At 41.3% G+C, this 121896-nt stretch overlaps 1 protein-coding gene across 1 annotated transcript; it reads right to left on the bottom strand.

Annotated features, from left to right (window-relative positions):
* Positions 1-13054: 13054 nt before the first annotated feature.
* On the bottom strand, positions 13055-56410 carry klf7b (Kruppel like factor 7b). The gene is made up of 4 exons (XM_056242071.1): positions 55941-56410; positions 23961-24570; positions 19687-19810; positions 13055-13538 (listed from the first exon to the last, which is right to left on the bottom strand). Exons 1-4 carry the CDS (start codon positions 56040-56042, stop codon positions 13487-13489), a joined length of 888 nt encoding a protein of 295 aa, XP_056098046.1. The 5' UTR covers positions 56043-56410; the 3' UTR covers positions 13055-13486.
* Between the last annotated feature and the right edge of the window lie 65486 nt (positions 56411-121896).

Genomic DNA, 121896 nt, shown 5'->3' with positions numbered 1-121896 from the left:
AAGAAAGTGTTATTGGTAAAAATATTGATTTTGTAATTAATCGCAATCTTCATAAGAACATTCCTAATATATATTCTTAAAATCCCAGTTTTAAAGCAACACCAAGCAACTTTTCCTCTGCGGTCGCCCTACAGGTTGGAAGCGGAATTGTCCATTACTGCTGTCGTAAATAATTTAGCCTACCGCATCCTACTGTCGCACACGCACGCACAGGCTCTCTGTTTATCCGGCACCGGCTTTGGAATCAACAATGGCCACAGACAAGGTAGAGTATGATGCATGATTTTATGAAAGTATGATGTAACGCTTGCCCTAAAGCAAGTCAAATTTGTAGTTTTCTTATTTCTCATTCGGACTACAGAAACGCGACCCGATCTGGCAATCTTACATAGCGTGGATATATCAGATAAAGGACCGCAAAGCGGTGGCATAAGTGCATTTCACCATGTCACGACTTGATGAACCACTGAAACGATTTTGAAAACATTATTTTAAGGTAAAAATTCTTACTTAGTGTTGCTTTAATATTTTACAAATAGTTTTGAATGGCTGTGTGAAAATGTATTTGTACAGCGCATCCTGTCCTGCAGGTGTCACTGCATTCTGCTCAATTGTGTTGTGAATGTGAATTTGCAATCTGTATTGAATGCAATGTGGTGATTAGTGCATGTGCTGCGAAATATCAATAACCATCTTTCTATTGAGGTTTCTGTACAAGCTGCAATCAAAAACAAACATACAAATCGACCAGTGTAGTTTGATTCACAAACAAATGACTCTTATACAGTGGTTCTTTTTAATGAATTGAAAACATTTGATTTAAACATATAATAAAAGCATTAGGATTAAAGTTAAAGTTAGATTAAAGTTACAAAAGTTATTCAGTCAAGATCAGTGAGTGATTTTCTTTTTCTCTTGTTCTTTAAAGGGGTGGTTCATTATGATTTCACTTTTCTAACTTTAGTTGGTGTGTAATGTTGCTGTTTGAGCATAAACAACATCTGCAAAGTTACAACGCTCAACGTTTAAAGCAAAGGAATATATTTGCTTTTAAATAAATCGTTTTTGTAAAACATTTGTAAGTCTGCTCAAGCTGTCGCATCCGTCTTTTCACATGCAATACAGCATGTCACTCTGTGGGCATCTTACAACAGTTCCTACACAAGCAATTTTATAGATTATCATGACAGAATATGCTAATCAAAGACTTGAAGATAGTCACCTCCACATCAGCAACATAAATTCATCAACTAAACATTCAGAAACGCCCTGTTGCATTATCTTCTTCTATAAAAGGCAGAACAGTTTCTGACATTTTAGTGCTTGTCTGTGTGAGGTAATCGAAGCTGCTAACACACACAAGTTCTTGAAGCTCTTGAAGTTCTCATTTGCATTTAAAGGGACACAAACGAAACGACTCGTTTTTACAGACCCTCAAAAAGGGACAACTTTAACATGCTGTAGAAAATTATCTGTGGGGTATTTTGAGCTAAAACTTCACATACACACTCTGGGGACATTAGAGACTTATTTTACATATTGTAAAAAGGGGCAATAAACCACCCCTTTAATTAACAGTAATGACACAGATGGCAGCAGGTTTATTATGCTGGTGTCACTTTAAGACCTAATGCACGGATCAAATAAACTGTTTCACAAATGCGTTTTCTTTTTCAACTCTTTATGTTCACTTAAGACATAACCGATTGAGTTTACGGGTGGGGTATGTGATTTGCAAAACGGCCGGCAGATTTTGAAAATACACAACTCAAAAGGTCCTACCTTCTTTCCTCCAACGCTGGCCCTGACTCGCTCGAGGGGGGTGGGGGGAGGGGGGTATGGTACGGCCGTTTGATTGACGCACTTACTGTCCAATGATTCTAGGTGGTCTTGGAAATGATTGGCTGGAGTTTTTCGAGTCCTGCCCGTTCCACAGATGATTAAATTGCTTAATTTTCATTTCAGTGCTTGTAACTCAGTGGCTGTAAGTGGGTTAGGAATAGGATTTCAAGTGATTTTGAAAAAATGATCAAAAAAGAAAATCACATACCCCACCTTTAACAAGGATATTTTGACATCATTTTGTCAAGCGCAAGAAGACGTGAAAGAGAACTCAATTGAATTAATTGGGTTATTATGGTTATGCTAATTATGTTTTAATCCTCCATAGTCCTTCAGATTCAAAAATTTCAGACCAGATATTTTTTCCCTCTCAGTGGTTGGCAGAGGGGTGAGGAATACTGTTTACAGCAAAACAGTGGCAAAGGACAGACAGATTTAGCACAGTCATATCAGGAGCAATCACTACAGATATTTCGAAGGGGTACTAGAAAAGTGTATGGGGAGGTTTTTTTCTTGTTGTGTTTGCAGGGCTGCTTGTGAGATCATAGTTTTCCTTCCCTCTATTCTTAGGAGGAAGTCATTTCACAGGGATTTCTCTCTCTCCCTTTGTCTAAACCACCAAGAATGTTGCTATCTTTGTCAGGTGGTTAGTTCATTCAAAATATAAAAATTTTGTCAAGCTGACAATGTTTCAACAAATTACTATCAAATGCAATACATAAAAGCTATTTTTCGATCACTCTCCCAATCTGTGTACCCATAAACAAGCTCACGCTTGTATGAAGCGGCATCCGTCGACACGGAGGAGGTATTGTTCCAAACACGTGTTAGTTAAACTGTTTGCCATCATTTCCTGCTTCCAGCCTGTCAGGATACAAGTATTTCCTGTGCTGGGACAACCATGAAACCCTTCAATTTATGCCACATCCCACTCCAAATACCATCTCCTCTGGCAGTTAATATAATTCCCCTCCTCCATGGTTAGGAATAAATTGCTGGCTTTTATGGGAAACCGCTCATTGTGCCCTAACAGCAGATATTTTATATGTGAGCTAATGAAACAAAAGCATATTTATTGCCATCTTAAGATTAAAGGTTTAACTAAATGTGATCATCCCTCTTCAGACAGCAAAGCAGACATTAAATTATAGCCTAATACAATGAATTTTTTAAAGGGCTTTTGAGACGATTTTTATGAGTCCTTTGACATTTTCACCATTTTTAATCAAGTTTGATGTTTCATTTTGACGGCAGTAAATTTTTGTGTGTGAAATCGCTGGTGAAGGAAAAAGCTCAAATTCAAGACTGAAAGGTATCATATTTTGATCTCTTTAGCATTGATAAATTTGAAATGAGAAATTTTATTTCAGCCTTCATTTCATGTCAGTTCACTACATACGTATACATACATGTATATTTACATTTCTTATGCTCACCCAGGGTGCATTTATTTGATACAATTTTGTAATAATTGTGTAATAAATTTTTACTAACATTGTGAAATATTACTGTTGTGAAGTTGCACTCCTGCCTGTGTGGTATTGGCTATATATATATATATATATATATATATATATATATATATATATATATATATATATATATATATATATATATATATATATGTGTAATATATTTGATTATATACAGTGTATTACATTATTTTATGTAGATTTATATAATTTAAAGCTATATTATATTTGAATGCCTTTGGAGTATCATGAGAATATCATGGGAAGTGATTATATTAATTATTCAATACCAAAGCAGGCTATATCAAAGTGCAATGATATTATAATTTGATACAAACTATAATCACAGTAGTTTTGTGTAAGGGTAGCAAATGGAATCATGGGAAATTCCTTGTGCCCATGCCCTCTGCAATAATGTTTGCTTACATCCCAAAATGCAGTCTTAAGGGAAAATCCAAGCTTGTTTACTATCGCACAATCAAGGGGATCGCAAGAGCATGTTGTGCACAACAAAACATTGTTTTCCTGTCCCCAGCCACATCGAGGGTCCTGTAAATTCCTGATTATCTTCTGCTATCACTTCCTTAATTAAGTGACCTTTTGTTAGTTAGCATCGGTTACAGTGGTTTAGCCCTATTAAAGCAATAATCACATCAGTGGCATAATTTCCATTTAATCAACACACTAATTTTAGTACCATTGTCTCGGCGCACAAGGGCATGGGGACGTATTACATTAATAAACTTGGCATGGATGAATGTCTTCTCCGCCACCCAGACGATTCGACCCCTGTGCCAAGAGCAGGGATGGTGAATGGAGGGGGCTGGATATGCACATTAAGCTACTGACACGGATCCCGAGAGACCAAGCTGGAAATTTGCAGCCTGCAGAATTCCTTTTTTTTTTTCGTGATTAGCCTAGGTGAGATTATTCAGCAGTCACTGACACGTCTATTCCTACAAATTAACAATGCAATTAATTGGATTTAGGTCTACTCACAGTTGACACCAGATGTGCCGTGTATCAGGGTGAGATGAAACGTACCGGCGTTTGAGTGTGTGTCAGGAGTAAGGCTTGCATCAGGAGGTGGATGACGCATAAATATCACATTTGCTTTTGGTTTGAGGCGATGACAATGTGAATTTCAATTACCAGCATCAGCTATAATAGAGCGAAGCTGATGGAGGAAATCTCACTGGAAGACATTTACAAGGCTGCGAGAATGTGCGCTAGAAGTACCTTTTCTTTCACATAATTACTCTCTAATTAACCATTAGTTATTCGATTAGCCCTTTTAATCCTTGAGTCATGGGTACGAGTTTCTAAATGGTGGCTTAGTCATTGGCAGCCCTGTGACGACTAATTAAAGGATGTGATGCTTTACACACAGAGTGGCCCGCAGAGAGAAGTTTGGGAGGGAGGGTCATTAATTTGTAATAAAAATCGAGGTATAAAAGGCATAGTTCTGGCTTGAAAATCCGATTGGATGAGTCTTCAGTCATTGTAAAATGGCCTATATTCACACACCTGCAGGGCTGTTGGTAAAATTCTCAGGCCGTGGGACATATTTTTATGGTTGAGTAAACACTACCATTGAGGATTATTGTGGGCCATCTCATCAAAGGATGGGGATGCAGGTCTTCTTTACTGGCTGGAAAAAGTGTATTTCAGAAATACAAGCACTTGTTATTTAATTGTTATTTACTTGTTATTTAATCTATTGGTCAATGCCGATAAAGCAATAATTGTTGGAGATTTTAACATACACGTAGATAACACAAATGATGCGTTAGGGACTGCGTTTACAGATTTATTAAACTCCTTTGGGGTCAAGCAAAACGTCAGTGGTCCCACTCATCGTCTAAATCATACACTAGATTTAATTATATCATACGGAACCAATCCAACCGATATAGATATTATACCGCAAAGTGACGATCTCACTGATCATTGCATGGTAACGTGCATAATACGTACTGCTGAAATTTGTCATGTTGCGCCGCGTTATCGACCAGGCAGAACAATCCTTCCAATCACTATAGATAGATTCTCAAATAGCTTACCTGATCTATCTCAGCTGCTCAGTGAACCCAAACAAACAGATGAACTAGAGGAAATGACCAGCAGTTTGAGCACCATTTTCTCTAGTACATTAGATATTGTTGCACCAATTAGATTGAAAAAGGTTAGAGAGAAAACTAAAGCACCATGGTACAATAGTACTACACATGCCATCAAGAGAGAAACTCGTAACTTAGAGCGTAAATGGAAACAAACTAATTTAGAGGTCTTTAGAATCGCGTGGAAAGACAGTGTGTCACGTTATAAAAAGGCTCTAAAAGCAGCCAGGGCTGAGCATCTCCGCAAACTAATAGAAAATAACAAAAATAATCCAAGGTTTTTATTTAACACCGTGGCTAGACTAACAAATAAACAGACATCGCCAGAGCAAAATATTCCGTTACAGTATAGTTGTAATGATTTTATGAATTACTTCAATGAGAAAATAGAAAGCATCCGAAATACAATTGTAAATGTACAATCCTCTATGGTGTCTTGTGATTCAGCCTCAATTATCGCCCCTCAAGAACAACTACACCGCTTTACAACTGTAGGACAGGAAGAGCTAAATAAACTTATCATTGCATCTAAACCAACAACATGTTTATTAGATCCAATACCCACTAAACTACTGAAAGAAGTGTTACCTGTCGTGGAAGAGCCTCTTCTTAATATTATTAACTCTTCTTTATCTTTAGGTCATGTTCCAAAAATATTCAAGCTGGCAGTTATAAAACCTCTTATTAAGAAACCGCAATTAGATCAAAATAACTTGGCAAATTACAGACCCATTTCAAATCTTTCATTTATGTCTAAAATACTAGAAAAAATTGTGTCCGCTCAATTGTGCTCTTTCTTGCAAGAAAATAAGATATATGAAAAATTTCAGTCAGGATTCAGACCGCATCATAGCACAGAAACTGCGCTAGTTAAAATTACAAATGATTTACTTTTAGCTTCTGACCAAGGCTGTATCTCAATACTAGTTCTACTCGATCTTAGCGCTGCGTTTGACACTATCACAAAATACTCTTGGATCGACTACAAAACTACACTGGTGTTCAGGGACAGGCATTAAGCTGGTTCAGATCGTACTTATCAGACCGTTACCATTTTGTCTGTTTAAATGGGGAAAAATCGAAGATAACGTCAGTAGACTATGGAGTGCCGCAAGGATCGGTGTTAGGCCCTCTGCTATTCTCAATATATATGCTGCCACTTGGTAATATTATAAGAAAACATGGAATTAATTTCCACTGCTATGCTGATGACACTCAATTATATATTTCATCACGACCAGATGAAAACACTAACCTATCTAAATTGACAGAATGTCTTAAAGATATAAAATGCTGGATGACGTGTAATTTCCTGCTATTAAATCCAGATAAAACGGAGGTATTACTTATTGGTCCAAAAAACTACCCACAAAATCTCTTACAATACAACTTTAATTTAGAAGGATGTCCTGTTACCTTATCCACTAAAGTAAAAGACCTGGGTGTTATACTAGACCGCAACTTGTCTTTCGAAAATCATATTTCATATGTTACAAGAACTGCCTTTTTCCACCTTAGAAACATTGCTAAATTACGTAACATGCTATCTGTTTCCGATGCAGAAAAGTTAGTTCATGCATTCATGACCTCGAGACTAGATTACTGTAATGCTTTATTAGCTGGTTGTCCTGCATCTTCAATAAACAAGCTACAGTTAGTGCAAAATGCAGCCGCTAGAGTTCTTACTAGGTCAAGAAAATATGATCACATAACACCGATTTTATCATCTCTGCACTGGTTACCTATTAAGTTCCGTATCAATTACAAAGTACTACTACTGACCTATAAAGCCCTAAATGGTTTAGCTCCTGTGTATTTAATGGACCTTCTATCGCCCTACAATCCATCGCGTTCTTTAAGATCCCTAAATTCGAGGCTTCTGGTCATTCCTAGGATATCTAAGTCCACTAAAGGAGGGAGGGCGTTCTCACATTTAGCTCCTAAACTCTGGAATAGCCTTCCTGATACTGTTCGTTGCTCAGACTCGCTCTCCCAGTTCAAAACTAGATTAAAGACGCATCTCTTCAGCCAAGCATTCACATAATGCTTACCTTTTATACTACTGTTGAATCAGATCGAATGCATTAATATTATGAACAGTAGCTACGCTAATTATTTCCCATCTGCTTTTCTGCTGTTATCTCGGGACGCTAGTCCCGAGGTAAATAGCGTTCGCCAGCTCCAGTTTGTATCCAGCCTCTCACGGAGACTTCAGATGCCCCAACACCTGCGATGAGACGACTCGACGCCTGTGAAGAGACGACTCAACGCCGGCGATATGTTATGCCCTAAATTAATGCATGATGATTAACTAACTATATTCTTCTATGTACATTTCTGAAATGCACTTTCTGTAAAGCTGCTTTGAAACAATATGTATTGTGAAAAGCGCTATACAAATAAATTTGAATTGAATTGAATTGAATTAATTGGGCCTTCAAGCATTTAAAGGTGCTCTAAGCGATGTCACGCGTTTTTTAGGCCAAAACATTTTTTTGTCACATTCAGCAAACATCTGCTCACTAACCGCTAGCTGCCTGTCCCCTGAACACACTGTAAAGAAACGCGATCTCTGTAGACAGCCCAGGCTCCACAAACAGCAACAAAAACAAACTGGGCTAACCCGCTCCACGAAACATGACAAAAAGTTCCAGCCAATCACCGACAAGAAGGACTTGGGGGCGGGGTTTGGGGGGTTGGTGCGCGGATGAGGAGGAGGGAGGGTCTAGCTAGCCTCCGTTTTGTTTGACAATACTTTAAACGTCAACAAGAAGTGACGTCACCCGACATCGCTTAGAGAACCTTTAAGTTCATATAAACTTCCAATACTGAATGCGCAATTTTTTTTTATTAAGGCAGCAACCAGAAATTGCCTTCTTAATGGAATTCCTTTATTTTCTTTCTTTATTTACATTTTTTTATTTAATTGTATAATCAATTTATTATTTTTATTTTATTCATAATTAATAATTTTTATTTATTAATTGCTGTAAACAGTGGTAAAATTGCTGTTTGTTTAAATTCAGATATACAACAATATCTAGGTGCAAACAAAGCGTGATAGTCTTTGACCTTCACAGTGCTTCTGTTGGTGATGGTGTTCGGCTTTCCAATTCCAATGAACCGTGGACACACACAAAAAAGTCATTTTAAGCCAATGTGCACAGAGCCATTGTCACAATGTGGTGATTTCTCTCTCACCCGCTGTCAAAGTAATATTTCTTCTTTCTGGTCACAGAAAACGTCAGTCTGAGGGTGTTCAGATTCTACCATTTATTACACTTATTACATTCTTAAATAAAAATGCTCCACTGAACAGTTCTTGCATAGATATCTTACAATACCAATTTAAAAAAGAATTATGAAACAGACCAGTAACAAAAATAAATTTCATCTTCTTCCTTAATAAAGAACATTACCATACTAACATTATATCATACAAATAATAATATTTTAAACACTTTGTACAGCAAAATAACCAATAAAGAAAAACACACAAGGAAAGAACAGAATAGAAAAAAACCGGAGAGGAAGAGTGTGAAGATTACAGGAAGTGAGGGGGTGGAGTGTTAGTGATGTGGCGAGGGAAAGAGAGGACAGTGAATATGAGGGTCCCTGCTCTAGCGAGAAACTACATGCTTCAGCCTACATATGGCAAAATGTCGTCCTACTTCCATACAGATAAATCAAGATGGCACATAACTGTTCTGTTTTTTTCTTTTTCAGACTTGTACCTGCTCTACCAACTGGAGGCCGTCTGAAAGATCCATGTTTGGATAAGAGAGAGAGCACCTGTAAAAGCTTTGAGGTCTGTTGTTGGCCGGTTGCTCCCTGGTTAGTGATGTCTAGGGACATTCATAGGTAAGAGATTGCTGTCAGCTGGTAAAATAACTGCAGGATGAAACTGAAGTGACGGCGCTTTCAGGAAGTGACCGTGGTTCTGCAGGTGCAGGGTGGGATAGATGGGGTGGGAGGTGAGGAACACAAAAAGCCAAAGGGAAAGACCTGGAGAAAACCTTACGTACTGACATATCAAGTTCAGACAAACACGGATACAGATGCACTTCAAGATGCAGTATATCTCAAGTCAAACGAGTCCTCAGTTCTCATCTCTGTTTGCGAGTGACTGGGAACTATATGGATGAGTATTTGAGTGTGTACGCAGAATAGCAGACTTTATTTCGATGCATCGTTGACCAAAAAAGACAATTAATGTTGTGCCATGAACCTACAAGCTTTATCTAATAAGCTGAAGTATGAATCGCTCCCATGATCTTGTGATAAGTGCATCTTGAAATGCCACTAAATGTTATGTAGACAATCGACAGCAGTGTCATTTAAACAGACTAAGCTAGCGGTAACAATGACGTGTGTTAGTTATGCAGTGAAATGTTCCAATACGGACAATAAAAATGAACAAGTTGTCACCTCTGACCATTTATCATAAAATCCCCTTGTGATGTTTCAAGCATCTTTTTGTATAAAATTTAAGCTGCCAAAAGCCTCTTTGAAGCAACAAAGCAAACGGCTTGGGAAGGGAGCTTCACTGGAAGAGTGCCCATATCTAGTACACTTAAAATTTGTTCCCTTAGAATGTTTTCAAACATTCTTACTGTCGTGTAAAACACTCAGCCACAGCATTATCTCCGTACGGATAACTCGCAGTAGATAAGGTGGTCTTCTGTACAGCTAAAATCGTGTTAGGAATTACGTAAGGATGGTGATTTCTAAAGACATGCGTGACCTGCACTGACTATAGAAGCGCTAGAACCGATGCGACTAATTCGCTGTTTCAATTTCACGGCTAGGTTCTAAACTCATCCTCAACTTTGCATTCAAACCATATTTTACAAGCACACATACTCAAGACCAAGCCAATGATCAACTAGACATTAAAGAACAAATCATAGGAAGCTGGTGAAGGGCAGAAGAGATACTGTGAGAATAAAGTCGGACACAAAATTCTTCTTTCTCTCTTTCAACACCCAGCAGTTTATTTGCAAATGCGTAATTCTTTGGGCAAAGTATGCATCAGACGCCTGTGCAATTGACTGGACCACTGCTGTCGTTCTGAGAGTGAGATATCGGGGTTTTAAATGGCACTTGATATGTGAGGGGATATGTACGGCATGTTGCCTGCTAATGAATCTGATTGGCCTATTACATATTCATTTAGTAACGTCTGGAGCATGTTGGCAATTTTGTTTGTAATTTTGCATTTAACGTTGCTTTGCACTGTGTTTAAACTGAAAATATTTATATGCATATCTTAACTGTTAATTTGAAGACTGGCTTCATTGCTTGTCAGTGTCAAAGAAAATGATATGATACGTTTTTTGGTCTCTGCATTCCTTCTGTTATATCCCATATGGTGACTAAAGGAATAAGCGGAATCGTCGCTGTATCAGGGAGCAAAAACGGGAGAGCAGAGCAGTGTGAAACAAATGTAGCTTTTCACCTCTGCTATATGTGAGTAAAACAGAAATTTAACCCTTTCGAAACTTTTTAGTTGATGTAACGTAGAATGCTGTACACCGTCGATAGTTGCCCCATTTGTGGAATTGTGGGACATTAGACAATGTTTTTATGACACTATAGCAATACATCCTGCTCGCTTGCTTTACAGAAACTCATACATACAATCGTCACATATACGGGCCGCTTCTCGCGGAAAAAGTGCCACGAACCACAACTGATTGTACATTAATGGAGATGAACCAATTCATCCCCTATTTTGTCAAAAATTTGGCATGACTTTGCATTTCAATGAAGAAAATGACTTGGAAATAAAAGGAAATCAATTGAAAATGGCAACTGAAATCAAACGTGTAGTTGTGGTCAAACCGAAGTGATGGCGTGTGTGTAAGTCTGTGTATGTGTGTGTATGTGAGATAGAAGAGCTGCCTTCAGCAGGACTCAAACCAAGAGAAAGGCACCAACCCTTCAGTCTTAGGCAGTTCTGCACTGAGAGTTTCGGTATCGAACGTTAAGCTCTGTAAGTCCCCTGAGGGATACTCTGGGATTGTTTAGTAGAGTCTGTGATGACTACGAACATGTTACCGCTGAATCATAATGGCTTTCAATCTCCCCTCCACCCTTGCAGCCATTAAATCAATGCAGAAGAGGAGGGTCGGCAGGGTAACGCCCTGATTGCGACGCCATGACAGGCTTCACAACCTTGGGAACGATGATATAATTTTTTGTACCCGCTATTCGGAAGCTGATTGTTAACACAGAGCTAGACCTAGGCCCGGTTTAGCATAATTTACTCGAGTGTATCAACAAGTTCTCGATTTAACGTCTGACGTCTGGATGGAACGCAATCCTACAAAACAACAATTGCTAAAACCCTGCTGTGAAGATTTCGGTGCAAAAACAAATAATGCTGAGAGGCAAGCTGCGCATGTATGTGTGCGAGTGTGTGTGTCTGTCTGAAAGAGGCTGCCATGCAGTGTTTCGTTTTAATGCTGTTCATTAACTTGGTAATTATTGTTCTGCTTTTTTTTCTTCTTGCGTTTTTCTCAGGAAAAAGCCAAGAGCAATGAAACCATTCTGTCTCCATTATGGTGTGTCTGTGTGAAAGTGTTTTTTTTTAATGTATTTTTTTTTTGTTTTCTGCTTTTTTCCCTCCAAGTTGTTTTTTGTTTTTATGCTTTTTTTGTTTTGTTTTTGAGCTTTTTTTTTTTTTTGACTGTATGAAAAAAAGCACAGAGAACATTGAAAAAATCAGTGCAGACAATGGATACGAAACAGGCAAAGTTTGTCTGGGCTGATGCCACTGAGTTCTCTTGGATCCTTATCCCAGCAGGTGCTCCAATCTGAGAGTCAAACATCCTGCCAGCTGTCCCTCCCCGCCATAACGTCTCCTCCGTTGGTCTCCTCCAGTGCACCGGACTACTATGTTCTTACATGGGTGCCAGTATCAACACAAAGCAAAAGAACTCTTTCCAGTGTCAAGAGCATCACACAAGGTCCGTGCCGACGCACTCTGGTTCACTTTTCCCGGATCAAGTCTGAGCAAAGCTAAATGAAAAATAGAAGACTTCTGTCCTTTCACACCAAGCCAGCAGTTTCAAACTTTTCTGGGGGTTTATGTTCCCGTCTTATGCTTCCAATGTTACGTTTCAGTGCCAGATAGCAGCCACTGAACCTTGTGCATACTGAGAAGGGCTCACAGTTCCCTCCCGTTGCCCGTATGTGCACATTTATGCTTGTGTTCACAAAGTAAGTTTTCACTTTTCAGAAGTTTAAGACATTTCAGCACAGAAGGAAAACAAACCACCTTTTTAACAGTCTTTAAAAAAAAAAACAAAGGCAAGAAAGTGTCGCTGCGCATCATTTCGGTCGCCCGTGAGGTGACGGGCGTGAAGAGCAGAGAAGAGTTCGCTCCTGAGCGAAAGAGTACAAGAAATCAGCACACATCCTGAGCGTTGCCGTATTTTTTGTTTTTCATTTTTCCCTTGCAGAGACTGCTTCGGGGGCCGTGCGTTGCGTTTGGCCGCTACTTCCATTGGTCACTCCTCCGAACGTATTGGCAATGTTGTTTTCCGTGTTTGGTTGCTTGCTGTATACGACATAGCTGCAGGTTGGTAATTGTGATGTGTCCTTGGGAAAAAGAAAAAGGAAGTTCCAGAATGTACAATGAACGTTGATTCTCTAGTAGAACTATGTTACGTGATGAATGACATGTGCGTTTCGGTTTTGTACATGTAGCGTTCAGTTTACTGTCCCATGCTAGTGGTAAGTTACTGTACAAAAAGAGAATGAGGGGAAAAAAAGGTGGTGTTTGGCAGTGTCTGACCTCCAAGCTAACGCTCAGTAAGGCATGGCTAATCGCTGATGAAAAGGCTTTTGTACGGTCTTGAGAGGGTGTAGAATCCAACAACGCTTGCCCACGCTGCCTCGCATGTTCCTCCTGGTGACGTTTGTGGCCAGACCCCTCGTGTGCACCCAAAGTCTGTTGTGAATGTTCCCGAATGGGCGGTGCACACATGTTCTTCTCTTCGTTCTCACTCTTTTTCTCTCACTCTCTCTCTCCCGTCTCCCTCGGCCTTAGATATGTCGCTTCATGTGCAGAGCCAAGTGATCAGACCTGGAAAAACATCTGTAAAGAGAGAAAGAAAGAGAGTTAGCTTGGAATCACTTAAGGAAACACGTTTATGATTGCGCTAAAGAGGGCCACGATCTAAGTTTCTTGGAAGATGTGTGGCAGCTTTGCAGATGGAACAGAGAAAACAACATTTGGCGTTTGGGAAAAAAAAAAAAAAATTAAGCATAGCCAGCTTTTTGCTCTAAAACTGGTGACAGAACGTTTTGAACGCATAGCTTGCCAATGCAGTTAGCAGCAAAGTCTGTGCTGAGCCTTGCGCAATAAATATTTTTTTGGGAGTGCGACCACAAATCACAGGGAGCCCGTTTGAATTAGGAAATCATTTCGAGGCTGGAGGTGAAATGGTATTGTTTAAACTGTGCGACTGCATTAGTTATGTAGCACTTGAGTCATAGCGGTTGGTTTCTCGTAGTGGGCCATGGGCTTTTTTGTGTCATCATCAATTAAGCTCACATGTAACCACTGCTGGTAGGAGCAATACATAACCATGCTTAGAAAATATGGTGTTGCGATGGCATTTCTACTCTACATTTATATGGCTATGAGGATTACTGTATTACAGCCAAACAAGTGTTGAAAGTGAATCTTAACTGGAATGAATACAAACTTGGAGAGTTTTAGGAGTAGAGAATTATAATTTCAGTTTGCCTCTGGCTGTATCCATTATTAATTAGTCGAGAGCCACAGTGTTAAATCTGCTGTTGCTTTTTGGATGGGAAGCAGCCAAGATGCAAAATGGGGTGGGAGGAGGGTGTGTATACAGGTAGACACAGTTGGTTTTTCTACATTATATCTCAGTCTGACAGTTTCTGGTTTTCCCTAGTTGCTTCGCAGAATTCTGTTCTGAATATTGAACAAATGTACAATCATTCTCTTAGTATTTTCTCTCTTTCTCTGTTTGGTCCTTCAAGGAAAATCTTTCAAATGGACTTCCAATGATCAGTCATACCTGTATGCCCAATGAGACCTTAAGGTCTATAGAAGGCAACAGCTGGGTTTTAGAAGTAACAATCCCATTAATTTTTTCTCCATAGAGAATTTTTTTACATGATTCCATAGAAACCTTTCAAGACAGACCTACCATGATCTTTTAAGTTAAACAAAAAAAAAAAGCTAAAATATTGGAATTAATTGACATACTGTATATTATGTGCAAAACCAATGATTACAAATCAAAAAATGTTTTGCCATTCACAGTGCTTCATGGGGATTGTAGTTCATTCCCTCATAAAAACCAAACCTTATAAATGTATCCCCCCACCATACTTATTTATTTACTTCAAATTAAAATGTGTAATTTTGTGATTTGTCTCTTTGTTTGTTTGTTTGTTTTTATTGAGGATTTTTTTTTAATTGGGGAAAAGTATTCAGAACGAAGGCCACTGAAAATGGGTGGTTACTTTTTCCATTGCATTGACCTTTTTTCTTGACAAAATAAGCACATACACTCACCTAAAGGATTATTAGGAACACCTGTTCAATTTCTCATTAATGCAATTATCTAATCAACCAATCACATGGCAGTTGCTTCAATGCATTTAGGGCTGTGGTCCTGGTCAAGACAATCTCCTGAACTCCAAACTGAATGTGAGAATGGGAAAGAAAGGTGATTTAAGCAATTTTGAGCGTGGCATGGTTGTTGGTGCCAGACGGGCCGGTCTGAGTATTTCACAATCTGCTCAGTTACTGGGATTTTCACGCACAACCATTTCTAGGGTTTACAAAGAATGGTGTGAAAAGGGAAAAACATCCAGTATGCGGCAATCCTGTGGGCGAAAATGCCTTGTTGATGCTAGAGGTCAGAGGAGAATGGACCGACTGATTCAAGCTGATAGAAGAGCAACTTTGACTGAAATAACCACTCGTTACAACCGAGGTATGCAGCAAAGCATTTGTGAAGCCAGAACACGCACAACCTTGAGGCGGATGGGCTACAACAGCAGAAGACCCCACCGGGTACCACTCATCTCCACTACAAATAGGAAAAAGAGGCTACAATTTGCAAGAGCTCACCAAAATTGGACAGTTGAAGACTGGAAAAATTTTGCCTGGTCTGATGAGTCTCGATTTCTGTTGAGGCATTCAGATGGTAGAGTCAGAATTTGGCGTAAACAGAATGAGAACATGGATCCATCATGCCTTGTTACTACTGTGCATGCTGGTGGTGGTGGTGTAATGGTGTGGGGGATGTTTTCTTGGCACACTTTAGGCCCCTTAGTGCCAATTGGGCATCGTTTAAATGCCACGGCCTACCTGAGCATTGTTTCTGACCATGTGCATCCCTTTATGGCCACCATGTACCCATCCTCTGATGGCTACTTCCAGCAGGATAATGCACCATGTCACAAAGCTTGAATCATTTCAAATTGGTTTCTTGAACATGACAATGAGTTCACTGTACTAAAATGGCCCCCACAGTCACCAGATCTCAACCCAATAGAGCATCTTTGGGATGTGGTGGAACGGGAGCTTCGTGCCCTGGATGTGCATCCCACAAATCTCCATCAACTGCAAGATGCTATCCTATCAATATGGGCCAACATTTCTAAAGAATGCTTTCAGCACCTTGTTGAATCAATGCCACGTAGAATTAAGGCAGTTCTGAAGGTGAAAGGGGGTCAAACATTATTAGTATGGTGGTCCTAATAATCCTTTAGGTGAGTGTACACCTGACCATTTCCAGCACCCCAGTAGCAGCCAAGACAAGTTTTCTTTATTTCTTTTATTGTTTAGTAAAATACTGCTAGACTTCAGTATTGACCAATCATCATCTGTGGATTTGCATTAGGTGAATGACATATATACATTTCACTTTTGTTCAGGTATGTGAATATTTTTGCAGAGCTTGATGACATTGTATATTACACTCGGTTAAATTTTTGTTTGTGATTTGCATTGATCTAGGTGTAAATATGCGTGTGTGTGTGTGTGGAGGTAGGATAGAGCGACTGGACAGATGGTCCTGTGACTCACTGTAAGTGGCTGCTACACCAGCTGGCACACCCTTAGATCTCATAACCCCTCCCCCCACCTCTCACTCAACCCCTCTCAACACCCAACAGGGGGCTGTGCTTGATTAGGCAGGATTAATGATGCCCAATACACTTGTGTGTGTGTGACTGTGAGACAGTATGACTGTGTGTGTTGGCTGACTGTATTTACTGTTAGACTGCCCTTGACTGTAGCTTTTGTGATGGTAACACACTCTGTGTAATTACACCTAACTGAGAGAAATACCATGGCTCATGCTGTTCCAAATCTTGTTTTATCTTCTAGATAATGTGAAAAAATGTTAAGCCTTTTTTTTTTTTTTTTTAAATATACCCTAAAAGTTTGGCATAAGTAATTTTAGTCAGCACTGGTTTTTAATTTAATTCTTAAACTTAATTCTTAATCACTGTTGTGGACTTGAGCAAGACTCCTATTCTCAGGTTGCCTCAGAGTAACTATCTCTGTAACTTAAGACGGATGCACATGTCTGGCACTATGCCAAAAATCATGGAAGAAATGCTGTATTATGTATTGACTGTTCTATTCTAATATCTAATGGTGTTGCCACATGACTGCAGCTGCCTTTGTTTAGTAAGACAATTTAAATACAATTAAAAAAAAATTCTGTAATGGGACTCGTCCTGAACTGACTGGAGGCAGTGCCAGAGAAGAGGTCAGTTGCAAAATTGAAGACCATAATGGGCAGTTTTGCACACCTTTTCAACAGTGTACACTCAGAATCACCTTTAGCCCCTGGCTTATTCCATCCAGATTCAACTAGGCATCCTTTCTGCCATCAGACAATAAATACGGTCTCCTTCTGCCATTGCTACACATTATTCTTTATTGTTATCCCAGTCAAGAGTAATAATGCTGCACAAGGACACTTTCACATTCCAGCAGCATCACTGTTCACATTTGTAATAGTTTTTTTCCATTCTTTATACACCCATAATTCAATGCACAACCAAAAATGGATGTGCTTCCCTGAAAGGTTCTTCAAGGTTTAGTATTAAAAGTGAATAACAGGAGGGCTCAATTTATAAATGCTTCCCAGGGAATGATGGGGATCTGTGTGTGGGATTCTGCAGCGGAACTAAATTGCTTAGGCTAGACCTCAACTTCAGAAAATGCCCTTGTTTATAACTGACATAAGGGAGAAAGAATTGTCAATGTAGATTTGCTTATCCAAGCCGGCTCCTCCTCCTTTTGTCATGCAATAGCTGCCAAACACTGAGTAATGAGTGTAGGAACACAGATTTCCCCATGCCTTCCCCCAGAGAGTTCACGTGCTTGGCTGAGCCTGAGGGAAAACGGCGCTGTTCAGGTGTCGGCAGCAGTCTGCAGAACAGAGGCCGTCCCAGCCGCAACTTGTCCGCTGGGATCGGTGGAGCTTCATTGTGATGGAGCAGCAGAGAAATGTTCAATGGACAACTTTCAAAAGGCTGCGGCAAGGTTGGTTTGATGCCGACGGCGAGACAGGGAGCCGTGTCTAATTGTGCTTCCACCTGGAGCTGGCTCAGTGGGCACGCGGCCTCCACTGTGTAATTGCTGCCCGCATGCCAGGCCCGAGTGACAGCTTCCTAATACTGTCACCTGACAGGCTATCACTCTTTCTCCCCATGCTAATGCAAATCTCCCTTTTTCTCTGCTGTTTCTGTGTCTCTTCACCTCTTTATCACCAACGCCAACACACGTTTACCATGCTGCCTCTGCATCACGTGTGTGTGTGTATGCGTGTGCGCTTGACTTTCTTCTAGAGCTGTTGTACAGCCAAAATAATCTTTGTTGCATTAATTTACAATTATCACTGTAAAGCTTCTTGGAAACAATCTGTATTGTAAAAAAAAAGCTATATAAATGAAGGTGACTTGGCTAAAATATAGCCCGTAAGATTTAAACACTAGTGCCACTAGCATAACTAAACAAAATTACAAAATGTACTATTTTCAAGCAGGTTTCGTGGACACTCCGTTGGCTGCCCTAAACCGTTTCAGTCAGCCTGGGCAACCATCCAGGCAAGTACATTATTTTTTCGGACACACCAATTCTAATTGTGCATACGGTACTTTAAAATAGTGGTTCTCAACTTGTGGGTCCAACTCAACTGGTTTGTCCCATCATGGTAATTAAGCCATGACCCAATTTTTTTAGGAATATGTATGTATGTATGTATATATATATATATATATATATATATTAAAAAAATATAGTGGTTACAGAAACAACAGTTACCATGGTAAATCACAATACTTACATGAACTGTTAATGAAACATATGGAAACTGCTCCTGATTAATAGAATGAACTGCATGCAAATCCTTCCCAACTAAAACACACGACGTACTAGTTACGTGGTTTATTGGTACTTTACTTTTATTTCATGACTTATTAATTAACAACATAACAACAACGTTAATGTATGGTGAAGAGATATACAGCACTCGTCGCCGCATTTGCGCATACAATATACGTCAACGTTGTTATGTTGTTAATTAGTAAGTCATGAAATAAAATGAAAGTACCAATAAACCATGTAACTGGCACGTCGTGTTTTAGTTGGGAAGAATTTGCATGTAGTTCATTATATTCACCAAACTCATCAAATATGCTGTGTCTTTCCTCTGTAGCTCTACGTGCATCCATTTCTTCCTGTGCCTCTACCCAGCTCTTTTATATTACTGTTGTATAACTCTCTTACCTTGGAATGCACACCCATGCCTTTAACTTCTCTTTCTCCCTGCACTCAAGCCACAGTGTGGGAATATGCTGTACCGAAGGGAGGACGGATGAAAGTGGAACAGGATGCGAGCATGAGATATTCACAGTAATTCAGTAATGGGTATCACAGGACCAGACTGTGAATGAGTTATTCAGCGGGGAACTGGGCCTGTACTAACTTCCAATGAGCCTGATGCAGTTTTGGTATGTGCAATGCCATCAGAGAGAATTTAAGAAAACAAGAGCGAAGGGAGGGTTCTTTTTGAGGGAGAGAGTTTGGTCTTCTAGTCTCATAGCTAAAGGAATTTGTTTATGGGCACTTGAGGACTGTGGGCTAGTGAATGTGTAGGAGTGTTAAAGAATTAAAAAGGGTTAAATGAGCGCATGCATTTATTGTGAGCTAGCTTTGCAGCATTTGCAGTGTCTCTTACCTGTCGCAGTGGTTGCACTTGAAAGGTTTGGCACCAGTGTGTTTGCGGTAGTGCCTTGTCAGTTCGTCGCTTCGTGCGAAACGCCATTCACAGCCTTCCCAGGAGCATTTGTAAGGTTTCTCACCTGCATGCACAAACACACATCATTTAATCCATGCTTTACCATTCACACACACCTGTACACAGATGGTGCACCTCTGGAGCGAGGCAGCCGCTGTGCCACTGTGAGCACCGTCAGCAGTTCCATTATCAACATCATTCATTACTGTTTCTCTCAATCACACATCCCAGCCAGCCAATCAAATTGCTGCTTTTTCTCCCAGTCGACCAATCGCATGTCTGTAGCCAAAACCTCCTGTATTCTCAATAGTAAAAAATGTTGCCTTCTCAGGCAATATATAGAGGTGATCGTTTTCAGACACAAAAATTGATTTGATCAGAGTCATTTTCCACCTGTTTTTAAATTGAAGTGGGGCTGCTTAAATGTGCTCAGTCACCATAACAGAATGAATTCATAACCCAAAGTCAAGTATCCAAAATGAAGCCATTTGTGCTAAATGTTCTTCACCCTCCCATTGAGCTCTGAAATTCAAATGAAGTTAAACAGATGGGAAAGGAGATACCAATTGTTCCACATGCTGTACTTTTATGCCTCAAATTCAAAATATGGCCTTGAGTGAGGGAGGAAGGGGGGGGGGGGGGGGGGGGTTCAACACTCGAAAAGAGGGTCCCAGCACAGTGGCAGTGTTCCTGGGGAACAGAACTGGCTTCAGCCTGGGGCCTGGGTGGGAATGGGGAGGGTGTTGATGGCATGGATTCAGATCTGGAGGTGGTAATGATAATTGGGGTCTTAATGACGCTTAATGGGAAACAATGCCATATTTACAGTACAAGAGCTGCCAGCTACTCCAGCAAACGCTGTGTGCACCAATCTTCCTAACCAGAATAAAGTGTCTGTTTCTCCATTGGAGAAAGGGCACTAAATTGGTTCCGACCACATGTCTAAACTCACTAAGTAGGGATGGTGATTTTTGTAGTTGATTGTTGAATCAAATGTAATGTAATTAAAAAAAAATAGTTTAGGTAGTTAAAGGTAGATGGGCAGACTAGATAGATAGACCGATAAATTGATGGATAGATTAACAGATAGACAGATGGAAGGATGGAAGGCAGGACAGATGCAGTTGGCAGGTTATTGATTTTTGATTATTGATGGTTAATCAATGAATGATTAGTCATTAACAGTCCTACTAAACCTGCCTTACTTGAAAGACTATACTAACAAGTTTAAACTAGTCTGGACCAACATAGAAATTCATGCTGTTTTATGCTAGTCTTTCAGCAAGGATGTGCCTGGACCTCCACGACTGACTCTGGAAACTGATGAAGAAAATCATAGAGGGAATGGAAATGACTACAGGCTGTTATTTTCTTTTTTCCTTTTGTAAGGAAAATATGATCCAGTTAGATGTGGGGAAAGTGGAAGGTATTCGCTTTCGCAATATTTCATATCCCCAAAAATGTATGCAGTTGATATGAGCACACTGTTACTGTTATGAAATCAAAGTATGTTCATCTATTTATCCTGTCTCGTTTTTTAGCTTTATGATGCAAGATGATGTAACGGATGACATAACGTCGGGTTTACCACTACGTTGCTCAGTCTATCCTGAAAGTCTGTTATGATGCAACATAAAGAATGACACGGCAATGGCGATGAGGAAAACGAATCGTAAGAGGCCTGACCAGTTCCTCTTTCCATTCCCCATAAAAATATTTCTTGACTTCCGATGACAAATAGAAGAGGATTTTTAAATATAACACAATGTACTTGGCCTTTTTTTCACTAGTTCACCTCTGGAAATATTGCAAAGAAGCAGCGGGCCTTCTTTGACATCTCTCATCTTTCTCTGCCAGGCAAGATGCGCACAGACAAACAGTAGGTCAAAGTGCCTTGAGGTTTATTTTATTATGTTTGCCTGTCCTTGAGCTTTTTCAATTTATAAAAACAGTTGGAGAAAATATTGCCACGTCTGCTCTTGTGTCTGTGACTGCTACAAGTGTGCAGGAAGAGCATCTCTGTGTCATTTGGAGAGTGGCTGGCCGCAGGTGTGAGACGGCAAACGTTTCGCACTACACTCACAATAATTGGCCAAAGACCCCCTCGCGCTCGCTCCCTCCTTATGCCGTAGCCCCCTTCCTCCGTCTCTTTATTTCGCTCCCTCTCTTGCTGTCTGACAGCAGCGAGGCAGGCTTGGACCTGCAACCACGGCAACCATAACGCAGGCCAATTATAACTTGGAGAGTCACGGATGCATGATGGAGTCGCCTAGCAACCAGCCAAGAGAGGGAGAGAGAGTGTTAAAAGGAGAGAAGAGACAGAGAAAGAGCCATTCAGTCGGTATGCAACCTATGGACACTCAATACCAACCAATTATTGCTTGCTTTAGATATGCATGATGTAGTTGCCTGGCAACCCCAACTGTACCCAAAGAGGGTAGGGGAAAGGTGGGATTGATTTGGCATATTGGAGCTTCAATTGGTATAGAGCTGCAAATAATCAACCTATTACAGTCTTTTGATATGGTTTCCTAGCAACGGATCCCCTCCAAAACGGTAAGCTCCTTCCCTCGCACCAGTGTCCTAGGTGTGTACGGTGTGGTTAATTACATTTCCTCAAGACAGAGTGCTGGTAAGCTATTACTGTCTCTGAAGTTTAGATTTCAGAGGTACGGCCCAATTATCATCCATTTACTTCGGCTTCTACAGTGGCTCATGTTGCATTTCAAAATGAGCTCTCTGATTCTAACCCATTTTTAACCTCCAAATCCCATTCAGGGATGTGCTATTAACTTCAGTAAACGTTGTTGACAAAGCAAAGTAGGACCATGTCATTACCACAGGGCTTCACGTCTGCATTTATGAGTGTAAATGAATGTGGAAAAAATAAGCGACTTCTGACACCCAATCAGATGTATTGGTGTATATTAATACAATAAAACTCCCTAATGCAATTAAAACAAAATAAAAGCTCCCTAATGCATCTAACCTTAAATCCAAGTCAACAGAGATCCCTTTCTCACCAGATTAATGTGAATCATAATGTGAAATTATTTCTGATTTGTAATTTGGTCATGTCGATGTTCCTAGGTAGCCCTTTGGGTGTCCAGTCAAATCCAGTCATTAGCTTTGTTCGATTATCACCAACTAATTAATGCATGCTTAACAACATCTGTCTTTCAGCCAATAAGGTAAGCCTACTGTTCAACATTTAATAATGTTATATATATATATATATATATATATATATATATATATTATATAACATTATTCATAAGGGCATCAGCCAACCCTGTAACTGTTTTATGCCATCTCTCAGGTTATCTTAAAATATTCAATCTGAAAAAAAAAAAAATGTTCCCCCCTGAATTCTGTAGAAATGCTTAATTCACTTTTCAGGGCCATGAGTGCTCCTAAAACAAAAATATTAGCAAAGAGTCCTGTAGCAAGTAGGCTTCTCTTAAATCCTGTTGTAATTTTAATCTCCCTGTTTTAGTAATCTACGGAAATGATAACCGAAAGAGCAGGATTAAGCTAATTAAAAGAATAATCTGTCTTGTAATAAACACATTATGTGATGAGCTAGCGAGCCAAAATGTATCTTCAGGGTTTTTATTTTCCCATTTTTCCTGCTATTGCCCATTTCCCCCGATCTTCAGAAGCTAAGCACCATCTATACGTTAGAATCAGCCTAAAAGCGATTAGCACCACCAGCTCTCACAGAAACCTGCCGAGTCAACAGCTGGCCACAGGGGCCAGATACGCTGTATTAAGGCCACTGTCACAGTAGGTTTCGGGGCCATGGCAGAGTGCAACACACTCTCAGGTTCAGCGAGAGGGCAGCAACTACGGCACCGGAGCGTGTGAGCTCGAATTAGCTGGGAAACAAGATTCAGCTCAGTCAGTCTATCAATCTTCTTGCAATTACTGACTGCACTGGCAGGTTTTGAATGGCGTGGCTGGGCTCATTTTAGTTTGAGATTAAGGTGCAGTAGAGAGAAAACCAGATATTTTGCTTTGGGGCTGTGTAGCAAAAATCGAGTTAGCTTCACAAGATCTCTTGTGACCCTTCTATAGTATTTTCTGAACTCTGAAAACTTCATCTTATTACATGCAGAGTTAGACTTGCTATACCAGAAGCCTTTCTCCAGGAAAGCTAAATGCTATACATGATGCTAAATGTTAAAACATATGTTATTGGAGCATTTAATCACCTGTATGTGTCCTCTGGTGTGCCTTTAGGTGGGAGCTTTTTGTGTAAACCTTCCTACAGCCATTAAACTGGCAACGATGGACCCTCTTTTTGTTTTCCGGGATGTCCCCTCCGCCTACTGTTCCCAGGCCTCCTTCACCGTCGCTCTGTGCCCCGCGATTTGGTGGCGAAGGTAGCGAATGTGTCGCCACTAACTTTGCTGCCCCAAGTCCCACTTTCTTGGCCACCAGTTTCAGCGTGAGCGTGCCATCAGCTGTGGCGGTAAGAGTCTGCGTGGGCTTCACAAGATGGCGTCCCAACTCCGGTGAGGAAGGTGGTGTGAGGGATGTGACTGCGTTTAGCTGGGCGGGATTAACCCCTCCACTGGCTTCTTTTAGCCCTGTGTCGGTACTCTTGGCGTTGGCTGGGGCATGGAGGTTTTTGGGAAGGGATACCAGAAGAGGTGGAGGGCTGGGCTCGTCGGATAAATTGGGCAGCAGAGGGTCCATCAGGTCCTCGTCGCTGTCTCCCCTCATGAAGGCTGGCGTAAGGAGGCAGTCAAGCTCCTCGTCGAAGAGCTCCGAAAGCCTTTTGGGCTCCGTCTGTAGGTACCTCTCCAGTTCGAGACATGTCTGCAGGAGAAACAGAAATGCATAAACATGAGACAGTACGCCTTAGAATACTCTTAAGTCCAGTGATGTTTATAAAGGGAAGGGTAACCGTCTGAAAAAACACATGGTAACAGTGAAACACGTGGTGCATCAACACTTTTCCAGTTGGTGTTGGTTTAGTTGGTCGCACTGTTGAAAGTGTAAACGACTACATCTGCTACATAGAGACTTTCGCACAGAAAATTTTTCGAGTGCAGCTGATGGGCAACATTTTCTGGGAGAGAAGTTGAACATCCGTGGAATTTTTATTACACTTGCTGCGGTTGAGTGAATAGTATTTATCTATGTAGGGTAGGCTATTTTGTACGGTGCTTATTGAGCGAGAAATTACCGTCTTATTACTTAAGATACCTTTCCCCTCACTCTGTTTTTCCTCTGATGAATACTTTGGCAGACAGAGGGAGGACGGAAGAGAAAGACAGCACTATCATGGCTCACTGACTGCTCACTCAGCAGTTTCTTTTTCAGTGGTTTAACATTATTGTTCCCCAGTCACAGTGGCCAGTTTGGATATTAGAGAGTTCTGTTCAGTGTGTTGCGGTAAAAGCACTTTGGCAGTCAAATGGCAGTAAACCTTGCAGCTCTTTACTTCATGTCAGCTGTAAATTACAGTTTCTGTACATGCCCTATCTTAACTAATTCTATCATCTCCTTTAGCTCAGACCAAAATAAATTGTCCAAAATGAAGGTATTTCCTAGCTATTTCCTAGTTGTCTTCTGATAAGCTGCACTTTTTAGTCTATTAATTGAAAAATGTATATGCATGCAGGGGGTTTTCAAACTAAGGTTTAGGGGCTATTAGGGTATCTGCAAAAAAGCAGAGAAAAAAGATTGTCCAAAGTGTGTTTTTCAAAGTTAATTATTATTAATTGAAAATATTAATTACTGCTAAATATTTTTTTAAATGGCCAAAATTAGTTGTTTTTACAATGTCACACTTAATATAGTATAAATGGCGTTTTATACATGGAAAATATATTAATACATGAAAATATATTGGGTCCCTTAGAAAGATGTAAACCCTTGTGCATGAAGGAAACACAGAAAAGGGTTAGAAACCGTATCAGATACATTTCTAATGCCATGCAATCCCAGCTACTGCTTAAGTGAAACATTGACTTGAATTTACTTGAAGCCAAATGGTTCCTGTGCACTTTCTCTGACCTCACTGGCGACACTGAAAGAAAGGCACTAATACTGTAGCAGTAGCTACAATTTGACTCATGTTATGCAATAAAGCAGAGCCTTCAACAAAGACTAAAATAACTGAAACAGTCCACTGCAGCAGCTACAATTCACCACTGCAAGCTCTCCCCTTCAGCTCTCCATTCATTTATGATTCTGAGCGCTACCTGGAGAGTGCATGAATTATCCATGCACTGAAGCTTTTTTAGCCATGTTTTAGCATGCAGAAATTTTAGCAACCAAGAGAGATCATGCACCTATTGGAATTATTCCATTCTTGTGCATTTTGTAGGCCTTATTACTTTAATAGATGCTCTGCGGACATACCCAACCTGCTTTGATCAGCACAGTGCAGCATATGTATAAATTCTCTATATAATGCAGCTTAAAGCAACATGCCATTGAGAGATGGCAGAGGGTTGAAAGAACTTGGCATAAGCACACTATATTTTCACACACATCTGAGCAACTACATGAACAAAAAAGAAAGGAAAATGTAGATGAGGTGATTTGACTCTTCTGGACTGGCTGCTAGTGTAGAAAGCCCCTTTATACCCTGCTTATATTGTGCACACTGAGCTCCATCTATTATAAATGCAGTGCCAGGGGGTTTGCATGCAGCGCTAAGAGCCAATGTCAGACAAAGAGCGGGCAAAGAGAGGCGAGGGGGAGAATCGCAAAACTGTTATTAGCAAATGTGGATGCAGTCCAAGTTAGACACAAAGGGGAAATTATCGCCAATCTCAGAGTCAGTTCCTCTCGCTGTCTCCGCTCCCTGCTTGGATAATAAAGTCGGCACATTATCTAAACTAATGTGTTTATATCTCCACCCGCATCTAACAAAACAGCTTTTTTTTTCTAACCCTCTCTATTTTTTGAGGTTGAAATTATGATGATTTTTCGCTCATACAAATAGATTTTAATTAAGCATTTTGGCTTTCATCAGATGTTGTTTGAAGTTCTACCTCTTGATGCAAAACCGATCTCTCTTCTGCGCTCCTCTCTCTCTCTCTCCACACAGCATGCGCTGATGACTAATTAGCCACTCAAACGACCCAGCAAAGAGAGGCTCTTTATTCAGTTAATTTGCTGATGGGAAGCCTAAGTGTGTATGTGTGCGTCTGTGTGCTTGTATGTGTGTAAGATGTAGTCACTAAGAACAACACTTGAGTTAAAAGTGCTGTATTTATATATTTATTTAAAAAAAGAATTAGGACCGTAGCAAGCGCTGCTGCTAAACATTTCAAAAAGGGGTTTTAGAGTGTAATGCAATAGAAGAACATTTTAGTTTTTCATCCCTGCTGGAAAAGCCATCTTAAACCAGCCCAAGCATGTTCTTAGCTGATTTTGCAGTCTGCACAATTTGGTTTTCAATTTGGTTCACAATTCTAGTTTAGCAAGTCCCGAACTGGTCTTCCAGGCTGGCGCTTCAAAGAACCCAGAAGAGTTTAATTTTTCCTCTTTTCCACCAATATACTGATCGGAAGGACCTATAATGAAACAATTTATTTTGTAATTCCTGTCAGCTCAAGAACCATGCATAGTCAATTGGAACCCAAGAAAATGGTTCTTTGATGCACCTAACAATTTAAAGATTATAGGCTGTCATGCAGAAATATGAGCAGAACAGGTGTTCCTTCCTGCAAAACCTGTCCTAAGCTCTGGCAATGTTTTGTTCCATAAAGCACAAGCGTTGTCAATGATCTTGCGATGAAATCTGTCTATATGACATCATTTCGTACCCTGCAGTGTTCATAACAATTTCCCAGGGTGCTGTGATTCCACCATGGCTATTAACACTTTTATGACCTAGCAAGACTAAATATGCTTCCTTCATGTATTGAAGGGCTTTTGGCCTGTTTGCACACCACATGCATTTACCTATATTATTTCAAGTATTTTTTTAGGGATAGCTGCTGCACGATTACCTCTGTAATGACACAACAATTACCCGGGAACCCTAGGAGACGACTTGTGCCAAGGGACACACACTCGCCATCAACCTCAGGAAGTGTTTCGAAACTCTATAGCCCATAAGGACCTCCCTCCAGGATATGTCTATCCATGCACAGAGAGAGATACCAAGCCGCCTGCAAATTTACAGTCGGAGGAATATCCTATCTGTCCCGATGACATATAAACCATCATCACAGCAGGGTGGACATCAGAGTCATCTGAGGCCCTCACCGTCATGGATAGGATTTCACGGATCTTGCGTGCCTTTTCAACCACTCTCTCAGTTTGGTTCCTGCACCTCGCTGGCTGAGCTCAGGGAGGGGAGCTGTCACTGCTGTCCTGGTGCTGGAGTGTTGGGGTGAGTAATGGAGGGGAGGCTGACAGGGGTCTGGGGAGGGGGAAGTGAGTGTGGAAGAAAACAGCTGTCAAACACACACACTAGAGTGAAGCTTGAATCTCTTCACTTTATCTACTGTCATCGTCCCATCCCCCTGTACCCCCACTCTGGGTATCCTGACATTTAGACAATACAGTTACAGCATGGGGCTGATCACAGTTTGTGATTTACTGCAGACCTCTGTGTGCGGATGGCCATGTGTGTTGCGGATGGCCAATTGACAAGTGGCCATAAAGCCAATGACTACAATCTCTTACAAGCAGACATCCTAACAAAAGGGCCAAACAAAAAAAACATGAAAAGAGACTCAGTAAAGCAGTTAATAACTAATAGAAGAGCACTTATGTGAAAAGTAAACATCAGTGTGGTACGATCCCGAACGGCTGCCGAACCTCCTTTTGATCTCTCTTGTGATTCTCCCCATCAAAGCAAGCGCAGTCAACAAACGGCCGCTTCCATTGCAACCTCACTCTCACAAAAGAGATGTCAGCAACGTGTTAGGAGTCTACGGAGACACGACTGCATCTGAAAATGTAGCCCCAGCCTTTCCACAACCCGTCACTCTCACTAAACTGCAACATTTGGACAACAAACAATTTGTATTGCATCCGACAACTGCAGAAAATGGTTGCATGCTGCTCGCCAAGAAGCACAAGGACAGAAAACATTGGGATATACTGTAGGTCAACGAATAAGCCTAAATTAAATCTGTCAAGTCTCTTCAGAAAATTTGGACTAAACGGCTCAATTCATATGGATTAGTTTTACAATCTCTTTATTAACTTTTTGAAGCGTCAAAGTAGTTGTTGCGTAGCTGTCTATGGAGGGTCAGAAAGCTCTCAGATTTAATCAAAAATATCTTTATTTGTGTTCCGAAGATGAACGAAGGTCTTACGGGTTTGGAACGACGTGGGTGAGTAATTAATGACAGAATTTTCATTTTTGGGTAAACTATATCTTTAATTTGTAAAAAAAAAAAATTACCTCAATTAATACTATAATTCATATTCATATTTTTCATGTTTTTTTATATATATTTTGTACATGCACAAGTATTCCAGGTATAAGGGAAAATATTATTTTTACTTGGTTACACAACATGGCATTTTTAGAAACATAAAATTGAAACTACTATGGATATAACATAGTATACAACAAGAGTGTTTTATTTATTTTAAACCATATGAAACCAACATAATTCAAAGAGTACATTTCTAAAACTTGGCACATTTGTTTTAAACTAGATTGTTTTTTCTTTTTTTAAAATTGTGATTACTTATATGTCATTGACCCATAACCCTACTCAAATAAATGAAATCCATCTACTTCCACAGGCCTTCATCCACTTCTACTGTTTAACTACTACCTACAGCAGACTCGTCCTTCTGGCCCCCTCCTATGAAATTTTAATCAGCGGTCTGTGATGGAGTGACTTTTTGCAGACTCTCCCGCTGTGTAATAGCCCTCCTTTTTTCCTGTTTCTGCACCTGTGTCATCACTCCCTACCCCCTCTTACACTTCCACCTCCCCCTTTTTTGCCAAAACAGTGGAGTCCTCTGGAACACACACACACACACACACACAGACGTTCTCGAGCATGGCAATGCAATTAGCACCCGGGTGCCTCTTCTTGGTCCCCTCTGCCCCACTTCGGCCTAGCCAGTCTGATAAACGCAGATTATAAAATGAATGAATGGCACAGACACATGTGGGAGATAAATGCTAACAGCTGTTAGCAGGGACAAGACAGATATGCTCTTTTAATTTGGGTGGATAATTTAATCCCGTTTCCCTTGGCCCTTGGCCACTGTTGCAGTGGATGGAGGCTCGTCGCAGGTCGTTTGTCAAGTCAAGGTCCCTGTCCTCCAATGTGCAGCATTTGTTTGCTGAGGAAAAAAGATGTAAGATAGAGGACACAAGAGAAACGTTTTACTTACAGCAGGCTGTGAATTTCTGCCAGTCAGCCTGCAGTTTGAGGGTGTATTTACACATGTAAGATCAGATACTTATCTGTGTGTTTGAGCAGCAGAGAGCGATCTTGAAAATTGTGTAATTTTAGTGAAAAGTATGATGCTTGAATGCCTTGGCTAAACCATTTGTCATTCTTCAGTGACGTGCTAATGACCACCTGCCACTGATTTCTCCACTGCTGCTTTTGCTGCATAGCTGAAGAGTAGGCTGAGATGGGTTATATGGATTGGTGCTGACTATCTGTCATTGGGAGAACGCTGGTAACATGTTAAGAATGATCCATTTTAAAGATCTCTAATATCCTGCTTCTGCCAAAAGAGACATCAAAACCCCAAGAGAAAACAATGCAGGTCTTGCCGTGGTGAAATTAAAATGTGCAGAGCTGCGGTATAATGGCGAAAAAATAAAAAAGGGCCAATTATTCACTGAGGATGGTGTCCTATTACCGAGTTGGCAAAACTGGACACTCGGTGACGAATGGGCCACTGCAAATAAGCCTGAGGCTCTGGCAACCCAACTGCCTGAACATTTTCAGGGCCAGATTTACTGAGCAGCTCTTTAGCAGAAGAACCTCTGCTCCAGATCTCTGGAGAAAAAGACTCGGTTTTGTGTCACGCATTTACATATAGGTTTCATTATTGTTGTGGTTGCCTGGGAACCAGATGATATTTAAATCCCTTGTGTACATCTGCAAATGTAACTTGCATGGCTTGTCAGGGAGGCATTCTGCACAAACAAAAAGCCAGATTCAGTAGGCTTACGCTGCAAATGCATCTACACAGGCTTGTCATCAAGTTGCTCAAAACCACCTCTGCACTACACAGGGTCGCTCTTTTAGAAACAACACAACTTGATTACAAACAAGTGGCATTTATATAATGGCAGTGTAGTTCTTCATTATGGCATTTCAAATTGTACATCCTAATTGTAAATGATACCTTAGAGCGAACATTTCAATGCTGTAGGTTTGCTGAGTAAAATCTGGCTTCGGTAGCTGGGTTTTCATCCATGAATATTCATTAAAATGCTGGATGAAATCACCAAGATAAATAGATACATATATAAATAAATAGATAAATATAAATAAATATTCATATGCTCGCTTGAGGTGGATAGATACATTGGGTATTTGATAAGACAACATGCACATAAACAATGCTATAAGTACATTTACTGAATAAATGCTTAAATGTGCATAAAAAAAGTCATTGTGATTGACTATTATTACCTCCCAGAAATGTCTGGGACGCTGTTGCTTCCAGACGTAAGGCATCCGTCACAGATTGCTAGCAAACATGAAGCTTGTCAGAGCATAGGGATGCATGTGTCAGTACTAGGGGTGTAACGATATTTGAACCGAACCGAAAAACCGCGATACACCACCCACGATACGTATCGCGATACTCTCATGGCGAACCGAACACGCCCCGCCCCCTGCGGCCCCGCCCAGCCCCGGCTCATTGCACCTCATGTGTTGTGTGTACACAACGAATACAGGGCTGTTGCCTAACCACCATTAACCACATATAATCGCAATAAGCTCAGTGTTTTGTTACTTTTGATAATAAGCAAGGTGTAATCTTTCAAATTATGTCTATTTGATCACGAAATGCAAACAATAAATGCCGTTTTGGCGCTCTTAGATGTGGCGTGACAGATATCACTGTATGCATGCGGCAGCGCGGAGCGCGATCATCTCTTCCTCAGTTACAGAATAAACATGAATGGACACCCGAAGGTATGTTGAAAGATACAGTATACTTACTGAAAGGCATCATAACTCGTGTAAACACTCAATCAGTGTTTCAACAGCGGAAATACGTCAATAAAACGCTTAGTTTTTCACATAGCTTTATATTTACCTCAGGCAAGTCATTCAGTGTCCACAGCTTGCTGGTTTGCTAACTCTTTCACTAAATAAATGCTATATATTAGCCTATATATTATATTTTACTTAACCTGTTTATGATATCTTGATTATTTAATGTATGTTTAAAATAGTTGTCATGAAAATAACAGCAACTGTGTAAATTATTATATAACAATAACAAATTAGAGTAAAAACATGTTAATGCAAAAATTGCCTTATGTGCAGTTTACATGTTTTCATACAATTTGTTATTTGAGTGTTGATTATTATTATATCATTTAGGATAAAAGTCTAGGCTCTGCTGTTAAGCTTTAATGTTATAGTAATGTGCAAGTAAGGGCTGTAGTTTACAGCATTAGAAGATATTTTTGTTATCCTTGAGAAACGTTTACTTGTAATTGAATTAATTTAAAGACAAGGACACAATTTGTTCATTAAAGCACTGTTTAATAAAAAATAAAAGCAATTTTAGCTTTCTAAACCCCCCCCACCCCACCGAAATGAACCGAACCGAACCGAGACCTCAAAACCGTGGGACGAACCGAACCGTCAGGTTTGTGTATCGTTACACCCCTAGTCAGTAGTACCATATCATATCAACTGAATTTTTTTTTTTTTTAATTGATCTGTTTCTGTCCATACAGGTTATTTAATTGTGGATGTTCATTTGCCCAATTTTGTACATTTAGATGACCTTTAAAGACATCTAAAACTCATTTGAAGTTAATCTAAATGGTTAAATATAATCTTTAGCAAATCTCAAAATGAATATCCATTTCCATACTGTGCATTATAATGTTATGATGCCTAAATTCACTAATGTTTTTAGTATTGTATTTTCAAATAATTTATAGATTCATCAATTTTTCTAATGATCAAATTGACATTTTTTTCCACTCAGCACAAGCAATGGAAATGCTGCATGTTCCAAATTACTTTTTGCAATATATTTAGAATTTTCTCATAAATGAAATTCGTAGCTTGGGTGGAAACATAGCCTCTGCGTGTATGCATTAGCTGCTGGGTTCACTGCTATAGACAGATGCTCCATATTTCTTTCCTTTATGTCTAGTGGCCTGTCTGTCTGCCAAACCTGTGGACAAGTGAGTGCTCTGTTATGTAATAACTGCAACTGCTTAATATGAAGACATTGGCTGCAGTTTATGTCTTGAATATCCGTGTGCCGAACTTGACCTTGCTCAAATGTGTACTTGGAGTAATTGAATCACTGGCCCGGTCCCAGTGCCCAGAATCTTTTCTGTCTGCTACTATTTTAGACACAACAAATTTGACAGGATCAGCCAGGCCAAAGTCCTATTTTAGATATAAACATATCTAACTTGTCAAAACATACTTGTAATAATACTGTCATCTGGAACCGTGAGTATCTAGATTATCGCTTTAAAGTTCTTTGACCCAGAACAAAACATGTGGTATCTGTGCTACTCGATGATCTGTTCATCTGTCTGGCTCATTTCTATCATGTTTCCAATCTTGGATTATTATATATTGATGAAGGTAATGTCTGGAGCTGTTCTCCTGATGTGGCTTCTGTTTGACGCTCCCGTTAAGTCTTTTTCTTTTTTCTTGTCTCAGCATGTTCACATCTGTTCAGAAACGATGTTACGTGACTCCACTGAGAAATCAGATACTTGACACAAGACTGCTTCTAAGTGTTAGTAATGTCCCTCTTCTCGAAGACCATAAAAAGCACCATGCAAATACAATGTGAGGATGATCCCGTCGAGCATAATGGTCGCACAGAGAGCTCTGTAGAAAGGCTAAGCTTGGCTTTGGGTTTCAGATTAGTGTAAACTCCATGTACTCATTACTGTGTATCAATATTTACACTCGCACACAAAGCTAATTACATGTTGACCGTGTAATGCGATTTGCAAATTTGTTTTGAAATCCTCATCCCTTTTCCTGCCCTCCATTTTCCTTCCTAGCTTTGCTTCTTGCTTTTGCAGCTGCACCTTGTGACCGAGAGGGCCTCTCCAGTGCTGTTCCTGCTCCAGTGTCTCTCTTTGGCTGGTAAACATAGACCAGCTCCTCTGGGAAATGAGAGGAAACAGACAGACAGGAACTCGGCCAGAGATGAGCACAACAGGCTTGGCTGTTTCCATAGCAGCCACATTGTTGGGTTTTGAAATGTGAAAAGACAGCAGGACACTGGTTTGGGACGTTATTGTGTGTGCTGCCTGTATCAGAAAGACACATTTTCCTGTTTCCATTATCAAGTGAGGAACAGAACAGTGAGACCAGAGTCTGGTGAAGCATCGGAGTATAGAATGTCTAAGTAACTGGACAACAGAGATGGCAACTCAGACACAAATTGCCAAAAATTTGATTTTAGATTCGACTTCTGAACATAATATATATATATATATATATATATATTAAAAACTCTTACTGACCCCATACTTTTGAATGGCATATGTTTCCCCAAAATACCAAGTTAATGCTTGGACTTGAGATTTGACTTGGACTTTTATATATTTTCCCCAACTACAAAATCCCAAGGTTAATGACTTGGACTTGAGATTCGACTTGGACTTGTGACAAAACACTTGAGAGTGGACTTGTAAACGTATCTGCTGGCCAAATATTTAGGTACATGTCACTGAATAGGTTTTAGTCATCTTAGATTGTCACTGGAAGTCACCTAACCATATTTGGTGAGAAAACACAAGCTAATAAAAATATTTGGCAGATTCTTCACCTAGTGAGGGAGCACAGAGATAGAAAAGCATTCATTAGCCATAGTTGTGGACGAGTTTATCCTCGTTGACAGCACTTGGCGGAACATTAGTGCCCTGATCAGGTTCATGACATAACTGAGACAGCTTTATTATGACAAGAACACTCTTGAGGTCAGGAACAGGAAATATGCATCTGTGGCCGTCCACTCCATCAAAGCAACTGGAAATATCACTGAGCCTTTTCTCTACAGACACATGGCCCATTTCTCCACAATACGTTGAATGAGCATGCATGTAATGCGGAACAAAGAGCAATGCTAATCATGCAAGATAACAACCAAGAATTATCTGTGCACTGTACCCTTAGAGGCAGGATTACTTCACAGATGGATGCTACTACAAGCAAAGACGTGTTATTGAGAGCATTATGACACACTTGGCACCAAAGATTAGCAAGCTAGCATGTTGTCTAGTGCATACCTGCTTTGAGCACCAGCTAGCTAAATAATTGCATTTGATACTACATTCTAGCTAGGGGCCAGAACATGGGCACTAGGCTAGCCAAAATTAAATGGTTGTAAATTAAACTTGTTATTCGCTATTGGGATACTTCTCTATTTTAGTTGTTTTGAAACCCTTTTAGGCTAGATTCTTCCATGCCAGCCTTCAGTGCCACGTCTCATCAAAGCTTTTACTTGATCGGAGACTTTCAATAATTTAGGATTGACAGTGAAAGACAGTGTCTGCTGTCTTCTCCATCTGCATCCATCCACACAAGGAGACTTTAAGTCTGACATGGTGCAGCTGCAGCTAATGAATACCTCCATTTAAAGATGGAAGAGGCGGCTTGGTTGCCAATCAGCCTTTGGGTGTGCTTGTAGGGCTGTTGAGAGCTATTTCTGTGTACACAAACACTGGTTTTGCTTTTAAAGTATTCTGGGACTTCAGTAACAGAGGTCACAAAAGGGACAAAGAAGCTGTGAAGGAATTGAAAAGGCACTATGGCTTCATCAGCACATGATTGTAGAGGACATAATACGACCTTGATCGTGTTCCCAAATGAACAAAGTCACTATTAACTCTTCATAAACTCAGTGAAGAACACCTGGTGAAATTACATTGGGGAGGGGACACAGATGAAGATGTTTTTGTACTATGTGCTACAATGTAAAGTCTGTGAGATGACAAAGTACGATTCTGGATTCATGTTTAATCATAACCAGACTGTATGTTGATCATGGTGTACTTGCTTTTAGCTGCAGTCCGCAGTTTTTCCTCTTTGTCGCCATCTCTGTTCGAAATCTGCAATTGCAGTCATTCGCGGAATTATCAACTTTACGTGAGTTGTACTTCAACACCCTCGACACGGCACAGCGCGGATGAACACACTGTTTGAGGAGAGTGTGAGGCTGTAAGTCACCGTGCCGGTGTGGATCCTGGCATTCAGAATCACAGATTATTCTTTTTGGAAGTATGACCAACATAATAATTTTCACCGGAAAATGTCATCTGAACTAGTAAGAAACATCCACTTTTGTTCTGGTTCTGACATTGCAGTAAATCGTGCTGATTAAATCTAACAATCGCTTATCATATCACGCAAAACCGTACAAATTATACTTTGTTCTCAAATTGTTAATGTTAACAACGTCAGTATTGCGTGACTACATGTAATGTCCTTCCGATATGTATCCTTGTTTTCGCATGGGCCGGTTGCAGTCTCTTTTTTTTCTGTAGCCACTCTGAAGTCCGAACAAAGTCTTTTGCATTTTACAACGGGTGAGTCTCCAGTTGTCACTGGTGATTGTCGTTTGAACCTTTCTGGATCCGCCATCAAATTGATAAGTTTAATTATATCAAGTGCTGTGAGAAAAGGCTCTAAATCTCCACCTCCAGCATCCTCACACGTAGGGCTGGGCGATAAAACGATAACGATAATTATCGCGATATAATTTTTCTCGATAAAACGATATCAAGAGGTCGATAAATGTTCGATAATGTGTATGCGCCAAAAGCGGAACGAAACTCATTTGAACCGCGCGCCACACGGACCGTTTATCTGCTCGGCTCAAAGTCCAAATGGCAGCGCGAGCTCACTAGAGCAGGCGCGTTTACTCTGATCGTCTCGCTCACGAGATCCAGTGAGAAGCGCTTAAGTTCAGCGAAGAACACAAATGTCCAGTTTAAAGGCAGATGAAACACCGCTGACAAACAGGAGAAACACTGTACGCAACGATACAGTCAGAATCTGAATTGATACCGAATCCATTTAGCCTACCATGGATTAACTGTAACGTTAGCCTAGTAACTTTAATATTAACTGCACCATGAAATGTGGGATATACATATTGAATTGTATAATATTATTAATGTAGACAATGTATTAAATGACTAATGGAATATAATTACAGTATTTAATAATGTATTTAACTGTTAGGCTACTGTTTTTCATACAAATACCATAGAAACTATAAAGTTACATTTTGCCATGATAGTGAGGTGCTATAGGCTATACCTGGCTTTATCTGTGGTTATCATGATCTAAATGCATGATACTGGATGACCAATGGTTAATTTTAATAAAACTCAAACAGTCAGAATATTACATTTTACCAAATAAAAATGTGGTCCTTAAATTAAAAAAACAAAAAAAAAAAACAGATGTTACTGTTTTTGTTAATGAACATATATTTAACATAGTAGCATTAGCTTGAGTTAGGATGTCGATTTACATCAAATATGCATTTCGAGACAAAACATGTCATTTGAATATTGCAGCCTGCACTGCAAACTGTGCTGAAGAAATATTTTTCTTTTCAGATATTTATTTTGTTAAGGAAAAATGACAAATGTTTGAATGTTCTACCTCAGATTTTTAAAACCACAACACTCTGATTTATACAACTTTCACTTAGGAGCAAAAATCTGCCTTTAAACTTGAAAGAAATAAAGATTTGACATTTATTGTGATAATTATCGATATCGACTGATAAAAAAAAAAAATATCGTGATAATTTTTTTTGGCCATATCGCCCAGCCCTACTCACACGCAATATAGCCTACTAGCCGAGACTCCTTCTTTATGTGTACAGATGTGAAGTAATGACACAAAGACATGCTCGAATCTCCCGCGGAAATCCACCAGTACCACTGGAATTAAAAACATTATTACAAGCTTGCCGCTTTGAATCGAGCTAAGGCAAGCAGATAGTTTTGAACACTGGCTGGTTATGTATTTTCTCAAATATGTATTTTGGATCATTTTTAACCCAAAAAGAGCTACGGACTGAAGCTTTAAAAAGTAGGTGCTTCACAAATATGCTTAGTTAGCAGTAGAGTAGCATATACATTCCTATATGTTCCTATATAGTAGGGAGAAGTCTGAGAAAGTGACAATTGATTTATATATACACTATATACTGGAACCATACTGACTATCGGCTGATATTAGGATTTTCTTTTTTGGGCCAGTATTGGATATTTAATTGTTTTTGGTTTATTTTAAAGGGATACTCCACCCAAAAATGAAAATTCTGTCATCATTTACTCACCCTCAAGTTGTTGCAAACCTGTATGAGTTTCTTTCTTCTGCTGAACACAAAGGAAGATATTTTGAAGAACGATTGGAACCAAACAGTTGTTTGGCACCATTGACCTCCATAGTAGAAAAAAAATACTATGGAAGTCAATGGTGCCAAAGTTCCAATCGTTCTTCAAAATATCTTCCTTTGTGTTCAGCAGAAGAAAGAAACTCATACAGGTTTGCAACAACTTGAGGGTGAGTAAATGATGACAGAATTTTCATTTTTGGGTGGAGTATCCCTTTAAGTTTTAGATCAGCAATATTAAACATATTTAACCCTTTAAAAGCAAGAGCGCTTTCTTTTTAAGAACTCATGCAGTGAACACGTTGCATTGCAGTGCTGTATCTAACGTTTTTATACACACACACACACACACACACACACACATATATATATATATATATATTGGTTAAGTGATTAGGCCATAATTAACAGAAAATAATAATAATAAATAAACATCCAAACATCCTCCATTGGTCACAATTTCAACATCAATGCGTCCTTACGATTTACCAATATGTAAGAATGCTCTATAAAAATCACATAAAACTTAAATCTTCCTCACAGATATGCCATAGAAGATCACGCTTAGCGCAATGATAGAGCAATGAGCAAGCGCAATAATGGATAGAGTGGGTACAGGAGGACATGAATGAGTCCTTACCATAGATGTGCCAAATGGGGAATAATCCCACTGACAAAGGCAGTAAGACTGCAGGCTGGTAAGAGGCGAGCTGAGCCTCAGAAAACCTCTCTCCGTCTTCCTTTAACTGGATTTGTGGAGCGGGGCTGCTGTTTATCTGTGTACAGGGTCGGCTAATGGCCACTGGCTGGCGGCACTGGGGTAATCTAATCAGGATACAGCGATTTTCATTAAATCGCTCGGGCTGGATTATTCCCCATCACAAGCCGATTGAAAGGGGACATTTTTAAATGGGGTTAACAGCTTGTTATAAGATTGGGGAGTCTAAGTAAGGGATACCAGTGATGGGGGGGTTCTATTGTGACTGATGCCAGGCTAATCTTCATTACTCAATGCAAAGAGAATGCCACATGGGTGGGGGGATACAACACATGGAGACAAAAGAGAACAAGAGGAAACAAAAGAGAGCTGGCCGTCAAGGAGCGGGCTGGAAGTGGGGGCTGAGTTGGAGGGCGTTTTGTATCATAAGATGCATGGCCCTCTGGGTATTGTATAGAGATCTCTGGTTACATACCATACTGTAACAGGCAACAGACATGACTAATAGGCCAAGTTCTCCAAGGGAGTCAATTTCAGCTACAGTCCCATTATCAGGCACTTGTAAAGGTCTATACCCCTAGGAGACATAAAGAGTTCTCTTTATTTCACCAAGAATGTCTCCTATCTCGGTTGTGGCGACAAACACAGGAACATATTTGAAGCCCTATAAATGATTGTCCCCATTAAATTGATGATATTTAACACAAATTCCTCGCAACTTAGCTCCTGGCGAGCTCGTATTTAAAATAAAACTTCTTGAAGGAAGCTGTTTTAATGTAAGGCTATTATTGGATTTAAATATTCTTGTCTTGAGATCTGTCTTTTGGATCTACCTCATACATCAGCACTTCTGTTCTGTGCATTACAAGCAGGATGCCACATGGAGAGAAGATTAAAATTACCCTGGCGTGACAGCTCTGGCACTGGTGTGAAAGGGTTGTTTCTTCTCATTCTCAGTTATGTCACTGCAAAGCAATAGCCCACATGACTTTGGGTTGCAAGGACTTCAGGTTCACTGTGTCAGCTCTCTAACATTGTCTGTCTGTGTCTGCAGGACGGAGCCTCAGCCAGGGATCCAGCAGGTGCTCTCATTACCTCTATCCCACTGTAGGGACTCTCAGTCAGACTTCTCTGCATTCTATGCCCTGCAATGTGGCATAAAACCATGGGAAATTCACATCTAGTCAAGGAACAGCAGGGGAGAAGTGAAAAGCCCAGTCTTATTCATTGACCAGAGTCAGTAGTGGGGACTGTCTGATAAATGGGTGGACTGATAAATGTCTTTGGTAAGTAAAAAAAAAAAAAAAGGCAGTGCTGCTAAAAACAGGCTTATTCAATGGTGTGTTGCATTGCCCTTGTATAAGCATATTTAATGTGTGTAACAAGGATATTTTGGTCGAAATATTGGTTTAGAAACCACTGTTAAACAACTTAAAGACAGTATATTTTAAATATTTGTTGTAATGGCATCTTTTTATGAATGAAGGCCAGTATCCCTGATACTAAAACTGGTACTGATGTCTCTATGAAATAGATTTTTTTTAACATTACTGATAGACATTCAACATTACAGTATAATTGAAAGCTATCAATTTCAACATTTATTAGGCTTTAAAAAAGTAACAACTTTTAATTTAAATAAACTTTAAATTAAAACAATCTTCACATAAACCCATTATAATAAATGTAATATTTACCTGTGGCCTTCCTACCTGTCTAATAGGTAGGTAATATACATAAATTGAATAAAGTTCTTAAACACTTTACAGTCTTAACTGCATAAATTATAAATAGGGCTGTCAAATGATTAATCGCGATTAATCGCAACCAAAATAAAAGTTTGTGTTTACATAATATATGTGGGTGCACTGTGTATAATTATTTTATATATATAAATACACACACATGCTTGTATATATTTAAGAAATATTTTCATGTATATACTGTATATAGATATATATATAATTTTTATTATATATAAATATATTATATATAAATAATATTTTTTTCTTAAATATACATGCATGTGTGTGTATTTATATATATACAAAATAATTATACACAGTGCACCCACATATATTATGTAAACACAAACTTTTATTTTGGATGCGATTAATCGCGATTAATCATTTGACAGCCCTAATTATAAATTAAATATAGATTAATCCTTATTAAAGCTACAATTGTCTCTGTTACCTTTGTTCTTTGATTAACATTAATGACAGACATCACAGCAGCGGGTTTAATAGGCTTCTGTCACTTTAAGACCTGCCGCCACCGAACATGACGTGGATCTGGCACGCATCTCATTTTCTTACAACTCTTTAAGTTTATTTATGACGTTATTTAACTTAAGACTGCTCTTATGAGAATACTTTAACTAGAAAGTTCAAGTTATAAGTTTGTTCAAAACTATTTATTTGAAATCTTTATTATTCTTCTTTTAATAATCTTTTGTAACCATGTAAGTTTTTACAGTCACTTTTGATCAATTTAACGCAGATATAATATATCATAAAAATATATTGTTGTAGTAATGACTTCTGAATAAAGTAGTAATCACTTATAAATACATTATAATATATAATAATATATTAAATAAAATATTTAATTACAGTATATTGACTATTTGCCAGTTTAACAGTTTCATTTATTTTTGCCATTTTCGGTTTTTAGTTTCAGCCCAATGTATCCAGAATTTTCATTTCGGTGCATCACTTTGACAACCAAGCATGATCAAACATATGGGTTTAACAGTGTAACCTCATGCTATATATAACCCTGGATGATTCTTTGTAATAAACCACAGGATGTGAGCTGCAGGCTCTACAAGGAGCTCTCGTGGAGAGGAAACACTACATCTATCTGAGCTTCCTGTCCCATGCGAGTGGCACGCACAGCGGCTTGACCAGCCAGCTGAAAGGAAATGGAAAAGGAAATTGCATAGATGGGATGCAGGGGTCCATGCCTTGCTGCAGATGCAATGACTGGAGCAGAGAGAAGTTATGTAACCCCACTGGGCCTCCATGCTCTGGCTGCAATCCTGCTGATAAGCACACAAACATTTTCTGGCTGGAATCCGTGTGGACAAGTGCGGGCACGCTACCCTGAGGGGGAATGGATATGGTAACCTGTACAATCTCCAACTTAGCCCCTGGATCTGGCCGCTGTGATGGACAAAGGCAGTTATGATAACAGGAATTCACGACCCCTCCCAACCTGACAGCTGCCCCCACCAGTCTTTGTGCTGCGGGGATTTTTCACGCACGAAAGGCTCCAAAACAAAATGAAGAATGCAGATTAGCAAAGCCGCTTAAAAAATTAAACAACTTGCTCGAGCCTGTTTGCGAGGCTCACCTCCAAGAGATAGGAGAAGGCCGGTCATTTCTGGTTTGTGTGATAACTGACTGCGAGGATTTCCAGCCCAATTTCTCAGTACCAGGATAGGCATCCCAGTTAATTGCCATCGCTCACTTAAGTGCACGTAAATGGCTTTTTCATCCCTGAATCTGTCCTCTTTATAATTATCCTGCAGTGTGGTAATTACACAGACTCTGCACAACTGGTATTTGGTATTTTATGGGACAACAAACTCCTTTGCTCTTTTCTGGTCTCTCTTCCTCCTGCTTTCAAGTACACAAAGCCTGTCTTTGAAAGCCCATCTCTGGGGATGTTTACGGAAATCACAGTATTGCTATTTGCTGGATGCTTCCAAAGTATGTAAGCTGGAGTGATGAGGATGTCGTCTGTCATGAGAGGAGAGTTAGAGCTTTGACGACTGCAATAAAAAACGCAAAAGCAATCTCTCAGAGAACCTTCTATGACTTTGTTACATGCTAGCAGAGAAATTGTCCTTTCCATCTAGATGTCTCATTACCGACGTGTACGGGAGGATTTACAATGAAACAATAGCCTCTCTTAGCTTTTAAAATGCTGGCATCGATCATAGACACCTCGAATCAGATGTCTGTTTCACCGATACCTCCTATGATCTGATAGCGCTCTCGTGCACGCTTGGAATACGCAATGGCAAGCTTCCCCTGTGTGGTGACGTCTCAATCCTTGTAGGCTGTCCTATTTTCTCCACGTGGCTATCAGCCCAGCTCATCTCTCTAACAACAGACACAAAGCCCTGCCACTCTGCCAGTCAGCCATAAATGAAGTGAGGAGGGAGGGAGCATTTGATCATGAACTGATGCATAAAAGCTTTTTTTGTAGGAGCAGGGGACAGCGGCAAATTTTTGCGATGAAACAATGTCCTGATGAAATCCCCTAGTGTCTTTATCCATTTATTTATTTTTAAATGGACTTTGCTGTGCACCTTTTGCAGTATGAGCATATGGGTCAGTGTTGTATATTTTGTCCTCTTATCTGAGCGCATTTTTATTTTTCATTTTGGTATATTTTCTGCATAAATAAAAACATTAATACAATTAAAAATTAAAATATCAGATCATTTGACCTTTTTTATAACGAGGCGATTAGTTCAGGTTGTAAAATATAATTAGGTGTGACTTACCCAAAATGTAATGATATTTATGAATCAATTATTCATGATAGATTCAATTGACACACACACACTATGGCACACTATGCCACTAAAATTAAGCTTTTCTTGAAATTTGTAAATAAACGGAGATTTCTAAAAATATGAAACCAACATGAATACAAAGACTTAATTAGATTTTTTAAAAGATTTATCATTTTCTTTATTTGTCACTGTCCGATATCAGACTAAGCTTTTAATTTAGCATTTCGTTTGTTTCTCTCTCTTTTTTTTCAATGTCAAGAAGTCCGCTCCAAAATCTCCAGCCTTATCTCTTCCAATGTCTATCGTTCATGCATGCAGACACGCACACAAAGACACCTACGCAAATCCAGCCCACACACTCCCAGCAAAAGAATGACCTCATCCCCCACCTCCTCCCTCCCTACTCCCTGCACTCTGGAGCAGCTGGGCCGAGAGTGAGGTCACCTGAGACGGCGAGGGCCCGCCCCTTCTGACTCACTCCCACACAGCCTTTTACTGTGATGGCACTTTGAACCCAATTACCAGCATCTGACAAGACTGCTACAGTGACATAAAAGGAAACCTAACTGGGACTTGATGAATGCCTTTGCAGTTTATTAATTCCTCACTACAATGGAAGCTGCAGAGAGGAAGACCTTTGCCAAGTGTGCATGGTGTATGTGGGCATGCGAAGTTGCACTTGACTGTGCCGAGTTTTTCTCTCTGGGACAGCCACGCTTTGAAGCCACCGGGCTTGCAGACGTGGTGGGACGGCTGAACGGCAGGTGCTCCTGCTGCCGCCACACCTGTCTGCACTGCAGGGAGCCCAGTACGGGAGCTCCGGCACCACCTTGCCAAAATTCCCCAAACCATTGCTGATTATCACAAGGTCACGAACGCAATGACAGCATCATTGCTAGGACGAGGTAGTGACTCCATGATGGATCTCAGGCATTACCTCATCATTTTACTGGAATCTACAGTGCAGTCGGGCACATTTAGCACTTTGCATTTGACAAAGTGGGTGATCTCATCCTGAATATTGTAGCGCAAGAGATGAGTCACAGGCACTCAAAATGTACAATTGAGCTGTTGGCCTGTTTGAGGATCGCCTGAGGGGGGAGGGTACCGTAAGAGCAGGAGTGCCAGCGTGATGCATTCACGTGTGCGCAGATGCTGGCTAGTCTCTGCTGGGTTTGCCTGGTGCAGTGGCCCATGCTTAAAAGCCCACTTATATGCCGCCTGCTCCACTGAACCTAAGAGAGGTGCCCAGTAGGCATCTCTCATACTAACGCAAATCTTTAAACAACCTTTCTGATCTGCATGCTGCAACCCGCCATACCTATGCATACACACAAAAACTGACACTTGCACACAGACAAGCCCCGATTCCAACAGAGCCGGGCTGTTCCCTCAGGTATTCCCGACAACATTACAGATTAAAATAGCAGCCGACCCACATAGCTGTACACTGGCTCAGCCTCGCCTTCAGAGAAGGCAGACTTTACGTTCTTGACTGCAAACACCTTACAATCGGTGTCATTTTTGCACTTCTATTCCAAGGCTTTCGCACCCACTGCGCTGTCATAGGATCCAGGTGCTTTGAGAAATGGTGCTAAAAGAACCTGGTAACTCCACCAAAAACACTAAAAAGAATGGTTATTACAGACAATTTTTGTATAAATTATGTTGCAATGATTAGGATTTAGGAGCAAATAGTTGAAAGTGGGTCTCTGTCTGTGCAAAACAAAGGGAGAAGGCTGAATGTCTCAATGAGCAGGACGAATGTTCCAAGGTCGCTGGTCCTCAGCACATGACCCATTTAACTGAGCCATAACAAACTGGAAGGACTAAGAGCGGCATGTTTGTTCTGTCTCCTTCCCCAAAACCACTCAGCGGGACTCGCATTGCACAACCTTCAGGACGAAAGCGCATTTGAGTTTAGTGTGGACATGGTGGGGAGTATTGTGTTTGTTAGGGCAGTTCCAATTTAAGAAAGATTTCTAAACACATTACACTTTTCAAGATGAGCAATAACATAATAATAAGAGCAATTGGGAAGCTATGTAATATGTATGTGTATATATATATATATATATATATTTATTTATTTTAATTTTATTTTTTGTGAATTTAAGCAAAAAATTCTTTGAACAAATGTATACATTTTTTGCTGAATTTGGTATTATAAAAATAATTGGAAAAAAATCCAAGTCCAGGCACTCTGGTATGTTTGGTATTGTTTATACTAATTGAGACTTATTTATGACCTGACTTCATTTCTCACACTGTGATTTTAGGTTTCACAATAACAACTTTATAATCTCACAATTTGACTTTATTTCTCATTAACTTTATCTAACAACTACCCGTTTAAAATTTTACTCAGCTTTATTAGGATTCAGCTTTTGTTTGAGTTTGGTGGAAAAGCAAAGCATGCCAGCAAATGTGAACAGGTGGGTCTCACAGCAGAGCAGCTCAGAGCCGCCTCAAGGAGAAACAAGCAGAGCAATGCAGATCCTTAGCCAGAGCTATATCAGGTATACAGTATGGCACCTGGCACAATTTACAGAAGGTCTGGCCTGCCTAAAATAAAAGGCTTAAAATAAAGCTTACACAATATGGCACTTGCACCAGCTTAGCAACCATCACAAGGGACTGTAACCAGTATAACTGTAACAGTACGGCTGTTGGGTTGATGAATGGAGAGGATGTTGGCAGTTGTCCATGTGGAGGGAGCGACTTTTGGGGCAGGGGGAAGGAAAGGGAGGCCTGCGGGTGGGGGGTGGGTGATAGTGGAGAATCCCGTCAGTAAACAAGGGCTTGGTTTCCTCCACTGAATTGGCAACGGATGGGGAGGAAGTGGTAACAGCACACTTCGAAACTCGCTTTCGTAGAGCAGAACCGCAAACATTCTTTGTGTGTGTTTGATGGGGCGGTCCTGCCTTCTGAACTGTGCTTAAAGTCAGCTCTCTAGTGTTGACACACTCTAGTGTTGACACTAGCTCTCTAGTACAATACTGCATACTGTATTAGCAGTATGCTCTTTCACACCGCCAGGTTGAACACACACCGGTTGTGTGCCCGGTGCCAGGGGGGCATCTGCCCTTTTTATTTTCTCCCCATGTAATTACTGAGCAGAGCTGTTAGTTAGGTGGAGGGCTCTGTAAGGGTGATGTACGCCAATCCTGCCTGCACACCTCTCAACATGAGACATCCACCTGCTTTGACCTCCACATGAACAGAGATGTGGTTGTACCGCTTTCCTATTTTAATACTATTCATTGTTTTGCATAAAATATCTCAAGTGTTCTATAAACACTTCTATAAATTGACATGCCTTCTATTTTGGACATACAACTCTATGTATCCAGATATGCGTAGGATCTTGTTGTGATTTTTCATATTTGAACAGACCACTTAATGCAAAATGTCCAGTAATCAGTGGCTGTGCTTTAAAAGGTCAACGGCAGACAGGGTCAAAATGGGTAAGAGAGCGAAAGAGAATGAACGAGAGGAGGAAAAGGATGAGCTAGTGAAAATGAGCAAGTATAGTGAAACTGGACTGGCACAACAGGAGGCTGGAGTGATGCCAGATCATGTGACCATCAGAGAGAGACGATATGCAAATATGCACTCACACACAGATGTTTGTTTTTCTATCATGGTGGGACTTCATGGTCAACTTTCCATTGACTTCTATTTTTTTTTCATTGTGTTAATGATATTTTCTGTTTTCTATAACCCACACAATACATAAACGATGTAGTTCAGTCTAAATTAAAAAGGCAAGCTGGGTATGATAGGCTACAGTGGTTCTCAAACTGTGATACCCTCAGTTTCCTCAAGAATGAGTCTACTACATTTTACTATACTTTTCTTTCTGTGCACAAAAGAGCATTATTCTGGGATTATTATTATTATGTTTGCCCTTATAGTCTTTGAGCTTGATTTCCTTTCAGAAACACTGGATTGAGCAATTTTGAGAATCATATCAATAATCACAACAGACAAGTGCTTCTACACAGATGAGAGATGTTTTTTCACGGACGACTCTGTTCCAAATGAATACATATTTTATTAAAAGGTATCTGTGTGATTGAATTGGATTGTAAAACTTCTAAATATTATTATTGTGTTGTTTTAGATGCTGCTTCCACAGATCTGCTAAAGGCCAGTCAAGTATACATCAGTTGGTAAGTGTGCAGTATGATTGATGGGAACTTCAGGAGTATTGTTATTAATCAAAATATAATATTAATAAAAATTGGCCCAGCCAGTGTATTAATTCACAAATTTTTACTTCAAGTTGTTTCAAGGTCACAAAACACAACCTAACGGCACGTTATACCTAGTGGAAAAGTACCTGCTGTTGGTCATTGTGTTTTAATGGGTCTTGTGACCTGTGCCCTAATTGTGTCCATGTCACCACCACCAAAACAAACAATGAGCTCACCACTCCTGTTTGGCAGCTTGACAACAGGTGTTTGGTGATTCAGACCTGAGCTTCCTGCCACTCTGAAACCCAATATGTAATCACTATCTCCACTAGACAGACGACTCCAAATTCCTCTAGAGGAAATGCATTTTATGATTCAGATTGACCAGTAGTGTTGCTACAACATCTGCATGCTAAAAAAATTACAATTTGATATCGATGGAAAGACACAGTCACCTCTGATAACAGATCACTTTAAATTGTAATGAAGACACATGGATTTTCTGTAAAGCTGCTTTGAAACGATATGTATTGTGAAAAGCGCTATACAAATAAATGTGAATTAAATTGAATTTTACATCTGGTTACAAAGAACTGTGATGTGTACATGATAGAGTAGGTTGTGTACGTTTTAGTGCTGTGATGTCAATCAAGGTGACATGACAAGATTTGTTTGCACTGACTGACTTCTCAATTATTGTCAGTTGTTTTTGAGTATAATGTGCTTTTTTGGTTCTAAGTGTGTTTTTGTATTGTTTAGGGCAAATTTCTTTAAAAAAAAAAACCAAGATGATGTGGCTTAAAATTGTCATTGGCTAGCTGAAGAATATGAACATTAGACAGTCTGGCAGCAGTCCGGTTGGCCTTATTGCGCATTCCCATCTGGACAATATCAGTGCAGGGAAATTCCAGAAGGCCAAGAGGCAGGACCGTCAGAGCTGAATCTCACATCAGGAGCACTTGAATAAACATGAGACATCCTTTACTTTCCTCCTCTGCTCTTTTCTCTCTTTATTTCTTTATTTTTACCTTGACATTCTGCAGGGCTACTTATAGCTGGTTTGGAATACAGAAAATATCATATTTATTATTATTATTCATACCAAATGCCCTCCTGTTATATGCAACTCTCATTTTTGCAGGAAAAGGATTGCTGCCATCTCAAACAGCATTGAGGTACCATTTGCAATGGGAAAGTATTGATTTCCAATCTCCTTGGGGTTTTTTTCAGGGTGGTGTGAGAGATATCATCAGGCTGTTAGTCGGAGTTTGTATGCCTGTGTGTGCACTTGCACTTAGAGAAAAATGGCTGGTTCCTCTCAGACTGTTAATCAAATCCTTGAGTGGCTAAACTGCCTCTCCATCGAGACCAAGGGGGACGACAGGCCTCATGCATAAAGATGCATTCCAAACACTCATCTTTCTCTGTCTTTTTCTCTCTCTGTCCATCCTAGTACTGCTTCTCGTCTCCATGGGCTGATAGACTCTCGAGAGACGGCAGACAAATGACCCACACCGTCTGCACCATCCAACAGCTACTCAATCATGGCCCCTGAAAAGCTCTTGATCCCTACATAACAATACCACCTCCATCAGCAATCACTCGCAGGCATGGGGATAATTAGCATGTTGAATGCATGGATGAGGGTAGGTATATTCAGTTTAGCATGCACTACTATTGGATCAAAAATCATAAACATTTTCCCCAGAAACTATAGGTTATGTACACATGTTTCCTGGAGAAATATCTGGAATGCATCCGTGGAATCTGTGAATCAACTGCATGCTGTGAATCATCTGCAGTTCCTTAGGCAGCATATGCGAACACACATTTCCTTGTGCCCTAAGCTACGTATTGTAGGTGACACACTGTTAGACAAACAACAGACACCCTCAGTGAAGATAAGCATGGACCATTAGCGCCTCAGAGCTTGCGTGGCCAGATCGAGAGTGAGATCACTTCCAGTGCTTACTGGAAACAGATAGGCTGTTTAACATAATCAGTATTGCTCAGTGTTTCTCATAACATTCATTTACATGATCTCATCATTAATGCACTGGTTTGGGCTGCTAAGGGATATATTTGGCTTCAACTTGAGGGAAACTACAATGCTTCTTTGAAATGTAGTCCAAAGCTTAATATTCAAGTCCCCCAGCTTATAATAGTTGTATATTTCCTTTCTTTTAATGACTTTTGCACTGTTGTTTTCATACTTATTTCCTCAGCTATTTTATGTTCCTGATTGTGTTTGCGTACTTTGAGCCTTCTGTACTTCTGTGGTTTTATACCATACCATTTTATAGTCATTTGTTAATTTGCTAATTATCCCTCAATTTCTCATTTCACCAAACCTATGTTTGACTGTTCAAAAACCTACCAACTGCCAGTTTGATGCTGTCTTTGATCTACCTCTAGCGCTGAGAATAAATTATAGAGAATTGCCAAACTTCATGGTGAACGATATTTGGTAAACAGAGCACACAGTGTATATGAAGGTAAGCTAGGGCTGCGCTTCAAATGCTAATGATCTTGTGAAAGCTGTTTCACTTTAATGTAGTAACTCAAAATCACAGAATAATAGTCGAGTCGGGTATTGCTTTTTTTCTCTATCATTTCCACAGCTTGTTATTTAGTAGTTTGCCCAGACCTGTCATGCATGCTCGTGGTTACAGCTTTTTTAACAAAGAGATGGAATTCAACATGAAATTGCTAGGTTGCATCAGAAGCTGCCTGTGCTAAAGCTTAGTATGAACTTTACTCAAACGTAAAAGGAGAATGTGACTGAAAGGTCCCCACTTCAAAGGGAAACCTGGTTCAGCCCTATACATGAAAGACCCCTGCTGCACCTCACTACTGCCTAATTACTGTCAGCTGTCTGGGGGCTGAGTGATCTGCTGTGTCTGGGAGCTACGCTTTTGCAGTAGTCGCTAAGCTTGTTTATAGTTATATTTGAGCTACAGTGGGTTTTTGTGAAGTCGAATAGTAGTCGTTTCTATCTGTCCAAGTATACATGACACAATGTGTAACCTACTATTTGAAGGGTACTTTGGAGCAAGTGCACAAAGCCGAGGTAAATTATAGTCAGATTAACTTGTATATATGCTGGAACAAATGCCGCGTTCCAGGCAACCTGTAACCCGTGTTTTTCCAACCTTATACCCGTGAAAGTGCACTGGAACGGCAGTCAAACCCGTGAGTTCCCACCCGTGAACTCGTACTAGATCGATGTACTTCCAGTTACGAGCTCTGACGTCACATAGCCCGCGAAACCATACAAAACAGCAATGGTTTGTTTACATCTAGCTACCACAATTCCTTGCGCTCAGGTAGTTTGGCGTGACTGGCTTGGAACGCAACAAAGTCGTGAGTCGTAGTTTGAAGTCGTGATTTACGTGCTCAAAACCCTGCCTGGAACGCAGCAAAAGCTTAGCTACAATTGTATTATCCAGGTCTATTAGTAAAACTTCTCAAAAATCAGACTAATATGATAACACTTTTTAAAATGTCAAATTATTGCTTTCGTCTGACACAGAATTTTAAAATGTATTTTGACTGCACACCATAAAATCTGAATCATTAGAGAGATATAGGTAGGCGGGAAGAAAAATAGACAACTCTTTTGCAATCTCAGATGATGACTTGACAGTGATTCAAAGTCTATACTAAACCCAGACAGTGCTTGATTTTGACCTGTCTAGTCACTGGCAGAGGCAGCGTACAGGAAATGCCCAGAACAATGGGTTGGTTTATGATGTCATACTAATACCAACACAGTGGTGACTTATGAATGCAGTCTGCTCGCCGATCCCTGCCATTATACGGGCTGGTCGATAATCCAGTGGAAACCAAACAGCTGACGAGATCAATTAAGTTATAAAACTTTATATCAGCAAAAGGATCACACAGAGTGACAGGCACTTTCCATTGTGGGTCAAAAGTATGTACCACCAACAGTGACTAATGGAGCTTGTTGACTGGTTCAGCAGGGGCCACTGAGGTCAAAACTGTTGGAGGGGAAGGGATGTGTCAGAGTAGCCAAGCCTCCACAGATGCACTGCATATCTGTGTAAGATAACTTTTTGACAGCTTATTTATCCTGACGTGGGATATTTCAACGCATGCCTGAGCATAAGCATGTACTGATAGACCTGTTAACACTTAAAGGACAAGTTCGGTATTTCACACTTAAAGCCCTGTTTTAAGATCGTTTCTGATGAAATAGAACAGTTAAGATTGAAATTTGGACAGATGCTGCTGGCCCGAGAATTTTCGGTTTCTGTGGTTGCTGAAAATTCTCGGGCCAGCAGCATGTGTCCAAATTTTAATCTTAACTGTTCTATTTCATCAGAAATGCTCTTAAAACAGGGCTTTAAGTGTAAAATACCGAACTTGTCCTTTAAAAGAGAGGCCGGTAGAACAGGTTTGATGTTGAATGCCAAGGTGTTTCCCTCAGAGTAAAGTCAGTAAGTGAGGACATCACCACTGACAAAATTCAGGTTGTTGAATCTAAAATGCAGCACAAAGCTTTGAGGGTGTACAAGGATATTTATTTGCCTAAACCTGCAAATCTCCCAGTAGATAAGTAGGATCTTAGAACATTATCTCAGTCTCTGAAGACATTGCAATGTTACCACTCACTCTACAGCTTCAGGGGAGCTTTCTCTGGTGTCGTCAACAAGGTTGCGTTTGCCCATTACTTTGGTGTCCTGGAGCTTTACCAATTGCAGAAAAAGAGCAGAAAGGTCTGTGCTGTCAGAAGATACACTGTGAGAAAGCAGCTGTGTTCCTCAGGGTATTACATAATGCACATTTCAGTGTTCACTGCCCAGAGAAAGTTTGAATGCCTTCAGCTGGAGCAAGCTCAATGTGGATAGAGAAGGAATGTAATAAAAGCATGGATGGAAGCTAGAGCAGGCCAACTGCCTGCACCATAGGCTGCAGGGGGAAATTAGTAAGAAAGCGTAGGGGCAAGGATGTTAGGCTCCTGCAGTCAGGTGTGGAACCTCCACTGGAGCACTGACGTAGCCTGACTGAATTGAAATACATTTTTAATGTTATCTTGTTATCTTGTAGCCTCTTTCTCAACCCCCATCCACCGACCTAACTATCCAGCCCTTTGTTTCGAAAAGTTACTGGGCTGTGAAATGCAAAAACTCACAGCACAGAATATGCATGCAGTGCGATTCATTATCTTGTCAAACTGGGCTTCTCTGGGACAGACCAGTCTCAACATTTGAGCGCTGCACCGCCTTCATCTCAGATAGCTGCTTCCTGCTGCTTCTCTCAGGGGCTTACGTGACCCTGCTCAGACGTGTTCCAGTTCTACTGACTGTGATGTGTTTGTATGGGTCAGTCGTCTGCCCTCCAGCTGCCAGTGAGCTTTGAGAAGTTCACCACTTCTCAGATTATTTTTCTCAACCTTTAGCATGAAAGCTATTGATAAAACAGGGGAAAAAAGAGTAGGTCTTAGGTTTTGCTGGGATTATCAGGACAGCCAAGTATCACGGGTTCAGACTGCAACACTTAGAATAGTAGTCCTAGGTTTGGGATGGATGCGCAACAATTAGACCCTGCTTCAGAAATTTGAATGAAGTCATTTGGAGTTACTGATGGCAATGAAAACTTTCTGAACAAAACACTTGACGACGAGAAGAAGAGTGCTGTAAGGACAGGTCTGCCAGACTTTGTAGACAAAGAGACAGAGAGTGACCCATTTTTGCTGTGACCCACAAAAAGGCCTTCTTGTCAGAGGAGGACACACCAACAAAGGCCCACGTGGTGCGCTAGCTGATGGAGGACAGATGGATGGATGGATGCAGACAAACAGACTCAGCCCCCCAACCCGTCTCTTAGGTGATCCTTACTAATTGGCCAGGCTGCCTTGACTGCCTCTAATGGTGGTGTTTACTGCCTCTGCCTCATTCCCCAGGCCACTCCACCTGCTCTTGCAGCCTCCAGTGATGAGCTCTGAGAGTCTTACTGGGTGGCACTGCTTGGGGAGGGGGGTTAGAGCCAACAGGGGCTCTCTTGTTGCACAAACAGCCGCTCTTTGAATTAACCTTGCTTGCGGGTCATCGCCAAAATAATCCCTCCCTTCTCTACCCTTAGAAAGGTTGGCGAGTTGTGATTACAGCAAGCCGCCCTCTCTGTCTTTTCCCTCTGTTTTTTTCTCTCTCTTCTGTGTCTCTTCTTGACAGTGAGAGATAGCGTCTTTGTTCAAGTTGGGGGAGACAGTGCCAGCAGTCTGCGTTCCTCATGGGGAATAGATGCAGTGCACGTCAGGACTTCATCACGTTCGGTGGACAACCTCTCGTCATCCCCGAGCACATCACCTCATTCACTCTCCCCTCCGTGACCCTTGCGCCCCATCCCTGGTCGAAGCCTGAGCCCTGAAACTCAATTCACCCATATCACATCCATTAAGGTCTGATTCATGCTCCACTCGCAAGGGGCCGAGCACAGCTATCCATCTTGTCTCCTTCTCAAAGGGTGCTGTTTACCTTGCACTGGCAGATCTAGGGCTACACTTTAAAACTATACCAACTTGTAAAAGAATCAAACTTTAACTATGATGTTACTCAAAGAAAAAAACCTGTCTACAGATATAGGCCTTTTTCTCTTCATGCTTATTTTCTTGCCATCAGATTCAACTTTATTTTTTCTGATTCCATGTGGTTGTTCCCCTTCTCTTCTGATGCGAGCTGATACTCACTCTCTGTCTTTAAACTCTCTTTGCCAGTGGCATAATATTATATATATATATATATATATATATATATATATATATATATATATATATATATATATATAAAATTGTGATCCATATGTCCTTGGACCCGTCAATTTACACTGCAGAGAATAAATGCGCCGTGTACACATGCATGCTATTATTTGATATGACCATGATGCTTTAAGTTAATTAATGCCAGAATTAGCAGATGAGCCAGACCTGTCTGTCTTCCTGCACAATATATTTTTTCTCTTTTCTAATCTTCGAGATGAGATTACCAGACCTGTATTTTCCTTCTATACTCATGCCAATACGTCTGTATTTGCATTTGCTACCAGATAATATTTGTATTAGACGTGCCGGTTGAATTGCTGGTGGGGGTAGATATGTTTCAAGTTCACACACCAGCAATAAATAACCACTCACTGCATTTCCCTGCAGTTGAGTACATGGAATTGCAATGAGCTGAAGACAGCCAGTGCATGCGTGCAGGGGCGCCCATCACCACATTGATTACCAGAAGTCCTTCTAACCTCAAATCATACATCTTATCATTAAATTGCTGCCGTTTAATTTATAAAACTTCCAAATCCTGGTGCTATTATTACTTTATTTGCTGCTAAAACAATTATTGCCCAAGAACACAAAGCAAATGATTTGCATTGATCACATTAAGACCTCATCACTTAAAAACATGTTCCAATGGCACATATGTGCATTATCTCCAGCTTTTCCAGAAGGCTTAAGTGGGATATCATAAAAATGTAAAACACCACTATTATCATTGATTACCTCTCCCCTTCAAGAGTCAGCAAATTGTCATACAGATGCACACCAGCTCTCAGGAGTGGGTGATTTGGATGCATTCTCCTCACATCCACTCACGCGCGCACCCTCGCGGCGGAGGTAATAAATAATACATGAAGATCGGGAACTGCTCTTGATATCGTCGGCTGAAAAACACGAAGTTATCTGACAGACGAATGCATTATTTAATAACAATTCGCTTATTGTTAGCCAAGCCCTTATTTTCTCTGGCCACATTACGTGCGCCTTAACAAAACGCCATTCAGTCAGTTCCAGTAGTAGACTATAGTGCACATGAATCATCTCGTGTCTTATTCTGTCATTGACATCTGTTTTGCTTTGAGTATACAACAGAGAAGTGTACTAAATATGCGTCTCACTCCTTAAAGCATATTATAGATTATTCTGAACTAATAATAATCACTTTCGCTCGGATAAATAAAAAGACCGGAGTTCTAGCCATGCTTTAGTATGAAAGGAGCAAAACAGCGCTTTCGTCATCAATATAAACCACTAATAATGTGTACAAGGAAACGGCGTGTTTAGACATACGCGAGCACTGTGAAGTTGTGAATGTTTGCATTAGATCCATGTGCGCAAATACGCACGGCTTATTTATGTGAACTAACAGTCCAATAGTTACGCGCAAACTCTCACCTGCTGCCAGTTCTCCTCCAGCGATGGCATCGCCGAGAAGTAGCCCGTGTCGTGCACCAGCTGAAGTTCCTGAAAAATACTGTAATTTGCCAACACGTCCATGTTGATGGTCACAAGAAGAAAAAAAGTGTTGCTTGATCCTCTGGTATAATTTTTCTTCTCAGCCCACTGCCAAACGCAAAAAGAATGTTTCAAATCCTCAGTGAAGTGTAGTTTAAAGCTGGTAATTTAAGCGCTATGAGGAAAAGGAAGGAAAAAATAAAAATAATTCTTGTCACTTAATTGCAATCCCCGCGAACTCTCAGATCCTCAGCCTGGGAGTGGGATGCAAAATCGGTGACATGGACTGTCCACCTATTTCCGCATTGCCTCTGTCTCTTTTGCGCTATAAATTCCAGGTAGCCTTTATCTTGAATGCCGTGGATCACCAAGGCAAGTTGCTGGGCTCGCTGTCTCGCGAGCGAGAGGAAGCCAAGGGAACTAGAGGGGGCGTGGTTTGTTGTCAATCAATTCCGTGCGTGACCATATACGGTAAATAGGGTTGATGATCTCACTGGCGTCTAAGTAAGGCGGTGCTAAAATGGCCAAATAGGAGGAGTACAATTTGAATAGTATAGCGTGATTGGCTCAGGACGCTTGTCAATCGGGCCGTAGAAGGCAGTGAAAGGTGAGCTATTTTTAGAGAGCTATATAGCAGCGGCAGCGCGCTGGCGTCTCTCATACGGCCAGGGAGAACGCAACAAACAGAAGTAGAAGTTGCAGTTGAAACGTGAGGCAATTCTACCTCTTAAGTCATATCAGTTGGAAATTATACACGGGTAACCACAGATCTGCCGATAAAGTTGGAAACAGTTGTTCAGAAAATTTGATGTTGTTGTGCTGTACTATAGGCTAATATTGAGGCACAGGCAAGTGCTGAAAAAAAAAAAAATCTGTGAAGATCCTCTCAGATGTTCCAAAATCACTTGGATTGAGTGGTTCACAGACAGGATGAGGGATACTTTAAATATTAGAATTTTGAAATAAGAGGCTTGGCACTTTGAAATGAGAGTTTTAGCTTTTCTGATGGCACAATTACCACAAAGAGCATCTATAATTGCAACTATTACAGCAATTGATGGCATTGATTTGCAGTAATGATCTGGCTATTGTTGTGTAAAGGGTAATTGACTCTTCAGGATGTTTTTCGCAAGCCAGAAACACTTCTATAAGCTGTTAATTCCTGAAAACCATATAACAGAAACCTAAAAAAGAATAATGTTTCTGAATAATGACCGTTTCCCCTGGCAAACCTGTATAAGTGACCACTCATTTATCCATAATCCATCCATCCATCCATCCATCCATCCATCCATCCATCCATCCATCCATCCATCCATCCATCCATCCATCCATCCATCCATCCATCCATCCATCCATCCATCCATCCATCCCTCTCTCTCTCTCTCTCTCTCTCTCTCTCTCTCTCTCTCTCTCTCTCTCTCTCTCTCTCTCTCTCTCTCTCTCTCTCTCTCTCTCTCTCTCTCTCTCTCTCTCTCTCTCTCTCTCTCTCTCTCCTGATCAACTGTCTGGCATTTTCCCCTGATAATGGCTGACTGTGTACTATCCTTTATTTATTTAGAAATATGGATAAACCATCTTTAATTGACAACACTGAGAGCATGGAGATTAGTTCTCCTATTTTGTTGTTTTGTAAAATTTATTTTGCTCTCTGAAGTCTCATTTACACAGATGAATAGATTTTGACAATTATTGTTTTGTGCATTAAAATATTATAAAAACAAAAAAACAAACTATAAACAGACTTGTGATGTTGAATTCTGACAGAACATACAAGTGTGGGATAACATACTTCACAAGTCAGATCTTTTTTTTTTAGCTTTATACATGACGATATACAACTCAACTATGTACAATGAGACAAAAAAATAAATATATATACCTCATTTATATAAATATATACACACTCCTGGGCAAAAAATAGACAAAATGTATGTTTTTTTTAATGGTCTTTACCATTTTGATTACAAATCACTGGTCAATTAGCAAGAATTTCACAAATACTGTAGAGCAATGTAGCATGGAATAGCCTTCCATGTTGTTTTCTTAAATATTTAAACCGTGTGGGCAAACTTGTGGACAGCTTTTTACAGGAAGAAAAGTCAGTGCTGTTCCAACCAATATTAATGGCTTCAAACAATTCATGAGTAGTTGAAAAATGTCTCCCAGTTCGTTTGAGTTTAATGTGAGACCAAATATTCACTATGGTTCTAATCTGGACTCTGAACAGGCCAAAACATGAGCCTGATGGACTTCTTCTCAAGCCACTTCTTGGTTGGCTTTACAATTTGGGCAGGAGCATTGTTTTGTTGAAAAATAACATCTGATCATCTTTTGATGACAACTTTTCCTTTGAAAGCAAGCCATTCTGCAATATTCTCCTGTACTCCAAAGCTTTAAATGAGTTTTCACAGTGAAGCAGCTCACCAATACTAGCAGCTAAAAAGGCTCCCCACACAATGACACAGTCTCTTCCTCCATGCTTCACTGTGGGAGAGTTGCATTTATTATTATATACTAACCAGACGCTCGAAGACATCGTTCTGATGCTCTAGTTTATCACCATGCAACTCGTGTTTCATTTTGATTCATCACCAACTTCCCAAATTCTGCCAAAAACTTCATTCTGTCTTTGATGTTTTTCTGAGACAGCAATGGCTTTTTAAGTAGTAAATTTGATTAAATTTAGCTAATTTCCTGATCAATACTTTATGGTTAAGACAATTTAAAGGCCAGTGTTTAGCCAATTTTTTTTTCTTTTTAATGTTTTGCCCAGGAGTGTGTGTATGTATGTATGTATATATATATATATATATATATATATATATATATATAATTTTACAACACATACAGAGAGAGAGAGAGAGAGAGAGAGAGAGAGAGAGAGAGAGAGAGAGAGAGAGAGAGAGAGAGAGAGAGAGAGAGAGAGAGAGAGAGAGAGAGAGAGAGAGAGAGAAAGAGAGCGAGAGAGATACACAAGATGTGTCCCACTGAAAACTCACCTAATTTTCTTTCAGTTGTAGTCATCTAGAAACCAGATTTTCTTTGTTGTGGGTCTGGTATTTTTGGTGTGTTTTAAAGGGGACGATGACAAATCAACAGTACTGATTTTGCTTGTTTTACTGTTTCATTTTAAAATGAATTAGTAACATATGGCAATTACATTTATTTGTGGACTGAGTGAGAGAAAATGCCTTGATAAAGAATAATTTAATTACGTTTGATGAACAAAACAAATGCTACATTCAATCAGTTATTAAGTTTTGATAGCATAACAACCTGCCAAAACACAGGTTTATTGTTCACTTAAAATATGAACATTTTAAATTAGTTCTGCTCTTGTTAGCTACAGTTTGTCAGAAAGATTGCTTGAAATTTGAAACTGCAAACACACCAACCTTGTTGTCACAAACACCAAATAAAATGTTTAGATAATTGTAAACTACCTCAGTTGCAATTAGTGACAGGCAGTAGAAAAGTGTAAGCCTGATTTTGCAATGCGAAAGAGTGTTTTAGTTGCAGTGAGTAATTGAGTTTGTATGTGCGTTGTGCTGTCTGTGTCTTCCATCACTTTCCCAAGGGACATTGGTTTTTGTCTCAGTGGAGTACCGGGGCAGATGGTTGCTAGATTGACTGTTTCAGGACATTTTCCCAATTGATTTTTACAGGTCTCCCTGCCAGAGAGAATTAGCCTGAGTGGGGGTTGGATGGAGGGGTGGAAGCTGCTCTACAAGACACGCTAGCTCTCTCTATCAAAAATATACACTGAAAGATTTGCAGCTGAATGTCGAAGTGCATGTGATTTCCTGAGCTACAGACACACACAGCAGATCAGATCCGGGGGGACATGGCTTAGTCCTGCCTCTTCCTTATTGGCCAGAGCGCACTACCGAGGGACAGAGGATGCTGGAAAGAAAAAGCAGGTGTGTGCATTGGTGTTATTGCATGGCGGGTTAAGGGCAGGTGCGAGTCTGCCAGGCTCGGTGGCACAGCTGGGCAGGGTAAGCCCTGATGACTGGCTCATCACTCCCTCCTATGGCTAACCCGCTGTCTCACCAAGTCTGAAACAGCTGGTTCCCACTGAGCCTAGCCCTGACCCGGGGCAAACCCTGCAACTTCCAAACTGGGCCATGGACACAGAATAAAACACAGGGTGCCCCAGTTCCTACCTCACACATTTACTATTGAGGCTGAAGTGTTAAATTTTAAAGGCTGTATGACGTCAAAAGGGGAATAATATGTTATGCTTAGACACAACTGCATGTAATATCATGAATCTTACATGTAGTTGTGTCTAAGCATAAGAAATGACTCTTCTTGACTTCATACACAGAAATGAAAAGGACAGTTCACCCCAAAATGGGAATAAAAAAAAAGAATAATAAAAAAAACACATTACTTACTTGTATTGTTCCAATCCTTAATGACTTTTTACACAAAAGAAGAATGCTCACACTGCTCTTTAACCATTCCCAAAATATACTCTGAATTGATTTGTTTTCCAATTTTTACTTGCTGTGGCAACATTTTCACTGGCCCATTATATAAAACAATAATAATGAATGAATAAATAATAAATAAATATACTAAGTAATACCTTTTTATTTTTGCTGTGTTAGATTTCTTTGTTAAATGTTGTTTTCTTTTATTTTTTCTTCACAAATATATTTGTTTCTTTTCAAAAAGAAAATTAGCAACAAGCTAAAATTACACAGCTATTATGTAGCCTAACTGCATAGTTTCAGAAATGCACTGTTGGAAAATGGCATATCATGGAAAACATCACCGATTGGTTTGTATTTTCACCACAATCAAACTGATATTTCAAGATTATTACGAGTTTTAGCGATTTTGGCAAAACCTAATTTATGTTGGCCGTCTACATTATCTCTGTGACATTTGCAGGCAGAATCTGCAACAACAATGCAGACAACATCTGAACGTTTAAGGTTGCAAAGCATTGAAATGGATTTACAAGATCAATGAACAATGTTATTGCTAAGTCTTAAATAATTTAAGAGCTATCTTATGGCTTCAGAAGACTTGGAATGCTACACACTAGTCGTATGGATTACTTTTATGGTGCTTTTGTGTATCTAGGCAGCCCCTGGTCATGCTTTTGTTGAATGGAAAAGAGTAGCATGAACGTTCTTGGAACATAAAAGGAGACAGTTTAAAGAAAGAGAGAAGGAAAGAAAGAAAAAGTCATGCGGGGTTGGAGCGACATGAGGGTGAGAAAACAATGTTAGAATTGTATTTTTAAATTGAACTGTTCTTTTAAAAAGTGTGTTTAACCAAGACATTACCAGTGTCTCTGATTTGTGGTTGTTAGTCCTGCTTTGCATTGTCCTAAATTAGACGTGTTTCTGTGTTATGGTTTTTCCCTCACCACCAAGGTGACATCATGTGAATTTGCCGCTGCTTGGATAGTCATGGCAACTGATCTGATTGTATAAACACATGGGGCTGACTCTCCTCCCCTGCGGTCCCTCGTGTCACTGGGATTCTCACAGATCCTAGCAGCTACAGGGTTGTACCATTACAGCACCCCGCTGCTCCACACACACACACAGGGGAGAGCCTGGCGCCACTCCTGTCTGTTCAGTCAGTCCGACTCCCAGAGCGACCCCTACCAGCCAACCCCGGGGCGCTCTTCACCCAGTACCCCTCATCAACGGCATCCCACCCAGCCTCCAGCACTTACATCACAGCCCTCCACACTCTCATCTGTGACCTGTGATCACACTCGACTTTCTGACATCCTTTTAAGTGTTCTTGCACAGCGGGCGCTTACGGCTGCGAGCTCACAACACAGTGGAGTCGCTCGCTGCATAACATAAATGTTAGTGAGATGAAACAGGAAGGCAAACACAGACTCATTTTTAGTTATGATGAGTCCTGCTTGCTCAGTTGTGACAACACAAGCTTACGAAGATAAGACGATATTAAAAGTTGCATTTCATGAGCCATGCGATGTTTCACGAGCACATTCATTTGTCATCGTTGATTTCATGCGAGACGCCGGACTTTCTTTTGGGTATAGCCTCCAATGGGCAGTGCAGTGGTTGCCTACGTGGCAGAGTGCGGGAAGGGGAATCAGAGGAGAAGTAAGAGGTTGCAGCATGAGATCATAGGAGTCACACTGAGGTAGGAATGAAATTATATCACTAGTGGGAATTGTCCCAATTAGGTTGGACTGGAGCGCTGCCACGGAGATGAAAACGTCCACTCGCATTAGACTGGCCCTCTTGAAGACGTGCCGAGATTCCCCTTCTCTCAGCCTGTGTTGTTTTGTCTCATTCAGCCTCACTTCTCTTTCCGTCTAGGCGTGTACACCAAAATGACCCTGACCTCTAGCACCTTTGCTCTTGCATGAGAGAACACCTTTTATGTGGCTTTGGATGGAAGGAGCTAGAGGAGAAGATGAGAAATGAAGAGAATGGCTCCCTCCCTTACTATTATTATCTGGGTTTTTGAGGGGGGTCTGCTATGGCACAAAAAAAAGGTCCTCTTTGAAAAGAAGGTTTTCAGATTTGGACCTCTTGAGAACAGAATGATTAATTTAGCACAAGGAATAATACTTTGGATGATAAAGGGAATACATTTATCTTTTCGCTTTCATCCCGTCGCCTCTGACTGCGTGCGGGAGAGCCCAGGAAACCTTGAGGTATTGCGTAAATTCAGTTGCAAATTACAAAAAATGAGTGCATGTCTTCCAGAAACTTGTGTTCATTACCTGAATTGTTGGCCAAACATTCCTGCTGAACATTACTGTAATCTTTTCTTATAGTAGAAAAAAATGGGATTGTACAAATTCAGTCTGGAATTCCTCCAAATGGATCCGACACAGAGAGAGTGCACTGGAGCATTTAATAGCTGTGTTCTGGTTTAGCATGTATGGAGTGAGGGGGATTCTGTGTAGCTCTATTGATGTGGCACACTGGGCTGTAATCTCATTAGTATGCTATGAGGCTGACCCGGCAGTGCTCGCCATGCTCACGGCATTATGGGGGAGAGGAGAGTGGGCATCACATCCATCCATTTGACACATTTAGAACTCCCTCACACTGTCCCCTCAAACATTCTCCTCCTTTTTCCTTTTATATCAAGTCCTTAATCACATGTTCAGACTGCTCATCTAGTAGCTTTTTTTTGGTATTTGTTCTTTTGCATCTAATCTCACTTTTATCTCTCCCTCTTTTATCCCCCTGTATTGCTACTGCCTCCATCTTTGTCACTGAAAGTGCCTATGCTGTCTTTCTCTCTCTGTCTCTCACCTCTCCTCTTTCTCGCGCTTTCTATCTCACACCTTTTATCCTGATCAGTCTCTCTGACTCAATCTCAGTGTGTGAGAATCAAGATAAAAACACAGTAACACACTGCCGGCGAATTGCCTCCCTATACATGTATGCTTTGTATGTGGAGTTGGCTGCGTTCTCCATTGCATCGTCTCAGTGCCTTATCTCTGCCCTACTGAGTGTAAATATTTAAAGAAGGCTCCAGGAGCAGCGCTGGTAGCATCTCTGCAGACCCCCACATCCCAACTGCCCACACTATCCATAGGCGATATGATGGAGAGCCCTGTGTGAAAATTTAGCAATGACTTCGAGGGGGGGCGACTTTTTAAAAGGAAATTTTATAGGACATTTTCCATTTAGGCTTGCTGAAATCGTCTCCTACGTTAGCTAACGGTCAATGTTTTAATTAGCAGGGTCAGACCTCATAATTTGCACCTATGGAGAACCCCCAGTCTTGCCATCGTCATTATGTGTTATGTTCAGGGCGAATGAGGTGGGATTTAGGCTGTTCAAAGCGGTCATAACTACCCCCCTCCACTTCTGTGCTGTTACAGAGCCTCGAGATATGAGACCCGGCACTTGCCTCAAATACACACATAAACATTCTTTAAAGCAATATAGTGCTCATCCAGCCAGCCACTGATATTACACCCCAGCCCCCCCCCTGTACTTGTGATTTTATTAATAACAGAGAAGATGCAATATATCCTTCATGCTGTGGAAGTTATATGAGGTTAAGCATATTCTCTTGCTAATTCTACGTTGAGATTTTAATAAAGAAAAGATGCATAAGCCAGTGTCATAGAGGCACTGGAGTGCAAATAGCATACGGGGAGGTGCTTTTGGCTGAATAGTGATAATAATGGTAGCTGTTATGACTGGTATTTACATAGAATTAAAAGGAAGGGCTAATGTCCTGGGACTGTCTCCTCACCGCTTTGTGTTAGTGAACCTCTTAATACACCCCTCGGAGATGCATTGTGAACAAGACACTCAGTCTTTCCTCTCTCACGGCAAAAGGAGTACTTTGAAAGTTCCAAAAGGCAGGAAAAAAGTCAAAGGGGTCCAAAACATTATTGGACAATGTCCATGTGTTATGTGTTATCTTCTGTGATCTGCAGAAGAAAGAAAGTCATACAGATAACAGAATTTTCATTTTTTTTAATGATCTCTTCCATGTTTCTCCTTTTTCAGTAACATCAAACTACCCTTTAGCTTGACTGTAGTTAACTACTTTAAATGAGTAGCTTGAAGCTTGGAAAGATACAGTTTCTAAGTACGTATCCTTGTGCATGAAGAAATATTGAATGATCATATTTGTATGCATAGATTTTTCAGTCTGTTTCTGTTTGCCTGTGTATGTGTTTGTGCTTGTTTACCAACAGATGTTTGTCTGTGTGTGTGTGTGAGTGTGTGTGTGTGTGTGTGTGTGTGTGTCAGCGATAGCGTGTGGGAGCATGTCATCTGGGTACACTGATACGCACACACACACACATGCCCTGCGTTGTCACCCTGTGCTTGCAGTCGGATGGCGTTTGAGCTGAGGCCAGAACAAAGCTGTGCACTGGTGGACTGTCACTCCAGCTTAAATCTGTTCCCTGATCAAAGCTCTCCCCCCTCAGTGCCGGTCATTCGTCCCCCTCCCTCCCCTCCTCTCTCCTCTCCTCTCCTCTCCTCAACCTTGACTCTTGACTCCAAGCCAGACGCTGGGCCACTGCACCACCACGGACACATGGCCTGGCACTTCGGAGAAAGGGCGAGAGATCGTACTGTGAGATAGACGGGATGCTGATGGTCCCGTTGAGACACGTTCTTTACGAAGTCATAAAAACGTAAGATAGGCAGACTGTTCATCTATTAGAATGACCTTTCTTTTGATGATCGGCCCTTGTCAGCTGTGATTTTTACTGCTCAGGTAATGGCTGTTTATACATACATGGTGTCTATGGTCAATATAACCATGTAATTCCACATAACCATATAATTAGAATTATGTGGCTATGAAGTGTAATCCCTCTGGTGGGTTGGGTTTTACAGCATGATTGACATTTGAAAATAAATCTTCTTGTTGGGTGTACTCACAGGAATTAATTACGTGCCAATTGTGTCTAACGTATTAATTTGGCAAGATTATACGAAGCATTAACCAGGCCCTTATTAGTCATGGTTATTCAGTCTATTTTCAGCCTTGAAATCTCATTGCAGTAAAGCCATTTTTGTTTCTTTTGACTTTTTTTTTTGCGATTTTTCTAGGATTAGCCCGCAGCATTAACTCACCCAGCATCCCCAAACTCCCATTAGAGGTTGGAGCAACCCCATCACGCTTTGCTTCTTTTCAGTCACTCAGCAAGGCGTTCTCCACACGACAGACTCGTGCACCATTACGTTCGGAGCGCCGCGCGTGTTTGTCATAAAATAAATCGCAAATAAATGAATTCATAATTGGACGCGGGGCTCACGCTGGGAAACGAGCGCTGCGCCAATGATTAAATCTACTTTTGTGGGTTTGTCGCTTTGTGGTGGCGATGCTGTACTGTGCCCTGCGTTTTATTTTTTGATGGAGGAGGATGCTGAAGTGTTGCAGTAGGAAGTCTCAATTGCCTTGGGAAAACTTAGCATGTAGCTCTAGCACACTCGTCTCTCATTAGTAACTGAGCCCGTGTGGTTTGCTTTAGCTTCTAGGCTGTATATTTGGCTCTAGCATTTTTCTTTCTGTGTGTTTTTGGTGTATAACAGCAGGGGTGATGTCTGGTATGTCCGGGGCTGCGCAAGCCTCACAGGGTTTCTGCAGTGATCACTAATAGAGAGGATACAGGGATGTGTTCAACCCCTTCTAAATACTGATTACTGATGCCAAATGAGACATCAACACATCAATTTGACATTTTCACTATGTTGTTCATTGTCCAGAAAGGTTTTCCCAATATTGCCTGACAATATGACAAACCCTAAACCTAAACGGTTTACTCTGTCGATAATTGTACCTGCAAAACAAATGGCTGCATTGCCATTTTCTTTATATATCATTGAGCATTGGAGAACCACAATATTCAATGTATTACCTTAAGGCATGGCAGACTATATGCAGTGCACCTTTCTTTAATATAAAGCCAATAATCTCATTCATAATCATAGACATTTATACAGAAATGGCATTACTAGCTTTTTGACCATCTATAACATAAACAACAAATGAACTATAGGGACAGATATGCTTAAGAATCCTTGTAGGTTTGTAGAAGATTTAATTAATAGAATTAACAGGTCGATTTTATTGTATTTAATCAATATTATATCAAATGTTTTATTACCTTTCCTTAGTTTAAACTTAAAAATGTTAAAATAAAATAAAATGCTTTTATCAATTTAATAATTTCTCTGTCTTTTAATTTTAAAGCTTATCCATGCAATGTTGTAATTGAAATGATTGTCTTTGTACTTTGTATTTGAAGTGATTTATATTAGTTTTCCTATGGGTATATATAAATGCGTTTAGTTAATTTAGATGCTGTCGGTGTTGTACATTTCAGTGTATATACAAATGTGCAAACATTATGAATACTAATGAGATCAGGCTGCATGGGAGTGGCCAATCTGATCACTCTTGTTCTTCATCAGAAACCAGAAACTCAAATGTATTTCTAATGTGAGAAGAGCGGGGGGAGTCTTTGAGCAAATAGCAGTGCAGACGGGTTGTGCGTGGGTCGATAAGACCTATATTTACTGATGGAGAGAGGGCTACAAATCATTCATAGGAGGAGTTCATCAGAGCATTATAGATACACTCACTGATTCTCAGCTGGAGGGATTTGGGAGCCAGTCATTTTCACTGCTCCCCAGGGGTAAGAGCGAAGGTCACAGGCTCCAACCTAGACGAGATCGCAAAACACCGGCTGGTTTAGGGTGAAGTTGAGAGAAGAAGAGAGAAATGGAGAAAGAAAGAAAGAAAGAAAGAAAGAGGGGGGAGGGGGGGGGGGGGGGGGAGTGTGAGAGAGAGACAGTCAGAAAGTGCGTTCTCAGCGGGGTCAGTATTAGTGCTGTGTTGGTGTTTCTTGTGCCAAGAAAAAGAATAAACAGCAGAAAAAGAGAGGAAAGAATGTGGAAAAAACGGCAATGGAGTACACACAGGGGGCCAAGAAGGGCATGCATTGACAGTGCATTAAACAGGAACGGAGGGAGGGGAAGGACAATTAGAGATAGACACAATTAGAAGTTTGACCGTTTCTCCTCTAGCTTTTCATTTGAATGTGAATTTGATGCTAACGTGACCTGTTATGTAAGAGTAATCATGAAGAAGGAAAACAAACACCTGTACATTCATGTTTGAGTTATGATGTGAAATAAGGGCTATAAGAAACATTTTTATTTTAAAGCATAAACATAATGTATCTCGTTTCGACATTTCTAACTTGTACATATTAAATTATTCCCCAGAGGAAGATTTTGTTAGTTGGTCGTTGCTCAGGTGAATTAACCGATCGCTCAGTTACGTTTCTTTTAGATTTCAACGCTGTCTCAGATGTTTCTCTGAAAATTGCTTAAAATTGTTGACAGAGTGATATTTGTGATTTTTTCTTTCTGGTTCATTCAAATAAGATGGCATTTTCCAATTCTAATATGGGTAACTTTGTGACTCTTCTGGGGTTACTGGGGTCAATAGCGTAGGGATTGGTCTTTCAATATGGGAGCCATGACAACAACACACAGCATGTTAGCTGCCAGGTATCGACCTCAATAACTGGTAGAGAACCTTTAAAAGCTGCTGGAGCCCTGGCCCAGAAGCAGCCCAGATCAAAGGAGCAGTCCATCAATATCATCTTTGACTGTCAGCCTACAGGTAACTCTTCACCATCACACCCAATCTCACCCGTTGATCAGAGACAAAAACGCTGTCAGTTTGGATTTGATTCAACTTTAATTTGTCACCATACACTTGTTTTTCACCCTAGAGCACTGAGGTACTTAGAGCCAGGTGGACCAAAGAAATGGAGAAGGAATGAGTGAGTGAAGATCTATGGAAAACTTAACATGTTCACAGATTAAACTAAAGAATTTTATTTTCATGTAATGTTTAAGAATTTTGACTTTGCATTTGATTTACATTTCTCAACACTAAGTTCAAATTACTTTTGGTCAAATTATAAAATTAAAGGTCAGTTCAACTAATACAGTCGAGACTAGATTTAAAGCTCTTGTTGTTTAATCACTACCATGACCTGCACCCACCCAGAACATAGGTTTTACACGAGTCGGTAGAGATCTCAGCCGGAGCACTGTTCAGGTATCGACCAAATACTGCTGCCCACATCGATAACCACTGCAGTCCAGCTGAGTGCCTCTGGAGCAACACAAACGAGGCAGATAAAGATCCGCTTTTGCTCATCCACGCTCATCTGAGCTTGTTTCCTTCCATGCACAACAGTTCTCACGCATTACTGCTGCTTCTCAGAAAAAAATGCTCTTGTGTGGTGGTTTAAGGTAATGAATGGATATTTCCTAGGTGTCATTTACTATGTGGATCTGTTTTACTCAAACAAGATTAAGTAAGGTTGACTCATTACATTGCTGAAAAATAGGCTGATGCAAACCATCCAAATAAACACTTCAGCATGCCCTGATTTTGCAGAGTAAAGCATGTTCTATGGTAAGCATGTTTTGTATGTCCTGGAACAGCAGTCCTGTAAAAATATACGTAGAAATACGTTCTAACGAAATCCATACACCCATAACCTATAACCCAAACTCTAACAATAACCTAACCCTTAAAGCAAGACCAATCCTGCTCCTGGAGGGCAATCTTTCTAACAAATCTAGCTCCAATTAAACACACCCCTGAACTAGCTAACCCAGGTCTTCCAGATTACTAGAAACCTCAGGCTGGTGTGTTGGGGCAGATTGGAGCTCAATTCTGCAGAACAATGGCCCTCTAAGAGCAGGAATTGACACATCTGTCTTAAGTTAAAGGAAAATTATAAATTAATATACTAACCCATACCGTAACCATAAAATCATATTAGTTGTCTGAAGTGTTGTTCCATCAACATGCCACGCTATTTTAAAATATATTTGTAGAATAGAAAAGGTTAAGCAAGTTGCATTGTAGGAAAATAGGACCATGTCAGATGTCTTGTGGTTTTAATTTTCAGTTCTCAACACCAAGTTCTCTTGTTTTTCGATGATTAGCACATGCACATCATACGGAACAATCAATTAGCCAAACCTCAGTAAGTCACTAGAATGGGTAGACTTATTGGTGTTTGCATCAGAGATACCATCTAATCGCCTGGTATTATCCTCCCCTTTCAGATCAATTCCATCTCCCTCCGTATCTGTAATGCCTGAAAGTTTCTAATTAACATGTTCCAGCGTGTTGTTTTGCTCCTTCATCGTGTTCTAATTTGCCTAATGCTATGATCTCCCATTTGTGTTTTGTGGGCAAGCTAATTGAATTCACTTTTGATGTGTTTATATTTTTAGGGAGGGAGACCTGCCGTTAGTTTCATTGTGCAAACTGGTGCTAATTGCTAAATGAGAGCCAGTTAGCGGCAGCTGCTAATTCAGAGTAACGCAGAGCGGATTTGCTCGAGAACTGAAACTAGGTGTGATTGGGAGAACGGAGGCTTAATCAAAAGCCATCGTTCTCCTGGGGGTGAGGGAAGGGGTTTCGTTGCCCTCAGCTGGCACTTGCTTTGTTCCAATGCAAGAAAAAGTGCTTCAAATGCATGACAAAAATAATGATTCTCAAGTGGGAACTGTTGTCTCTCCATTCTGCAGGAGATCATCTGACAAGCCTTGCTGACACCGCTTGACTCTCTCGTACCTCTGTTCTCACTGGTCCACAAAATCATTTAGTGGACTTCACCTCAGAGCCCGGCGGCCTAGCAAGTGTGCGTCACATGTGGCCCTCTTCTGAGCAGCTCTTGGATGAAAGCAAAAGCCAGGCTTATTTCTTTAATTCTTTATTTCATCATTTTGTTCCTTACAGCCGTGTTCAGGAAAAAAGGCTTTCCAGTACGATCCCATGGGACGCACATCTCCTAGCTTCTGTGCTAATGTGGTGTTGTCAATTGAAGTGGTTTCTGCACCAGTCCCAGACTTGCCAACTCTTGTGGTACTTTTTGCGTGTTTTTTGGTTCTTGTTTTCTCTTGTGCATGGATGCATTCATAAATAAATGTACAGATCCTGCCCAAAAATAAAATTGTGCTCCCTGTGTGCCCCCCAACCCCCGAAAATCTTTTTTTTTTTTTTGTGCTGTTCTTTTTAAGTGTGTCGACTGGCAGGGGAACGGTGCTCATTTCATTAGCATTGACATTAGCAGATGCCACCGCAAGCTTTAGAACTACAAAGGCTCTAGGGTTCAAAGCCACCCTGCCTGGATAAACAGATCCCCTGGAAAAAGAGAGAGAGGGGGAAGAAAGGAAAAAAGATCATCGAAGTTCTTGCGTGGAAGGGTTGCCATTCGTTCTGATCATTTAGTGGCTCCTTGCTCTGCGTTCACCCCCTTTACACTCTACCCCCCAGCAGAGAGTTTATTCATTTAGATAAAGCCCCCTGCTGACTATGGTACATCTGGGCCTTCGTTTTCTATTAGGAGTCCCAATTTGGTTCCATGTTGTTTAAATTATGCTAAATCCATATAGATGGATGAAGTCATCAGATCGTATTTATATGTAGGGCTGTATTTATCTGTGTACATGTGTTTGAGAAAGGTTGAAAGTGAATTTTAAGCCCTGAATGGGAATTTTTGTACCGGGCGTAAGGTAATTTTGGCATTTAGATGAATAAGTCTGTGATTTTATTGCTCTCCAAATCGGAAATGTCTGACTCACTAGCCAAGTTTCCATCCACTTGTCAATTGAATTATCTGAAGTTCGGTAAAAAAACTCATGCGAATAAAGCTGGTGAAAGTGTGTTTCCATCCAACGGCTTTAAAGCGAATAAAAACCTGTGTGTAATGACGTCACATGCTGTTTTGCGATCAAATTGGTATATCGAATTGATTTGAGACATTTTAAGGTGTTTCCATTCATTTTCGCACTGAATCGCACAACATTCAAGCAAACATTTGCGAACAAAGTGTTGCTAGACAAAATGGATCGCGCCATCTACCAACAAATGATCAATATTGCACAAGTTGTAGCCTAATAGTGCTTATGTGTCAGCTGATAGCGACATATGTAAGGGATAATGTATAGCGAGGAGGTTGTTAGCCTGAAGGGGTTGTATTCGCTATAACAACCGCCTCGCTATACATTATCCCGCTTATTACATGGCTACCTACCAAATAAATCCAAATACCAAATAAAAAGGAGTTTATTGATTTAAAAATGATTGTATTGCTTCCGCTCATAGGGCTTCCGCTAAAGAAAATAGTCCGTTCCGTCTCTGAACTGCGTCCATGGCAACGAGATAACAGACCGCATTCTACATTAGAATTCAACCAAGCCATCCATGTAATAACAAGCTATAATAAGAAAACAGCGACGCTCAACACATTGCTATGATGATGCAGATGCACGTAAATGCCCGACGACAGCGGAGGTGGCCTGTGGTGTGGGAACGACAGCGCTCCAAACAGTTCTTGGAGATCGTGGTTCAGAGACACCTCACGGAAACCCTTTGGTTGAAGCATTTTTTTGCTTTGTCCACTTACAACTGTCATTGTTGACACCCGCCATGTGTGCGCAAACAGAGCGGAAATGAACTAAAACTTCTTCTTCTCTGTTTTGTGGCATGTTGCAACTATAAAATGACCTAAAACTTAATCGCAATTTCATTATTTATTCGGCAAATAACGTTTCCATTAGCGTTTATCGCATAAGCCGTATATCGATCAAGATAAAATCCGATGAGACCGAACGCATTTCATTTGAGTCGATATTCATGAAATTTAATCGAATTTTACTGTTTCCATAAGGCATTTTTCATTCGATATCACTTAATTCGGATAAAAACGTGTGGATGGAAACATAGCTACTGGCATGTTGAACATTAACTACATCAGAAACAAATTTCCAGTTCACAAGACCGAACTCATTTGACCCTGTGGATTAATTGTCATCTGATTGTGTTTTATCACAGTTGAGCCTTGCAAATTTTCTTTTAGAGATGTCTCCCTGAGAATTACTGTCTGAATAGTGCTAATGTATGTGTTTCCGTGCATGGGGGCTTGAGCTGTGGCTCTTATATTGTAGTATTGTGGACTAGTAATAAAGTGGCCTCACTGATTTCCATACACAGTGTTTGCAGTGATTTAGGGCTTGATGAGAAATGATTAGGTGACAGGTTTATAATGAATAACTGTGCGCAAGAGGAACACGCAGGAGGACGCGTTGCTCCTCTCCCCACTATTTACGGGATCTTTGAGATTGCAATCTAATATGTGATTAGCCTCTCTGTTATTTATTCTTCAATTTGGAGGGATTTCTGTGTTTTGATAATACAATGTGAATTATTTATTGGCCTAATCTCTGCATTTCCTCTCCTCCGCATGTCATTTTGCTCCCAAAGGCAAAGATATGTCATCAGAGAATGCAAAACAGAATCTGTCAATGAAAAGATGGGTTGCACAAGTCATTGACTATAATACATTTTCTTTAGACTTATACTGTGAGACTTTACTGCTAACATTGAGAGCAAGAGTTGTGCTTTGAGCCACTTCAGTGTCCCATCTGACCCAGTCTTAAATTAAAAGTGTCTCTGTGTAGCCATGGAAATTTGTGGTAATTAGACCTATTTGGCGGAGGTTAATCACGACAGTGAAAAAGGCGAACAGTAAGTGCTGCTGATGCAGCTGGTAACCTGCACTGAATTCAGTGGGTAATTTTGTTTGCACAGTGCCTAACATTTATGTTGAGTGCCCAACACTCAACACTTGTGCTGCTCTTACATGATACTGATGCATATAAACATACATGACCTGTACTGTCACATGTCACTTTACACTGTTATGTTGTTTTTGTTGCATAGTGTGATTTTTTTTTCTTTGCGCAGTATGCAGGAAGCTGAATGTATTGTACCATATAATGAAATTAATTTGGCCTGAATTTGTGTATTTTAACATGTAAGCTTTCAATTTCAGGTAGCCTATTTTATATTCAACCCCATATAAATAAGTAGTGGCTTATTCCATGCTCAAATACTGAATTTTGACAAGTGTGACTTAGCACACTCCAGTGTTTTTCGACGCGTCTTTGTGTTCATAACCAAGCGATTTTAACTGGCGATGCGCCGAGTGAACGTGCAAATTCACTCCCTGAAAGTAGATGGCGCTTATTGAAAAACAGAAATACCCCGGTACTCTTTACGCTTCTGACACTCGCCTGTCACACAGAAGAAGAAGAGACCCTCTACGACGTGCTTGTCAAAACCATTCACACACTTTTAGCTAACAGATTTTTGTAGTCGCTGTGGCATTTGTCATAAAGTTCTTTGTGTTCAGACACCAAAGAGACCAGCTCTACATTCATCTTGCCTCGTTGCATCTTCTTCTTCGTCTACTTACTTCCTCTTTGTCATCTTTTTCTATCAATGTGTGCTCGGCAAGACCGTTTTGTGCAGCTTCACAAAAGCTCCAGGCATGTGAACAAAAGCGCCAATCTCATTTGTCGGCCAGTTTTTAAAGTTGCGTGTCAAACCAAAATAACGAACCAGAGGCTTTTTTTTTTTAAATTATGCTTTTACTCCTGGCGTTTTGCGTGTCGGTGTGCATACACACATTGGCGCCCTTTATTTAGTCACGAAACGTTAACAGCGGTGAAAAGCACGCGTGTGCACTGCACGGGCCTTGACACTGAACATATAGAGCTGGTTAAGTGATGCAAACTCCAAAATATATTTGTTTACAAATCATGCACTATATGGTAAAACATGTTTTGCGGTCATAACATAATTGTGCAAGGAGCTGTGTGAAAACAAGTCTTTAATATTCCCCTGTAATCATAATTGTGTGTGAAAACACCTCTAGTGTTCATTTCTTTTAGAAACTGCAGTGAATGTACGCATTTTACGGTTTGCAAAAATTTTGTCACAGGTAGGCCTATGTTTTTCCAATGAGCCTGTGTTGGTTAAATACTTATCCACAGACAGGCCCCCCTGACTAGAGTGTTCACATTTCAGAAGAGAAATGATTATTGAAATGCTCATGATTGATCACCGCTAGATCTTTTATCCCATCCCCTTCTGCTACATGTCCCTCTTGTTAGCTGTTGCTGCTGAGTGCATAGTGTCATTCCACACTTTTTTGGTTAAAATACACCATCTGGATATACAGTATAGTGCACTATGGGTCACTGTTTTTTTTTCTCTCTTCAAGAATAAGAACCTTACAGTAGACCTTTACTTCACCTTCAATGTGCTTTTTTTTTTTTTTTTTTTTTTGCCTATTGAATTTTCTGGATCCATCACAAGAAGCCATCTAAGGCCTAATGATCTGCGGCCATGTATACAGTTTATCTTCAGTCCAGCAGTGTAATGAGTGGGAAGAGCTCCACTGAGTAGGCCCGCTGGGCCAAGGGATTCCATTAGCACGAAAATGGTGTGACTGTTTCAACTTTTTAGTTCACAGCTCGGCAAACAGATGTTTTCTTGCGTATTCATCAAGTTGTCCAGGCTCATGAAGCGCATGATGCTTCTGGATATGACTTAATGCAGAAATGCATGCCTCGGGGAAATGAATTGAGGGTCATCAGACTTTCTGTGTGAGAACTGCCTTCAAAACCAAGAAGCATGCAGATTGTGAGTCAAAATATTTGGGCTTGCTTTATCCAGTAATTGTTTATTTTTTTCTTGCTGATGAAGAACAAACAGTTGGTGTTTTCTGTTAAAATGTCAGGATTCATTATGTGATGAATACATACACAGTATACGGTTTGGTACTGATGCAGATTTACAAATTCGATTCCAACTCCCAAGCTCTCGAATCAATTTGATTCTGAGTTAATTCGATTTGATTTTCTTATATTTCATTTAATGTCCATTTTGCTTACATGTGGAAGAATTATCTAATAATGCAATAAATTATAAAGTGCAGTGTTTCAGGCTGATTCAACTAGTTACTTGTGTTTTTGAACTATTTATTAATAGGACAGTCATTTGTTTGTGAATCAGACGGCAGCCATTGACGGCTTGGTTGAATCCAATTACCCCCCCCCACGGAACGTACTGAGGTTGAAAGTTTGAATAACTTGAAACGGGGAGGAATATAATAACAGCTGATGTGAGTTTGCAATCTGGAAAAAAAGCTGTTAGCAAATTAGCAAGTGAATCTAACTAATTCATAATGTGTTTTCCCCTTTTTAATGTCCATGAGGGTCCCGCCATGTGCATATATTGATGAGCTCAAATGCAATCTAATGCTGTGATTTCAACACTTGTCGTTGAGGTTTGGCGGTGCTTCCCCTAGTGTGGAGCTAATGGAAGATGCTAAAATGAGATAATTAGGGAACCAAATAATGCTGCACTTAGACAACCACTGGGGGTACAAAGGAAGACTATGTGTGTTACTGCAGATGCAGTGGCTAGGAGAGTGGAAGAAGGATTAACAGAACTGATTTAAAGGGATTAGCAAGTCCCACTGAATCCAAGGAGCCACCAGAGCCCCCTACCACACGCTCCTCAAGCCGTAATCCTTTTCAAGTGTGCCACAGAATTGGTGTTCCCTGTAATCTGCCCGATTCATATGATGAAACCCAATACACTTGACAACCTCTGTGAACGGGGGCAGACGAAAAACAATGACTGTAAAATGCCGCTCAGCCAAAGCTATATTAGCAAGTGTTCCACTGGAGCTCCTTTCACACATGGACTTTCATGGAGGTACTGGCGTCAAGAGCCTCTGCATGATGCCACTGTCTTTCTCACAATGGATACTTTTTGTCCTAGATCTGTGATATGTTTCTCTGATTGCATCCATACCTCATGCTCAAGCTAAAAGGGAGGGTGTGGATCTATGCTAATGTTCCCTATCCATCATGTGGATATTAAATGGCAATCACTGCTGATAAGAGGGGCCTGAATGTGCCTACAGCCACTTAGAAAACAAAAGGAATGTGTGTCCATCAACAATAATGGGCCAGGGATGCATATTCAGTAAAACATACATTAGTGCCTCAAATGGAGCTGGGAGGAGGCTGTCCTTGCTATTTGAGCAAAATGGGAAATTTAATTACACGACCATTTGGCGCAAGCAATGGTAACATCACTTGAGGCGCTGCCAAGTCACGTCCCTCTTCCCCATCCAAAGGGAAGGTTTTGAAGAGGAGTGATTGGATGGCTCGAAGACCAATGGAGTCTCAGGTATCGCTTTAATGCGATGGACTGGAGGAATCATGGTGCCTGTGGTAATTATTTTGCTGCCGTTCTGTTGGGAGTTGGATGGCGGGGCAGCTGTAATTAACGCTGGGCTGATGGATCCGGTGACTTCCTGCTCAAGGCACACTTCAGGGATGGCACGGGAATAAGAATAAGCGTAGTCTCCAGAGGCCGAAACCCCCATACGTTCTGCCTTTAAATTATTACAGAGAGATGAGTGATGAGCCCATATCCAGATAAGTGGGGACTGCAAACTCGGGTTTAAAAGGATAGTTCACCCAAAAATCTAAATTCTGTTATCATTTACTCACACTCGTGTGGTTTTAAACCTATATGACTTACGTTCTTCTGTGGAATATAAAAGAAGATATTCTGAGAAATGTATCAGTGTTTTTTTTTCTTGGAAGTAAATTGTAACTGTTCGAAATATATTTTTGTGTTTCACAGAAGAAAGTCATACTGGTTTGGAACAAAATGATGTTGAGTAAGTGATAACAGATTTTGGGTGAATAATTCCTTTTAGCTTAGCATGAAGAGCTTTTCATAAATATGTGGCACATTTGAGAAGATTCTTTTTTAAAGGGATAGTTCACTCAAAAAAATAATAGGGCACCATCTCATGTTGTTTCAAACCTGTATGACCTTTATTTTGTAGAACACAACAAGAGACTTGTTACACACTATTCAGTAGATGCACGAGGCATATGGACTTCTTTATATGGTGCTCATTTGAACATTTTGGAGCTTAACATAATTTTTCCCCAATTCACTTTCATTGTATGGAAAAAAGCAGCAATTTAACATTAATTGTAATTTCTTTTTGTGTTCAACAGAAGAAAAATGTATACAGGTTTGAAGCTGAAGTGAACTTTGCCTTTAAGCCAAATCCATTTAATTGGAAACAAATTTGACAACAGGTTTACTTCTAATAGAATTAGACATTTTTTAAATTAATATTCTTTTTAATATAAATTAACCAGTTGTCATTAAACTCCCATTCCAAATAAATCTCCGGATGAACACGCAAGTGGACTGGCCACAGACTGAACCATGAGTCGTTTAATTGATTCAGAGGTTAACGATCCAGTCTTAGCATTGCGCTGTTAGTTTTTAAATGTCAGATCTCTCAAACCTGCCCTTTGTGTCAGCGGCAGACAGAGCGTGCGTGCATGTATGTGCACAGGTTAAGTTGTAACTTTCTGCAAAGGTCTATTATAGAGCACATTGTTACAAGACCAGTCAGTGGTTCAGCCTAATAACACTGAGCCTAATTCATGTATGAAATCAAAGCCATAATATCATTTGAAGCACCACCCTTGTGACAGTAGGGAACTCTTTGGTCTTTGCTCTGTGTCCTCAAAATGTCAGATTTTTATCTTTCTCGGGATGTCCACCTAGCACTGCAGAGAGGAAGGTTTCAGGCCATGGTGAGAAGAATCTTCCTGTGGTTAAGTGCTGTCCTTTGCTTTGAGGCTTTCTGAAAAAAAGAGCATTTAATGACCTGTGAAGGTGGGTAAAAGAAAAACACATCCAAGTGATCAGATAATATCCTCAGCAGGGCGGTCACAAGCTTGGCCACAGTCAGATTTCTTTTGGCCTCAAATCCATATTTGAAACGTCTGTGTCTTATCAATGCATACGCGAGGCTTTAGAAAAGCATCACAGAGTGAGAGAAATCAAGGTTTATTTCCCCTGCTTTTCTTATCTTACCCCTGTTTGCAGCTCAAAGGCTACTCATGAGGAACTGAGTAGTGCTTATTTAAACCACTCACACACGCATAGGACATTGAAGCAGAGATATCCAACAGCCATGTGGGCATGCAGCATGCTGGGATATGAGAACACATTATTTGTCTTATTTTGACATGATAATAGTGTTAACCAGGACTACTTTGAAAGGCTTAGGGGCCACAAAGCAAGATCTTTTCACCCTCAAGGGCTGCACTCCTTATTTTTATAGTACGTCTTTTATATAAACTCATTTCAGCTTCTGAAAAAATAAAAAAATAAAGCACACTGACTGCACATATACCACAGTATACAGTATATCTCATATAACTGCAATACGTGTCATTTAACTAAAGTTTTATACTAAAGTTTTACAGACATGGACGGATGGATGGATGGATGGGTGGGGTGGATGGATTTATTTATTGATTTATAGTTTATTTCCCAGAATGTATTATAGAAAATTTATCTTCCTGTCATTTAGAATTCCAATGTAATGTTCTGTGTCCAATTCAAATCAATTCTTAAATTCTATTTTTTTTTGGATTAAGCCATGTTTGTGAGTTATTGTACTTGTGGTTGCCACAGTAATGACAACATCACATAGACCACAAATGTCTTGAGGGGTCGTTTGTTGAATAATGCTGCTCTAGTTCAAAGCTGAATCTGTTTTCTCCAACAATGGGATATATATCACATGCATAAACTGAACTAATTGCTGCATTGTTATAGTCAGTGTAAAATTGTCATGTAAATCTCTAATTGCAATATTTTTATGTTGCAGTGCAGTGCTTCTGTCTGGTCAGTGTGATCTACAGTAGAAAAGGTAATACTGCTATATTTTACAGTGTACATTACTTTCTTCGACACAACAATTATGGAGATGAGATTTTCATCCATGCGTTCCAATTGTCTGACTGTGTTTTCATATTAACGACATATTGATCTCAGATTGCTGGAGCATGTTATTTGGCTACATACATAATGGCCATCATTGCACCATTTCAATTGCAATGGTGTCACCTGCCTTCTGAGACCACACAATTGGAATATGCAGGTTTATCATGCCAGAGTCTCTTGTATATAGTACTGATCTCACAAACGCATGTAGTACTTTTGGGCTCTGTCATGTGTAAGGTCTGACAAGGTGTTTTTGGCATCAGATGGGAGGAGGGTGTTTTATTCAAAGTGGAATTTTAGCTGGTTTGCCGACCATGCAAACAGCTTTGATTATAACGGGAGTGATCTAGTTTCAACGTAGAAGCAGTGTCAAGCATATGCGTAGAGCTTTCAGTTAAGTTTATCAGTATTTATCAAGCATTTATTTGAAATCGCATCTTGGATAATATGGAGTAAATTCAAAAAGTAACTATTATTTTCAAATAGCTTGGATAAAATAAAATGGTAACTTTACTTCTAACTAGGGCTGTCAGCCGAGAGTTTTAATTATATTTATTTTAAGTATTTATTTTATTATAATTAAGAATAAAATTGTGTCAGATCAGTAAGTCATTGGATAGACATTACGCAAAGTGGCTGTATAAGTCAATATATTATTTGTTTCATTCCCATATCATGTTTTGACATGTCTGTCAATATGTCAGAAAATGTATTCTTGCATAACGTTTTTTCGGTGTTAGTCTATGTACACATGCATATTGACATCTTTGGCTGTTGTGTTACATCTTGTGTGCCGAATTTTAAAGTTTTTAAAATGGATCTCAAGACCAGTGTGTCATTCTGCTGCATATCATCTAGCTGTCTTTGAACACAGAACGTATTGGGCATGATTAATTGCATACATTTTTTTTAATCATTTTTTAAAAATTTAATTAATGAGTTTAATTGACAGCTCTACTTGTAACACTTTACCCCAACACTGATGATGTGTCAGACAGATTCAAGAAATGATTCCTGATGGAGTTTGGTTAGTTAACATAGCTGAGAGCTGCATCCATGCAACATGGGTATTTATAACCCTTACAGCAGAATGTTAGACATCGATGGATCATCCTCTGCATAGAAAGTGAATGAGATAGGGCAAATTAATTGAGACAGTGAGAGATCAGCGCAGTTGCTCAGGCTCAAGGGCGAGTGGCCAAATCTAAGTCAGATTCCATTGAAGACACCGTGTAGCCTAATTATTCTGGGCTTCACATCTGCTTGTGTGTCTCAGTTGCTGCTTCTGTCTTTTCAGTTTAGTGAACCTTGGAGGCCCCTGCCTGTTCTGAAGAATCCACCCACACACACACACACACACACACACACACACACGCACGCACACACACACACACACACACGCACACACACACACACACACACACACACACACTCGCAGACAGTAATGAGAGGCAATCTGTGAAAAAACAAACACACATGGCAAACTACCCACAGCCACTGCAACTTTCTTTACTGTTCATTGGCAGAATGTTTCCAAACTGCATTCCGCCTCCACACCTCATGTCTCTTCACACTGCCTGTCTTCCCATGATTCCGCAATCCCCCCCCCCCCCCCCCCCCCCCCTCCTCCTCTGTGTAGCGCTGATGTTTCCACCATGGCTTCTGGGAGATGGAAGTTGTGAAAACCTCCCGATTGGCCTTGCAGAAGGAAGAGACAAACAAAAGGGGAGCTGAGAGTTGTTTGAAGCCTGTTGAGAGGAAGGAGAGAGAGCAAGAGAGATGGCAGAGATTGAGGAAGCTGTAGAGCTGGGGCTCAGCTGCTCCCTGGAGGGCTGGCAGAGGGTTTTCGGGCAAGGGAGGAGAGAGCTGGGTTGTAGAGAGTGAGTGAGGGAAGAAAAGAGAGGAAGAGAAGCATAGCTTTGCCCTCGGTGGCTGGCAGCACAAATTGACAGAACTCTGTCGTAGCCACGTTCTCCATCCAAGGCCGAGATGAATTTGTGTCGTCCCCTCTCACGCTCTTGTTAGTCGGCATCCAGAGGGAACGGCTCCACCACACGCCAAGAAAAGAGAGCTCAAAACTATGACTAAAACTGTGTCTGAGCCAAGCAGGAGAATACTGACTTCTCTCTGCAAGCCGTTTGAAGCATTTCTTACACTTATGGATTGGGCCTTGACCGTACAGTATCTTATTTTCTTGAGAAAAAGAGCCCCAGGTCTGTGCTGCTACTGCAAACTCATTGTTTCTCAGTGTATTACACAGCCCTTTTAGCCTCTGCTTCCCCTGGGCCGTGTCACCTTGTCCGTTTCTGTGCCCTTAACTCATGCTGAGGCCGAGGTCGACTGTTGTGAGCAGCTTATCTATTGATCCCGCCGGAAATCCAGCCGCGTTCAAGAAAATATGTTACAAATTGCATTATGATGATGAACATTTTCCTCTGTAATGCTAATGCTATTATACAGACAGCTCCATCAAATTCAATCAGCAGATGTGCGAGTCTAGAGCAGGACTGCGTTTGAAACCGAAGCAGTGGTTCAGTCCTTTTGTGTGTATAAGGAGGATCCATGATAAATTATTAGTGAGGTATCTATAAGACCATAGCTGTCATTTGGGGCGAGTCCTCACCAGCTTTTGTCCCCACAGCTTTAGGAAATATCTTGTGAATCTAATACAAAATAAGCATTTGCAATTGTTGATAATGAGTTGTGTTATAATGAGTGGCGTTACATTCTGGAATTGGTTATTGTCAATGTTGTGTAGTTTTGACTTAGAAATAAGCAAAAACACTCTTACAGACTGCCATGCTACATCAGACTACTTGGATCAGATGAAACAAAGGAGGAAGATGATGGTGAGAAGGAGGATATTTAAACAGATATTTCTCAAACCTTTCATATATATGAAAGGTTTGACAAATATCTATTTAAATTGCTCATAATAAATGTATGAGTGTTATTGAGGGGCTTGTTAATTTACAACCTTTTTATGTGTTTTTGGGTAACATGCTGTAGAGATTAAGTATTCATTTTATGTAACTGATATTTGCTTAGTACTTCGGGAAACCCAGTCCTGATCCTGGATTAATCCATCCATCCGTCCGTATCTATCTCCGTCCATTCGTCGAACCGTCCATCCATTTATTGACTTTACAACCAGTACTTCTGAGCACCAACACCCAAAGTGATGCTCAGCACATTTAAGATTATTAGAATAATTATAGATTCTTATCTCTCTATCTCTATATCTGTCTGTCGTCCGTCCATCCGTCCATTCACTTTTTTTTGCCATTTCACAACCAGAACTTCTGAGCACCAACACCCAATGTGATGCACATTTAAGATTATTAGAATAATTATAGATTATTAGAATAATAATATGCTGTTTCAACAATGAAAACACTTAATTCAGAGTCATAGCACCTTTAGTCAGTGTTTGTTTTTTCATATTGTTTCATCTATCATAATTAATGCTACACCCCTTAAAAATAACACAGTATACCATAAAATACAAGGTATCGCCACTTTTTTGTTGGATACTTCCCGATGATGGTATACCTTACTGTACTGTTTAAAATCATTGCCTATTAGTTCTGTCTTGAGTTCTGTCTTGCCTTTGGCTTGCTCAGTTGGGGATATTCAAATTAAATGACCCATCATACCACTGATCAGCTCTACCAAACTTGGATGTCTTTTTCCAGTAATAAACAAACACTGTTAAGTTGTTTTGATTGATACTGTGAAGCAGCTTTGATACAATCTGTATTGTGAAAAGCGCTATATAAATATATTTGACTTGACTTGACTTGACTATTAGTATGATAATCTAGAAGTACCATGGTTTTACTCTCTGAACTGTTTTGCTGCCACATTACTGCTTTGTAACAGTTGGATTATTTCATTGTAGAATCTAAACATTCACAAATCCTTACAAAATGTTCCTATCATATAGTTCACTCTCTATTCACATCCACCAAGACCGTCTTCTGTCTGACAAATTCTCCACATGTAGTCGAGTCTCTACATCTTCCTCACTCTCCTGGATTTTCTCTTATCTCCTCTGCGTGATATACATCCAGGCAGGAAGCTACAACCTCTTAGATTCTATCGCGTCCTGTTTTCCTTGTTTGAGCGAATGACTGAACCTTAGCCCTGTCGAGGAAAATGAGATCCGGTGCTAGACCAGAGAACGAGAAATGTTATCTCTGAGTTGGAGGGCCCAATCCACCAGTCCGTCAGTGTTTACCTGCCAGGTGACAACATGATAAGACCCTTAAAGCTGAAGAACAGCCCCTCTCATTTCATCTATCACTCTCACATTAGACACTCTGACCTGTTGTATTATCTGACCATTTAACCATTAGCAACCATTTGTTCCTTGGAAATTTATAGTGAGGCACAAGAGATCGTAAAGGGCATATGGCGTGGCTTGCTCTGATTAGAGATGTTCTTATATCTGTTGCTTTTTGATGTCTACTGTTGCTCTCTAATGGTTTGAAAACTCTTGGAGCAATATTCAATATTGTATCATGAGAGAAATATACACTACCGTTCAAAAGTTTGATATTAAGATATTAATAAAAGACATTGATCTAAAGTGATCTAAAGTGACAGTAAAGACTTTTTGTTAATTTTTTTTTACATTTTATTTAAAATAAATGTTGTTCTTTTTAAATTTCTATTCATTAAAAAAATCAATAACAGTTTCCGCAAAAAACGTGTATATAGATACGTAGATAGATAGATAGATATACACTGAACAAAAATTATAAACGCAACACTTTTGTTTTTGCTTTTGTTTGAGCTGACCTCAAAGATCTAAGACTTTTTCTATGTACACAAAAGGCCTATTTCACTCAAATATTGTTCACAAATCTGTCTAAATCTGTGTTAGTGAGCACTTCTCCTTTGCCGAGATAATTCATCCACCTCACAGGTGTGGCATATCAAGATGCTGATAAGACAGCATAATTATTGCACAGGTGTGCCTTAGGCTGGCCACTATAAAAGGCCACTCTAAAATGTGCAGTTTTACTGTATTGGGGGGTCGGGGAGGCTCCGGGGGGGGACCCCCCCCCCCCCCCCAAAAAAGGTTGCTGATTGTGGCCTGTGGAATGTTGGTCTACTACTCTTCAATGGCTGTGCGAAGTTTGCTGGATATTGGCAGGACCTGGAACACGCTGTCTTATACGCCGATCCAGAGCATCCCAAACACATTCATTCATGCTGACTGCAGGAATGTCCACCAGAGCTGTTCCCCCGTGAATTGAATGTTCATTTCTCTACCATAAGCCGTCTCCAAAGGCGTTTCAGAGAATTTGGCAGTACATCCAACCCGCCTCAAAACCGCAGACCACTTGTAACCACACCAGCCCAGGACCTCCACATCCAGTATCTTCACCTCCAAGATCGTCTGAGACCAGCCACCCGGACAGCTGCTGCAACAATCGGTTTGCATAACCAAAGAATTTCTGCACAAACTGTCCGAAACCGTCTCAGGAAAGCTCATCTGCATGCTTGTCGTCCTCATCGGGGTTTCGACCTGACTGCAGTTCGTTGTCGTAACCGACTTGAGTGGGCAAATGCTCACATTCGATGGTGTCTGGCACTTTGGAGAGGTGTTCTCTTCACGGATGAATCCAGGTTTTCACTGTACATGGCAGATGGCAGACAGCATGTATGGCGTCGTGTGGGTGAGCGGTTTGCTAATGTCAACGTTGTGAATCTAGTGGCTTATGGTGGGGGTGGGGTTATGGTATGGGCAGGCGCATGTTATGGACAATGAACACAGGTGCATTTTATTGATGGCATTTTGAATGCACAGAGATACCATGATGAGATCCTGAGGCCCCCAATACAGTAAAACTGCACATTTTAGAGTGGCCTTTTATTATGGCCAGCCTAAGGCACACCTGTGCAATAATCATGCTGTCTAATCAGCATCTTGATATGCCACACCTATGAGGTGGATGGATTATCTCGGCAATGGAGAAGTGCTCACTAACACAGATTTAGACAGATTTGTGAACAATATTTGAGTGAAATAGGCCTTTTGTGTACTTAGAAAAAGTCTTAGATCTTTGAGTTCAGCTCATGAATAATGGGGGCAAAAACAAAAGTGTTGCATTTATAATTTTGTTCAGTGTATATATATTTCTGTTGATATGAAAAATCGGGTATGTATGATGTATATTATGATGTTACTAAGTTTTTCAAAGTGTTTCTAAGGATACTGATTTTTATAAGGCAGTTGTCTGTCTCTGAGATGGTGAACAGAAACATGGTTTGCGAAACATAAACAACACATTATTAGCTGTTTGAAAACATAGTAAAGCAAAATCATATTAATTACCATTATGTGTCCGATGTTGTAATGTAGAGAGTTACATAAAATGCATTACCATTACAAGAGAAATATTTTTCAGTGTGGACCGCTTCAGTGATTATAAAGGGAGTTTTTGCGAAAGTATAACTCACATTAAGTCATTCACTAATTGAGTGTTCTTTGCTCACTTTCTTTATATAATTTATTCCCAGTTTGAATAACCGTTTTTTTTATGCTACTGAAATAACCAATCTAAAGTTGGGGTGCATCTCAATCAGCTCCCTTGCTCCTGAGCTTGTGAATCAGTATATCGTTTGCACGAATTCGGCACTGGTAAGGATGGCAAAGGACGCTGGCTCACTACATATTGGGACACTGATGACTCTATTTCTGGTGACGGGACCACATTCTTATTGTACAATCACCACTGGTATGAACAACAGCAGAGCTGATCTTTCTGACATTACTTGTAATGTCATATGTACATCAGGGGCGTAGCCAGAATTTTATTTTTGGGGGGTCCCGTCTTTAAATGAGGGGGCAACATATATATATAGGAGATATATATATATATATAGCCAGAATTGTATATACCTATTCTGGTGGTGGGTGCGGTAATGCGGTGGCGACCGGGTGGCGCTGCCAATAAAGGACCTAAAAGCTGTCACAAAGAACCGACAAAAGTAATGATTATGAATATGTAAAATATAGCAAGGAGATATTTTAATTGTTTATTAATAAACAAGTGTTTTCTTTGTCGGCTAAGATGAAGTTGACAATGCTGAGTGACTCGCGATCCTCAGTAGTGAACGCGCCAGAGAGAAATGCACATTTCATAAGGATTACATAAGCAGAGAGCAGTCTGTTGTCTGTTTTCTTTTGTTTTGAATTGTTCTGTTTAAAAGTAGACATGTGAGGCAAGTAGGCTACCTTATATGCTGAGTTTCGGTTCATTTATGAGACAAGCTCCAGTTCACGCGCCGGCGCCTCCGTTTCTGATTATCTATCGTCTGCTATATTTACTTCTTATTTATTAAATCCAGGCAATTGGTTGATGAAACATTCATTAAAATTAAGATACAATTAAATACAAAACGAAATTCAGGTTAAAGGGGCTATATGCAGCTTTCCCCCCAAAATAAACGTAACAATAGCCTTTTTATTTTACCATTTATGACTTAAACATCTCCTGATGAGCATACTGACACCTTGTCCGCTCACATTGGGTGCACCTATAAGCCTGTATCCTATTTCCCTTTCAAGGGAACTTCGAGCTGCGTCAAACGCTGTGGGAACGCCCCTGCGTTGTGCGTCATGAAGCACGTATGGAATCAGCCCAATGGAGAGATGGAACGTCATAGGCGGGTGACGTCATCGACCAGGAAACTATAAAGCACCCCAAAAACACAAGCGCATCAGCTTCTGTGCCTTCAGTCGCGCTATATGTGAATCTGTCCCTGTGTGAATATTGTCTGTCCTTACATACTCTGCACCACACAAACAATTTATATTTTTGAGAGAGAAATGGCGGATGAACAGCAATTTAAGAAGTGTGTTCCTCCCTGCTTGCGTTATTTAACGGGTGGGGATACACACGTTCTTTGTGTTGTTTGTCTGGGAGTGCAGCATGCCCAGTCAGCTCTCGAGGGAGCTGATTGTGAGCATTGCGAGCGTCTGCCACTGAGGATGCTCCGCTCCCGCCGGGCGCTCTTTGAGGAGGGCGGTTCGGTGCGCGCTCCCCGCGGTTCGGGTCCCGCTTCTGCCGAGGCAGAGCGGCGGCGCTTATCGTGGGGATCGCAGATGGATCTCTCAGCGGGGTTAGAGACGGGCGCTGCCTTATCTCTGCCTTCACCTGTGAGATCCAGTGCCTCAGTCCCGGGTTTGGAAGCACGCGCTGCGGTTTCTTCCGCTCAGGCTGAGGCACCAGTACTACAACTATCCTGTTCTGAGGAACTGGATGTTGTTAGTATTGGGGGAGATGTGGAGGATTCGCCACCTTACACTCCCGAAAGTGATGAGCTGATGGAGGTTTTAACAAGAGCTGTAGAAAAACTCAGCATTGAATGGCCAGTGACTAGACAGGAGTCTGTTTCAAAGTCTAAGTTAGATGAGAGATTTTTGCCGCCACGAGTGCAACCTCCACGCCGGTGCCTGCCGTTTTTTCCACGATCTCCACACTGAGGTGTCGAAATCGTGGAGAAAACCGGTTTCATATAGAGTGTTTAGTCCCCAGACATCCACATATGTGACCGATCACGGAAACTAGGGACACAAGTCGGTTCTTCGGCATTTTGAGTTATTCATAGATTCTGAAAGTGTAGTCTCCAAGCTTTCCAACGATGTGTAACACGTGGAAATCTGATAATATTTGGAGAAGTTGTGGCCATTTGAAGGTAGGAACTCAAAAAAGGTAAAATGGGAGAAAACGGCCTCAAAAGATTGTGCATTCTCACCTCTCTCTCCTGCTGGGAGTGACAATAGGGCTCATTTACATCTCATTTAGATAAGCCATACCCCCTGTAAAGCTCCCCCTGTGCTTTACAGCTTTTTTTTCTTTCCTGAGCTAGCTAATAACAATAGGTAGGTATGGGAAGGTCTAAACAGACTAAACATGAGATAACATGTACGTGTTCTTAGAATTAAAACAAAACGACAAACTTTAATGCTTAATGCAAACTCACCCCCAGGACCGGCGAATGCACTTCTGCCGCTCTAGGCGAAAAACAATTGTGCTGCCCCTCTATTTGCAACGTTTACCAGCAACAACACACAAAGACCAATATGCCATATACATATAACGCAAAACCAGCAACAACACACAAAGACCAATAAGCCATAGGCCTACATATAACGCAAATAGTGCGCAACGCGCGTGTGCCCAAAATGTCAACAATATTAAAGTTTATGCAGGAGGTAAATGCCTGCTGGCATTTTTCTTTAAGCAGTCATGACAGGAATTTTCCAAATAATCATATTTCCTCCTCAGATTACTGTTGCAAATCTCTTTACACCACTTTCTTATGTGCGTATACACACACAAATGAAATGTCCGCAAGCACATTATATCATCAGCAGGTTCAGCATCTTAAATAACGACTAGAGAGCAAATGAAGCTTAACTTACGTTTCAGAAACGCGCACGGCAGGCCTTCATCGCAGCAAAGGTCTTAACTGCATCCTCTATTTCGATTCTCTGTGCCAGTTCATGTTCTATGGAGATTGTTGCCAGTCCATTAAGTCTGTTCCCTGTTCACAAAACGTTCCCCATTCAAAGCAATCGGGACATCACATATGAAACAGTTAGCCACCGCTGTCAGCGAGCCGAGCCGCCGTATTCAAGCACCGAGGGCGCGCGCGCCGCGCCCATACCTCCGGTTCAGTTTCCCGAGCCCACAAAGTGCGGCGAAAACATTTTCGGTGTAACTGCCACGCTTCAGCTCGTCTGCGACAATCTTTGCGGCGTCCACCTTCATTGAATTTTGATATCAGATAGAGCCGGCCAGAGCGCTGCATATTAAGTAGCCACGCTGTTGGGGGGCGGGGGCAAAAGCGCCGGCGGCTATTCAGTATGGAAATACACACAGACAATGACACGCCCCTACTGCATGCTAGAATCTCCGAAAAACAAGCCGATTTCAACCTCAAAATGTACGCTTTTAAATATACCAATACTGTTATCTCAAACATGTAGAGGCTTCTTCATGATCTCAACTAACAGATTCTGCAAAAAAGCGGAAATCACCAATTTTGGAAAAAAACGCTTCTTTCTCATTTTGCTCGCAAGTTGTGCTGCCGACTTGTGTCCCTGGTTTCCGTGACGGGTCACATATTCAAATATTTTGGGGGCTAGATCATAAGGTTATGGTGCTATGCCTCGCGTAGAAGAGACGCTTGCGAGCCATCTCTCCTCCGAGGCTGCATCATCTTTTAAGTCACCGGCATTACCCACCAAGCCTCTAAGAAATACCTCGGCTTTGGTGGGTAAAGCGTATTCGGCTGCAGGTCAGGCTGCGTCATGTCTGCATACGATGTCTATCTTGCAGGCGTACCAGGCTGACCTGCTGAAGGACGTGAGTGAGAGTGAGGAGGTCAGTGCTGACGTAGTTCGTGAACTGCGTCAGGCTGCTGATTTATCTCTGCGTGCCACCAGAGAGTCGGCCAAGTTAGTGGGCCGATCTATGGCAGCTCTGGTGGCCGCAGAGAGACACTTATGGTTAAATCAGACCAATATAAAAGAAAAAGAAAAAGCTTTCCTTTTAGACACTCCTCTCTCTCCCCTGGGTTTATTTGGTGATGCTGTAAATTCTGTAATTGATAAATTCCAGGAGGAGAAAAAGCAAACAGCAGCTTTTAAAAAGTTTCTCCCTTTGAAAGTTCACGTCCCTGGGGCTGCTGGGCGGGAGCAGCCCCGGCCGCCTACGGGCTCATCATATAGAGCGCAGCAGAAGCAGAGTGTCGCGTCTCGTGCTCCCCCTGCTGGACAGTGGGCTCAGCCGCGGCACTCTCAGCCGAAGTCGTCTAGTAATAGAACTGATCTGAGAACAGTTATATTGGCTAAGAAGGCTTCGGCTAAGAAGAAGTCCTGACGCCACGGCGTGCAGGATACTGAGGGTGGTCCCCACCGAGGCGGAAAGGTGTTCACCTCTTTTTACGGTGCCCATTCTTCCTCGGTGCCCTCAGGGGTCCGTTCTGCCAACCCCGCCTTTATGCCGGGGCACAGACGATCCCAGCGAGCGCTTTCCCGAGGGACGCTCGCGCCCTCTGAGGAGGGTTTCAGAGCAGTCAGACCAGTTGTTCCCTGCCGGTGCGCCGTTACAGGCGCTGCGTTTGCTGCTCAAGTTACACCAGAGGCCAGTCTCGAGAGACTGGTACCCTTAGTAGATTTTCTGGCAGAGTGGAAAAGCCTTCCAAAAATATCTCATTGGGTCCTGCAGACAGTAGAAAAGGGTTATGCTATCCAATTCAGGTGTCGTCCACCAAGATTCAGAGGGGTTCTGCCCACAGTGGTGGACCCCGAGCAGGCTCTGGTAATGGAACAAGAGGTGAAAACGCTCCTTAGAAAGGAGGCTATAGAACGGGTTCCTCCTCCCAGTTTTGAGTCAGGTTATTACAGCCGATATTTCATCGTTCCAAAGAAGGATGGGGGGTTGCGTCCAATTTTAGACCTGCGCCTATTGAATCGCTCGGTAGGGAAGCTAAAATTCAAGATGCTCACTATCAAGCAGATTGTGTCACAAATCAGATCCGAGGACTGGTTTGTCACGATAGATCTAAAGGACGCATACTTCCACATTTCCATCCTTCCACAACACAGGAAGTTCCTGAGGTTCGCCTTCGGGGGCGAGGCTTACCAGTACAGGGTTCTTCCGTTTGGCCTAGCGTTATCTCCCCGCACTTTCACGAAATGCATGGATGCAGCACTAGTGCCTCTGAGGCTTCAGGGCATTCGCATCCTCAATTACATCAACGATTGGTTGATTTTAGCTCAGTCAGAGCAGATGGCGGTTCGGCATCGAGATGTCGTTCTCGCTCATATCAGAAAGTTGGGGTTGAGGCTGAACGCAAAGAAAAGCGTTTTATCTCCTTTTTAGAAGACCACTTTTCTGGGTGTCGTTTGGGACTCGGTTTTGATGCGGGCGCGACTCTCTCCGACCCGCATCGCTTCGATTCTCACAGCTGTGAAACAAGTAAAGCTAGGCCAGCTACTCACTGTAAAGCAGTTTCAGAGACTGTTGGGTCTGATGGCAGCAGCGTCCAACGTTATACCTTGCGGCCTGTTGTACATGAGACCGCTACAGTGGTTGCTCAGGACCAAGGGATTCTCCCCGAGGGGAAATCTGCTCCGCACGATCAAAGTCACGCGGCGCTGCCTTCGTGCTTTGGTCATGTGGAAAGAAACTTGGTTCCTATCCAAAGGTCCTGTGTTGGGGGCTCTTTGTCGTTGCGTAACGCTAACGACGGATGCTTCCCTCACAGGGTGGGGGGCGGTCATGAGTGGTCGTCCAGCCCAAGGTCTGTGGCAGGACCATCATCTATCGTGGCATATAAATTGTCTAGAGATGTTGGCGGTGTTTCAGGCTCTGAAACACTTCCTAGCAGACCTGAGAGGTCATCATGTGTTAGTTCAGTCAGACAACACGTCGGTGGTCTCTAATATAAATCATCAGGGGGGCCTGCGGTCTCGCCGGCTTTACAAGTTGGCCCGTCAGATCCTCCTGTGGTCCCAAGGGAAGTTACTATCTCTGAGAGCAATGTATCTTCCTGGGTATTTGAACGTGGTAGCGGACTCCCTGTCGAGGCAGGGGCCGAGGCCGGGGGAATGGAGACTCCATCCCGAGGTGGTGGAGCTCCTTTGATTGAGTTTCGGTCGCGCCGAGGTGGACCTATTCGCTTCCAGGGAGACCACCCATTGTCATCTGTGGTTCTCCATCAGTCATCCAGCCCCCTTGGGGTTGGACGCTATGGTGCAGCCGTGGCCGAGGTCACGTCTGTACGCTTTTCCCCCGATTGCTCTGCTACCAGGAGTTCTGGAGAGGGTCCGCCGGGGCGGGGTCAGCCTACTATTAGTAGCCCCGTTCTGGCCGGCCCGAGTGTGGTTCGCGGACCTGATTTCTCTGCTGGACGTCCCTCCTTTGGAGCTCCCGGTCAGGAGGGATCTACTCTCTCAGGCGGGCGGCACGATATTTCACCCCCGCCCGGAGTTGTGGAAACTGTGGGCTTGGCCTCTGAGGGGGCCAAGCTCATAGAATCCGGTCTCTCAACCGAGGTTGTTTAGACCATTCTTCACTCCAGAGCTCCATCCACGAGGAAGCTTTATGCCTTGAAGTGGAAACTTTTCACTTCGTGGTGTGGAGAACACCTGCAGGACCCAGTTAACTGCCCAGTGGGTGCAGTGCTGGAATTCCTGCAGGAGCGTTTCTCCACAGGGTTATCCCCCTTCACACTAAAGGTGTATGTGGCGGCACTAGCTGCTTACCACGTCCCTTTCAGTGGAGTCTCTCTTGGGAGACACCCGCTTATAACTCGTTTCCTCCGTGGCACTTTGAGGCTGAGGCCGACCTGGGATCTGGCCATTGTATTGGAAGGTCTTTCCCTAGCTCCTTTTGAACCTATCGAAGAAGTTCCTGAGAAGTTTCTCACTTTTAAAACGATCTTTCTACTTGCTATCTCCTCACTATAAAGAATCGGAGTTCCCTTTCGAGGGAACTCGCGATGCGTCATCGACGCTTTGGGAACGCCCCCAGCGTGAATGCGTCTGAGCATCAATGTCAACTAGTCCAATGGAAAGAATGAGCATCACGGGCGGGTGACGTCATGACCAGGAAGGCATAAGAGCACATCCGGTGAAACGCGGCATTAGCTTCTGTGTCTCAGCAAGCGATCTGTGTTACTCTGTCTCTGTCTATTTATTGTTGTCTGTTCGATATTATTGGGAAGAGTTATGGCGAAACAACTTTACAAACTCTGTGCTTCTCCCTGCCCGCGTTATTTAACGGGTGGGGACACACACGAGCTTTGTGTAGTTTGTTTGGGAGTGGAGCATGCGGTATCAGCCTCCGAGGGGGCTGATTGCAACATTGTGAGAAGCTTTCGCTTCGCATGCTCCACTCCCGCCTGTCACTTTTCGAGGAAAGTGGCCAGGCTCGCGATCCTCAGGGTGCAGGACACGCGTCTGCCAAAGCAGCGCGGAGAATGCATTCCTGTGGATCGCGAATAGGATCTCTTTACGGGGTTGGAGACGGGTCCGCGGATCTTATCTCCTCCCTTTCCACGAGGGATCCAGTGCTCTCTCTCCGGTCTCGGAAGCCCGCGCTGCGGTCTCTTCCGCCCGGGGAGAGAAATCAATGCTTCAGTGCTCTACCTCCGAGGAGGTAGATGTGCTGGACATTGAAAGTGACACAATCATGGGGGAAGTGGATTTGCCATCTCTTCCCCAGCGTATGAGAATTATATATAGCCTATATATATATATATATGATAGTTTATATATTATATATAAAATAAAGTGTATATATATAAAGAATGTGTATATATAAAAAAAAAATATATATAATAATAAGCTGGTGGAGGTGTTTACTAAGGCTGTAGATAAATTAAATATTTAATGGCCAGCAGAAATAAGGGGGCACTCGTCCTTAAAATAAATTGAACGAGTTTCCTTCCCTCTATTTTTCCACCTCCATCACGGGGCCTTCCATTTTCCCCGATCTGCACAGCGAGCTGTCTAGATCATGGAAAAAGCCTTACTCATTTTTTAGCCCCACATTCATGTATATTCAGATATTTCGGGGTTAAGAGAGTATGGCTATGGGGCAATACCCCGGGTAGAACAGACACTTGCGAGCTATGTCTCCCGGTTCAGTATCGTCCCTGAAGGCGTCGGCTTCTCTCACTAAACCATTAAAGAAAACTATTTTTTAATCTAGTGGGAAAAGCATATATGGCAGTGGGTCTAGCATGAGCCTGCTTGCATACTGTAGCAGTGCTGCAAGCATATCAGGCTGACCTGCTGTGGTATTTGGACAGAAGTGAGGGAGTTGGCCCGATGGGGTTTGAGAACTCCGTCGGGCCTCAGATTTATCTCTCAGGGATGGCAGCCAAAAAAATGTGGTCACTGAGAGACACCTCTGGCTCAATTTGATGGGAATCATGGAGAAAGATACAAGATAATCTCTCCCTCGCTATGTCCAACCCACTGGGGCTGCTGGGCGTGAGCAGCTCCAGCCGGCTAGTTTCTCATACACAACACAGCAGCCAAAGCCTTCAAAGCAGAAGCCGGATCCGAGGACCGTTCTTCATGCTGAGAAGGCTGCGGCTCAAAAGAAAGGGTCTGGCGCCACGGCGTCAGACCGGTGAGGGCAGCCCCAACCGGGGTGGAATGGTGTACACCTCGTTATACGGTGCCCTTTCCATCTCTGTGCCCTCAGGGGACCGTTCTGCCAACCCCGCCACCCTTGGTGCTTCGGGGCGCAGCGTTCTCCAGCGAGCTTCTGGCGCAGCGTCAACTCGACATTGCGTCGGACTCGCGCCCTCTGAGGGGGGTTCGAAAACAGTCAGTTCGGGTGGTTCCTGCCAGTATGTTTCAGGTCCCCGAACTGGCTGTCTTTATTACACCAGAGGCCAGCCTCGAGGGGCTGGTTCCCTTGGTAGATTTTCTGGCAGCGCGGAAGCTACTGCCAAATATATCTCTATGGGTAATGGTAATCTCTCTGGTAATGGAGCAAGGGGTAAAGGCCCTGTTAGCAAAGAAAGCTATAGAGCAGGTGTTCTCACCCGACATTGCGTCGGGTCTTTACAGTCGTTATCTCATTGTTCCAAAAAAGGATGGAGAGCTGCGTCACATACTAGATCTTCGTCTGTTGGAGTGTTTGATGCTGGAACTCAAGTCCAAGATACTGACACTCAAACAGATTGTGACTCAAATCAGATCCGAGGAAAACAGTTCGAGAGACTGTTGGGTCTTGTGGCAGTAGCGTCCAACGGGATACCTTTTGGCCTGCTGTACATGAGACCTTTGCAGTGGTGGCGCAGGACCAGAGGGTTCTCCCCGAGGGGAAACCCACTTCGTATGATCAAGATCACGCGGCCGTGCCTTCGTGCCTTGGTTATATGGATGAAACACTGGTTCTTAACCCAGGGTTCGGTGGTGGGAGCTCTTTGCCATCGAGTTGCTATCTCGACAGATGCTTCCCTCACCGGCTGGGGAGCGGTATTGGAAGGCCGCTCAGCTCAGGGCTTGGGAGGAGTCATCATCTCGCTTGGCACATGAATTGCCTAGAGATGATGGTCGTCTTCAATGCGTTGAGACATCTCCTCCCAGACCTGAGGGGCCATCATGTGTTGTTCTGAAACAGTGACTGTTGGGCCTCAGGGCAGCAGCGTTCAATGTGATTCCCTTTGACCTGCTGTACGTGAGACCTCTACAGTGGTGGCTCAGGACCAGAGGGTTCTCCCTGAGGGGAAACCCACTCCGTACGATCAAGATCACGCGGCAGTATCCCCGCGCCTTGGTTATATGGAGGAAACTCTGGTTCTTGACCCACAGACAACACGTTGGTGGCCTATTATTTTGGTCCCTCAGGAAATTACGCTGTCTGAGGGCAGTGTATATTCCAGGGGGGCCAGAATATTGGAGCAGACACCCTGTCGAGGCAGGGGCTGAGGCCAGGGGACTCCACCCCGAGGCGGTGGAGCAAATATGGGAGTTTTATGGCCAGGCAGAAGTGGATTTGTTCTCGTCTCAGCATACGACGCACTGTCCACTCTGGTTATCCCTCACCTCAACCAGTCCCCTCGGGGCTGGTTGTTTTGGTGCAGACGTGGCTGAGGCTACGTCTGTACGCATTTCCCCCTGTTGCTCTGCTCCCAGGAGTTCTGGAGTGATTCCGCCAGGATGGAATAAGCCTATTTAGTAGCACCACCCTGGCCGAGCTGAATTTGGTTTGCGGACCTAATTTTTCTCCTCGACGGACCTCCCTTGGAGGTCCCGATCAGGAGAGACCTTCCGTCTCAGGCAGGGGATGCAATATTGCACCCCCGGCAGGGGATTTGGAAACTGTGGGTTTGGCCTCTGAGGGGGCCCAACTCATAGAGAGTGGTCTCTCAACCGAGGTTGTTGAGACCATTCTAAGCTCCAGAGCTCCCGCTACGAGGAAACTATATTCACTATTTCGAGAGTTTTTCACTTCTTGGTGTTACCAGCGTCAGTGGGATCCGGTTAACTGTTCAGTAAACACAGTATTCGAGTTTCTGCAAGAACGCTTTGTATCAGGTCTATGTCCTTCCACGCTTAAGGTATACGTGGCGGCCATTGCGGCTTTCCACGCCCTGGTGGGTAGTACATTTTTGGGTCGAGACCCCCTGATCACTCGTTTCCTTCGTGGCACTTTGAGGCTGAGGCCTGCAACTTGCACTAGGGTGCTGGCTTGGGACCTTGCAATAGTTCTAGAAGGCCTATCTGGGGCTCCCTTCGAGCCCTTAGATTTGGTCTCAGAGAAGTTCCTTTCTTTTAAGACTATTTTCTGCTAGCTATTTCATCCCTATTAGAGTCAGACCTTCAGGCCCTTTTGGTCCCCACCTGCCTTGAGTGCACCGGGGATGGCCAAGGCATTCTTACCCGAAACATGGATATGTTCCAAAGGTGCCTACCATTATTCCGAGGCCTATTGTGCTGCAGGTTTCTGTCCTCCTTTTACATCTGCGGACCAGGAAAGGCTGAACCTCTTGTGTCCAGTGCGAGCACTGGATACTTATGTTCATCGGACATCTTCAATGAGGAAGTCCGACCAGTTATTTATTTGCTTTGGATCACCTAAGAAGGGTCTTCCTGCTTCTAAACAGACGGTTAGTAAGTGGATAGTTGAGGCTATTTCACTTGCATACGAGTACTCTGACCAGCCGTGTCCTTTGGTGGTCAGAGCTCACTCTACGAGGGGTATGGCGGCCTCTAAAGCCTTATTATTTGGAGTTTCTCTTCAAGACGTATGTGATGCGGCAGGCTGGTCCTCACCGCTCACGTTCGTCAGGTTTTACAGTTTGGACCTGGATGCTGCCCCAGGTTCTCAGGTGCTTAGTGCTTAGTTCCAACAGACTAACACTCAGGTACTTGGAATTCTGGCGTTTTGGGTATTCTCGTTCCCAAAGCGTCGATGACGCATCGCGAGTTCCCTCGAAAGGGAACGTCTCAGGTTACGACTGTAACCATAGTTCCCTGAGAAAGGGAACGAGACGATGCGTCACCCTGCCATACTTCCTGCATCCCTGTGATCGACTTGCTTCGACTTTTTGAAGCTAATGCCGCGTTTCACCGGATGTGCTCTTATGCCTTCCTGGTCATGACGTCACCCGCCCGTGACGCTCATTCTTTCCATTGGACTAGTTGACATTGATGCTCAGACGCATTCACGCTGGGGGCGTTCCCAAAGCGTCGATGACGCATCGTCTCGTTCCCTTTCTCAGGGAACTATGGTTACAGTCGTAACCTGAGACGATTTGCAGGCTCTGTCGGTTTCACCCTCGTGCCTGAAATTTTCGCCTGGCATGGTTAAGGCTTTTCAACTTCAACTTCAACTTCAACTTCAATCAACTTTATTAATCCCACAAGGGGCAATTAGTTTTAGAGCAGCATGTTTGCAACAATACATAACACAATCAAACACAATATTCACAACATACTGTCAGTCAGTTATGTGCACATTTACCTCAACCTCAAAAAACCCTACCTAGAGTTTAATAGTTTAATCGCAGAAGGGATGAAAGATTTGGAGTAGCGGTTCATTCTACACACAGGAAGCGCATAATGACACCCAGAAGGCAACATAGAAAATTCACCTGCCACAGCGTGTTCCGGAGCGGCTAGGATACTCGCTGCCTTCCGAACTATTTGTTGGTTGCAGAAAACAGTAAGGTCTCTCTGTTTCACACCAATGATTTTAGAACAGATATTCACAATGTAGTTCAGGCTATTCCTGTCTTTAACTGTCAGGTTGTGAAACCAACAGATAAACGAAAAACTTAAGAGACTCTCAATAAAAGACTGATAAAATCTGCCCAGTATGACCGGCGTGACAGAGAAAGATTTTAATTTACGGAGAAGATAGATTCTCTGTTGCCCTCGCTTCACAATGGAAGCACTTTTTATATCATACTTAAGATGGTCATCAAAAACAGTGCCCAAGTATTTATATGATGATACAATTTCCACCTTATCATTATGAATAATGCTCTCTGAAGCAGTATCTCTATTCCGCCTAAAGTCAATAATTAATTCTTTGGTTTTTGATACATTCAAATCAAGGAAATGGTTATCGCACCATGAGATAAAATCAGTCAGGGCATTCGCGTGGTCAGATATGCATCCTAGACCAGGTTATGTTCCCAAGGTCCCTACTAATGTTGTTAGACCTACAGTCCTGCAGGCCTTCTGTCCTCCTCCATTTTTGTCGTCAGACCAGGAGAAACTTAATTTACTCTGCCCTGTTAGGGCGTTAGACGCTTATGTCCATAGAGCTGCCCTGTGGAGAAAGTCAGAACAACTATTTGTGTGTTTTGGGCCACCTAGGAAAGGGTGTCCCGCGTCTAAACAGAGAATGAGCAAGTGGGTGGTCGAGGCTATCTCACTTGCTTATGAGTCGGCTGGTCAGCCTTCACCTTTGGCTGTACGAGCCCACTCTACCAGGAGTATGGCCGCTACTAAAGCTTTTTTTGTCAGGAGTATCCCTGAGTGATGTCTGTGATGCGGCTGGATGGTCTTCACCGCATACGTTTATTAAGTTCTATGATTTAGACTTAAGCTCTACCCCTGGGGTACAGGTGCTCTCGTCCTCTGTGCGCTAGCTCTCACATGACGGTCACTTGGTCCTATGGCGACGTGGGTATTCGCGTTCCCACAGCGTTTGACGCAGCTCGAAGTTCCCTTGAAAGGGAACGTCTCGGTTACGTATGTAACCCTAGTTCCCTGATAGGGAACGAGACGCTGCGTCGTTCTGCCATACTCCCGGCACTCCCGTTAGCGCTCCTTCAGGCCTATCAGAAGCTGATGCGCTTGTGTTTTTGGGGTGCTTTATAGTTTCCTGGTCGATGACGTCACCCGCCTATGACGTTCCATCTCTCCATTGGGCTGATTCCATACGTGCTTCATGACGCACAACGCAGGGGCGTTCCCACAGCATTTGACGCAGGTCTCGTTCCCTATCAGGGAACTAGGGTTACATACGTAACCGAGACGTTTTCCTATTTTCTGTCGGGTCGGATTTTTCCCGCGCTGTCTGCGGATGCAAGCGCGTTCATGTTAAACGTTTCAGATCACTCTGCCACCACCGCTAGTCAGCAAGTAGCCTACACTCGCAAGCAGTGCAATGGATTTTGCGAATACACAGAAGAGACCCAGGACAACTCGGACACCCACAGTAACTCCACAGAAGACTAAAAAAGTTAAACCCCTGACAAGTGGCCGAAAAAGATCGAAGATTGAGAGCGACCGGCGCCGAGCAAGGACTAGAGTGAACATCGGCTTCGCATTTGAGCCTTGGAGGGAGCTCAGATCTGTGTTGGGAATACGAAGTGACCCAGAAATGGCTTTTTTTCTTCTGAAAAGGTAATACGTGATAAAACTGTTCATTGAAATAGCACTGTGTTGTTTTCAGTTCACTTGTAAATGCTGTTAGTGAAGTGTGCACGTACGAGCGCGCGCTGCGAGAGTGAGCAGAAAGGAAGAGCAGTTCTGTTTTTTGGCCACAGGTGTCAGTCGCGAGTTTAAATTTCAGAAAAAATGCATATAGCCTCTTTAAAGAAAGGGTTTGTGCTTTCTGTTTGATGTCTCTGTGAAAGGTTTAAAGCATCTTTTAGTGCCGCTTTCAGAGCGCTCACGTCCGTAACGGAGACGTGCCAGACGTGTTGTCTGTAACATTGTTTTTTTCCTCATACGAACACGAAAAATAAAATAAAATAAAATGAATATTTTATGTAGGCTACTGTGGAGACTGAGAGGAAACCCTTCTTCATCCGGTGGGTAGTAGGCCTATTACTTTGGTTTGCGCAGTGTAATTCATATAATCACTAAAAAAATATTTTGCCTCCTAAAATTATTATTATTATTTTTTAAGCAATCAGAAATCTGAGGGGCCGGACATACATGAGGGGGCCTAAGCCCACCCAGGTCCCCTCGTGGCTACGCCACTGATGTACATTATGAAAAATGTTTTGCTTGTTACGTATATGTGCAACATTTCAGCCGTAAATAAATTATAAATGTTAACTAGATCGTTTTCATTACCTGTGTAGCGATGTATGTTTATGCTGAAATATAATAAAATAATGGTTTGTATTTTTAAAAACATCTATCGCGTGTCGTTATGTGTAGTGAGTTGGCTCACATGTTTTAAGTTTCACACTTCAGAACTTCCATTAAGGGAACATAATGAGCATCAATGCTCCCTGGTTTTCACTGTGCATTGTGGGACTTTTTAGGGAGCAATTGAGACAGCCCTTAAAGTGCCCCTATATGGTTTTCTGAATATTCCCTTTCATGCAGTGTGTAATAACTGTTTGTGAATGTAAATGTTTTTCAAAGTTGTCAGTACACGATAAATTAAGTTAAAAAGAAATATCGACTCCGAACCATTTTTCATTCAAATCCCACTGCGTAATCGTCACTAGAAAATATATTTGCATAATGCAGTTATGTTGTACGTTGTCTGCCTGCGAATAACTTGACCAGCCCTCAAACGTCATTTTACTGACGACTTCTTCTCAAATCTCCGGGTTCAACGCAGGATTCGCAAAACGCTTTCTCCAATAAGATGGGTCAGTTCCAAGTTTTTTTTGGACCAACTTGCTCCTCAGAATCACAACCTGTAAGTATGAATAATTATTGATGCATTTTCTACCGGGTGTTCAAAATACGTAGTTTTGTGTTTTATATTGTGTAAGTTTCCAGCTAACTCTAATAACTAAGTTATTACTGTCTTTCTGAAATAGTTACTTTAATCAGCTGTGGGCCACTATTACCTAAAACTATGTCTATTAATGGAGATTGTCTGTCGTTCTTGCTACTTTGAGTAAAGATAAAGGATGGAACAAGATTTGTTTGTAACACTTTACAATAATAGTACATGAATAATCATGTACTAATACCTGAATTAATAATTACTTTACTATGAACTAATGATGAGTTAAGACATGCAGGGCCGGCCCGTGGCATAGGCAGTATAGGCAAATGCTAAGGGCGCAAGCGCCTTAAACCCTAGGGGGGGGCGCCAGAGCCGCGTAAGGAACTTTCCGCTTTTATTGTACTTCATTAACACTGCAACGAGTGGAGCAATTAATTACATAAACCTGCCAGTGGCCCAAAAAGTGGGTATACCGGTATGTGTAGCGGAGTAGGCGCCCTCATAAGATTTCATCATAGAATTTTGACAGGGGACCCCCCTCCAATAATATCGCGAGCGGGCGCGGGCGCCGCGAGCGGGCGCGGGAGCCGTGAGCGCTGAGCGAACAGGCACGAGTAGTGAGTTGTCGTCGAAAAAGATAGATAAAGCAAAAAAGCGGCCGGGGGCTAAAATAGAAATAGCCCATTCGTTTTGTTTTGCTTAATCGGCGGCGCTGGGTTAGTGCTGGTGTAATGCATTGGTAAAAAAAAAAGCTTTTTTTCTGACACCGCATGAAACGCGTAGATCAGCGGCCCATTGGTTGTTTTCTTGATTGACACTGGGCTGGCCCAAACACATCTTTAATGCGAAGTACAGAAAATTACTCTTTCTATTAGTATAGAAATTAGTACAAAACTTATGAAAGTTTCCTTTATTTTTGAGTGCATTGTTTTACAATGAGTATTATCATGGGATTAATATTATAACTATTATTATGTAATGTAGACAGACACTAACTAAAAGAGGTTTGAATTTTTCTTTGTTTAATTTGAACACTGAATATGGGTTGGAGCTTTTAATTTTGAACTCTCAAAGTGCACCAGATAAATGAATTTAACATTAAAATGCACAAAATTTTCTTACGGGGGATCATGCCCCCGTACCCCCCTAGCCTTGTAGCAGCCTAATGGATTAGTAATAATAGTAGTGGTGGTAGTAATTGTAATTTATCTACTACAAGTTACATGGTCAGAAAATATGTATTTAAACAATGCAACTATGTAGGATGATTGAAATATCCTTGAACTTTCTTTTTTAGCATTTGTATAAACAATTTATTACAGTTCAAGTCATAATTTGCTTGTTGAAGTTTTGGAGTGACTGTAAGAGCATTTTTGGGGGGCGCAAAAATCAATCTCGCCTAGGGCAACCAAAGGGCTAGAGCCGGCCCTGAAGACATGTACTAATGAGGAACTAACCTTAACTACGACATGAGTCATATGAATTCCTGCATGAATATACCATCTTAACTACACGTTAGTACATGCTTGTTAATTAATGCATTAATTAACATTTCGGTGTAAACTAAATCAAACATGTTTTAGATCAGAAGATGTACTAAAAGGGCACAATGTAAAATTGTTCATAAATGTGCCACCAGCAACTGTCACAAACATCAGTGAAAGACACTAGATGTCTTGCAATGTTTACATTTAACCTTACTCATTGAACACACAATGATGCATTCATCATTAAAATTATTTAATCTCATTCTGTTTTAAGTGATTCCACTGCTGTCATCAAGAGTGAAATACCTACACTAACATATTCATTAACAGATGCAATTTTCAAAATTAAAATCAGTGTTAGCACAGATGATGGTTATTTATGTGGTTATTTTATGGATTGGTTTACTGTCTTTATATCATAATGCAGTCGGATGTTAGTCAGCTAGGGTTCTTGCTCTTCTTTTGGGCCACAAAATGTGTCCATTTTCTAGAGCAAGTTTGATTTAGTTTACCCCGAAATGTTAATTAATACATTAATTAACAAGCATGTACTAACGTGTAGTTAAGATGGTATATTCATGCAGGAATTCATATGTCGTAGTTAAGGTTAGTTCCTCATTAGTACATGTCTTAACTCATCATTAGTTCATAGTAAAGTAATTATTAATTCAGGTATTAGTACATGATTATACATGTACTATTATTGTAAAGTGTTACCGATTTGTTTAGCAAACTTTAATGATACATCAGTCATTCATGTTAGTGCTCGACTAACATATGCACTGTTATTGATACAGTTCCCGCCTGTGCACCGCAATAAATTAGAAATATACACATCGGTTTGTTGATGGACATACTCTTGTTAAGCTGATGGTGAGGAATTACAGCTGCAACATCTCATAATGTACGGGTTCTGAATATGTTAGCCTTACTGTTATCTATAAGCTAGTGTGCTCCAAAATAATGACAAAATTCGCATTTAGAAGACCAAAACCAAAGTTGAGAATGAAAATCAGGTTGATGTCAGAATCCACGACGTCGAGTTGACGTCAACATCCAACGTCTGACAGACGTTGGATTTTGGTTGGAAATGAAAGTCGGGTTGACGTCAGAACCCGACTGATGTTGAGTAATATTTGACCAGTAGTATCTGTACTTTCACTCAAGTAAGGAAGTTGTACTTTGTCCACCTCTGCTGATCAGTGCCCTGACTACTGAACTATGGAGCTGATTGAGACGCACCCTTCATTTTCTAATCTGTAAAAAGCAATAAACAAATTCATAAACCGTTCTTAGCTTACATTGTCTGTAGCCAGAATATGACTTGCTTTTTCTCTGCAAAAAAACTTTATATTATTTGACATTAATAATCACTATTACAAAATCAAGAGCTATAACCAACAATAATTATCAGTTTAGATTGTTTATGACCTTTACACAATAAAATAATAACACAGTTTAACGGGTTAACATGATTTTACACATTTATACATAATTGGCATAAGATTGCGCATTCAAACACGCTCAATAAAGCACTGTGTAATTATAAAGTGGCTGTATTGCTTTTGTTAATTTTCTACACCAACAATTCAAATATAGAGAAAAAACGTTGTGATTAGCACAGTCCCATTTGTTATTGATGAATACACAAAGAAAGGGACTGAAGCACACAGAAAATGCTTTGTTTTCAACATAATTACAAATCAGTCTGTGCAGAAGGGAGCCTCTGTTTTATTTATGCTCATCCAGTTGTTGTTGTTTTTTTTCTTTCCCACAGTGCTGTTACCAGTCATGTTATTGTCAGCTTCTGTCTTCTGGATGTCTCTATTGATCTGAGATGTGGTGTTACTGGAATCCTGTTGTGGCCCCAAGCAGATACATGCTGAATTGGCTGCGACCATCCGGCAGCTGAAAATCTGGAGGGATGAAGTACGGCCAGAGGCAAGTAAAAAAACAACCACCATAGAGCAGGACCACACGATCACATGCACTTTTAATTACGCACAGTCTTCAAGCGGTTTGTAGCATCTGTGTGCATCAAGCTCAGAAGAAAAACAATGTAGGATTACCTGCGGGATGGCGTCCGGGCTAGACAGAAGTCTGCTGTTGATACTCAGGGACAGTCTGTGAAATCTCGCTTAAGGGGACATGTTACAAAATAACAGGGCTTTTCTAGTGACAGAGGCCCCACTAGGGACACCAGAGTTAAGAATGAGGGGGTGAGAAGGGGATAAGGAAAGAAAGAGGAAATGTATCCTTATCCCACTTGTCCTTCTGACATGCATGCACAGGTGTATGTTAAAACAGTTTTGAATTAGCCTGAGTGCCAGTGAAAGAGAGGACGCCACATAACCAAAATGTCTGGAGGACTTTACTCTGGACTGGCCTCCTGCTGAGCTGTGGGCTCTGGGATCGGTGTACTCCCGCCCCTCGTGCCCACCTTCTCCACCCGCTCCGCCCATCCTGCAGACGGAAAAAGAAAGGGAGGGATGGACTCTTTGTGAATAATTTATTACACTCCTGTGCATGACTGGAAGTGTGTAGCCAGGCAGAAAGAGGACAACAGAGTCAGGACAGTACCAGCTCCAAACAGAATGACCCACTAGATTGGTGCAAACCATATGGAAAAGATATATACACTACCAGTCAAAAGTTTTGGATCGGTAAGATTTTTTATGTTTTTAAAAGAAGTCTCTTCTGCTCACCAAGGCTGCATTTATTTGATAAAAAAAAAAAAAAAAAAAAAAAACAGTAATATTGTGAAATATTATTACAATTTAAAACAGCAGTTTTCTATGTGAATATATAGTAAAGTGTGATTTATTCCTGTATATCAAAGCTGAATTTTCAGCATCATCTTCAGATTCTTCAGAAATCATTCTAATCTGCTGATTCAAGAAACATTTCTCATTATTATTAATGTTGAAAACAGTTATTTACATTTTTATTTCAGGATTCTTTGATGAGTATAAAGTTCAAAAGAACAGCATTTATCTGAGATAGAAAGCTTTTGTAACATTAAACACTACCGTTCAAAAGTTTGGGGTCAGTAAGATATATATATATATATATATATATATATATATATATATATATATATATATTAAATAAAAGAAATCAATACTTTAAATCAATAATAGAAAACATTATTTTAAATTGTCATAATATTTAACAATATTACTGTTTTTTTGTTGTTGTTGTATATTTAATCAAATAAACGCAGCCTTGGTGAGCAGAACGAGACTTCTTTTAAAAACATAATTGTACCGATCCAAAACTTTTGAACGACAGTGTATATCTTAAAATACATTGTGGGTACCATATTGGAAAGTTGTGATTAACCTGTTAACTGTCACCCCCCTTTTTTTGAATAGACATGAAAATGCACATTTCGAACATAAATGGTTGTAATTCAAGAATGCTTTGGAATATAGACGTAAGATTGGTCTTGTTTTAAAGAAGACATTTGGCAGATTTATGTAGAAGTGAAATAAATTAAGAAAGTGAAACAGAAAAAAAGTTATAGAAGTTTGAGTTTATGAAAATGTACAATGTAAAACATTTAATTATTCATATTTTATATAAAATATATATTTTCAAAACCTGGGCTACTCTAAAACTGCAGAAAAATCAAAGCCAAAAATCTGAACAAGTTGTGTTTCAAATTTTAGGTTGATATCTCAAAAAACGAGCTTTCAGTATGATTTTGTTAGGGCGCAGTACCAAACTTTTTCACTAGATGACAACCAGACTCCATTACTGCCCATATAAGGGCGCCTCCATTTCCATATGTGTTTTGAGTGATATGAACCATTATTTCCACAATTTTCATACAATTTATGAAGTAGAGATCCTATTCAGAAGTAGTATGGGAAGTTTGGCAGATTTTGATATGAATTCAACCTCTAATAAACACATACAAAGAACACGCATGTGCGTCATAGCTCGCTGCCACCTCACAAATGGTGAATTTATTATTTTTTTTCTTTATATTTAAAACATTTTCAGACTTTTTTTTCAAAAATAATTGAATGGATGCTATCTTTTGAAGTCTTGGTATGAAAACAAACTAGGTTTCTACAATTTTTTTCATGATTTTTCATGTTCATTGCTATTTCAAAATAAAGGTCTGAACACGCCTTAGGAGTATGAAAATATTCTTGTTGCAAATTGATAAATTACGGCTCCTCTGTAATTTATTTTGAAAATCAATCACCAAATATGGAAACTAGAGATTGTAAGCTTTCAAATGATATATAGTTTGTCAATATAACTTAAGGTTTTCACTAAGATATTATTGTTTTAAAAATATAATGGCAAACGTCCCACCTGTGGGACGGTGACATTAATGAAAGTATGTCTATGTTTAGTATTGACAAATTATAAAGAATGTAAATAATTCGCGAGCGGTGCGACGCGACCCGTAAAATCCCCAACAGCACACAGATTCCCCATCCTATTTCTGACCTAGTCCCAGCTCTTTGCAACAGTCGCTTCAAGCACTGTGTTGCGTCGCGCCGCTCGCGTCCTGTCTGTGTAGTAGACACGGTGGTGTTCTAATCAATTTACTCAAAATATACTTTAAAACAAACACCAGAGACCGCTTAGACAAATGTCTCACGTGCTGAGAACGCTAAACTAACATATAAACACAAAATCATTCATGTTTAAGAATCACTCCAGGCGATTCATGATCAGAGTCAGAGAGTGGCAACCTCTTGAACCACCACCACGTCCGCGCTGGAAAACTTCTGCAGTCCCTAATTGGCCAAAATGCTCTGTTCGACTGTTCTGAGATCATCTACTCTTCCCTGTGGATGACCTGTGACCTACTTTCTGTAAGATCTAAATTTTTGAGTTTTAGAAAACTGAATTTGAAGTTCCGAATTTCTTCATCTTGAAAACTTGAATCTGTATTTTTTTAAACTGAATATTTGCAGTATAAGAATTCAGAACAAAAAAACTAGCTGTTTGAAAATACATGTCTATAGAATTCAGCCATAAAAACATTTCAATTTGTTAAATTTCAAATGTTCAATATTCGTTTAAAAAAAATCAAATTCAGAACTATTTAAACTACCACCTAAAATTCAATTTTGTTAGATTACACTTGCAAATAATTCAAATTTACACAATTCAAATTCAAATCATTTTGTCATATTATTAGCTCCATAAGAGTGAGGCTTTTATTTTTTTACTCTTGATGCTGCACAGTTCTCTCCTGTCACTCTGCAAAGAAATCAAGGTCAACTTGGACCTCCCACCGGGTGATAAAAGGTCTCTACCTGCCCACCACACAGCTGGATGCCATCCGCAGATAGTAATCAGGCCACGTCCTTCTACTCTCTGAGGAAGATTTGTAGTCATGCTGTCAGACATCTGTATATTCAAATCATATTCATTTAGGGAGGAAGAACAAGTCTCAGATAGATGATGATTTTATAGGAGAATCCATTCATGAGTGTAGTTTTGACACATGAAGGGATTTGATGCAGAATGAGATATGCCGTATTGTCATGCTGCTGCCGGAGAAGATGATGTGCCAGAGTTTCTTAGGAGAATGAATAAGCTCTCATTCACTATGCCCTCAGTCTTTCTGTATTCTATGTTGGATATCTTTTACATTAATGGGAAAATGACCATGCGAGGGCAGGCTGGTCCCGGTGGGACGGAAAGAAGCGTGGACAAGAGTTGATGGGGAAGTCATGACTGCGGAATTGTCTCCTCTCTCCTCTGTGAGACGTTTTTGTGGTGTAGTAAATCAGACCCAATAGTCATTGCCCTTCAGATGATTGCAGGGAAAGAAAAAAGTGACCAAGGGTGGCTCCAGAATGAGTGAATATTTGTAATGCAGTTGTTAGCATAATGCGCTATTTCTAGTGCAGTAGTGTAGCTACTTCACTGATCTGACCCTTAAAAATGACTTTAGTTGGTTGTTAAAGCGAATGTAACATTTAAAATAAACAAATAGGGCTGCACAATTAATTGAACTAAAACTGAAATGGCTATATCTTATGAAATTGCGATTAACAGATCAAAAGTGATTAAATTTAAATAAAGTCTGTTGCACTGCGTGTTGAAGAGCGGCACAGTGTTCATTAATATATGTGCAGTTTATAATACCAGGTTTGGTTCACAGTAAATACTGCTTCTCACGAACTTCACCTCTACAAGCATTGAGACATGCACATGAGAACTAGGCTCACTTTATTTGCGTTCACATTCGCATTATTGCCAATATTTTCTCTGTGGTCATTAAAAATCCCAGGATGTCTTTCGAAAGAGTAGGGGTGTAACCCCGGCATCCTGGCCAAATTTGCCCAGTGGCCTCTGTCCATCATGGCCTCCTAATCATCCCCATATTTATATACACTGTTTGGCTTCATCACTCTGTCTCCTCTCCACCAGTAAGCTGGTGTGTGGTGGGCGTTCTGGCGCACTATGGCTGCCGTCGCATCATCCAAGTGGATGCTGCACATTGGTGGTGGTTGAGGAGATTCCCCCTTCCATGTGAAATATAGGCGCTTTGAGTGCCTAGAAAAGCGCTATATAAATGTAATGAATTATTATTATTATATAACTTGGACACAGTCACCTCTGATAAGAGATCACTCTAAATTGTAATGTAGACACATGCATTTTCTGTAAAGCTGCTTTGAAACGATATGTATTGTGAAAAGCGCTACACAAATAACTGTGAATTGAATTGAATTTCACCAAAATAAAAGCTTGAGGGTTTGAATATTTGAAAGTGAAGAATTTAGGACATACAAATTTGTATTGTAACTTGTTGTGTTAGTTGATTCTTGTAAAGAGTGAACTTGCAAAGTTTTTGTTCTTTGTACCTGTATGTGGACGTCTCGACTGTAGCTATATGACAGATTTTCATATGAAATTAAATCTTAAATTGCCGTTCAAATCGCAATAAATGACAAAATAATCATAATATTTTTTGCAGCCCTATATACTGTATGTAAATGATTTAAAAATAAAAACAAAATCAAACACTTACTAAAAATTGTTGATATTTGATCAAAACATGATGCATGTCATGGGAATATTAACCAACATCAGAGAACCGTGAACCTGGAAATGTGTCATACATTATTGAAATATTAACTTGTCTGTGGGGTACTTTAAGAAAATATTTTATGATCAAATAATCAATTATATAATATTTAAAAAAAACATTATATTATGTAATAAAGTAATATTTTATGTAAATTGGGAATCCATCCATCCATCCATCCTATTGTTTTGTGTAGTTGGAATGCTGGAGCCTATCCCAGAATCTTGGGCTGTAGGCAGGAAAAGACCCTGGATGAATGGCCAGTCTATCACAGTGATTCCTATTCATGTTAATTAGAGGTTCATTTAGATTTGTGGGCCTTTTTTTAAATATTAATTTTGATGTATTTAATATGCTCTGCTGCAAAATACATCAAACTACATCAGCTAGTAGTCATTTTTTATCAACAAATCTTTCAGTATTACTTGAGCTAAAAGTAAATATAGCTGCAAGCAGCAATTAAGGGACCGAGCATGAAATCAACAGTTCTGTTAAGTAAATTTAATCATCCCTAATGATGATTTTTGTAAAATGTATTATGTTATGAAACTGCTTATTTTGACTTTTGACCAATAACTGTATCAGTCACCAAATAGGAACACTTTAAAAAAGCATTTAGTTGTAATACTGGAGTAGATTTTACAAGAAAATACAAAACATTTCACAATTTCATGTTTAATTCAGTGTTTAACTTTTATTTGTTTTTCTTTTATTTGTAGAATTTAAAATGTGGAAATCTACACCACTTTGAAAGATTACTCCACAGATTACTTGAACTTTTAAATACCTGAGAGCATTGGCTACCCGTATCCACATAGTTAGATGACAAATTGGAACCATAAATCACTAGCATAACAAAACCATACAGCAACTTAATAAATGGCCATCTTTCAGGTGAGAGATGGATCTCAAGGGTTTATGGAACTCCAACCCAACTGTGGCAAGGAGACGTGTCAGTGCTTGAGAAAATATACATGCCATTCTATATCACTTACCCTGCTGTCATGCGAGGAAGTGCCTGTCTCCAAAGGCACTATGCTATCAAAGTCATCCGTCACCTCCGAGAGGGACGTATGCTCGGTGCCACAGCATTTTGCTCACTCTGCTCATCTTTGCAGTGGGCAGTTTGAGCAGATTGCATTACCAAAGCACTCATTGAGGAGAAAGCTTTCCATATAATCCAATTGCTGGCGGAGTGTGGCAGCCATTCATCTGCACGGAGTTGGAGGGTGGTAAGGTTGTATCGTACGACTATCCCGCCAAAGTCCACTGCTCATCCTGTTTCACTGATTACTTCAGTAGAGACAATGCACACACATTCAATGCCTGATCCATCACTGATAGTGCTGGGCATATGGTATAAAACCCTGTCGGAAAATCTTTTTGAAATCAGATTTGTACTTGCTGGTCACCTTTGCTGGTCTGCATTATCTGCCCCTAAATGGTCCATACAATGTTGTATTGTGTGTTTTATTTTTATGGTTTTTCTTAATTTTATGTATTATAAAGCACACTGGCCCAACTGGTGTTGTGTTAGTTGTGCTATAGAAATAAAATTGACATTGACATACCTCTTAACATGCTAATATATGCACCATTTAGTGATAGATGAGGTAGAAAAGTATATTTGATCAGTGATTCTCCCACATTTTTTAGGTGATGGGCCACTTTGAGTGTTTTTCTTCTATTTCTTGAAATAGCCTTAATTTTCAAGGAACATGTTGGTTGTTCACAGACTAGCATCATGAGTTTTAGTATTTGTTGATTTTTCATGTCCTGGAGGGAAATCGTTCACTTTCCAGCTAATGAGCTGCTACTTTAATGATTATTTCTTTTAAAAAAACTAGACTGCCACTTAAGTGAACCTAAATGATCCTACGGTTTGCTAGCAACTGAAAAAAATACCATTACTCAGTTTGCTAATTAACTGGAATGAATTATTTGCTAGTCAATTCAATGTTGTTCATTTAATCTTAATTTAACGTTTTTTTTAAATCATTTTTATTTATCATAATTATAATTTTATGTGTTATTTCATATCTAATTCAATTACATTTTATTTTAATTTTCAGCAAATCAACTCACTTGGAATTCTTCACGGACCAGGACCACTGCCTTTGAGTGCACTGCCCCATTGACAAACTAAAGGTAAAAATTTTGCACATTTCTCAGACTGAAAGGTTTGGATGTAGGTGGCTGGTGTGACCTAGGTGGACATAAACATCAGGCGCTGATGGTAGAAGCATTGGGGCGCAGCTCCAGCCGTTTTCATATTCCTACATTGCAGGTCACAAAGCGGGACAGTTTAGAGCATCGGGATATGAAGACAATCCCATACCTTCCGCTAGCGTTGTCTAACAGAGCTCCATTACTGGAGCCTTTTCGCCTGGCAACAGCTGTGAGGCTGGGCCGCTTGCCATCCTCTTATTGATCGGGCCTGCACCCTCCTCCATTAGTGCCCCTGCCTGCCCCTGACGGAGGCAGACTGTCTGTGGGGAGCTATCACTGCCAATAAATTACCATACAGGAACGGTGTATCAGAGCACATACTGAACAACTTTACCTGCGACGGTTTCACCTCAAAACCCTGTTCAGGTGCACATTGTGTGAAATGCTTCAGAAGAGATTGAAGATTGGTTTGTTAGTTTGACTTTGGTGTGACGTGCACGGCTGGCTCTATTTGCACTGACCCGGATGCTACACACATACAGAGACGAACATGTTCAGAGAGAGCTGGGGCTAAAGTCTCATTAACATTTTATAACCTTCCTCCCTCTGAAGTTCTTTTTTTTTAATGGGGCCTAATTACTACATGCATATTGATTCAACCCTTCCCCTGCACTTCCTGGGTGTAGTATCATCTCCCCAAATCAAATCAAGCAGCTCAGAAACCCACACTCGCATCTCATCTCATCGCAATGGCCTCGTCAGTGGCGCTTTTGAAGACCGCAACGGCGTGAAATGCAGCTTTAAAGCGATCAGATAGTCTATAGCATGTAAAGCAATATGGGGAAGTTTTTGAAATGGGGGTAAAGTTAATGTCTTTGTTGTAAAAAAGAAGAATTGTGGAGGCAGCTGAAGTGAAGCAGGATTAAGGGCTGAGGAGATAAACCTCTTTCCGGCCGTAATAAGGCCTGATTACCTCTGATGACTGTGCCGTAAATTAATGCCTGAAATGCCAGAAATGCATAAAAATTGACAGTTAAACAGGAGCTGAGCTCATGAACCCAGCGGCCTTGAAATCCCTGATAAGCACAGCTTTATGTTTAATTTGTTGGTGTCTGTGCATGTTAAAAAGGTCTCTGACAGAAATTGACCGGTGCTGTTATTGCACACACAAGCAAACACACACAAGCTGACACACATTCATGAACACACAAACAGAAACAGGATCATGTGGCTTCCTCTTTGTAAAACAGTGACACAAAAACAGCACACAATTAAAATCGTAAAGGCTGAAAACTGAACCCCATACACGTTGAATTTAAAAAATATATATTTATAGTGTAACATTTGTACTTTTCAAAATTCATCAATTTCCTTGTCTCTGTTTTTTTATGTGCTAGGCATGATAAAGTACATGCTTCGGAAGTGAATGCTACACACATACAGTGAATGAACACACACAGTGAATGAAGATCGTTTTGTTAGTTTGAGTTTGGTGTGACGTGCACGGCTGGCTCCATTTGCACTGACCCGGATGCTATACAGAGACGCACATGTTCAGAGAGCTAATATATATATGTATGTATATATATATATATATATATATATATATATATATACACTCACCTAAAGGATTATTAGGAACACCTGTTCAATTTCTCATTAATGCAATTATCTAATCAACCAATCACATGGCAGTTGCTTCAATGCATTTAGGGGTGTGGTCCTGGTGAAGACAATCTCCTGAACTCCAAACTGAATGTCAGAATGGGTAAGAAAGGTGATTTAAGCAATTTTGAGCATGGCATGGTTGTTGGTGCCAGACGGGCCGGTCTGAGTATTTCACAATCTGCTCAGTTACTGGGATTTTCACGCACAACCATTTCTAGGGTTTACAAAGAATGGTGTGAAAAGGGAAAAACATCCAGTATGCGGCAGTCCTGTGGGCGAAAATGCCTTGTTGATGCTAGAGGTCAGAGGAAAATGGGCCGACTGATTCAAGCTGATAGAAGAGCAACTTTGACTGAAATAACCACTCGTTACAACCGAGGTATGCAGCAAAGCATTTGTGAAGCCACAACACGCACCACCTTGAGGCGGATGGGCTACAACAGCAGAAGACCCCACCGGGTACCACTCATCTCCACTACAAATAGGAAAAAGAGGCTACAATTTGCAAGAGCTCACCAAAATTCGACAGTTGAAGACTGGAAAAATGTTGCCTGGTCTGATGAGTCTCGATTTCTGTTGAGACATTCAGATGGTAGAGTCAGAATTTGGCGTAAACAGAATGAGAACATGGATCCATCATGCCTTGTTACCACTGTGCAGGCTGGTGGTGGTGGTGTAATGGTGTGGGGGATGTTTTCTTGGCACACTTTAGGCCCCTTAGTGACAATTGGGCATCGTTTAAATGCCACGGCCTACCTGAGCATTGTTTCTGACCATGTCCATCCCTTTATGGCCACCATGTACCCATCCTCTGATGGCTACTTCCAGCAGGATAATGCACCATGTCACAAAGCTCGAATCATTTCAAATTGGTTTCTTGAACTTGACAATGAGTTCACTGTACTAAAATGGCCCCCACAGTCACCAGATCTCAACCCAATAGAGCATCTTTGGGATGTGCTGGAACGGGAGCAAGATGCTATCCTATCAATATGGGCCAACATTTCTAAAGAATGCTTTCAGCACCTTGTTGAATCAATGCCACGTAGAATTAAGGCAGTTCTGAAGGCGAAAGGGGGTCAAACAGTATTAGTGTGGTGTTCCTAATAATCCTTTAGGTGGGTGTATATATATATATATATACAGTATATTCTCTTCAAATTGCTCATTAAGTTATTTATTAATTGCTCATTAATTTATTTGAGACGGTTAAAACTGTAATATTGTGAAATATTATTACAATTTAAATGTGATTAATTGTACATTTTATTTGAATATGTTTTAAAACATATTATATTCATGTGATGGCAAGGCTGAATTTTCAGAATCATTACTCCAGTCTTCAGTGTCACATAATCCTTCAGAAATCATGCTAACATTGTGATGTAGTGCTTAAGAAACCATGATACTTTTTTTCTTTGATAAACAGAAAGCATAATAACAGCATTTATTTAAATTAGAATTTTTTTGTAACATTACTGTTTTTGAACCTCCTCACAAATTCTGTTGTCACTCTGAGCAACTCCCAAGCCTCTTTCTTTCTGTCCGAGATTATCAAAGCATTTATGTTTTGTTGAGAGGGCAATCCCATAATGCATTGCAATGAGTAAATATAAATGATTATACAAACAGTTGCAATCTAGCAAAAATGTTATGCTTATTAAAGAGTATTGCATCATTAGCTTAGCAACATTATCACCACTATTATACTTATATACATTAAGTCTCTAGGAGATTCAGGGGTAGCAAAACTGTGTGGAGGCATAAGGAGAAGATAGACTGGTAACCCTTTAAAGGTACCATACATTTCAGTGCCATGAAATAGGAAGCAACTACCCAGCTCCCAGATGTTTGCAAGGCTTTATATATGGCAACATGAATAATGAGAGGCACTTGGAGGGAACTCAATTTCTTCAGCTTTACTAGGTTGCGCCTGTATATGTGCTGAGAGCTGGAGGCGAGAGTGAAGGCCTTGTGGGAGGACCAGGAGGCTTTGAGCCGCTCTAGAGCCTCTTGCTATGGAAGATGCAGCTAGTGAAGTTGATGACAGACAGAAGATGAGAAAGAGAAAAGGAAGTGAGAACTAGACCATCACATCAAACCCCTTTGCTGGGTCCCAGACGAAGGCTTCCCCTCAAATGTGGGTAATTGCTTTCCTCCCCAACACATCCTGCACCTTCCTCCTCCCCTTTATACTGAGCCGATCTCCCAATCTCCAGGATGCACAAAGAACCACTGTAGAATAATGTAGCGCAGATGTCATCCTGCTTATCAGAGTTCTGGCACTGGGGCTGAGGAGTCAGTCGGCACTTTCATACATAACAACCCTTCAGAATCAGACAGAGGGATCTGTCGGCCCGGAGCGATGGAATGTGACAAGCTCCTGTCAGAGCGATGGATTTCCACATTTGCCCGGGTCGAGTCCGACGGAGCAGCCTGAGAAATAAAAGAGAAAAAGCTAGTTTCTGCAGTTTCTCTCTCTCTCTAGCTTTTTATGTTCTTCCTTTCTGCCATGGGCAGAGAAACCACATAATTCATTTATCTCTCATTTTTATGCTTTTTACCCCTAAGTGAGGGTAATTGCAAACTGAGTGGTACAGTGATATAAATGTCCCTCATTGTAAACATTTGCAGCTTATTAGAGAAATGTGCATGAATTTAGCACCTGTACTACATTCTTCATATGTGGATTGCTTAGTGTTAGCTGAAATTGTTTGTTCCATTTTTTTTAAGTTAATTTGAGAGTTCATGTGAGCAACAGGTCTGTATGGCAACATTAACACTGTGAGTTTTCTCTCGCAATGTATGAAGTGACAAGTAGTTGTCCAGTTCGGTTGCGTTCACACAGCGCAGGTTTTCCGAGAATGCGGTGTTGTATTACAAATTTATTAATGTTTAATTTATGTTCCCATACAATAGTATATAAACTGAGAAAGTTTAGTAGACTGAATTTAGCATTTGAGGTATAAATGATGATTATAAATCCCTCCCCCTAAATGTATATAAATTGCAATGTAAAGTTCCCTTAGTCAGACTTGGGGGACAACAGTGACGCACAGCGAAGTCCTCAATAAAGAATAACTTCTGCTTGAAAGATATCCCAATGTCTCCTGGTCTCTACTTCGTCGAAGGAAAAGTTTCCAACAGCGGTTACAGGTCCTGAAAATTTACAGGTTGTGAGTTTGGTTATAGAATGCGGTTGTCACTCCCGTAAATAACTGAACTGTGTGTGAACGTGACCATATTTAGGTCCGCTGCTGTGTGAACATGGCCTATGCTCAAAGCTTGAGCAGGCTTATTTAACATAAACAATATCAGACTGTGTCTTTATACCAACCCGATCTCACGACCAATTCGTCCGAATTTGACGAGTGATTAAAAGATGGCTAATCCGTAACAATTCGTACGACCTCACCACACACGTGGGTTTAGACAAATCGTACAAATTCGTACGAATGAGGTCGTACGAATTCGTACGAATTAGCCATCTTTTTATCACTCGTCAAATTCGGACGAATTGGTCGTGAGATAGCGTTGCTTTATACACAGGTGAATGAAGTCAGAAGTCTGTCCTAGCAATAGTCAATCCATTCTTATGAGAGCACCCCATTTAGTATTATAAATAATAATATTTTTTACAATAATTTAAAATTTACATAGATTGATAGTGTCATAGCCTAATATTTTACTTGTAACGGTACCGGTTATTCATTTTGTGGAGCCTTACATACTGTAAGCTATGTAAATCAAGTTGTGTCAGTGCTATGCTTTAATAACAACACAACTGTCTGATTTGTTATTTTTTTGCACTAGTAAATGCAAATTAAAGAGTGCTGTCTGCCATTAGAAAAGTGTAGCTGGGCCTTTATTATTATGATTTTGTTTCTTGACCACTTAAGAACACAGGTTTTTTTGTCTGTCATCAGAAATGCAATTAAATTATTAGGAAGTTCATCTAGGGATATTAACAACTCTAATATGTATATTAAAAAACACCAGAAACTTGTTTAAATACAAGACCAGATATCCTATATATGTATATATAATATGTGTGTGTGTTTTTTTGTTGTTGTATTTGTATCATGTATTTACATTTTAGTTTATTTTTAGTTTGTTTTATATAAGGTTTAAGGTTCACTTTATTGCCATTCAGCCAAGAAGAACTGAAAATTGTTTCATCATTGGCGGTTCATCTAAATGGAGCAAATAGACTTCTTTCATCTTTTGAAAAGAAATGTTTTTATTCAGTATTACTTTGTTGTCATGCCTTATAACACACATTGTTCCATTAGCCTGCGATGACACACAATAAATTATCAAAAACTGTATCATGCTCAGAGTAATACCAAATTACCATCATAGCATACTGCAATACAACAAAATGTGCTATACAGTAAACTGCTTCATTTGCCAGTAAATGGTAAGATCACTCTGGCATCTCTTATGACTCAGCAGCAGCGTTGACTGAATCACTCAGGTTTAATAATTGTTAACAATTGTTCAGTAAGTAACAATTGCTTTACTGTATGTGATACTAATTTCTTTTTTGTTATTGTGCCGTTACTTGTTCCACACTTTATTGTCTTAGATACCGAAGTTAAAATTTTAAATTTAACCTTTCATTTACATACATTTACACATTAAAAAAAGAGCATGTGGTGGTTTTGTTACCCACATGACCCCTTTCATTATTAACTGCAAGTATGAAAACTAAAATCTTTAACTCAATATCATTTTCATTGGTGTTGTACTGTAGCTTGTCCTGAGTATCTCTCTTCTGTACCATATGATGTTTTCCTCTTTTAGTGGGCTACACTGATTGTAGTATCACATTATCCTCTATTATTATTCAGCTTTTTGCAGTACTCTGTCCTCAGCCATTACGGTGTAAAGAGTTTACATTATTGTACTGCATATGTGTGCGTTTATTGACTTCCTTTTTAGTGCACAGTGCTGAGCACAATTACCACTGTCTGGCTGTTTGGACAGCAATTTGAATGGTGTGTTAGTGTGTGTTTTGTGTCTGTGGGAGTTAAGGCTGTGGACTGTGAAGTGCTTGAAATCTGTTGCGGGGTCAGGATCAAACGGTATATGGTTACAGTGTTGCTTTGTTAATAATAAACGCATATGACTGACATGAGCTGACTCTTTCATTCAGGTGGTGTTTGCCGGCCCCTTAATGGTGCACAGTGATTGCATAATGGATGCCCTTTTTGTCTGCAATTCTTTGGTTTTTATCCCACCTATTCAGGCTAAAGATTTTACACAATTTCCATTTGGTGGAGAGTGTTTTACCGATATTAAAATAAATCTGTTTACACTACTGTTCTAAAGTTTGAGGTTGGTAAAAGAAAGACGTCTCTTAATCTCACCAAGGCTGTATTTATTTGATCAAAAATATATGAACAGCAATATTGTGAATTTAAAATAACTGTTTTCTATTTTAATATAATTCCAAATGTAATTTGTTCCTGTGATGGCAAAGCTGAATTTTCCACATCATTACTCCAGTCTTAGTGTCACATGATCCTTCTAATATGATGTTTGGTAATTAGAATGTCTTTACTTTCACTCGATCAATTCAGTCAATGCATCCTTGCTGGATACAAGTATTATTTATTTTCTTTTTTTTAACAATAGTTTGTATGTGATCCCTTTCATAGTCACTTCGAGTTACGTCGAATGACGACGAAATGGGGGTTTCCCTAAGAAGCCTATCACCTTTGAGTGTTAAAAAACGAGCCAATGGCAAAGAAATGCCATGGGCCTGCGGAATTTGCATAGCGTAACTCCGCCCCACCTCGTGGGTATATAAGGAAGAACACTGGCAGAATGCAGACATGTTTCTGCTTCGGAGCCAAGAGGTCCTCTTCACTCCTACAGCATGAATTCTATCTGAGTGTCATCGAGTATCCTTTGAGACGAGCAGCTCTCCAGTCTGTGTTGGTGCAAAGGCGATTTCCAGCGAGTTTCACATTCCTGCCTGCTGATCTGTGCAGTGGTCTGCATCCAGCGTGTGTGTTTCTCCCTGGCCGCTTCAGCACAGGCTGCTGAGCGTCCTTTCACAAAAGAGCTTGCACGGGCACGTCTTTTTCAAGATGTTTCGGCCGTGTATTTCTGGGTGCGGTCGTTCCGTCTCATTATCTGATGGGCATGATCGTTGTCTTGCGTGTTTGGGCTTAGAACACGCAAAGGCAGCTTTCATGGATGAGTCATGTTCTCACTGCGGGAACATGACCATCGTTGCGCTAAGATCGAGACTCCGTGACCTTATTAAAGGTAGAGTCCCCTCTGCCACACCCCGATCTACCCCCTCCTCGAGAACTGGTACTTCGGCTGGTGGCCAGGGTGATCTGAGGGTTATGGTGTGGAACACTGCCCCGACAATGCGTCCTCGGGCCACACCCCCCTCACCAGCGCAGCAACCCGTGAGCACCTCGAGTGCAGCCGCGGGGCCGTCTTCGGATGTGCCTCGTCTCTCATTCGGTGCTCCAGATGATGAGGCGATGTCGATCGCCGCATCACAAGGCGAGCTGGAATTTTCTGTGGATGAGGATTTGGATGTGCTACCACCCCCCGGGGTCGCGGCATTGTCCGAGTTCGACCCGTAACTAACAGCTATGCTTTCCTGGGCCGCCGCGAGTGTCGGGTTAGCGTGGTACTCTCCACCCTCTCCTGAACGCTCGCGGTTGGATGATTGGTTCTTGGGGGCTGCACACGCTGACTCTCGTCGGCGCACCCCCCCAGTTCCTTTCTTCCCGGAAGTGCATGAGGAGGTCACGAGCTCCTGGAAGTCCCCGTTGTCTTCCCGTGATCGCTCGGCGACCTCCTCCGCCTTCTCTGCCCTTGATGAGGCCGCGGTGAAAGGGTACACTGGGGTTCCCCCTGTCGAACGCTTTGTTGCGATGCTACTCTGTCCACAGAGTGCTTCGATGTGGCGTGGTGAACCAAAGCACCCCTCCAAAGCCTGTAGGTTTTCGTCTTCCTTGGTGGCGAATTCCTACAGAGCTGCAGGGCAGGCCGCCGCCTCACTGCATGCCTTGGCCATCCTCCAGGTCTACCAGGCCAGGTTGCTCAAGGACATGCACAAGGGTAGAGCTGACCAAGAGCTCTTTGATGAGCTGCGCGCTACCACCGACCTCGCTCTCCAAGCGACGAAGGTGACCTCACGCTCCCTTGGTCAGGTGATGTCCACAGCTGTGGTCCAGGAAAGACACCTGTGGCTTAACCTGGCCGATATGCGGGATGCCGATCGGACACGTCTCCTCGACTCCCCTATATCCCAGGCAGGCCTTTTCGGCCGCGCGGTCGAGGACTTAGCCAAAAAGTTCTCGGCCGCCCAGAGACAGACTGAGGCTATTAAGCACATACTGCCCCGGCGGCCAGCTGCTGCCTCCACCCAGCTGTCGGCTCAGTTCACATACTCTGTTCGCCGCCGAGGGCACCCCCCTGCGACTTCCATTCCTCCCGCTCGGCCCCAGCAGCAGCCTTTACCGGGCCGCGCCGGGGAGGTGGTCGCAGGAAGGCGCCCCAGTCCGCTTCCTGATGCGGACAGCTCAGAGATGGCCTACAGTTCTGCCAAGGAGGTGGTAGCAGGGCCACTCCTTCACCTGGTGGAGGGCCGCGGGAGAAACTCTCGTTCTTGCTGCTGGCCGGCCGGTCAGCAGCACCCATATGTGGCTGAGGACAGAACTAACACCCCCATCTCTGAGCCCCCAGAGTGCGCGGATGACAGTGTGTGCCGCTTACGAGCCTCACCACTCTCGTTCCGCTCTATCGCGAGACCCCTGTCAGACGAGACCCCAGTGGAATGCACGTCCTTCCCTGGTCTCCTCTGTCAGGACGCGGTCTATGACTGTGCTCCCACACAGGGACGCTATGCCTCCCCAGTCCAAGCCAGTCATACCGCCTCGCTGTCTCACCGAGGGTACGTCTTTGGTCCCCATGACCCCGCTGGTACAGTTTCTGGGAACCTGGCTTCAGCTTCCCAACCTGTCCCGCTGGGTCGCCAGGACCATCAGGGTCGGCTATGCGATTCAGTTCGCAAGATCTCCTCCCCGCTTCCGGGGAGTCTGCTACACTATGGTCGGTGGCAATGCCCCTGTCATGCATGCGGAAGTCGCAACCTTGTTGGCGAAAGGTGCGGTTGAGATTGTCCCTCCAGCCGAAATGAAGTCCGGGTTCTACAGCCCCTACTTCATTGTACCAAAGAAATCCGGTGGGTTACGGCCAATCCTGGACCTGCGCGTTTTGAACCGATCCCTTCACAGGCTTCCGTTCAAAATGCTCAAGGCCAAACGCATTTTCGAATGTGTTCAGCCACAGGATTGGTTTACAGTGATCGACCTGAAGGACGCCTACTTTCATGTCTCCATTCTTCCTCGACACAGACCGTTTCTTCCGTTTGCTTTCAAGGTGAAGGCATATCAGTATGCGGTTCTCCCCTTCGGGCTAGCCCTGTCTCCTCGCGTCTTTACGAAGGTCGTCAAGGCAGCCCTTGTGCCACTTCGGCTACACGGGGTTCGCGTCCTGAACTATCTTGACGACTGGCTAATCCT

The sequence above is a fragment of the Rhinichthys klamathensis genome, unplaced genomic scaffold, assembly GCF_029890125.1.
Source record: "Rhinichthys klamathensis goyatoka isolate OS25496 unplaced genomic scaffold, OSU_Roscu_1.1 h1tg000693l_1, whole genome shotgun sequence".
In the NCBI taxonomy this organism is placed as follows: Eukaryota; Metazoa; Chordata; class Actinopteri; order Cypriniformes; family Leuciscidae; genus Rhinichthys; species Rhinichthys klamathensis.
This window is presented reverse-complemented; position numbering and strand designations above follow the sequence as displayed.

What these genes read in the sequence shown, in the direction of transcription:
- klf7b (XM_056242071.1), bottom strand. Translation starts at nt 56,042, where the DNA reads ATGGACGTGTTGGCAAATTACAGTATTTTTCAGGAACTTCAGCTGGTG. An exon ending in TGGAGGAGAACTGGCAGCAG is followed by an intron (nt 24,571 to 55,940) that starts GTGAGAGTTTGC and finishes TTTCTCCTGCAG; the next exon opens with ACATGTCTCGAACTGGAGAG. An exon ending in AAGTGCAACCACTGCGACAG is followed by an intron (nt 13,539 to 19,686) that starts GTAAGAGACACT and finishes CTCTCTTTACAG; the next exon opens with ATGTTTTTCCAGGTCTGATC.